This window comes from Gallinula chloropus (assembly GCF_964237585.1).
Source record: "Gallinula chloropus genome assembly, chromosome: 12".
Taxonomy (NCBI): Eukaryota; Metazoa; Chordata; class Aves; order Gruiformes; family Rallidae; genus Gallinula; species Gallinula chloropus.
The window spans coordinates 16,841,804-16,985,982 of NC_140097.1; the positions used below are offsets into that span (position 1 = coordinate 16,841,804).

Sequence of the window (144,179 nt, forward strand, 5' to 3'; positions counted from 1 at the left end):
TCCACTTTACAAAGCAAGGACAGTAAAACTATCAGGAAGACTAATTTTCTGTGAAAGAGCAGACACTTCACAAGGCAAAGAGCCAGAGGAAAAGGCTTTACATAGAGAATGAGCAGAAAGGCAAAGGTTTTGATTAATTAAGAACACAATCATAGAACACAAGACAATTATTTCAAGTTCTTAGAGGGAAGATCCAAAACCCAGCTGCTAAGTGGGGTGTCAGAATTTGTTTAACCTCAGTTAAACCAATACCAGGCAGCCAAAGTCAGAAGAACAATACATAAATGCAAAACATGATCAGTTGAACGAGTCATTAGGAGCCCATAAATGTAAGAGTGATGGCTCTCAGATGACCTTTCTCTTGGCAAAAGAAAAAGCCTTTTTTTTTTTAACTTCATGAGCAAGCTTAAACTTTGGATGAAGAGAAGCCAAGATTTTGTAGGCCCTGATCCTAACCTTGGTTCGTATATCTTTATTTCTTTTGGGTATCCCTCCCTGTGTCTTCCAATTTGTTGAACAGCAGTACTGAGCACCATCACAAGAAGTTCTGCCTGCCACCAGAGGTGTCTCAAAGCCCTCCCCAATATCACAAGGCCAATAAAGAACACGTTTATCTTTCAGCCTGAAAAATGCCATTTGCCAGCAGACTGTCTGCAGGTGAAATTGAGTAACTGTTACACCCCACAGAAAGGCAGTCATTAACACATGTAGTTTCACAAGCCACAAGGAACATCCCAGTTCTTGCTACACCAGCTGTAAAGCAATAGAATTGTAAGCCAAACTGTTTGTAAGCTTGCAACTAACACAGGCAGGATTTCCCATTTGTTGCTACATAACTGAAGTCTCTGTTCGGTTTAAGATCCAGGCTTGGTCCCCAAAAGAAAGAGGATGCTGGAACAGCAAATGGCACCCATCCTCAAGAGGAAACTAAAAGGAAATATTCTCATTACAAAACTGTGGAATATCAAAACACAACACACTGAGCTATGTCCACAAGGCTCCAGCATTCCACACCCAAGCCAGGCTAAGAGGTACCTTCTGTTACTTTACCTTTCAGGAAATTGATTACTTTTCCCCACTTCCCTGCATCAAACGGGTGCAGTTTCTCAAGTCCCATGAATGTGATGTTGTAGTCTGGAGAATATACGATAGGCCAGCATGCTGGTGGAGCATCCTCATACAGCTCAGTTCTGTGAGGCCTTGAAAAGTAAAACATAAACTAGTCACCACTTTCAGCAAGTATTTACAAAGACAAATATTTTTCCCTAATTTCCCAAATTAGCTTCACATTAACTAACTGTACATTAACTTCTGATGGTACTTCCCATGGCTACTGAAGAAACACTTGGTTGTTTAGTTGTTCTTCAATGGTTGGATCAGGGAGAGCAACATCTCTCAAATCCAACCAGGGCAGTTAAACTCCTGAACTAACCAGCACTGGGGAAAGGATGAATAGCCAAAGACTGAAAAACATACATTAATGAGTTATGCATATGAAGTTCACTGCAGACCTTCATGGAAACATTTGCTTCTCTGCCCACATCCCTCCAAGTTCATCAAGCAGCACCTCAACCTTAGAAGGCGCATCCAGTTTTACAGGCAACACAGCCTTCAACAACCACTTTAAACAGACTCATTTTAAAGTCTGTATTGAAATACAACTGAAAAAAACTAAGCACAGCACTCCTACACACAATGCTTCTGACCACACGAGCCTGACAGGACTTCAAGGATCCCTTCCTAGGAGCAGCAGAGTGTTTAGTGACCAGGGACTTGGCTTCGCAGCTGCCTAGCACACAACCACATGACAAACTCTCATCACATAACCCTTAACCTACACTTTCCTTTATCCCCCCTTTTTGACGACCCATTCACAGAGCAAAGGCACTCCCCCCCCCCCCAAACCCCACAGAGACATCTTCTGCTCCCCAAACATAGCTGAAGTTCACAAAAGGCTTCATGACTCCCAGAGACAGAGGAGTCCTTTGTCAGGTGAACAATGCAAACAGAGAACCCTTATTCCCAGCTCAAATATACTCCAAAACCACCCATTAGAGCCAGCCCAAGCCAACAAGCCACACAAACACAATGACAGCTTTTCACAGGCCCGCAGTCCCAACACCCACAGGCCACCCACAGCCCCCTCGTAGCCCTCCCCCACCTCCCCTCAACAGCAACAGGCGCCTTTTGTCACCCCAAACCTGTCACCCCGGCGCCCGGTCTCTCCCGGCCGCCGGCTGAGCCCCAGGGCCGAGGGAAGGGGACATGGCCCTGAGGCCGCTGCCTCCCCCGAAGCGGAACACCTCTGGGCCGAGGCCCGGCACAGGCTAACCCAGCGCCCGCCTGCGGTAGCTGTGACGCCGGCTTTTAGCGGCCGACAGCGCCCACCTGCCGGGAAAGGCACGGGCGGCCGAGCGCAGGGAGGCGAAGCAGCGCCGCCGCAGCAGCCCCCGCCTGACGCCCCTCACGTCGCCCCAGGTGCACCTTGCGGCCTTGCCCTCGGGCAGGGCTGGGCCGCGGACTCCGGAGCTGGGCAGGCCTGGGTCAGGCGCCGGCCGGTCCTTCCCACCGCCTGCCTGCCCGCCCGCCCCAGCCGCCAGCGGAGCCCCCGCCCGCCCCGGCACTACCCGACGCAATACTCACATCCCCCCCACCGCCCGCGGGCGCCCTGGCCAGGCCACGCAAAGTACGCGGCGGCCCGACACCCACCGCCCTGCGGCCCCGCCCCGCCGCGGCGAGACACGGGGTGGGCGGGGCGGAGACGCTGAGTGGGCGGGGCTGAGGCGCGGGGTGGGCGGGGCGGAGATGGGGTGGGCGGGGCGGAGATGGGGTGGGCGGGGCGGAGATGGGGTGGGCGGGGCGGAGACGCGGGGCCGTAGTGCCGGCCGCGCCGCGGGGATCCGGCGCAGGGTGCGCAGGGGCCGCTGGCAGGGAGTCGCCGGAGGGAGGGACAGCTCTCACGCGTGGAAGAATCGGGAGTAGTTCTGTCACGGCTCTGGGGAAGGTGTTTCTAACGTCATCTTCCAGGTGGGAGTCGGCGTGACGGGCGGGATGACATAAGGTCAGCAGCAGAAGGCGCTTGATAAAGGGACCCCTGAGGGGCCGCGGGAGAAGCGGCTGGTCCGATGCTGCGGCGTTAGGGAAAGGCAACCCCGACAGCCGGGTTTTCACATCAGTTGCTGCTGTGATCTTGTGTCGAGGGGCTGGAAGCGAGGCCACGCAGAGAGTCTTGTTTGATAGGAGAACACGATTCTTATTATAAAGTAACATGAATGAGACAGTGGTGGGTGAGGAGCCATTGGAGGCCGGCAGCAGAAAGAGGAAAACAGAGGAGAAATAGCAGCAGAATCCCCACTGATTTCTGTCAGGTCAAGGTTCACTCCAGGAACACTACCCCTGAGACAGGCACACAAAGAAAGTGAGCTAGTTTCAGGACAGAAGCCAAGTGCTACATGCACTTTATGAACCCTGCTTGCATATATGCAAAAAGCACTGCTTACACGTGGTTGTACAGCCAGGTCAGTAATACTGTCATGAAAAATGGTCCATCAACAGGAGCAAGGATGAATGTCCAGAAGCACTCTTTTCTCACAAGGCATAACGTCTCTTTATGAGAGTTGCAGATAAATGTCTTTTCTCTTAAAATATGCTGGCTTTGGCTTGGCATTCAGTTGTGATGGATGCCTGGACTTCACCTTGGTATTTATTTAGCAGCAGGAAACTGTTATCCCAAGAAAACATTCTATCCCTCTGACATTATCTTTTAATTAACATTTCATTTTGTTCCAGCCCTTTGTGCCCTTGCCTCAGTATTAGTTCAGTGTATCTACCTTCTATTCCTACTTACTACTTACACTTGGTGCTTAATCAGAGGTTGAGCGTCTGTTGGTTAACTAGATACAAATATTGCATGTTGTTATTTCATTTTCATTTAAATCAACACTTAAACTCAAAAATAAGCTTGCAGAGTAGTCTCCATATTTGCTGGATGTTGTGAATTGGTTTTCATATGCACTTACCCATTAATCATTCACATCTAAACTACAACTCCACGCTGCTCCAAACGGGAAGTTCACTTAGTGGTTCATTTTTTCACCACCAAGAGTCAAATGAAAACATCAGCTCCTCTGTTCCAGCTGGCTGCGATGTTTGCCGCTTTTCTTTTCCTCCCCTTGTGCCACAGTGAATTGGATTCTTTCCTGATTCCCACCAGGTCCCCCAGTAATCCCTTCTCCTTTCTGCGTCAATGGCAGAGACATGCTGTCTTGGAGGCAGCCTAAGGAAGTGCTCCACGCATTCAGACTGTTCACTCTTGCTGGGGGACAATTCTTTTTGTCTCCAACAAAAAAAGCAATGTGTGTCTATGTTCCTGTAGGACATGCTATCTAAGATCCTGTAGATTAGAAAATGAAGTCATAGTATGTATCTCCCATTTGGGCATTCTGTGATTGCTGTTCCATGGCCCCAAGGAGCTGTAGTTGTGGACACCGAACACTAGACATGTCGTCTGCGTGTGGACAGTCCTCACCCCCGCAGAGGCACGGCCCTACTGTGGAAACACTGACAGTTGGGTTCATCACAGCAGTGAGTTTCTAACAGTCTTTAAACAAAGCATACAGGGCCTAACACTGTTGTCAAGTCTTACCTGTTTGTGTAGGAAGGTGGTTATTTCCTCACAAATTAGGCCCAAGATATGCAAGAGAATGACCTGTGCTGGATCCTGGACATTCTCCAAGCACCAGTTTTCTTCCAGCAGACCAGATTAGGAAATCTTACTGGGTGGTAGAAGACACATACTGAGTAAATTAATGACATTTTCAGTTGACTTGTCACTCTGAAAAAAGCTTTTTGGAAGAAAAATTTTAGTTCATGTTATCTTTTTAAACATTGAACTATTTAAAACAAGATGAAATTTCAAAAAATAGTCAGTCTGTCCTGAGATCATATTTTAAACCCAAGTAAGTGAAATGGTTTGTGTTTTAGAAAAATAAAAATCAAGACTTGAATAAATAATAAACTTTTAAATTAATGTATAGTCACAACATTTCCTGGAATAGCTGAATTCATACTTTTGGCGGAGAGTATTTCCTTTAAAAGTTCTCCTTAGTTCTAATCTTCTCTTTACAAACCTGAAAAGTGGGGCAACAGGGCTAAGTCAGCAGCAAATACAAGAAGATAACCTAAGTCTCTTAGAACAAAGAGACTCGGAACAAGTAGAAAATAGTTACAGACAATACAGAGCTCAGACTTCTCTCGTGTTCTTGGAATCCCTCAAAATTAGGCCCCAAATACAGCATGAAAGTGAGAAAAGAGATGAATTACAACCCAGCTCGTGCAACGTATTGCTGTTATTTCTCAACTGATAGCTCTGTTTTCCCAAGACAAAGGAACTGTTTTCTACTTATAATATTTTGCTTCTGTTGAGACAAAGTGCAACTTGAATGGTTTTGACAATATTATGGATAACATTGGGGTCCTGTGGTAAAGGAGTTTATTAATTACTGCATACTTGAAAGCACAGGCATATCATTGTTACAATAAATAACCAGCAACCTATTAACTCCCAAGGTTTGGCCTGTTTAATGTGCTCTTTGTCATCCACATCATTCATCTCACATTGAAAACCATAAACCGCACCTCTGGGAGGACAGGCTTCCTTCCAAAGAGAAATACTTTTTTATAACAGGGCTCTGGTTTGAAATTGATTCCGAAAACAGCCCCATCCTTCCAAGGAACTCCCTTCAGACTGTTTATGCAATCGCTCTCTTTAAATTTCAGGCATCCACATCTGGGGCTCCACTTGAAGATGGAGCTCAGAGTCAAAACTGCTCCCAAAATCAACTTCTTTCAGCAGTCAGAAAACTGACTGTGACTACTGCCTGCCAGTAATCATGTCAGATTGGAGTACTTCGTTGCACATTCCTTCTTTAGTAGAACAAAGGAGTTTGGGAAACCACCTTGTTGTGGAAGGGACAGCAAAAGCCTTCATCAGCTTCTCAACCTCCCACAAACCAGAAAATGACTCCTTCATTTGGATGCTTATTATAGGGACTGAGAAGATGTAAGAATCTGTGCAGACACCAAGGCCAGTGATGGGGTTGAGGGGAGGTGTCCCAGGTGCCAGAGGGAATGCCCCTGCAGTCTGTGGAGAAACCCATGGTGTAGCGGGTGTCCCCCTGCAGCCTATGGAAAAGGCTGAGACCTCACCTGCAGCCTGTGGACAGGCTCCACGCTGGATGGAGCAGGTGGAGACATAGAGGAGATGCTGTGACCTGTGTTGGAGCAAGCCCCTGCAGCACTTGCAGCCTATGGAGAGAGACAGACATGGAGAGAGACAGACATAGAGGAGGGAGACACCCATGCTGGAGCAGGCTTGTGTCCCCATGGAGGACCAGGCTGGAGCAGTCTGGGCCTGAGAGACTGAGAGACATTCTGTGATTTATGACTGCACTCCCTAGAAGTGACCCACACTGGGGCAGCTGGGGAAGAGCTGAAGCCCCATGGGAAAGGACTCACATTGGAGACGTTTGTGGAGGACTGTCTCCCGTGGGTGGGACCCCACGGTGCAGCAGAGGAAGGGTGTGAGGAATGCCCCTACCAGCTAAGAAGGAGAACATCTCATGAGGAACTGACCAAAATCCCCATTCCCCCAGTGCCTGCCCCTCCCCGTGCCACAATGTAGGGGGAAGAAGGGTGTGAAATCATGACTCAGGTGAAGTCTGCTGAGAAGGGAGGGGTGGGGGGAGGTGCTTTGAGATCCGGTCGCACTTCTCATCACCCGACTCTGGTGTCACTGGGGGTGCAGGGCACTGTCATAAATTAGAGAGTTTTCTTTCCTTTATTCTGTGTTGAGTCTATTTTGCCCCGGTGCTGATTGCAGAATGATCTCTCCCTGTCCTTATCTCAACTCCTGAGCCTCTCAATATATATTTTCTCCCTTGTCCAACTGGAAAGGGGAGTGATACGGTGACTTTGATGGGCTTATGGCCTCCAGCCAGAGTCAAACCACCACAATGTTCCATGGTGGTGAAATTACTTAAGCATGATGAATGGTGAAATGTGATATGGGTTTTTTCCATGTCAAGGAACAGTGAAGTTTGAGACAAAAGTCAGTAGTAGCAAATTCATGATGCTATGAAAATTTGGACTATGGATCCACCCATCCATAATCCATACCAGTGATGTAACTTTAGGGTCACCTGCCTCACAGGTCAAGCAGTATGATGCCAAATCAAGAGTCGATGGAACTTACAGTATTATTTTAAGCTCCTAGAAATTTACTGCCAGTTACTGCCTGGAGTAATCCAGTAATTTTAAGAGTTGTAATAATCCTAATAGGTTTGAGCAGGCCTGATGCCTGGCTATCTTCCTCATCATCATCTATGTGGAAGCAGTTTGCTAACCTCCAAAGTCTTGCCCCACCTCTTGTCACAACAGCCTGTGGAGCAAAAAACAAAACTAAAACCCAGCAAACAAAACAAACCCAGCAGTGTGCAAATCAGCTCATTTTATTTTAGTTGTGAGATGCAAAACATCCCTCCTTAAAGGGCAAGACACTCTCTGGACCGAACTAGGCGCCACATCACAAATAGTTTGCTGTCAGAGTACCTTGAGTTGAGGCTTTTGAAACAGGCAATGTGAAGAAATGTGCTATGGATAATATCAGGGATGCACCACTTCTAAAGTGAATGGTGTTTTAAAGCACTTTTAGAGTTACAGAAAAAGGATTTTTTATTTACATTGGGTCTGACTTGTCCTGTAAAAAATACTAGTAATAGCTCATTACATTAATTTCTACAGAAAATTAGTGTTTTCCAATCAGAAAACAGCATTTTGAGAGCCTGTGCTACTTTAATCTCTTTGATCCTGAGGGCTTTGATCTGCCATGTAGTGACATGACTGAGATCAGGCCTTTACTTCCGTGCTTGGGTAGAAAATGTGAAAGTTTTGAATCCTGTAATCCAGCAGAGCAGAAAAAGGTCTGTGCTTTTTATAGCTCAGAAACTGATATGGTTTTCTTCCCCTGCTGTTGCTCAGAGCAGCTGGAAACACACGGCCTGAATATTCCTTAAAGATAACATTATGGTCCTCACGGTCTTCTCTTCGCTTTTATTACCCTAAGTTATTCTCCCTCACTGAAATACATCTAACCAAAATCCTTGGGTTTTAAAACAACAGAGCATGATGCCACTGCCCACCACTCTGTGACTTCAGCATTATGCGATTTTCAAAATGAGAAATGTAGGCTATCACAATGGAATTCAGATTATACAAATCCCAGCCAGGGTTCATCCCAAATAGACTGTAAACATTCTTCCCAAATTCACTAGAGACACTCAGCTTAATGCCTTGAGCCGACAACCAGTGAAGGAAGCCATCATTTACTCTCATACACTGTAAACATCTGCAAGATGATATGAAAATGGAGAAAATTGTATTTGGCACAATGAGGTGCTTTCTGAAGCAAGAGAAGTCTTCAAACAAGAGATTCGCTTGCAGGCCCCTTCAGAGGTGCTGCTAGCTACTTAACTGGCTGAGCACGAGCATGGGAGAAAAACTCAAATTATATTAATTAACAACACATTCTCTATTACCTCAGATTTGTCTCCAATTTCACCTGTATCCATCTTCCCAGAGCCTATTTAGAGGTGCAGGTTGTATGTAACATGTACTGTTTCTGGAACACTCAGTCCTAAGAACAACCAGATACACAAAACCCATTTCATCTAATAATCAGCATGTTAACTGAGTACATTTAGTTGATATTTTCTCTGTTCTGATTTTTAAGTGTTTTGATAATATGAGTTACATTTAGTGTGTTTATGACACGCAAGAAAGGGACAAGGTAAAACACAAGCTTCTGTCCCATGTTTTCCAAGTAGATTCAATTGAAACACATTCAGACACCTGGTACTGAGCTGGTGCTCAAAGTGTAATAAACATTGGCTAATGTTTATTCCTTATACTACCAGGAAGATGAAACCTCAGAACTGGAACATCTTTTTGTTTCCAATGGCCTCCTAAACCTCTCCCACAAAGTAAGGATTGCTACTATTTTCAATGTGACAATTGCACCAATTTCCTAGTAATTAGTATTGGTGCTGATTCAAATTTGGGGTGGAGGGGTGGGGAAGGAAATGCAGTTTTACAGAGTATTTCTAAAGATATCGCTAATTAGAAAGGAGAATTCACACTGGAACAAAGTCTAGGAAGGGACTAAAACATCCAGTCCACATGCCTCATGAGAAAAGAGTGATCAGAATCATTGATATACACAGGGCACATTTCTTGGTGTTCCAACAAAAGGGACTGTATGATAAGTAAGGGCATTCAAGCTGTGCTGGAAAACAGAGTTCAAGTTCAAGAATCTTCTCTAAAAAGATAAGCTAATACAGAAATCTGGTTTAAATATATAGGGCAATTAGATTTGACAATTACTTTGCATCAGGTTACAGCCAAGCACAAAGGCATAACCAGGAGCATAACGTGCTGCTGCCCAAACATGCATTTGCAATGTTGCGTTTGGGACACTCCTACTGTCCCAAGAGAAGTTCGGTGATGGAAGTGAGGTGTGGTGTGTGGGTATCACCATCCCAACACAAAACATCCTTGAAACATTTCCAAAGGCATTATGCCTTTCAAATATTTTCCTATTTCTGTACTAGCCTTAGATTCACAAATTGCAGTGTGCGAGTGCCCCAAGAGATTTCCTGAAGGCATTTCAATAGCAACACTCACCTGAGCAGTCAGGAAGAGCAAAGGAATGACAACAGTATGAACCATCACTGAAGATCTGGCTTTATTCCAGGCTTTGTAGGATTGGTAAACTCAGAAATATTCAGAAACTCTCCTTCAGAGTCAAAGGCCTTTGGATGAAATTCCTCACCGGCACCATGAGATGTTTACATGTTTAGACAGGGATGTCTTGCCATGGCTAGGTCAGACGTTTTATTTGTTCCCAAATATCACTGCACAACGGAGAGGTGAATTATCAGATGACTGGCACTCAAACTGTATTTGGCACCAGGAATTAATATCAATGTGTCTGAATCACTTGTTGTAGCAAACAGGCAGCTAGTACAGTCCAGCTGCTTATGTCTGGTGTTACTAAACAGATGCTTTAGTTGCAGAATGATGACGGTGTAATGATCACAAGAAGGCAGACATGGTAAAACAGAGGTGAATAAGGCAACACAGCTTTCGAGATCCTCCACCTACACTACTGCATTCAGCCAAACTGTGGTTACTGAAGGAAAGTACTAAACTGTTACATGGAGCATTTCAAAAGACAAGTGGCATTCGTGGGGGATGCTAGGGACATTCAGCATTCATTATTAAAGGGTGAAGAACACTCCATCAAGTCACGGTGATCACATTCCCTAAGGATGTGGTATTTTTAAGTCCATTTTTCAGTCACTTTAAGCAACATTTTTAAAAAATGGACTTAATTACTATTGATCCAGAATTGGATGTACTGCTCACAGAAATCAGACGAAGCAGACAGGACTCTGCAAGGGTCCTTGCTCTGCTTTGTACACAGGAAGTTCTTGAAGGAAGCCAGAGACCTATGAACCCTACTAGCAAGAAAATAAAGTGTTGAAGGAGAGCCTGCACTGGCTTTGTGGATGGCCACAGCAGTGGTCAGCCCGAACCTACCCGAAGTCTAGTGATAAATATTGCCACATCACACTCCCACATCTGGGATGTGATCTGTGTTCACTTTCCTTAGGGGGAAAAAAAAAACAACCCAACATTTCATAGTTGCATTGCAATAAAAAATCCTACTGATGAAGAATGCTAAGAGATATGTGTGCATATATATATATATATAAATACAGTAGAAGTAAAATGGGAACAAAGATAGACTCAGTGTACCACAATGCAATACCAGATTAAGAAATACTTATTTTTCATAAAGTATCAAAGCCAGGGACCCTTCATACTGTTCAGAGAGAAGGGCAGAATTTCAGAAGATGCCCCTTCTGGTTTCCTCAGCATCTTCCACATGAGTAACACAACCAGAACAAAACAAAACCACGTTTTTTAGCTATCTCAGCAAAACTCCTCTTAATGTGTATGGGGCAGCTTATTTCTTATTTTTATTCCCCAGGCAGCTATTTTGACAAAGACGTGCTGATCACACAACATGATAGCAATAAACCTCCCCAATTCTAAGGCTACTGGCTGCTCATCAGTTGAAGTATGTCAATGACCAGAGATTAGTGCCCTTCTCATTTAGCTGCTGTGATTACACCAATTCTTTTATTAGTGTTGCATTAATTGCAGCTTACTTCATCTTGATTTGGGGTGTGTGGTCATTTCAAGAAGCAGTAGGGGGGGTAGAGGCTTTTCTTACTTTCCTCAATGCCAGAAAAGCTGGAAAAAATTACCGAAACATCAGGTAAGGCAATTTAGCTCCCTGCCTGGTGCAGGCTGGCCTCTCTTCTTCCCACTCTGTCTCCAATCAGTAAATGTCACAAGAGGATTTGCTGCTCTTTCAGCTTTAACTATTACATTTTTCTTATGAAATAAGGGATTAACTTCAAGGTGACGAAGTTCTGCTGGGTCAGCCTGGTCTTTTTTAGAGCTTCAGTTAAAAGCATTTACCTCCGTAAAATCTTTAAATCCTTAGGTAATATGGCTACTATGAGGGAGACAAAAGTCTCCTATTCGGGATTTGGCAGAGCCCTCTGGAGCTTGTAACTTCACAGCTATGTAAAAATTGATAGGGTTGAGTATGGTGAACCAAAATATGCAATTAATACCTGGGCTCTCCTTCATTTGAGAGCACTATCAAGCGTGCCTCTGAAACAGAGGACTGCAGCTTTTCATCAAATGCTCCCTAATAACGTGCTGCTCGGGGGGTGCCTGAGGTTGGCACTCTGTGGTTGGCATTGCAGGATTGTTTGTATATAAAGTCAACAAATTAAGATCTAAATGCATTAATGCCATAAATCCTTGAATATGCCCTTAAACCAGGGCACTCTGAGTAGTTGTGAATTATCCACCTATGGCTCAGTTGTCCACCAGAGTATTTAGCATTATTAATTCCATTGCTCCTGTAATTATAGCTAGTGCATCTTTTCTGGCTTGAAGAAATGTGGAGCAGATCTGTTTGCTAGTGATGGCTCTTCGATGGGTGGATGTGACAGAAAAGAAAGTTAATTATACATCTCTGGGGCATGGTTTGAATCATGTGCAGTAGATAAGGCTTCAGGGCACATGCTTGAATAACAAGGAGAAAACCAGAAAGTTAAGTCTCATCCTTTCTTTGCCCTTGAGTAGAGCAGGAGCTCTTCTGAGAGGTCCCAGTCCATACACCAGCACTGTCTGAACAGGTAATTAAAGGTTACAAAATCTTGTATGTGAAAAGGCATATTTAGTTTGTCCAAGTGGTATTGTTCTGGTATTTCCTAACTTTCCAGAGTTCTTTTTAAAATAATTTTTAGCATATTTTTATCTGAACTTGTCTCTGTGTTTTGTAACAGGCTGTCGCCTGGCAAGCTGCTAGTTGTATATTTGAGTATTTGCATGACTAAACAGTGGCATTTGGTGAAAAAGAAAACAAACTGAATAGTGGGTTGTTTTCCCCACATGGGTTATTCTCCTTACAAACCCTAGTATTCCCTCTCTGCAGAGTGAACTAACCCAGATTGGACCCCTGCTTCCACATAAGCCCAGCTGAACCGTTGCAGTACGTTTCGTTCATGTAAAGTGCCAGACAGGTAAGCCTTTGGGGAGGGACCTTCTTTGTGCTTTCAAATGTGTTTAAACTGAAGGCCAGAGGCGTGAGATCAGTCGTCACAGATTACTTTTATTCTACTGTAAATGCTTCACTGATGTGGTGTGATGCCAGTGTCCTGCTGAGAAGGCACAAAACATAGCACGTTTTGGACTTGAGGTGAGCTGCCAGATAAGTCAAATTACAGATAATTAGAAACCAACTCCCTAGCAAATACAGAAGAGAGTTTGGCTGGGTTTGAAATAAGCTGCACACAATATTTGCAGACTGAGGCTGTGTTCTGGCTGTGCAATATGCTCTGGGTTCCACTGTGCTCCCTCCTTCCTCTTCCTCGAATACTTCTACAGAGCTGATTGACTAGAAGGGATGTAGTCAAGGATAGGTACTGTTTATCCTTTTCTAATTTCGGTAACATACACGCTAATTTGACCTCTCTAGAGAATGTTCCTTCTTCCTGGTGTCTGCCTTGGAACATTGAGCTGTTTACCCACTTCATTAATTATTAGCCAATTGCATTTGTCTGCCCATTCTATAAACCGGGATTCGAGGGATAGCTGGGGGAAAGGGAAGGAGGAAAAGGGGTGAAGTACAGTTCCATGTAAACACACCACTTTGGGCATCTCCTGTTTTTCAGTATTGGGTATCTAAGCTGTTGGTTCATTAATCAAAAAGCAAATTCATACCCTTTACAAGGAGCTCCATTGCAGCGGTTTGCAAAGGTATGCCTTCACTGCAGCTGCATCGCTAAGGCCAAGGTGTAAGACATGTCTGTAATACCATAGTGAAAATGTAATTAACATTACTCATTCCTTCACAGAATCACAGAATGATCAGGGTTGACAGGAACCTGGAAAAATCATCTAGTCCAACCCCTCTGCCATAGCAGAGTCACCTATATTAGGTCACAAAAGAACACATCCAGGCAGGGCTTGAATGTCTCCAAAGAAGGAGACTCCACAACCTCTCCGGGCAGTCTGTTCCAGTGCTTCCTCTCCCTCACAGTGAAAAAGCTTCTCCTTACATTCACATGGAACTTCCTCTGCTCCAGCTTGCACCCGTTGCCTCTTGTCCTATCCTTGGACATCACTGAGAAGAGCCTGGCTCCATCCTCCTGACACTCACCCTTTACATATTTATAGACATTAATGAGGTCACCCCTTACTCTCCTCTTCTCCATTACCTCTTCTCCATTATCTCCTCTCATTACCAGTGCAGGCTGGTGTGCCAGGGGGTTGCTCCATTATCAGGCAAAAAAGCAACACAGATAAAGAGTAAATTATGACCTTATCAGCATGCAAACACATATTGTGTGTAAGCACATAACTGGATATAATTGATAGGCAGGTATAAATTCAGCTCACCAGCCTGAACTAGAGGTCCTGGCCTGCAGAGCACATTAGCCCTGTTTGGGAACATTGTGCTGTCTCCGATTGTCTTGAATGTGGATAAAGACAGGCTTTACTTTTAATTTTTAACTGGAGTAGAGAAAACAGTAAAGCCATCTATTTTCTGCTTGTTGATTCATTACAGTCCCCTCTGAAAGGAGGGTAGGTTTAACTGGCTCAAAAGCTGTCTCAATTGGCCTTCTAAGGCATCAGGGTTTTTCTTTAACTTCTGCGTCTACCCACACCAACCCAGGGGAAAGGAATGTAGAGTCCATAGCAGGATACAGGACAGCATTTGCAAAATGCAAGCACTCATCTCATGAATCTGGATCAGTTTGTAGCACAAGATGCCATTTAAATATAATGATTCTTAGGGCATGCAGCATAGAAGGACAAGTACATGCCTAATCCTGCTGAGAGGCAGAGAACCTCTAATCAGAACGATGCATTTTTTTAAGAATTTGGGAAGTCAATAAAATATTTACAAGTTTTTGCATTGAAGGAGCATCTTGTGCTCTTCTGAGTAGTTTTTAATTAAATTGTGTATGTTACAAGACGATCTAGAATGCAGAGAAGAGCATAGTTAAGTGACTGAGATATTGCTCAATATTTGAATTCTGAAGCAAACGTTTCTTTTTCAGATTTAGTACTTGCACACACACCAAGTCCAGCAATATAACTCTGTTTAGTTCACTGCAAGATGAAAATCAGGCATAAGGTGGAAGAAAAAAATCTTTACAGAGCTTTCAGCTTTTTTTTTTTTTAGTGGAATAGGATTACAGCCCCTAAAGCTAAGCAGATGCAAGATCAGATCTGAAAGAAAGCTCCATGAAGGTCAAACGGAATGTGTTCTGAACTCATGAAAACAAAGTCTATCTTATTGCAAACCTATAGAATAGTGAAGGGATTTTTTTGGCTTCTTTTAAAATGTGGGATTTAAATTTAAAAATTAGGCCTATTCATTATTTATACAGAAAAATCTCATTCGTCTTCTGCTGTTCACCAAGTGCTTTTCAATTTGAAAGGGTCAGTTGATTGTAATTAAACCAAATGTTAGTGAATAATTCACTACCTTTTTCCTTCGTCCTGTCCTATTAATTAGTTAAGAACCAAAAGGCTCAAACTTTCAAATAATAACAAATCTTTATTCCAATAACCAGTAATAATCAAAGGCTCAAAGCTGTTACAGCAGTCAGTTATGAACAAAGAAGATTCTGTTTGTGAAATGAGAACTATTAAGTGAAGAATAAATCTTTCATCAACTTCAATATTTCCAAAAATATAGGTCTTCATACAAGCTACTATTGGGAATCCCTGTAATTTCATTTGATAAACAGAGCTAAAACTGGCATCCTTTTAATTAATTTACACTACTGCATAAAAAAGTGGGTAGAATAATACACAAAGAGACACTTCATGCTGCAGAGTTGTTTTAAAGCTTTTTTTCTTCTTCCTGTGAATTATGTCAGATACCTAGATATATAAAACCAGCATGGCCCTTCTGGCGTCCCTCATAATCTGAATCGCTTAAAGGATTTTAGAAATTTTCAGACCTCCATGATTGCAAGAGAAGACACTAGTGGGCTATATGGAGAGTGTTCTAACTTTATTCATGCCTTTCACACAACCTGTTGCAAACCTCTTACATGAGAAAATCAAGGAAAAAGTGTTGGTCCACTGTTGCTAAAAAGAGCGGGAAATCTAAAACCTGCATGAAAGCCTGTTGACAAACACCCTTCAGTGGCTTCGGTCCAGGGTTACCACCATCACTGCAAAGGACTGCTTGGCAATTCCACTGGAGAAAAAGTTAAAAATAGCAATTTTACACCAGAGTAGGGCTCGTTGAACAAAAATATTTAGTCTTGTAAGATCACTACTGTTTAAAGTGTAACTAACTGGCTCTAACTTCTGCATGTGTAATGCTAACAAACTTGTAAGCTGATCTTTCTTTCTCTTTATCCCCCTATTAATACACTTGTTATGCAGAGAACTGATCTTTGATAGTGACAACTTACTCAAAAGGAACCAAACCTAATAAAGAAAGCAAAAGGGAGAAAAGGAGAATATAAATGTGTCTTCAGGATCCCGAGAGGATACATTTATAAAGAACATTGGTGTCATTGAGATGCTAGCTAGTTAGGAGGAATAAAATGGAAGATTGATGGTGATGTGCTCAGGGTGATCATAAACGAATAAAAATAGACTCATAATATCTTGTAGAGAGCAGATCTTCTTTTGATAAATCGATAGAAGTACATTTAAGAGAGTATCATCAAATGAAAAGCAAAGGGAGGCAAACTATCTTCATGGATTCTTATACAACCCAGCATGTGTTACAACAAAGGGCTTCCCAGCTTCTTTCATCAGAAACAAAATAGCCTTGAAGGTGGGTGTAGGAATTATTAGAGACATGGGCCTCTCCTATCATCTCTCAGGTGAGATGGAATGACCCGAGCTTATTGTAAAGTTTAAAGTATACCAGGAAACAATCTTTTTCCACTGTATTAGGGGTCATTTCTATGCTTTTTCCATTATTACACCACCTTATTTAGATTTTGACCACTGCTGGGCATTGAGAAGAATTTTTCATTGTGCTGGGTGCTCTTTTTCTCTCAGTAGTTAGCGATGTTAGAACAGGACCCTGCACACAAGCGGTTCAGATTTTTCATTCTAACGTGCTCTGCCCTGCTTTTGTCGATGTCTGGATGTCATCAGCCATTACGCTGCCAATTTGTCTAGTTCTGGTTCCCTGAAGATCATCACAGCCTTTTCTTACAAAGATTTACACTAAATAATTTTGTCATCTGCAAATCTTGCTGACCTTGGGTTTTTGTTGTTGTTTTGTTTTACCGCGTATTTCTGCCTTTCTGGACAATTAATCAACATATTAAATACTAACTACAGTACGGATCCTTGGGACCTACTAATATTAACCTCCTGCTGAATTGAAAACTGTCAGCCTAATTAAATCTTCTACATAAGAACAACAGTGTCGGCAGTGAAAATCAGGATGACTTGTGATATATCCCGAAGCTGAAGGAAAAAATAACCAACCCCCCAAAGCTCTGCAAAGTACAGGCACCTGCAATTTCCATTTGCTTTTATGGGACTTGTGGAAAAAACAGGCTACTTAAAGAAAAACCAATTTAAAAAAGGGAGCAAATATCGCCTCTTTATACCTGTTTCACTTGCTGTTTACAGATTCATTGAACTATCAAACCTTTTTTTTTCCCTTATGGAATGGGTACAAGTGCCGTGTCTAGAGTATCCTTGGAATGTCAAAACTTGTTCAGGTATTTGATCCAGAGAGGACAAGGCATAAAATTTATAGCTAATCAAGTAAAACATGAACAAAATGAATGAAACTGATGACTACCATAGCTATAATCATGTTGGCAGGGCATGTTCCCTTGTCAAAGTCATTCAGTTTCTTCTAGACACCAGAAAACTTCTTGCATTTCTGACAGTTTGATACACTATCTGTAGCAGACATTTCTGTAACCAAAAAATGTATTTTGAATTAGCTACACCAAACCACATGGAAAGAAAGGCAGTTTCTTAGTGTTTGGCTGCTGTTATAAAGACTAATGTATTGAAATTTTGATGTGTTATAAACATCAGAACATCTAGAGCTATTTCTGAAAATATTACAGAGCAGCATGTAAAAATGTGTAATTTGAATAGCAGGTTTAAAATACCTTGATTAGTGCCTTCCAAGTACAAATCCTGTCTTGAACCTTGTACCAAAGAAGAGCTAGAAGAATATTACAAAAAAAATAGTAGTGAACATTCCCGTGTTCTTGCAAGGAACCTCCTTCATGAACATTTTGAGAGATAAATGTTATTAGCACAAATGTTCACAAAAAGTATACAGGTGTAATAATGCATTTAGACTTTCAATGTTTTAATAGCCCTTCTTACTGAGTTAACAGGCCTTTCTCTAGGAGGCCATAAAGTTCTTTCTGCCTCATGCTACTGAAGTTTTCAATACCTGTTCTAGTCAAAGCAGATTCCTTTACTTAGGTTAGAATAAGATTGCACAAAATGTCTGAAGGCAGACACAGGCTCCCACTGTGCAATGCTGAGGAAATCCTGCTAAAGTTTTAAAAAATAAATAAATAATGGAGCATTTGCCTTTTAAGTCCTGCTGGGTGCCATCTGCTTCATTAGGTACTCATTCCTGTTTTATTATCTGGATCAGCAACTTCAGAATATAAGACCCAATCTCAGAGATTTATTTGGGGCCTAAACCTAAGTGAAGGTCATTGCAACCAGACAAGACTGTGCTGTCAGTGGTTGTGCCAGAGTTGAGCAGCATTCAGTGTGCCCTAATTCCTCTTCATATATCCATCATAGCAATTCAGATGTTTGTTGTTGAGTGGAATGTTAGGCCAGATGGTACAGATTTACTCTGCTCAGGATCTGTACAGATTTTGGCATGTACTTTGGCTGTATGCAGGATTTTCCAGTGCCCAGCGTGAGCTGTGCTGTATGAAGCAAGCCCTAGTCAGCCTCCAACTTTCAGCCAAATCCCATTTCCAGACATGATATAGGCCACCTGGGAAACCCACACTTAGAGTAGACTTGAGAAGGTGCTTGGTATGTTCTAGCATATGCTAGCAATATGCTAGAATTCTAGAATTTCTAGCATAATCTCAGATTTCCCTCATGGGTTTCAGCTGCACAGAAACAAAAATCAAAACAAAAAAAGGGGAAAGATGTATGTATGTACTGCAGTATATATAGAGTCTTCCTGTGTAGGTACAGGTACAGGAGCCCTCCAGATCATTGCGAGTGCTGAGTAAGGTCAGAAGGCTACTGCAGGCAGAGAACAGGACAAAAGTCAATGGAATTTTATAAATTGTCCCATGCTGGTGTTTAAAGCACAGAAAGTAACAAACCCATTCAGAACCATGTTAACATGGAAAAAGTACTCAGAATTACTGTACTTGATTGCCCACTTCACATTTCTGAGGTGTACAAACCATAATTTGCAACCTTGAAAAGATCACAATTGGCTTTCCTTAGTATGCTTAACAAGGTCATTAAACGTATTCACATGCCTATTTATAACTTGTATTAATTATTTTTAGGATTTAAGACTACTGTGTTTTTCTAATTTTCCCTGATGTGTTTAAAGCAGAAACAAAGGTTGGGATGTTTGTTCGTTTGTTACTTGTCCCATCTTGTGAATTCTCATCACTCGTGCATTCATCCCGTTGTGCAGTGAATAGCTCATTAATATGATTTCTATCCGTGTATAAAGGCACATGGCAAAAGCACCATTATGTAACAGTTTGAAAAGATAGCTATAAATACCCTACTTTAATAACCATAAATTTACATTAGAAAGGTAGATAAACTCTGAAGTGAAAAACGTTTATTTTTATCTGATGTTACTGTTTCATAATCTCAGTGTTATCAGACTCATCCTGAATAATTTAGGAAGGTCTTGGAGTTTTATACCATCTGGGAAAGTCTTGCACAGCAAATGGATTTATACGATAGGAGCAGAGATTTACAAAGACAGACGTTTCTCTTTTGGGACTCAGTCTTACCTGGTACACATTAAAAAACTTCCTGTGACATCCCTGGTAGATGAGACTATGCAAAGAACGACAGGTTTGCCTCTTATTTCTCTGATTTTTCTGAACACAAGTGCCTCCTTTCCAAATAATCTGAAGGAAATCACCCTTGATGGAATTTTAAATTTTCGTTCCTTATTGCCATTAACCAGCTGCCTTGATTTTGGAAATGTACTGAATGTATGCCTGCCTTTGTCCAAACATGTTCTCATGGAAGGAAAATACTGGCAGGCATAACCAAAGTGTTCAGTTTTATAGTTGCTATCAATCCATCATTATCTCTGCAGAGAACAGTTGTAAGGCTGAGAGGATGTTCTCATAAAATCTTCAATAGGCATGTGAAGACACAGAATGTCTACTACAGTAAATTGAACATGATAACTCTACTAGTGGAGAAAGTGATAAAGAAATAATTGAAAAAGGAATGTTGTTTTATGTACTCTGTAAATCTACCTATTTTAAAGTAATGAAGGGTAATGCCACCTCTTCCCATTCAGTCTCTGTAGGTAGGCAGGAGCAGCTGACCAGAAACATAATGGAGAGGAAGGAACCTGTCCCAGGCACTTCTGGGGACAGGATCAATGCCTAATTAATGAGTTCTGCCAGTCAAACTTAACAGTTGTATACACCTGTATGTATGTGAGACCTGTCACTTGGCTTTAAAATGATGGATGGTTACAGCCCCATGTGCAAATACAATTATCTGTGAATTACAAATTCCCATTAGCCTTCTGCTAGCACTAAGGGACACCAGTTGTTATCTTGTTCCTCTGCTGGCTGTTTTGAAATATCTTTTCATATATCAGACCACTTAAAATACTTCTCAGACTGATGGCTCTTTGCTGGAGATACTTTGCTAGGCTCTGCAGCTACAAGGCTAGAGACCAACAGCAAACCAGACAGGAAAAAAGCACAGTGGTGAAAGCCATAGAGCTGGTCAGCCAGGAGATCCTCATGAAGCACTTTGAGATCACTGATGGGTAAGACAGACACAAAGGGGGCAGCTGAAGTGGTGTCAGATGCAGCCTGACAGGGAGGAAGGAAACTAACTGTCTCCCAGAGATTTTTGCAGGATACTGTTTTATTCTTCAGCTTAAACAAACAGCAGCAGACAAATAAAGGCCCATCACTCTTACTCTCATCTAAAGTCATGCTGTTCCCAGACCATTTTTATTAATCTGCCCTTTTCATGTCCTGCTCAGCCTGGTGTGGGCAACTCCCCATCTCTTCTCAACCAGAGCTTCATCCCAAGAGGAACAGCCTTTTCATTAAGTGTGTTACTATTATTTGTCAGTCACTCTTCAGCCTTTTAATCAAATATTATTTTTTTGAGAGGTTCATGAGTGTGATAGTGCAGAATAATGTTTATTGTTCTACTGTGTGAGTCCTGATTCTTCCACTTTAAGGAAACAGTTGGTACAATTAAATTGTACGCATTTAGCTGCTGATGCTACACTGTTAACACATGAGTACAGACGTATCTGCAAGGGTTATGGTTGGAACTGGATTGAGTCAGCACTACCCAGTACACTTTAAAATAATCTTCCACACCTCATTCCCTTATTTTGCTAGAATTTCACCTTCTGAAATGTAATTATTTGGAGTGGGGGGGATTTGCGTTGGATTTTTTTTTTGGTTGTTTCATTTTGGTGTTTGAGGTTTTTATTTGTGTGTGTGTTGTGGGATTTTTTTTTCTTTGTAGAGGAGTGTTTTTAAAGATTTTAAACTATTTAGTCATTATAAGATATTAAATACCTGAAAATAAAATCAGGTGTTCCTTGGCCAGACTTTTTTAGTAACTTTTATTTTTATAGTTTCCTCTAAAATTTGAGGTTTTCTTAATTCAAAATTTGTCAGAGCCTCAGGCCTCAATCCAGGAAAGCATGTATGCATAATCCTAATATTAGATACATGCTTAGTACTCATCTCAAGTTAGTTTAACCTTCCTAAACATGATGAGCCTCTAAACCTTTGTACTGCCAAAAGACATGAGACATATTGTACACCCTGGACATCTGAGGGCTTAGGGGAGCGTCGAGGCAATTCAAAGGGAAGAGAGGCACCATCATCATTGTGCCATTCAAATACATTCTTGTTTTGAACAAGAACTTAAAGTTATTTCACTCTAAACAGAAGACAACCTCATTATGTGCTGATACAGATTTTTTCTAGCTTTATTAAAAAAATATATCTTTCTACCATAAATTAAGCTAAATTGATTAAAATATTTAATCAAAGTATAAGTCTCCTTGCTTTCTTGGTTGTTTTTTCAGACCTGGAGACCAACCAAGTAAGACTGTAAAATCTTTCAGTAATTCTCTCCCTTCTATTCTTGTATTTCAGTAAACATTATCAGCACCTGGTGTTTTGTTATTTACCATGTGTATTTTGATTGCCTCTTAAATCTCTTTAAAACATAATTCTTCTACAAATGGCTCAGCTGCTTGGAGAATAACCATTTATTGCTTGCCTTTATCCCTCTCACAGTTAAGCAGCTCATTATGGTACTCCCTCTATGGTTCTATAATTGCATTCTGTGTGACTAAGACATTGCCGTTTTTGTTCTTTATCAGTTACTCAGGTGTACATTGATATGCATGCAAGATTATCTCCTGTTTCTAATAAGCCTGTCCTGTTCCAGTTCTCTACCATGCCAGCTAAGTCCTCCACTGACTGGAGGTATTTTTGACGTCCCTTGCGCTGTCATTTTGGCGTGAGAAGGGGTGTGCTGACTCCACACTGCTCTTATCACTCAGCATGGATAAAGAGCACTGCAGCAACTATACTACATCAACATGGGATTTCAGTAACTTCTCACAGAGCGTGAGCTACACTGTCTGCCTCTTAGCCTACCCTTCTCTACCCAAAATTGTCTACAATGCAAGACTCTCAAGCAAAAAAGCAAGCAGAAAATTAGTTTCATCGTTTTACTGTGCAATGGAAACTGCTGAGTTGCTCATCGATGGGGCCTGCCTTACTCTACTCACACAACTGCTTAGAATGCTTCTGAATACCTCTGAAAGTTATGTCAGACTTTTAATTGCTATACTTAACTGTCATGTTTCAGCAATAAGCTTTAAGGTCCTAAGTGTACTTTGTTGTTCCTTATGAGAACATCTCAAGTCTATGAGGAATTTGAGAACAATAATTTTCTAGAAACACACTAAATACTCATAGCTGCATGCTGATGATGAAATAAAGACAGACATACTGAGACTGAAAAACCGACTTTTAAAAGACAGGAAGTACTAGGATGCAGACTTTTTCACCTCAATTTGTAGCACAGGATGCTGTACTCATTATCTACCTCTTATCTACCCAGTTGTAATTATATTCACAGTAAACACAGTGTACTGATTTAGTCATGGGCTATTTTACCACATTGCTCCCTAATGTTCCAGTCTTTACTGATCTTATCTTCACAACATGCCTATGAAGGAAGGTTATAGAATAACTGACAGAAAGAGTAAAGAAAAAAAATCTGTATTTTGGGGAGCAGTTTAAGGTGTAATGGCTTGATTTGCCAGAATTTTTTATACCATATATCTTTCTGGGTCCAGCTCCCAGTGACTTAAATTGCAGCTGTAAAGTTCAGCTCTTCTGTAAATCAGACCAGACAATTTCAAGGTGTACACTCAGAAAATGAGTAATACACAAACAGATGCTGCAGTGAGAAGTGAACTGTCCAGCAACACATAGTCCTCTGGGATAGAAAATGGAATAGTCTTGCTGAGGTACTGATAAATAAAACACTAGCTGAATAAATATTGGAAACAAATCTTCCTAGGTAAATAAAAAGTCCTGTATAAGTTTATTTGCTTGGAATAGATGAGAACTATGCTACCTAAAGTAGAACTTGGTAAACTCTCAGGTAATGTCCATGGGCAGAACTGAACTACCTTAATCCCCAAATGACTGTTCCCTTCTTAAAACCTCTTCTCTTGCTGCATATATATATATGCCCATTATCTCTCAGTCATAGGTAAGGACAGGCAGGTCCTCCACACAATAACTTCATTCCCATTTGATTAATTCTAGGAGTGTGACCTTTCCCATGCATCATGAATGGTGAAGAGATCCTACCAATAAACACACGTTGACGATATATATGAATGTATACCGGCAATAAGGATTAGAATTGCAATACCACCCTGACTTTTGACTTACAAAATATAATTTTAAGTACTTTCAAGAGCACTTTCAGGTGCACTAAGGTTTCTAAAACAGCAAGTTGTTAAATTCACAGAAATTCCATCCCACAGAATCACATTTATCCTGACATATATCACCAGCTCATTTAAGTCTTCAGTGAAGCCATCTGTAACAAAATTAACTGAGTAGAACAATGCCACCCAGTACAAAGTCCAATCACTACCAGGAGGTAAAATACACATTTTGCAATATATTTACAAAATATAGGGTAAAAAAAAAAATTCCAGAAATTGAGACTTATGATTCCTGTATTCCATTCCAGGCTCTGAACAAACCTAAATGATTACAGATTTGCCATTGATGCTTAAAATTTCCCTTCTTTCTCTTCTTCTTCCTACTTTGTCCTACTTCTCATGTAGTTCCACTACATTTTTGAGGAATACACAGGAAAAAGCTGAGATTGCATTAGGCTGGCTGAGGATATCTAGCTACTCACTGTGCTCTTTGGAGGAGTTCCAGGCAGCTCAGACCAAGCCTGCTTGTGGTATTCACCTGGCCTGCAGAGTTCACGTACCGCCAAGTTCCTTGTCTCAACTTCACCTTTTTCTGCACTTTGGCCTGCCTAATTTTGAAATTTTTTTTCTCCCTAGGATACAAATAGTACAGGACAGTGAGTGTACTTGCTTGGAGCATACAGAAATTTGCTTTTACGTTCTACATAGCTATGAGCATCACTGTGAGTACTGTGAATACATGCTGAAAGGGCAGAGCATGCAATATAATACCCATAACCTCGAAGGCTATTTTTCTTAGTTGTCTAATCCCTAAGATGTAATCCACCGAGGATGTGTTTGTTTGGGGTTTTTTTCCCCACTCCACGGGTGCTATTTATAGAAAAGCACCACCACACCGCACCCTGCCTTCAGCAAGGCCTGCGGGAGATGCTGCCCGGAGCAAGCCCATGAAGACCCCACGAGACTCACCCCACTTCCCCACCTACTCAAACCGGTTTCTAACACGATGTACGCCCACCCCAGGAACGATTTTAGCCGCCGGGTGTTCAACTTGGCGGACGTCCTTCGCTTCGGCCGCTGGGATTACTCCCTGCTGTTCGCGCCGCTAGAAATTACCTCCGGAAAGGCGGCACCGGGGCGCCATCCGCGCCGCGAGTGGGGAGTGGATATGAGGAGCGCGGGGCAGGCCCGGCCCCTCTCCTGGCCCTCCCGCCCCCCGGGGCGCCCTGCCCCGCCGCTGACGTCCCTCCGCCCGCGGCGCACAACCGCCCTTTCTCACCCCTAACGGCGGCGACTGCCCGTTGCGGAGCATGGCTCCCCCCGCGCTTCAGGCGCTGCCTCTCCTCCTCCTCCTCTTCTCCCTTCACTTCAGCGTCTCTTCCAAGCTCAACATCCCCAAGGTGCTTCTACCCTTCACCCGCGGCACTCGCGTCAATTTCACGCTGGAGGCCAGCGAGGGTTGCTACCGATGGTGAGTGCAGGTGCCGCCGCCCTTTGTCCGCCGTTTCTCTCCTCCCGCCGCCCGGATGCACCTGCGGCGTTTCCTCAGCCCGCGGCGGGAAAACGCGACCCAGCGTGGCCCGGCCGCTGCCCCCTCCCCAGGGGCCGTTTCCCTGAGGAGCCGGCAGCGCCAGGCCTCCCCTCGCCGGCTTCACGTTACTTTGGGTGTTTAGTGGAGTGGCCCAGCAGTGCGGGGGCAAAATTTGAGATGATCCCACAGGGGAAAGGCTGTGCTTTACAAACCATTGTTGGCTTGGGGCTTTTGGTTGGGTGGGTTTTTTTGGTTTTTCTGTTAAACGCACTAGAGAGGGGCTCTGGCTGGAGGCTGGGCTGCAAAGGTCCTGAGGGGAAGTTTCCCGCCATGGCTGGGCGCCCTGCATGCGCCTCATGCCCCATGAGTGCCCGCCCTGCTGCCCTCTGTACCCCACACTTGCCCCCCACATACTGTATGCCTGTTCCCCCACGTTCCAGACATGCTTCAACATGCTCACCAGCCACCCCGCACACCCACAGTGCCACCCCACATATGCTTGTCCCACTGCCCCACATGTGTGGGGATGGCCCCAAAGGCTTATGCTGCTGGTGTAGAAATAGCCGTTCCCTTGCTGGGGTCGGTAAAGAAGGACTGATGGCTTTGAGTTTGGGACATGGGTATAGAGATGGAGGGGTTTGTGTGGCAGCACCTAGCTGAGAACCTCTTGGTGCTGCTCTGAAGTGTAGGCAGCACCTTGGGTGCATGGCTTGGGGAAGACAAAGTTATGTTTTAAATAATTGTGCCTTTCCCAGTTTCTTTTAGAGGCCTTGGTGCAGAGGCAAGGGATGAATTCTGTCTGGCAGCTCACATCAAGCCTGGCGCAAGGCAAGGCCTGCGGCTGGGCTCTCAGGGGGCAGGTCTGGGTGGTGTTGAGCACTGGGTGCTAAAGGTAAATACCATGGTGTGTGCAGATGCAGAAACTGTGTTGCAGTTTTTGTGTTAGACAAGTGTTACCAACTTCTCATCCTTTCTTTGGATCAGTAATAAGCAGGAGGTGCTTACCTGAAAAATAAAAAAAAAAGTATTAGGATGTATTTAGGATGATCCTTCCACGTGCCAGATGGATCCATGTAGCAGTTTCATTTACCTGGTGCACCAATGTTTCTCATCCCTGGGCTGGTTATTAAGCCTTTGATCTGTGACAAGTTCCATGTTTGAGGGTATTTGTGCACAAGAGCAGTCATCAGAGTTTCTCCAGAGCTGACTGAAAGCAAGTTACTAGGTGAGCTATATGTGGTTGTGCAATTTAATTTTTATGTGGACACTTATAGTGAATTTCTGGCAAATATGTGCTTTTCTTTTTCCTTACTCTAAAGGCAGCTGAGTATTTAAAAAGATTAGGTTTATGTGGTGAAGCATATTCTATGAAGGTAAAAAGCAAACTCACTGAAGTAGGAGTAAAATCTAGGAGGTGCAGAATACAGGTTTTTCCTATTTTGATGGCAAATTGCTAGGTGATGCTAGGCTGGCTACAGCCATTCCTGCATGTAGCAGGTGCTATCTAACTGTCAGAAATATGTACCCCTTTGTAAATATCGCTGAGATCTATATAGTAAAATCTAAAAGATTGTACTTTAGGGAAATACCAGATTTGGTTTACATAAATATCTCCAGTGACGGTTATTTGTAGGCACTTTGGACCATGTTATGTTGGTGCCGGTTGCCAGCAATGGGTTGTATCCCTCATGCAGACAGGTTTCAACATGCTTTTCCATCCTTTCCCTCTGTCTGCCCCTCAGAGATTAATTTTATTCGAGAATTAAGGGTTCATACAGAGCGTATCGTTGTTTTCTGTGCCAGGGTTGTAAATTTGTATGTACTCACTTCTGCTTTGCAGGAGCTGGCAGGATGTGGGTGGTAAAACTCCACATGTGCTTACAAAACCATCAGAAGGAAGCAGTAGCTCTGTGTGTGTGTGTGTGTGACTGAGCAGAAGCAGTAATGCTCATCACGGTGCTTGGAGCATGTTTGCTAGATTGCATCTGTGGCTCACTTTCCCTCTACATCCTTGCCCCTGCAGGTCTTGAACTGTAGGGGATGAGAAAGAGGGGTACTTAGGAGGGGCAGGCAACTCCACAGTGGCTTCCTAACAAGTTTTCTGTACTTCCCTGTCAAAACTGTCAGTAACAGATTTTACTGGAAGGAGGCCGTTAAACTAAAGAAGTTAAGAAGTACCAAATATAATGACTACAGAAGCAGTGGCTATTCCTCATCCAGGATTTATAAAATGATGGGTGGGTGTGCATGCACGAAAGCAGAGATTTGGAATGGAAATAATAAGATTTGGGCCCTTTCAGTCCCCTCTCCAGACACACATCTAATGTAGGTGATTGTGAGGTTAGAGGTAGCGTATGAATGCTGTTCTTTTCTTAGAGCAGCATTTGTCTTCTCAAGACAGCCTTTGAGTATTTGAAAGACTCCATTACTCATCTCACATTTGGAATTCATACCTGAGTGTCCAATATCTTGGAAAATCAGTCAATGGCATGTTGTGACCTTATTTCTTTCCAGTTTCCTTTTGAGGCTTCCCGTTTACCTCTGGAAGTAGGGGATTTCAAAATGATTGTAGCGGTGTCTGAGAATTCTGGTGAGTCAAAGGGAAAAGTTCAAATTTTATCATCATCCCAGCAGATTGGGAGCAAGGATAAAGTTACAAGCATGGCTTTCAAGTATTTTCTGATTTTCAGGATGCTCATGCCTTCTGGAGTTTGGGTTGCCTTTCTGTTAAAAGTATTTTTTTGTATAAGCTTTGTTTTCAAAGCATACGGTGTTCCCATCTGTAAATATTGTACATGGTACTATCTTCTGGGATAAAACACAGTCTGTGTGGATATATTTAGCATTTAAATTACAGCTGTATTTATCTTTTAATTACCTTAATCCAGAAATTACACCTGGAAGAATGAAAGCTTTCAGAAACAGAATTCTTACTTTGCAATCTGCTTTACCATAATAACAATTGGGTGGGGGAAGATGCACAAAATAATGATAAAAAATCGACAAAGGTATACAGCAAGGTATTTATAGCAGTAATTATCTGTAGCGTATAAATATGCTTACATGTCTGTAACATTGTTATTTCATATCTTGTAGAATTGAGCTGCATGGTGAGAGCTGGTAGAAAGGTTGAGAAATACAACCTACAGAATTTGAAGCATGGGCCCTTGAAGTTAGGGCTTTTGCTTAGGGGTTTAGTTAGGTTACAGCTATGGGAAACCATTCGGAGGTGATAACGGCCCTGGAAGGTGTTGTTCCTTGCAAATACAATGATGGGGAATTTATCACCACATTAAATAAAAGGGTTTGTGTGTGCTACTGAAGCCCTTGCTAATGAGGTTACATAAAGCTAATTGCCCTTGTGAGAGAAGCAGGTCTCAGAGTGCTGGAGTGAGAGTGCCTGAATGGTGTTTGAGCTGCCTAATGCACAGGTACTTCCAGAGAACCCAAAACCTTCATACAGTGCTGCTCTTGCAGTAGTTGGCCAGGGAAGCTCACTTGTCTCATTTCTGATACTGGGGTGTAAATTTGTCTTATCACTCTGCTGGATGTGTGTGGTGGTTTATGTGTTGGAAAAATCTCTGTTAGAAGGTTGCTGATGGAGGTCTGTTACTGTGCTGTAAAGCTGGCAGTCTCACCTCTGATAATCTGGGGGTTGTGTTGTTGTTTCCTGGATTACCTCTTTTACCACAGGTCTAAAAAACCCTGTCCTTGACTCACAATGAAAAATGTCTTGTGTGGGATACTGATAGTTTCATGATATGGAAGTTTACACCTTAAATAATAATCGTTATCCTCTGCTATCCTTAACCCTTTCTTTGGTTCTCACCTGCTCTGCATTTCCACTGATAAGGCCATTATAGCAGGTAGCAAAACGTTGCTGTCTCTGGGGGGAGCCTATGTTGCTGACTGCTGGTAGGCTGGATGCACTGCTGTGTGTGCTGTCGTAGCATGGTGCTGTCATAGCATGGCTTCAGGCTCTCAGAGGGACCAGAAAGAGCTCAGAGTTAGGCTCAGGTATCCTTGTTGGTAAAATGAGATGGGCTGTCCTGCTGTGGCCCAGGTCTGTGTTACCTGAGTACGTTTGGCTCAAAACCAGAGCAGTGGGTCTGCCACACAGGCATCCTGACAAACAAGAGGAGACAGAAGTTTGTTTTTTTTTTTTCCTCTCTTAGCTGATTTGTCAACCTTCAGTGTGATTTTACTGTTGAAACAACTTCCTGCATCTGAGCGCAACCTGCCTGGGAAGGAGGACAGAAAGAGTAGGGATGGTTGTTGATCTTGGGCAGCTTTGGTTTTTGAACAAAGATTTTTGTTCTCTTTCGTTGTGGTAATAGTAACTGAAGCTTTAAGAGTGTCTACACAAGAGAGGGTTTGAAGGAGTGGATAATTGGAAATAATGCAATATGACATTTGTACAAGTTTTGGAAGTCAGCTGCGTTTTTTTAGTTTTATTTTCTAATTAGAAATCAGGCTAGGCTAATTTCAGAACAACTCATGTAGACCAACCTTTATTTATTTTATTCTCTTAGTTGGAAGATGGCTGGTGGAAAGATGAACAAGTGCTTTTGGGCACCAGTTGATTTGACAAAATATTAAAGTTACAGGGGTACCCAGGCTGGGTTTTGAAAACAATCATTGCTGGCTTAACTCTGCTTCCTTTGAAGCTAATGGGCATGCCAGCTGATCACCATTATAAAATCCCAAAGCAAAAGCTTCATCCTTGGCTCATACTGCAGTGCACAATGTTTCCATTGGCTTTTAAAGGAGAACTTGGTGGAGGTTTTCTTGCTGATTTTTGTTTTCCCTGTACAATAAGCAACATCCTAGGAGAGGACTGAATGAACAATAGAGAGATAATCTGCCACCGTGTTGTTAAAAATCCTTGAGAGCTGAGGGAACTCTGCCAGGCTCCCTCTGTGTTTTCTTTGGAACGGGTTCAGTTCCCATATCCTTGGTTCTCTGGGAATCTATTTTTTATCACACAACTACAGTTGCCTGGATGCTGCTCTGACTCGTGTCTCTCGTCGTTTTTGTGTGTCAACAGAGCTAGTCCTAAGAGTGACTAGAAATGAGGTGCCTGATGTATTGGTCAATCCAGTCTTACCAAACTCTTGAATGCTTTTACCATCCAGTTTCCCTCTGACTATGTCTCTGGCCAGATGGGTGATAAAAATTCGAAAAGATTAGCTCATCTCTGATTAGATTAGATTTGGAAAGATTAGTGCCTCTCTGCAAAGGTGGACTTCTGCTAATTTAGTCACTTCAGTTTAGTCTGAAGAGCTGACAGAACAATACAAAATGCTGAATCAGTAAGAATCCACAGAGCATTGCTAGACTGAGAGAAAGAATAATATTTGCCTGCTCTTTAAACCAGCTGATAAATGAAGTAAGTATAATCCTTGAAATATTCACATGTGATACTGCAGAATAGTTGATTAAAAATGCAGGCATAGGTTTGCATAGATCTGTAGATATAATCTTGGCACACATTTTGGGGAGGCGGGGGGGACATGACACCTGTGGGGTGTGAAAATCACGAGTGAAATAGAAATCAGCAAGAGGACTGGTGGTCTGTGTTTCAAGTGTCATCAATTCCTCTGCCAGTAGGATTTTATTCTGCAGGAAATAATTATTTGAGACTTTTGTTAGCTGTTCCTCAGCTCCTTACTTTTCTTCCTAGTGCTTCTTCCCCTGCCTTGCTCTTTTCTTACAGACGCTGGTATGGTGTTGAGAGCTGGTGCCAGAAATGCTTCCCATTGCTTGCTGCTCAGAATCTAATTTTGACCTCTGACAAGCCCAGCTCTCAATATTGCACACTGACGTGCTGCTGAAGACCTGCTGTAATTGGAAGATGATATAAATTGCAGCCTTTGGTGTCATTTTAAAGCAAAAGTTTCTTTTTCTTATCCATCTAGGCCATGGCAGTGATCCCTGCGAGTGTTACAGCAGAGTAATGCCACTGTAAGAGCCGGTTTGCTTGGTTCCTTATCTTCTGTGGCTGACCCTGAATTGGATGTATCAGTAAACAGAGCGTGCATTTGGTGCTGCCAAATGATATCAAATGGCCATCAGATCTTTCCTGTACTACAGAACAAAAAAAAAATAGTCCTGCAGATTGTTTTAAATATAAATCATTAATAAACCAACCCTAAGAAAAGCCATGCTCTGCTTGCCCAGTTCAGGTAGTTGCCTAAAATACCAGACATCCTATTGGTAATAAGACAGAAAACTGTATTTGTATTTTTAAAAAGTAAGAAATTCAGCTGATACTCTACCTCCTATTTTAAACTGCTGTCAGAGGCCAAATAGTATCTAATCTCAGGTTTCCTACTCCAGTGACAACTAAGAGTTAACTGGTGTTCAGCTGTAAAAGCTTCAAAGTTTTCTTATAATTGTGGAGTGTTTGCAAGTTTGCAGCTAAAATTTAATGCAAACTTTTCTTTGTTCCCTGCTTTTCATAGTCTGAAAAATACCCTGTAATTAGATTTAGTTTTACAACGCTGCTATTAGTGCAAGCTGTAGTGGTTATGTATTACTATATATTGCCACATATTAAGAGAACAAATACAAAACACAGTGAAACCCCTGTTGTGTTGTAAACACAATCAATTGCAGACTGTAAGAACACAAAGCCCTCAAATTAATGAAAAAAAAATCTAATGACAGAGAATATTAAGCAGTGTAAGGAACTAAGTAATAAAAGTTCATATCAGTTCCATACATATAATGCTTATCTTCAAATTCTTGCATGTATATTAAGTCAGGTCCCAGCTTTCAAAGCCTACCAGCCAGGTACAGAAAAAGCCTTACTAGTTGTGAATACTAACCTTGTTTAAAGAAACTTACTAGATGTTGGAAAAGGGCTTCATAGTTACCTAAAAAGCTACAGTATAACTACTAATTGTTTGCTCTTAATAGCTGTATAAGCAAAGTTAAATGTACTACTAATGTAGAAGACAAATTGTTATTTAGAAACAGTGTAAATCCTAGTATAAAAACAAATGCTCATATTCGTGTACATTGCTCAGGTGTCTAGAATATAACAGTGTTCAGGTTTTAGCTGCTACTTGGTGTTTAAATTGGCCATGACATAATGCTGTGGGTTGTTTTTCTCCTTGATCAGATAACATAATTTGAATTTTCTGGGTTAGCAGTTGCTACTGTTGTTCCTTAATCCTTTAAAACTAGTTTTTGTGTAAGCAAGAGATTGTTGTGAGCACGCTATTGTTATAAATTAAAAATTCATTAAATGAATGAATTTTGTTTAAGACAAATTTTATACTGCCATGCAGTATCTAATGAATCTGTATGGTGCCACTAGCGTGTGCAGTTAATACTGTTCTGAGTATGGGTTTGTGCCCTTGGATTACAAACTTTTGGGGCTTCTTTATTTGGACAGTGTAGTATGATAAAATCCAGACCCATATGTAGGGAACCAGAGAGCTGACACAAACTATCTTTGTTTCAGGTGAAGCTTCTGGGAGAAATGCAGTTGTCACTGTCTTGCAGAGTTCTTCAAACCAAAGCAGTCTTGCAGTTTCATTTGTCTTCGGATTTGTGTATTTTGTTGCTTAACGTTGAAAATGATTTGCAGTTTTATTCCAGTGATTACAACCAGATTGGTTCGTGCTCAGCTGGACTGCAACCATTAACTGCAAGATAGCTGACAAATGTGGTCTCTGTTGAAATGGGTACAATTTAATTAACAAGAAATGCTGTTCATCACTGTTTGGTTTGGTTGGTTCTGCCAGTAGTAAAACCTACCTCTGATATGAAGGGTATGTATGGTATCACTACTTGGTATTTGTGCCCTCCAGCTCCTTGCTGAGTTAGGAGGGTTTCCCGTAAATCACAGGTAGGTGTGTTCGTACTAAATCCACCTGACTTTGCCATCTTGACCAGGTGAGGATCTAGTACTTGGTTGAGATTGCATTTACGTAATAATGCAATGGTTTCATCAGAGCAGCTGTCGTCATCTGGGGGAAGCAATTCCTGAACAGCTTTGTCATCACTGCTTTCTTTTATTGTTTTAATCCTTCAAAGAACCCTTGTGAAGGAGCTTTGAATCAGGATTTTTGAGCAAACAGACATGGCTGTTTCGGGCACTTAATTCATTAGCAGCTTAAGCAGGGTGCTGGGCTGTGATCTGAAGTCCAAAGTGGGCTGCCTTTCTGCTTGCTGTGCAGTTACTCCCCCAGGTGTAGCATGAGCGAGGAGTGCAGAGCAGCCGTGACCCAGTTCTCCAAAACAGTTTAGTCATCCCAGTTTGGAGAGTTGACATTTGTTAACTCTTTGCAAAAGGCATGGCCTGCTTGAATATTTTAATTGCTTTGAGCACCTACATTCAGACCTCAGAAGTATATTTCTACTATCTCAAATTTAATTTCAAGAAGCTTGTTTTTTTGGTATCTTTTAAACTTTTTTCTCAACGTGACATTTTTGGCACACAGGAAGTGAGAACTGCTCCACGTCCATGGTGAGCTTACCACAAGCTCGTTGCTGGAGCAGACTCAGAGCAGGAAGCAACACGCATCAGTTTCAGGTCAGAATTAAAATTCCATGTAGGCTTACATTTCACCAAAGAAGATCATACAGCTTTGTATGTTTTACACTGTTAAATACTACAGCTAAACAGACTAAATACTACTTATTTTTCCCCTTCATTTTCTTTCTTCTTTTTTTTTTTAAATTTCTGGATTAAAAAATGTTGTGTTTGCTGTAGCAAACATCCATATTTGTTATGTTCTATTATGAGGGGAAACTTCCCATTTTTTCATAGCTTTCCATTTTCAAAACAAGTTTGAAACAATTACAATTGGAGCTTTACCTAAAACTATTGTACCTTCTACTTCAGTATTCTGTATGTGGTTTTGCTTGTTCTGTGACTCTAAGGTAATAGGCTAAAGGCTTTGTAGCTGGGTATAACTGTGGACTAACTGAATTGCATTCAGCAGCACACATGTGCCATGGCAGAGGGAACACTGAGTTCATCTGCCTGGGCCTCTGCTCTGTGCTTTCTCCTTTCTCTCCGCCCACACACCTCTTTGCTGAAGCCCTCAAGAACCTGTCGCAATCCAGCTCTTACGAAAGCTGGGTCCTGACTACGTAGCGTATCTCATGTGAGCTGCGTTTGCAGCTTTTAAACCAGCCTTTGACTTCTGTCTAGCAGAAATTAAATCGTGCTAATGTAACCAAATAATCCTGTAGGTCCTCCACCAGGCCAGAGGTTGCAAGCATAGAGCCAGCTGATCAGGATGAGCGCCAGTGTTCGCAGAAAGCTGTTGTCCAAGCACGGTCCTCACAGCCCACACGTCTGACAAGTATCATCTTTGCTGAAGATATAAGTAAGTTTCAATTTCGGTAAGCCCACCACTACTTCATTATGGCCATCCTGGCATCCTCCAGAAACAAAGTAGAGATCTTTAAAATGCATAAAACAACAAATATCCTTACATATGCATAGTCCTTTTAGACTTTCCATGGACATGGTTTAAATTTCTGTTTGTTAAAGGCCCCAAAAATGTGTTAATGATATTAATGATATATCCAGGAAGTTGCATAATTCTTAAGAAAAGGGGATGGAATAGCTGAAAATAATTTTCAGTGCATACTTCTTAAATAATGCAAATTCAGATGTTTTACATTAGAAAGCTGGAAATTGCCTTTGGGTTTGTCACAGTGTGGTTATTTTTTATTATGATAGATAGGAAAAACCTGATGGTGAGTGAAATGTTTTGCAGTCACTAAGGAAGCATGTTGGGGTTTGTTAGTGGGTAAAAGTCACTAAATTCTCTAGGACGTGAGCCGTGCCTGACAGTTGCTCTATAGAAAGTCTTAATATGTACTCAGAGAACATGACTGTAACTCTTAATGTAGGTGGAAAACATAGTGTTTTTAAGATTTATTCTAGAGTTTGGTGAGGAAGGGAACGGCTTTTCTTACTGGCTTAGCCACAATCACCGTTTGACCAAGAGTTTCTTAGTCAAGGTCATGACCTAGTTTTAGTTCCCTCTGTGTCAGTGTCTTGTGTCTTTGGCTAAATTTGAGGTTCATTTTGTCTCGTTGGTGATCTTTCCAGTGGTGTTGATTTCATGTGCTCTTCCTTATGTCTCTTCAAGTGACTGGACAAGTGCTTCGCTGTGATGCTATAGTTGATATAATTCACAACATCCAAATTGTGTCCACAACAAGAGAACTCTATCTTGAAGATTCACCGCTGGAGCTAAAAATCCAGGCTTTGGATTCCGAAGGTAGGAGAAAGAATACACATTTTGAAACTCCTGATTGTCTGATAAATGGACTGATTTTATTTGCAACACAAGTGAATGTTATAAGCCAAGCTGAGTCATTTACAGTGAGTTTTCTGGGTATGTTCAGTAACCTATTGTGTTGTTTAAGTGTAAAATAATACCACCTGAGTAGGAAGATCAAGTACTGCTTGATTTCCAGCAGCTCTTGCTTGCTTTTTTGCCTGACTTTTTCCCAGGAAAATTAACTCTGGTGTTGAACACATTTTCAAAAATCAGAATTTAAAATAATTAAAATAAAATTGTCAGGTCTTAGCAATTTTTACTTCTGGGTCAGGTGTAGGAATGTAATGGAAAAAGCCCCAACGCTTATCCTGCTGAAATGTCCCAGCAGGATTTACCTAAGCTGAGCCAGGCTGTGCTGGAATGCAAAGTAGGCTGAGATTTTTTTTTTTTTTTTTTCCTTTTGACCTGAAATAGTCTAAAGAATTTTGCACAAGAATATTTTATGTGAGTCTAATCAAGCATCTGACAGGGTGGTCAGATACGATGTTGAAGACCAACCACCTATTGCTGGGATTAATATCCCTTAATTATAGAAACTCACTTTTGGGCGGTCAGTGCGTTTGGACCAAATGCCTGATTATTTAATAGGAGCTGAAAGCTGCTGCTTTTCACACTGTGCTTAGTGTCAGAACAAGAACCATGATGCTGGTAAGAATTTCATGCTTTCATTTTGACAATTGATTTTGATGCACATGTCAACACACAAGCCAAGTGATTTTTAGGGAAACTACTAGACTGAAAGGAAATGGTATGTAAAGTAGCTATAAAAGGCTGAATTGTTTGTTTTGTGTGCTTAAAGAGCCCATCCTATATTTGTTTATTTGTAAACCATGAATGCCAGGTTGTCTATGTCAGTATATTGTTAATGAAAAGTGATTTAATTTCCTTATGCTATGCATAATACTGGATTCTTGGCTTGGTGTTTCTTCAAACTTTCAAGTATACCGAATGGACAAATTTGCCCTGGAATCCACCCAAGTTAGAGTCTGAACAGCAGCAGTGGTTCAAACTCACAAAGAACATTTAATCTGTGTGACTGAAACAAGATTTCAGTTAGAAGCCATAGGACTAAACTTTCCAATGTAAGTTTAGGGGAACACAATACACTTAAACTTCTGAAAATCAGTTCCTTTTGGCCCAAATAACCTTGGGATCCATCCTTGGGAGGAGACCTTTGGACATATGGGACTCTCAGCCACTGTTCTTGGCACACTAAAAAAAAAAATAAAAATCCAAAGCAATAGCAAGTAGAAGGACATAATTGTTCAGCACAAGTGAGAGAATTGAATAAGGGAAATTGAATGCTTATCGTTAATATTCAGAAGGTGAAGAAACCAATATAAAATAATTATCCAGCTCAATGAGCACTGAGGAAGAATCTGCTTAGGTTTGCTGAAAACTTGAACGCAGACAGGGTGTCAGGCCTGTTACTGCAGCCTGTGTGAGAGGGAGAGAGAATAGATGCTTTGTAGCAGCTGTTGTGTGTAGACAGGGTTGCAGTAAGGTAGCTTTTTGCTCGGTATGGCAAGTTGTTAAGTATCCTGGGACAAATTGCCAACTGTGATTTGTTCTGGGCTGATGGTGGTATCACATCTTGCACTGCCAGGGTATTGCATCTGGTATGGATCAGACCATTCACTAATACAGATGATTCTAATCCTGTGAGTATTGATATATCTTCAGGAATAGTTTCTTTATTTATTCTCTTCCATATGTTCCAGTTATTTTTTTCAGAAGATGTATTTTTTACTCAGTTGCATTAATGCAGATCCCTTTTTGTACATGTTTTTAACAAGCAACTCCAAACTTAAACTCGATCCCAAAATACTACTTTACAAAGATTACTAATGCAAGAAAGGAAGATGATTACAGAGATGTTTGACCAAATTAAGTAGAGAATGCAGAGAGGGGAAAAGTCATGCTATTTCTTGTTTACTTTTATCTATTGAACTCTTCTCAAGTTAGTTTATTATGACTTAACTAGAAATGAGTGAAACTTAAAGGTGTGAGCTTGTATTTCTTCAGCTATGAGTGTGCAAGGAACACTGCACTGTCTTCCTGGCCCAGCAATGGAGCAAAGCACATCAAGACAGATCTCCTTGTTTACTGGGGTTTGCTGCAGCCCTGCTTGTGAGAGGTGCTTTTCTGCTGAAGCATCACAGAGGAGCAGCCCTGGGCTGGCTGTGGCTGTGGAGCAGGAGCACAAGTCCCTGAAGACTGTTGACATCTGAGGAGCCTGAGAGGTTAAGGTTGCAGCTGGCCCTGGCAGCTGGTTTGCTGCTTCCATGACAGCTGTGTGATCCTGCAGGGAAGGACATAGACAAAATACAGTTCATGAAAAGCACTGATTACCTGTCTGCCTCTCTGGGTGCTGTCTCTGACAAGCTTAACCTGGAAACAGCTGCTGCCCCCTGTGCTGTGGAAATAGCTGATCCTGTCTTGAATGAGAGAGACCCTGCATCATCTGGGGATTGATAGTTTGTCTTTGATTACCTGACTTTGCCTGCGTAGCGAGGGACCGCAGCAGGAGCCAGGACATCTAGGCCCAGTGACGGTTCAGGGGCTGTAAGGATGACTTTGTGCTTTTGCTACCAGTTTGCTGTAGTGCTGGCTGTGTCCAGACATAACTCCTCCATAGTAGCATGGTGCACACTGTTTTGAAATGGAGCAAAACAAGTGTGCAGTTCATCACTGCTGTGCACTCAGGTTACCCAAATGGTATCTCAGATCCATGTGTTTCAAAATGAAAGATGGTTTAGCAGTTTTTCTGACATCGTGCCAATATCCAAGAGATAAGATTTTTGTTGTCAAAGGGGAAAGGAGGTGGTGGGTGCCAAGGATCTCTTGGGTGCTGAAAGTGGAGGATAAGTGGGGATACCTGCAGTGATGCACTGGGCTTTGTGAAAAACATGAAGTGTCGTATGGTGTTGCATAATGTGAGCAGAAAAGCCAGTTAACAGAAATATCTTGATTTTGCCAAAGTGAGTAAAGCAAGGTAGTTTCTGATTTATTTTTCTCTTAACTAAATACTGGTGGTGGTACTTCTTGGCATAAGACAGAGAAATTTCCTAGATGCAAAAGTCATAGTGTGTGTTCCAGAAAGAGTTTATGCTTGTTGTTTGTTTTTGTTTTGATCTGATTGTTTGATTTATAGGCAACACTTTCAGCACACTGGCAGGATTAGTGTTTGACTGGACAATAGTAAAAGACACAGAGGCTGATGGCTTCTCAGATTCCCACAATGCCTTACGGTAAGTTCATTTAATTTGTTCTTAAAAGTCTCATGTCTGTTCAGTTGGATGGGTCTAAATATTTCCCCAATATTTAGGCAGTTTACCAAACCAATGCCTAAAATAATGCTTATGGGTCAGTTGTTTCAGGGTGGCTGTTTTAATGTGCCTACTTGATAGCCTGAGCAGTCTCATCTCTGTTTAATTTAACAATGGATATTCATGAGCAGCACAGCTAGCTCTGATGCAACAACTGGAAATAAACAGGTGCAATTGTTGATGTTCCTGACACATCTTGTGCAAAGGAAAGATTTATCAGTAAGACTGTTACCTGTTATTTTCAGCTTTTTATTTTCTAAGGAAATAGCCCTCTTCCAATTGAAAAAGGAGCTTTCTGAATTTGAAGAGTTTCAGGTTTCAGTCAACACTTTGTTCTAGTGTTGAAATAGCTTTCAGAGTAGCTAACCTTTAAATTGGAACGGACTGAGTAGCTGTTTGTAAGCTAGGTGCAGCTCATGAGGCCAGGTGAAATAATTCAATGAAACATATTCAGTGAAGGTAGTCAATATGTTGTTGTTCAGACAAAGCCATGAATGGAAAGCAATTGCTTGATACATAAGTCATAGTGCTTGGTTCATTATCTGTACTGAGTCCAAGAGTACATTACTGGAATGTAAAGTGCTGTATTCTGTGAAACCTTACTAGTGAGCTGCAAAGCACTCATAAGTGTTTTTCAGCATTCCTGTACAGTAAGGAAATGTTCCCTCTGTTTAGTCAAGGTGGAGTTCTTGCCCCAAAAGTCAGAAAGCACATCTGTGGCAGTGGCTGGAATAAAATACAGACCATCCAACATTTTTAAAATACATTTTTTCCTCCTCTTATGATCACTTGACCGTCTTTGGCCTCTGTTTTGGTGTTGGGTTTTTAGGGTTGGTTTGTGTGTGGCAGTTTTTGGGTTGTTTAATTATTAGATTAGGCATGTGCACTATGTAGTTCTACACCAATGACTTCATTGCTCTGTTCTTCAGGGGCTTCAAATGGAAATTTGAGTTTCCATCCTTATTAAACTAACCAGAATGGAAGGCTACATAGCCATACCTTGTATGGCATATTTTTCAAGTTGGACTTTCAGATATTTATCCTTGCACTAGGTCCAACTGGTGTCAGCACACCAGGACTGTGTTATCTCCAAGTATTACACTAGTATTCATCATGTTGTACACAATGGTGAAGCTTGGATTTGCTCAACATGAATTTTGGTAGAAAAAAATGCCTCCCTGATGCACATGGATTTGACCAGACTGCAAACATGATACGTGGGTTTTTTCCTCACAGTGCAGTTTACAGATGCTTCCTGGGTGCAGCTTTGGTTAAAATTTCCCTGTCATATAGTAAGCTTGTAAGGTGAAACAGATTCAAACTCATGCACTAGAGGCTTCGGTTACCTGGGAAATCAGGTTCCAGCAAAACGTTGTAGGGACATCAAGTAATGTAGGAAGCTGTATCTTCCTTGAAAAAACCCAGCTTTACTGTTAAGATTTTATGACTAGCTGTGAGGAAACCATCTCTCTTAGAGAGCAGACTGGATAACAGTTAATATCTATCTTCCAACCTATATTCCAAATGCACTGGAGATGGATGGGGAGAGGGTAGCAAACAAACCTCTTTGCTTGGTATACACAAACTCCAATTCTGCAGCCTTAGAGAAACAAACACACATCGTTACCTGCAGGAGGGAGGCCTGTTAAGCCCACAACTGGAAGGTGCAGGAATAAGTGTGTGGCCCCTACCCACAGTGAGAGCCAGACAGGATGTTAATTGTTCTTGGGGCTTGCGATCCATGGCCTAGTCCATACAGAGATTTTTGTTTCAGTCTAACTACTTGCTAGAGAACCTGTATTGATAATATGCTCTATTGTTAGCATGGCTGTGATAACATGAATCTGTTTTAATTACCTCCTCCCAAAATAAAAGCTAAACTCCCATAAATATATGAATATTCTAACTGTTCTCAATAGGGTTTTATTGATTTTACTGGAAAGTGCACGTAAAGCCAAACAGGTCACGTGCATATAGAGGCTGGCAATCTTTAAAACATGGTCCTCTTTCAATTCCTGTCCTGTTGTTTGCATGTTTATGGCAAATTCCTCTCTCTTGTCACATCTCATTGAAATTTCTAGCAGTTATTCCAAGTATTCTGCTTGTAGGTTTTTTTTCTTACATAGTCCTTTATTAAATGCATTCTTCTTCCTGTAGGTCAAAGTTATGTTCTGGCTTGTTAAGCTATTGCTTTTATAAACATAAGCTTTGGGTCTTCCACATCAGTTGTTCTACAATAATCTAGAGAGCTTTTTCAGTCTACACCTACTGTAAAAATTGGAGGGATCATAACAGACAACATGTGTGGTGTTCTGATATCTCTTGAAAGAGACAAAAACAAGCTGCAAACAAATTTTATCAGCCACCGAAATTAGCTGCAGATCTCTTGAAGAATGACTAAAATTTGGCTGTCTGGTCCCAGACAGACATCTTAAATTTACTTAAAATGGAAATATCTGGAAATAGATGCTGTTGGTGTGCCTCTGTGGGTTTACAAAGAATGGTTAACAATTTTCTGTTTGCTTTTTGATTCACCTTTCAGTATACTGAAGTTCTTAGAATCCACTTATATTCCACCTTCCTATATATCAGAGATGGAAAAAGTTGCCAAGCAAGGAGATACTATTTTGGTGTCTGGAATGAAAACAGGGACTTCTAAATTAAAAGCAAGAATACAGGAAAGTGTCTATAAGGTAAGAAACTTGCATTCTTCTATTATTGTTGTTGTTATGACAAAGCTGTGTAGTCCAGTGTTACAGGAGTACTGTAGGTTTGCCTGGCCATATTGCTCCTGTTGTGGCTATCAGTGCAGCATCTCTGTCTTACTGATAGACCTCATAGCCCATATCATGAAAGATGACAGTGCTGCTCTTGATCACCCTGAAAGGCTTCAAGTTAGATGCAGATACCTAACCCAGGATGGTACATATGCAACAGATAATTTACATACCTAATTCTGACAAAGGGCCCTGTGGCAAAGGAATACATTTCAAATACTTCTGAATAATTTTATTGTTCTTGATATTCATACAATATATATAACTAATCTGAATAGGGTGTTGGCTCTTTAACTCTCTTTAAAAATAACCAACCAGAACACGTGGTCTTTTTTTTTTTTCCCCATCACAAAAAGATGGGACAAAGATTTCTATATTTGATAAACCTTTATTTCCTGTTGTTCTTCGAATGAGTGTCATATGAATACTTCGTTAGTGTCTACCTCATTAGATCTGGTCTCCAAGGAAGGGCTATGGGATCAGAATATCAATGCTACAAGGGTGTTAAGCTGCAGTATTGGCCGCCTTCCCAGCTGTTATGGGATGCTTGCTCTTTGTTTGTAACTTGTAGGGACTGAAGTTTTTTCATTTAACTCTAGTAACAGAGTGGGGTTCTCTCTTAATAGAATTCGCACACAAGTGAGAGAGTTGTTATGGGTTATTGCTTACAGGAATACTTGGCATTGAGCTGGTATCAACATAATACTACACCATAAAAAAATCCTTGTGCAAAATGGGGGGGGGGGGGTCTGAAGTTCATCTAGTTTTGCAGATTTGTGCTACTACACGTCCTATTTAATGTGTTAGTCTAAAGCAATTCTGCTGTAAGCAATCTAACCCATACCTGTAAAAACGGGCTATGAAAATGTTATCTAAATGTCAGTAATACTGGTAACGTGGCACGAATAACAGTGCACGTTAAGAATTGTGGTTTTGTTCTACCTTCAATAATTATGCTGAATGTAGTTACTCTACATGATCAGTCTGACTTCTTTTTTTTTTTCCCCTTGAATGCTCATAGCTTAGCAAGTTTTCCATTTTAATATTTGTTTTTCTGAATTAGTTTAGAGCTGATACTGTAAGTGCAATTGAAATAATGTTGTTCTGTTTGCAATTTTTTATGGCTTTCTGCTTAATAGTTCCTTTAAGCCTTTCACTGCTTCCAGACTGCACATTTTCAGTGAACACCACTCAAACAACTGTAATAGATTTTATACAATTATCTGTTGCGTTTCTAATTTAATAGTCCAATGAGTTTGATACGGATTCCTCAGTGAAGTTATAAAGGGTATGTTGTATGGAGGTGCCATGTTTTACAGTAGGGGAAAAACATCTCTAGATGTCTGAATAGTCACTGTGCATCTGTCTTGTTTTCCTATATTCTTCAGATTACTGAACAAAAATTATGTCCATACAGATTTGAATTTTTTGTTCAGCCTTGCAGAGTATTCAGAGAGCAGATCTCTCTGCCATTCGTTGTCCTTTGCATTCCTGTGTTGTGACAAAAACTTAGATGGTAATAAAGAGCCAATTACACCAAGTAATAACTCATAATCTATAAGTGAAAATTATTGCTGCATGGTCTGTTTCAAACAAATGAACTGTTTTAAATGTGGTTGGTTTTGTTTTTGTTCTTGTTCTTTTATTTTTCCTCAATCAATAGCATGTGCATCCTGCAGAAGTCAGATTGCTTATTTTGGAAAACATCCTTTTAAATCCAGCATATGACATTTATCTTCTGGTAGGAACATCAATTAAGTACAGAGTTCAGAAGATAAGGCAAGGGAAGATTACAGGTTTGTCCTGTTCTTTTATAATTTATTTCGTTTTTATTTTATTTAGACTGATTTTTTAACTGCTACAGATTTTTTAATTGTCTTTAAACTACTGTGGTAGTAATAATAATATAATAGTATTGTAATATATATTATAAATATAATAATAATAATAGTACTGTTTTCCTAAACCACATAATGATGTGTCTGTTTAGGTTTTTCTTCTGTCAAAAATTCTGTCTATAAAGGATATCACCTTGCAGATTTGTCAAGGTCATGAGGGAAAGGGCAACTTAGAATAGGACCCAACACTATCAATTTAGGCATACACATTTATTTATCAGCTAAGAAACTGTGTCTGACTTTTTCTTAATTAAGTTAGATTTAGATTAGCAGTTTTTCTAACAGAAAATGTTTTCTTGACAAATGGTTTTGCTCCACTTCTGCAAGTGTGGGTTAGCTGGCTCTATGTCCGTTTAAAAGTATGGAAGTTTGTTATTGCTTCCAAGGAGCCTGTGCTGGTTATGTGGGGTTTTTGTTTAAAAAACTAGGTAAGAAGTGTTTTACTGGGCTAGTAAACTAGGTTCACTACATCAGCAGGTAGTGCTGAGCAGAGGGGCAGAAATTGTCAGTAGCCTGTAGAAAGTAGTTTGACCACTTTGGAAGCTGGGAGTGAGTTGGATGTCAGTTCTGAACAGTGGGATTTTAACAGTTGGAAACTGCAGCTTGAAAGAAAGTAAGTTAGGTGTGAAATTCTGTGTGTGTGTGGTGACATAATCACAGAATGCTGTTTCTGCTAGGCATTAAAAATATGGATTTAATGAGCGCACTAGGCATCAATAAAAATTAATCAGCAATAATTAGCAGCATCTGAACACTGACACATTGGCTTTTATTGTTTCATATGTTGTCTTGTGTTATGTGCAGAGTTAATGATGCCGTCTGATCAGTACGAGCTGCAGCTACAGAACCACCTGCTTGGTCCCGAGGGAGATCCATCCTGGCCGGTTGCCAAGTTGGACCAGGCAACATCCGTTGTAACTGCATTGCAGCAGGGACAAGCTAACCTCGTGCTTGGGCACAAGAGTATCCTTCCTAGGTGATGCTTTTCCATCCAGATTTTCATGGCAGGAGACAAACTTTTCACCCTTTGCCAGCACTAAAAGATAAAATTATTCACTTTTGTACCAGTAGCCTTGAAATCAGGAGCAGCCGGTAGAACCATAGAAAGCAGCACTGCTGTGAATTCAGTCTCAACAGAGCTGCTTGATGCCTTGAACTGTTCTAAGAAAATAGGTTGGCAAAAGTTCAATTAAATCATGTCTGTTCCCCTCAGTCAATGTGGAAATGTGGTGGGGCTTTATTCAATTTTTATATTTAAAGCATTATATTCTCTAGTGGGATCTCTCTAAAATGCTCACTGTCTTTCAGGCTAGCAGGGATAACACTTACTTTCCATGTACAATTAGCTTTAAATAGCCAAAGAGGCACAAGGAGCCCCAAATAAGCTGATATTTATTTGGCCTTAGTCAAAAAACTTTTCTGTTCCTTTACTAAGACTGCAGGTATTCGCATGCAAGGAGCTTCCAGACTACCAAACAGCACTATCTATGTTGTAAATCCTGGGTATTTAGGTTGGTACCGGCTGCAATTTTCCCGATTGCTTAATAACATTTCTTGCCTTGTTTTTGTGTTGGTGTTTTTCTGTGTGTACATATACACTTCCATTTTCTGTATTACTTCTCATAGAAAATGACTTTTATTCATAAAAGTAGCTCAATGTGAAATAGGTTTAGTAGTAAGTACTTATTTTCTTTCATCTCTGTTGAGCAGCTTAAAACAATGAATGTGCATCTTCAGAGCGCGGGCACCAGAAACAAAACGCTTATATCCATTATGTAATGAGGCCATTGATTTGTGCTATTCAATATTTCCTGTTTTGTAGGATTTACGATTCATCCAGGTGACAGATGGGTCCTAGAAACAGGCAGACTTTATGAAATTACAATTGAAGTGTATGATAAATCAAGCAATAAAGTGTATTTATCTGATGTAAGTGAAATGTTGATATACTTCAGTGTCTGTCTCCTAAATCCTGGCTTTCTTTGAAATTGGTTGAGCAGTTTCTTACTTACATTGAGTTAGGACATTTCAAAGCATGTTGTTTCTTGCCCTTTTTTTCCCTCTTTATTTTGTTGTTTTGTGGGGATTTTGTAGGTTTTATATTGCTTCTTTTAATAAAGCACTCAGGGTGATTCATTTGAAAATGCCCATCAGAGTCCAAGTGCTGTAGAAAAACCTGGAAGAAGTTGGACAGTGCCCTTCAATCACATAGCCCAGGCTTTCACTAGAAGTTGCAAACCAATGCAACTGTTGGAGAGCAGTAGTAGTACAGTTCTTCATCACATCAGTCCCCCCCTGCATAATATTGTCATGCCTAGAGGCAATCTTTCATCATAAAGAATGGGGTGTAAGATAGGCTTATAATAGTTGTGAGGAGCTACCTGTTTCCTTTCACTTGGTTGTGGGAAAAACTTAGATTAGATATTAACTAGCATTAAAACACTTAACTGTTTATTAGTTAAATAAGATGAATTCTAGGTAATGGGCACCAAATATACACTGCTCTTAAAGTAAAATTTAGGTAGTTCATTAGCAAGCAGGAAAAAAATACTATATTACTGCTTTTCAGAATATCAAATGTATGTGAAGGTTTGAATACTTGCACTTGCTTCCTGAGAGAGAGCTGAGTTTCAGGTGGATCTCAGAAATGGGCTGTTGGGACAGTATATTTGCATGTGTCTTCCTCTTTTGTATTTAAGATTGACAAAGTTAAGAAATGATTGTAAATTATACATTATTTATTGGTATAAATATTGATACTTTTTACCTTAAATTACGTGTTGCTGATGATTTTAAAAAATAAATATTTTCTGTGGTGTTAATACTGTGTATAAAAGATTCAGTATTGTTGAAAGACCAAAACTTTAGGTTTATTCAGTTTCAGATCAGTTTCTTTGAACTGTTACTGGGTTTTTTTTATTTGTTGCTAATGTTTATAGCTGTCTGTACAGTATTCATGTCAGTTACCTGTGGCATTGTCTATTTAATGTTCTGGGTTTAGAATATCAGAATTAATACGAAGCTGTCCAAAGAATATTTTGAGGTGCTGAAGTCATCTCTGAATGGATCATACCATTATGTGAAAGCAATAAAGAAGGGTCAGACCATTATTGATGCTGCACTGACATCAGTAGTAGACCAGGTACGTTCTGCTCCTCTTCTGCTTTATTGGTAGGGCTAAAAATAATTTACTTGTGCAGTAGTGACTTACTAGTGACATAGTAAAGGGAAACTTAAGAAGTACATGGGTCTAAGCTGTCTTTGTTTAAACAGCTTAAGAACCAAATTCTAAAACCCTTACATCATGAAAACTGTCAATTAAGTCAACAGAAGATTTGCTTAAATAAAGACTCTGGGATTTTGCTACCAAGTGTGTGGCAAATGTCTGTTAAACTAGTGGTGCACAGCACTGATTTTTATCTTTTTTTTCATGGCAGCTACTTATGTGGGCAGATATAATTTCCTTGTTCTGGTGCAAATGTTCTCTCATTCTCTGAGTGAATTTTGCAATTTATTGTGGTAGGATCATCAGTGTCATACCCTGGTCTTGTTCTGCATTCAGTTACATTTGGAAAGTTTTCTATCATTTGGTAAGTGATGTTAAATGCTGGAATGAAAATCTGCCAAATGTATCAGCCTGCAAATTTCTTCAAATTAATATTCATTAACTTTATGCTCATTGGGCAGGCTGCTGAATGTATGGCTAACCAGGGCACGTGGTGTGAAAGTGATTTGCTTTTGCTTGAAACCTGGAAAAATTCAACACTTCAACCCATTTGCTGTGAAATCTTTTTAGTGCTTCCTTCAGTGGGATATAGTGGGATCCTTGTATGGAATAAACCATGTTCATTCTCTCTGTCAGAGAGGTACTCCTGAGTGAAATGAGGTCTACTGAGAGCTCTTAAAATTTTCCTTCAGAACTGCAGTAAGAAACAGTGTGTTGTGCCAGAGTTGTGGCATTATAATTACAGCAAGGTTGTGAAGGGCCAGTATTTTGGGATGGGTTGAGAAATGGGTATTTTAGGCTGAATTTATTCTTCTCCTACTGTAGAGTGGAAAGGAAAAAGAGTAAATGCAAGTGTTAGTTCTCCAGACAAGGTCTTGAATGCCATGAGTAGTCAAAGAGTAGATATCTTATTGCTGTTTGCTTTTAAAATTAATGTGGGCACACATAGTGATACTACTTATTTAATACAATAGCACACTTTGCTGTGATGAGCTATTTGTTCAGAAGTAACACTGGTCAATAGTGACCCTAAATAGTTGCTTTCCTTTCTCTCCAAAATGTTTTCAACAACTTCTGTATAGAAGGACTAAACATTAGCTCTACGAAGCCCTGTGGTGCCATTTCTAATACTGTTCTGTTGCTTCTTGTAGGATGGAGGTGTTCACACCTTACCAGTACCAGTGAGAAACCAGCAAGATGTTGAAATATATGTTCCCATAGTTCTTTCACCCAGCATTTTGACGTTTCCTTGGCAACCAAAAGCAGGAGTCTACCAGTACACCATACAGGTATGCCAGAGAAGTACCGAAATACAGTAGTGCTTAAGGCAAGTGCAGAGAGGCCTGTCACCACTTAGAGTTGACTTGGACTATTTCAGGTGCCGTGATATCCCAGACTTCATGAGGAAGAATCTTGTTTTATGTTAGTTGTTAATGTGTAGTTAAAAAGGCATACAACCCGCCCCCCCCCAAGCATAAAACCCCCAGCAAATTGTACCTCTTGTCTTTCACTTCCTCTGTCCCTCATGCATGCACCACACACGTGCACTGAGCAGTTTGGAACTGAAGAAATCATCCTAGGTACAGAGCTTGATTGTAATAACTAGAGGCTGCTACTTACTATAAGGGGATGGAAGTATGAATTGGAGTGTGAAGTGGCTGCGCAGAGGGCATGACAAGATCAATGAGCAGCGCCCTGTCAACCTTTGACATCAGTATCCTTCACTCACCACACATCTTGTGCTTCTAATAAGTTACAGGGAGGGAAAGGCCACAGTTTCACTTACAGTATGCCCTTCTATAGGGACTTTTTTCTTGTGTTTCTTACATGTGTCTCTGCTCCCATGTTAATCCTTCCATACACTTCATGAAGCAAACAGCTGGCCTTTCACTGTCCAGGGTATAGTCTAACTGGAGAAAAGAACATTGTGCTTCCCCTGCCAGGACTCATCCCAGTGCAGAGAGACCCAGATCCTGTGCTCAAGGGGTTCATACACAGTTCCTACCTCTCCCTTTTAGCACAAAATAGTGCCAAGTTTTGGGTCTCTCTTCAAGAACACAATATACAGAAAAAGGCAGTGGGGCATGTGGTGTCTGAAGTAACCAAATCGATCTCACAGGCCTAAAATTGCATTCTTTAGTGTAAATTTGATGTTAACACTATTAAATTGAATGTTGTAATCTGCATTTTTAACTTCTGTGGGATTAGTTTGGTTTAGTTCATGCTATACCCAACCACACCAGCAGAGTGTGATGATAATTCTTAATACAAACATACATTTTCAGTACTTCATGACTCGTGCTGGAGCTCAGTAAAGGAAAGTAAATATGTTTTTTCTATTCTTGCCTCACTTTATTTTGAATATATCATCAGATTGTCTCACTGGAGAACACACCTTCCTGTTACTCCAGTAATCTCCATCAGTATTCTTACATTACTGTGATTTTTTTTCTCATTAAAAACACAAAAAATGTTTTTCTCCCACACTTACATCAGTTTGCATTACTGAAACACTTTCCCAGTCTGCCCATTCAACAATACTAGTGGTTGCTTACAGTAGCACACAGCTTGACTGTTGTTCCTGCCTGTAAATTAGTGTTTGCTTTGACTTGATAGTTTGAGTCAGGCTATTTAAATTGGTGAATCGACTTTTTCTGAAAATAAGCTGGGGATTTTTGGATCTAGCCAAATTCTGGTTATAGCAAAAGTAACCCCGTCCAGATGGTATCTGAATGACTTTTAGGTTTTACTTTGTCAGCTGTCTGGGTTTTTTGTTAGTAGATTTGTTCATATTTGTGCTAATAAGATGGCTTCTGTTGCAAGTGAAAAAGGGGGCAAAAAAGGATGCTTCTCCCCTATCCATCCTTTCCCCTCCCCTTCCTTCCTTGTGGAGTGCTGGCTTGGTGAAGTTAAGGTTATTTTTTTTGTGCTGAGGCCATCACTGTTACCGTCACTGGTAACAGTTTGTGGAGTTCAGCCAAGAGGCTGTGGATAATGATTAGACTCAAATACAAGCTGGTTTATACTTTCTCTCATCACTGCAAACTGATTGCTAGAGCAAAAATATAGTACTGCATGTGGTTTGCATGGCAAGGAGATACGACTCCATAGAATTATTAAGAATTCAGTATTTCTATTTCATGTTTCCTGCTCATTTCCCTGTTCTAATTGAATATATCATTAGAAAACATTTTGAACTTTAATATGCTTTAAACCTTTCTCACAACATCCCATGCATCTTCTTCTAACAGTCACACAGTTACTCATATACCCTTTTGTCTTAGCCCACTGCTCTTTCTGTAATCAGGTTGTGCACATGCTTATGGGAAGGAAAAAGGGAAATTGTCCTTTTGATTTTTTTTTTAATATTTTTTTCTGCTTAAAGTTATATGCATAGTTTAGATTTGTTTATTTTCCACTCTGGGTGGACAAGATTGATCATCTTGTCCATTTTTAGTTTAATTATGAAGCAAGTAGAGGAAATGGTGGGAAAGTTAAAGAAACAAAAGCAATTCATGTAAAGAAAAAAAATTGCTCTGATGTTCACCTTTGTTTTACTTTGATGGAACTTTGAAATGTGTTTTGGAGCGTGAAAGTCTTCCTCTTTTACTTTTTTTACCCTTGCTTTAAAAATGTATTATGCTTGATGTGCCTTTCTGCCCAGTATTTGTGTCACAGGCACTTCCTATAGCTCACAGTAATGCTGTGTAAAAGCTATACATTTTACAGCATTGTAATGTTTGTTTCTTCAATAACTACTATTACATGTCTAGGTGGACAATGCTCTACCTGTGCTGGCAAATGGTTTTTGGCCCTTCACTTTGTAAAGTGAAGGTATTGCCCTGTCCTGGCTGCCAAGTGTTCATACCATGGGTATAAAACCCATAATATCAGGTAGCTAGTTCTTACCCTTCAATAGGAGAATTCCACTCACTTAAGCTTTTCTAATCATGAAACAATCCTTCAAGAGCTGGAAAAGGTTGGGTTTTGTATGGGAATCTGCATGATAAACCTGAGCCTGTATGTTTGGCAGGTACCGACTCCTTCTTTGGAAAGGCACTGTGGGAACACAACCTGTATGTTTCCCAGACCCTCACAGTGCCTGTGGCAAGAGTAGACAGCTTCTGTATGTGCCTATTGCTCATTCCATGACTGGTAATTTGCTGGAGCAGCACCTTTGTTGAAGGGCTGCAGTAGATGTGCTGGTTTTCAGCAGAAAAATAGAAAAAATAATGCCAAGAAGGAAGTGATTCTTTTTTCCCCTCTTGCCTCATTCCCTCCCTGCCTCCCACCTTTTCCCCCCCTTTAGATTCCTTAACAATTCCCATTGAAAGAAGCAAGTAGGTACAGAGTGTCAGGTTAGCAGCTCTGAGACCCAAAATCAGCACTTTGGCTGTCAGCAACGGAGAAGCAGTGGGAGTTTTCAGAAGTACACTAATCCCACGTGCCAGGTCTCTGGTGTGCCCATGTGTGAAATGCTCTGCTGACTTGAAGCACTATCAATCCTTGGGAGTTGTAAGCATCAGACTTCTGTGGCTGGGAGAGAGATTTGGGTGGGCAGCACCGGTGAGTACAGAGGATATGTGCATGAAGAAAGCTGAAATTAAAATGAATGAAGGGTTGTAATCTTCTCATCTCTCACTTGACCTTGCTTATTTGAAAGTTTGGAGGTGTTATTTTATTTGTGTTTCCTCAGTAACAGCATTGTCGTTGCTCAGCGTGTCCCTGGTTTTCATGCAGGATATTCAAAGGCTTGACAGCTAAGAAACATGTAACCATATACTTTATAAAATACTTGAAAGGTTTTCTCTCTTTATTCTAGGCTCATGGTGGAAGTGGAAATTTCAGCTGGTCCTATTCTAACCAGGCAGTTGCTACAGTGACAGTGAAAGGACTAATGTCAACTGGAAGTGATACTGGCGTCAGTATTATTCAGGCAATTGATGTTCAGAATCCGTTGCATTATGGAGAAATGAAGGTAAAACACTATTTTCCCTCGTCCCGCTTGAATATAGCTTCAGGTAACAGCGAAGAAGCTGAGAATGCCATAGGCATTCCCCTTTCCAAAATACTGCCAGGAGATTTCCCTGCCTGCCCTGTGGAGAGTTTGTGCTTTTGGGAATTCAAGCTCTTCCCACTGCATTGAGTCCCTTTTTGTCCCTTCCAAATTTCCTTGGCAAGTCGTTTTCCTTGGAAAATTTTGAGTGCCAGAAGGAAATGGTAACTTATTATGGGCCTAGCCATCTCAACAGACAAGCAAAATTAGAACTGCTTCTGCAGGGTAATAGGCAGGTGTTTTCCCTTGATATAAAATGATGGCAAGGAAAGTCAAGCTGGAGAAGTGGCATCTTCCATCTGGCTAAAAGTTTACAAAGGTCATGCCTTTGTTTCTGAGGGAACAGAGAGGGGGATGCAGGAAGCATGTCTTGCGAGCCCTGGGGCAGTGCACCTTCCTTCCCAGGTACATAGCTGTAATTTAGCAACCAGTGAGAACAAGCTGATTGTATCAAATACATGTACATTAGCTATACAGTGTACCTCCTAATTTTTAACCATTCCCATGTGCAGCACTATTGCAGTTGTACTGCGCTTCTGTTGCACCAAGGTCCCTTTGGACAAAAGTGTTATAAATGGGTTTGGTCAAGACTGTGAAGTCTGTCTCCTAATGGAGACAGTGCTATCTAAGCAGATACCAGTCTTCTCTGTCCTTTGGTTTTTGTTTTAGTTTTTGTTTTGGTTTTTGGTTTATTTTTGTATGCTTGTTTTGGGAAAGAACTTTCTAACCAAGCTTTACTTGGAACAGCTGCATCTACTGAGGCTGGGTTTTTGAGGGGAAAATCAGCTTGGGTTTTGTGCTCGGGTTATTTATGTCAATTCTCCAGAAAGAATTTGAGAGAGATGCTAAACTTCATGCTTAAAATAACAACTTAAATGATTAAAATAGTTTACACAGATTCTACTGAAATTTTCATTCAGCTTACAGAGTTGCTCTGACATGATTCTCTGGGCAAGCCCGGGTGCTACTTTTTAGCAACACGACAGTTACCAGCAGGAGATACAGGAATGGAGATTTTCAGTTAAGACTTCTTATCCTCAAACATAAGTTAAAGCCTGAAGACAGCAAAAGTGCTTCTCTCCATGTTAGCTTTCAGAGCAGCATATTGCACAATCTGAAAAGATTATTTTTGAATGCATTTGTGTTACGAATTGCATTCTTGTCAGAGTAACTATAGAGAGTTCTATTTAGTGACCTCAAGTGAGCAAGTTTTAGGAATAGTTAGCTATGTTCCACAAGGATTATAGTTTTAAAACTCTACCATATGGTTCAATATTCCACCCTGAAGCCATTTGCAGATGGCTAGTGAGTTAAGATATTGAGAATGGAAAACTTTAATCATGGTCATTGTTACAAAATATGCAGTCAGTCCACGGTGGATTCTTCAACATTAATAGAAAGCGTAGCAAATCGGAGTAACATATAATACAGTTACAGCTTCTCCATCAACACACCAGCTATAATAACATGGAATGATGTATTTCTGCTGGTCTTATTTTTGAAAGTAATCCTTTTGATTTCATAAGTACCTCTCACATAAAAAATTTATGTTGAAGCAGAAGTTTGTTAGATTAGTAGATATTTGTTTGTTTATTCTAGATTTCTGACATTACAGTGTGGAGATGTTGAGCCCTGGACACCTTTAAAAATGTTTTGCCAACATCAATGCAAGAAATTGTGTGTGTGGGAAAGCCACAGGGGAAATATTTGGGTCATTGATTCCCTTAACTTCTACATACCTGCTGGTGTGAGCAGTAGAGCCTGGGGAGCCTTGCTAACAGCATCAGATCTGTGTCTTTTGTTCCTGGTACTGTTTTGTGGAGTTGTGTTCACACATCTGTCCTGTGTTTCTTTCCTCCTCTAGGTATATGTAACTGAACCTAGTGGGATGGAGTTTGCACCATGTCAGGTTGAAGCTCGTGTTGGCCAAATATTGGAGCTGCCTCTGAGGATCAATGGCCTGACAAATGTCGAAACAGGCGAGACAGTCCCACTGAGCGACTGCTCCCACTTTGATCTAGTTGTGGAAGTAGAAAACCGTGGTGTGTTCAAGCCACTTGAAGGTGATTTTACTACCTCCCTGTTTTGAAAGTTAAATTAAGGTGGCACTAAGACACACACCTCCTTTAAATCACTGTTTCAATTGCTGTGTACTGTATTCCCAAAGAGATGCTTAACTTCAGAGGTGGGCATCACGGTACTTTTATTTTGAGGATATGTTTACTTTTTTATGCAGATCTTCCCTTGGATATTTTTGAAGTTCTGAGGGACTCTGAAAGTATTTTGGCAATCATGTGACTGGATCATGTGAAGTTTCCATGTCTTTCTACTGATTTAGTTTTTTTAACATACTTCTGTAACTAAGCTGATGGCTTTTCTCATAGGAGGGGTCTATGTATATTGTTTTGAGGTAGTATTGGAAGACTTACAAGAATACTAAGATTAATAATCCTTTTGCCCATATTGTCCAGCAGTACTTTAATTTCTCTAGAGACACTGTTCATTGTTTGGTCACAAGCACCTTAGAAACTCAGCTCTTCAAATTTTGCCAGAGCTCTGTCATTAAGTTCACTGGTTTAAGAAATGGCTTTTGTCAGGTTTATTAAAAGAGTATGGAGTATGTGTTTTATTTGCAAAGACTGCCATTGATGTCGCTGGGCTAATGGACACTGAGCAACGTGCTTTCTCCTGTGTCAGTGCATTATTCAACTGTACCATTATTTTTTTCCAAGTGTCTCTTGTATAGAAGAATTTTCCTGTGCTGTTGAGCCAGTAAAACCAGTCTGCATTGTACCATCTGTTTGCAGAAGAAGCAGCTATTTTAAGTGTCGCTATGGAGTTCACTGTTGTACTGTTAGTTTCAAAAAAAGAAAAAATAGACCCCTCCCAAACCTCAAAATGTCCTCTAAGCAAGCAGAGAAACTTCAGAAAAACATACCTTGCCTTCAGGTGGAGAAATGCAGGTGGCCTGCAGTTCCTTGTTCTGGATAGGAAAGCTTCTCTTAGCAGTGTGCTTATTTGTGCTTAATTACAAGCCAGTTTAATTTTAGAACAGCAAGATGAAAATATTTTAGTAAGAGATAGAAATTCCATTTGTACCACAGTACGGACTCATGTCCTGTTTGAGACATGGATACTTCACTAAGCATTGGGTTTCAGATGAAAGGCAGTAGTGAACATTTCTACCCATTTGGTTGGAGAACATATCTCCACCTACTTTTGTCAAGAAAAGCCATGTTGAGCTTGCATTAAAATGCCTGAGTATTTCTGTCCAAATACATATTTCTATCTTTAATTTTTTCTAACAGGAAGGCTTAAGCCAACTGCTGATTTCTGTAGTGGAGTCAGAGTGAAAGCTGAAACCCAAGGATACACAACGCTTGTTGTTAGTTACACCCATGGCCATGTCCACCTCCGTGCTACCATCACCATTGCTGCTTATCTGCCACTAAAAGTAAGTCTGATTTTGCTCTTCCTGAAGAGATCCATTGCTTCAAATGACAAACAGCAAGTTGATATTATGGGTATGTTTAATAAAAAAAAAAATAGACATGTTGCTGATTCACAGGGAAAAAATATTATGGGCTATTTTAGGGAATTGTGTCTTAACCCTTTGTCTGTGGAGCATATATACAGCAGAGTTTGGCTATATGGTCATTGCAAGCCAACTGAAGAGTAGTGAGTAGTGTGATAGCAAACTAAACAGATTACTGCACCTTCCCAAGTGAATTTGATATCAGTGCCCATTTTCTTAGACCTTTGGCAAGAGAGTCGCAATTGCTGTCATCTGAGGATGGGCAGAATAGGAGCCAGGTCTCATCAGAGTGAAGATGGATGTCTTGTTTTGCACAGAACACCTGAATTAGTAAATAACTTTGCATCAAACTCTAGATGGCTTGGAAATTACATGAGACTCAAATAATTTGTTTCTTGACTGTCCTTTTTAATGGTTTACCAGTTAAATTCATAAGGCAGTAAGGGGGCAGTCACAATTCCGTGTCCATAGTGGCAAAAGAAAGTAGACTTAGCATATGATTTCTGCTTTCATAGTATATGAACTGGTTTTTGCAGAAAGGCAAAGCTGGCTTGCCTATACAGCAAAGAAAAGATATGCTTTTCCCCTACAAATGGGAGAAAGATTTCTCCGCTGGGCAGGAAGAACAAACCTGAGTACAAGGTCAATATATGGAAAGACAAAACAGTGTGCTTACGTTACCTTATCTTCACAGATCTAACACTGAATCCACAAAGCTGAAGTCTAACACATTTGACTGTAGTTTTTTCCTTCCAAAATCTGGATCAAAATTTGTGCAAATCATACAAATTTGTGACTGATATTATGATTTTACTTTTTAAATATGTTTTTCTGTCCAAGATCTTAAATAGCTATGTACAACTATTTGAAGATACTGAAACATTCTGAGCAGGGTGTTTAAACTTTCTATTATTGGCAGAGAGGCATATTCCCTAACCACAAATTTTTTTTTTATACATATGGTATCATTCTTGATTATTAGCAAAGGCCCTTGAGGTATTCTAACACTGCTTTCAATTTATGAATTAAAGTGATTCCAGGGTACTTAGCAGTGTACATGGTGACAAGGAGAATACATAAAGCACACTTAAAGCAAAAATAAGTTCTTTACTGTGACATCTAAGCAGAGATTTTTTTTTAAGTGAAGAGCGTTGATTTCCATGTTCTTTTCTATCCTTTCTGACAAATGAAATGTTTATGATGCCCAGAAATGAAAGGCAACAGTTAGGTATCTATTTTAAAAAATATAAACTGGGAGACAGATAAACAGGAGTTAAAGGGCATGCAGACATTTGAGATTAAATCTCATGAGTTTTCCAATGGGTTTTTGCCTTTATATTACAAATACAACTAGGGAGTAAATAGGAAGAAAGAAGAATGTTTATGCCAACCCTTCCCATGCACCTGTGGAAAGAATGGAACCATTCTTTATGTTAGCTGCTCTTTCTTTCTTACTAAACAGCTGAGTAATGTGATGTTGTGCAACACAAGCGACAAATGGTTATGGTGTATTAAAATGTCAGGTTAATTTCTGTGATAATAAATAGCACAGGCTGTCCCAGTGATGCAAATCAATGCAGAATTTATTGTACAGTGTTGAAGTAAAACTTGTGTAGGAGAATAATTACATGCACAGAAGTGTGCTGGAGAAAAAACCATTAAGTGAAAGGATTTTTGGAGAGTAAAATTTGACATTATTTCATTAATTTAAAGTACTGTCTATTTTTAAAAATGTAGTAGAATGCTCTCTCTGATGTGCTCAGCAGAGTATATTCAGGGTCCTTCTCTTGCTGGAACTCTTCACGGAAGAGATGTGATTGGAATGTAGTTAAAACTTTTCTTGGATCTGTGGGATCCATTGAATATAATCCAACTGGACAGAATTTTTGTAGGTGATGCTAATTATTTTGGTACAGCTCTCTTCTAAAATAACCATGCTTACAAACCACTGTGTGGGAAAAATCAGAGCCCAATCAAAGTAACAAACATAGCTTTTTCCATTAGGAAGGAAGTTACTTTTGCAAAGTACAACCAAACTATGAGTACATAGAATCATTAATTTGTAACTGTTGTTCATTACAGACTATTGATCCTCCATCTGTTGCTTTAGTGACTTTGGGTTCCTCTAAAGATATGTTGTTTGAAGGAGGACCTAGGCCATGGGTACAAGAACCTTCCAAGTTCTTCAGGAATGTCACCGTGGAGGATGCGGACAGTGTTGATCTGTCTTTATTTGGACCTCCTACCTCTCGAAATAACATCCAGCATTGGGTGAGAGTGTCTTGCAGAAGCCTGGGAGAGCAAGTAAGTGCCAGAAGGTATTTATATTGCCCTTCGTCAAGCACTGAGCTAAGGCAGTTGAGAACAAGCTTCAGACAGATTTATGTTACCATCTAGCTTTTATATAACAAGTAGTTTTTATAATAAGCCAGTGAAGAACTTGGGTAAGTACATAGTTTAGGCGTTATGATGCTGGTACAGGTTTTAGAGTGAGCATTTCATAATGTTATGTTATAAAGTGGTTTATGATGGGTTTATTGCAGTATAAAGCCAAGGCACAGAAACCTTATGTTGTAGAATGTGTTAAACAGATCCTAATAAGTGCAGCTTCAGTTCACATAAATAGGATCACAGCATAAGGGTACTGCAGTAAACACTCTTCTGTCTGCCCTGCTCCTCTTAACTAAGTTACCTTACAGTGTGATTCTGTTTAGTCAAACAAATGACAACCATATGAATTTACTGCTCTTGTATTTGTGGCTGTAGTCATTTTCCACCTGGTCTTGTTTTCTCCAACACACATAAGTGATTTATCCTGCTTTACTCACCCTGGCCACTTAATAAAACATTTAGCTTTGATTTAATGTTTTTCTCCTGTAATTCTGCAAGGCCTAACCATTTTGGTGTGGCTGCCAAATTGTGTAACTGATTTCCTCAGCAGGCACTGTACAAAGTGTAGTTATTTCTGTAAGTGCAAATTCAGAAAGGAACATGTTTTTTTTCTTGTCTATGACTGTGTGCAGCGTCTGTCTGTCATGTGCAGAGGTGGATAAGGCAATGCGTGGGTAGATAAGACAGGTAACCAGAGCTCACTCAGTCTGCTGGGGTAGCCTTCTCTGTGTTTAGATCCACTTGGTTTTGTTGAGGGCTAAAACAAGATTGCAAAATAGAACATGAGATGTTTTTAAACATGCTAATGTGGCTACAAATATTGTTCTGTTCTCACTCTGCCAAAAAAACACCCGTCTGTTAGGTTTTTCAAAGGATTTATTGCCTGACTCAAGTTTGATAGTAATAAACATGAATACCTAGGAAAAATTCCCAGGAGGAGTACTGTGATAATGGTATAGAAGTATTCCTGAAATATGCGTCTCCTTTTACATATTCCTGTGTTTTAATGGTGCTATAAATACACTCTGACGTCAGAATGAACAAGCAAAAATACAAATCTTGAGTAACTGAAATGTGTGAAATAGGATATGCTCGAGCTCAGTAGTGCTGTTCTCTCTTCTCACTTGCCTGTTCTCATAATTGTACAGGTTATTTCCTTGACAGTTGGAAACCACCCCACAATCACCAACCCTTTTCCAGCAGTTGAGCCTGCTGTTGTGAAGTTCATCTGTGCTGTCCCTTCCCGACTCACTTTGACTCCTGTTTATGGAAGTCCTAAGCTTGATCTCTCCTGCCCTTTGCTGCAACAAAACAAGCAAGTGGTAAGCCTGGGGAGCAGCAGGGAAAGAATGTGCTCTTATCAGTTCAAAATAGTGTTTGGACCTCCCCATACAAAATACAGCATCTGACTTGTTGCAAGAGCAGCTCTAACTGTGATGTTGTGGCCCACACTGTCGTTGTCTGCTGCTGCAGAGAGCAGTCTGAATGTGAGTTTCCTACAGTGATTGCTCAAACAGGTTTGTAAAGGGACTTAATAGAAAATGTAAGTATATGTAAAAGCCTTTGGATTTTGGCTTCTCACCAAAGTATCACTCTGAAGACACCTTTCTGATTTGCCATGAGATATACTTTTTATATTTAAAAAAAAAAGGAGGGAGGGAGAGAGAATTGTTTCCAGCAGCTGTTTCTAAAAGCACTTTTTCCCCCTGTTCAACTTGGTTCTAATCTGTTTCATTGAGTATAGAGACACACATTTTAGTGCACACCCATTATTATGTATGTGTAGATCTGAGTGTGTCTTTTGAGTAAAGGCACAAATACTGAAGAGCCCTAGGTAAACTTATGCAGGAAGTACTGTTCAACTTTGCAAATCTGAGTTACAATAATGGACAATACATGTGTAAATTATCAAGCATAAAGAGCTTCTAGATCCTGATGGGTGTCATCATGTGCTTTCTGCTGCGTAAATTCGTGTTTTCTTTTGCTAATGTTATTAGGCAAGTAAAAAAATCACCCCAGTTTTATGGAAGTGCAATGTGTATTGAGTTGATGAATCACTGTAACGTCTATAACAGCAAGATGAGGAGATCTTTGTGTACTATAAGTCACTACAGAGTTGCATCTGTTTTTCTAGCTCTCTGTCAGGCTCAATCAGTACGCTGCTATCACTAATGCAGTTCACAAGATGAACATCAGAGCTTTGAGCTATGTCTTCCAACAAACAGCAGTATTCCTAGTCATTTGCTTGAATTCCAAAGCTGATATAGTTGAGCTGTGTAGTTTGAATTTTTTTTTCTGAAAGTAATTCACTGGTTAAAAACAACCCCACTCTCTTGCCTTAAAAAAATAGCTTGCAGCTGAAGTACAGCTTAATGACTTTGCATTGATGGCTCATTTTAATGAGCATTACTCAGGTAATGAGTATTATAACAAATCTCATGCAAATTGGTGTACTTTGTTGTTGTTGTTGTTCTTTTAATGATTGACAGAATCCTCTTGCATCTGTTCAAAGTATCATTCTTTTTCAGGTTCCTGTTTCAAATTATCGCAACCCAGTATTGGACTTGGCTGTGTATGACCAACAGGGCAATAAATTTGATAACTTCAGTTCTCTTAGTATTATCTGGGAGTCAACAAAAATGTCCTTAGCTAATATTGGGCCTGATATGCCGATGGAGCTGACTCTAAAAGAAGATGGAAGTGGTCAAAAGAAAATGCACGGTATGAATTAATTTAAATAAGCATTTCACTATTTGAAGAAGGTCAGGATTAAATCTGTTTGGTAATGTCTGAGATCGATTAAAGAAATTACTGTAATCTGCATTCATATTTCAGCTTATCCTCAACATGCATTTAAAGTGTGTGCTATTTAAAATAAAAAGCGAAGAAAAACTCCCACCAAACCCAGTGCCTAGAACCTGTCTTGAGACAGAAGAATCCTTGTCTTTCTAGAACAATGGAAAAGATTATCAGTGTACACTTCATCTTTCTTCCCCATAATGAGATTTACCTGATCTTTTTGTTTGTTTCTAGGCCTACAAACTGTTCTAGTTCATCATGAGTCTGGAACAGCAGCCATCTCTGCCACTGCAACAGGGTACCGGCAACCCCATCTCAAGGCAGCTAAAGTCAAAACACGGGTACTCAGAACTCCTGTTTGGGGTGTTTTTTGTTGCCATTTCCCTGTGATGCTTCATGTATCATGTTCCCATGTTTTTATTTCCTCAGTGCACAGCAGTGTACAAGTACAGCAATTCCTTAGCTGATTCTGAAGACAGATTCATACAGGAATGTTTTTGTAATGTTCATGGCTTCACCGCTTTCCTCTGCGCTATGTGCTGCTATCTGTATCAAATATATCCAATTTCTTTTTAATTTTTAACCATCTGGGTAAAGGGAATTACAAGGAATTGTTTGTCTGTTTTGTTTCTATTCAGGATTGGGGTTTTTCATATTAATTGGTGAATCTCTGCTGCTTGTCTTTTAGTAAAGCAGCTATGAGCTTAGTGCAGCTGTCACTAGAGAAAGCAAATATATTATTTCCACTGCAAAATTGGGTAGCAAGGTTCTGCATGAGCAGAGCAAAAGCTGGCTGATTTCCTCATATAGATCACATGTACAGTCTGGGCTCTAACTAATACTTGTTTTCCCTTTTTCTTCTCACATTGCTCTTAGAGAAGGGAGAAGCTACTCATCTGTACAGTGCCAGCCATGAGCCTCATCCCTTAATTTTACAAGCCATTAGCTACTCCATGCTTTAGTTTGTGGATACCCAACCTAGGGAAGAACAGCAGCAAAAAGTAGTGATGATGAACAAAGAAGGCAGATGTAAACAGATGGCAGTTTTCTGTTAGTGTCACTTTTTAAACTGATTATAAAGGCAGATTTCAGGTTACGGAACTGCACAAGAGCTAACTCTTAAAATAACCTGCTTCACAGAATTGAAATTCTGTTTAATTTTGATAAATTAAATTTAAGTGAGCTTTGACTAAATTAATTGTGCGCCAAGAAAATAAGAGTTCAGACAAAAAGTAAAATATGGAGCTAGAGGTAACAATAGTTATAATTCAAAGCAGGTAACACATGGGCACTGAAACATATCTGAAATGTCTGGTGGTCCAAATTTCTGTCGGTATGCCCAAGGTTTGGCATCCAGATGATTAATTTCTTTGGAAGACGATCTGTATTGCCAGTTGATTCTTTTTACAGTGAGGTTTCAAGTCTGTTCTTCTTAGGAAGCAAGGTATTAGGTGGATTTCCACTGAAGAATTTGACTATAATTTAATCAAAATTAGCAGATTAGAGTCACAGTTACGTACTGGCCAGAACCAGGACAGCCACCTCGGATATTTGGTCTGTATCTTTTTTTGACTTAAGAAAATTGAGTTGTAATAAGAACACTTGGTGTTCTGCAATAATTCACTGTGCTCTGCTTTATTAAACCAATATTCAATTTTCTTTCTTACGGTCAGAGATAATTAGAAGAGTGAATTCTCTGAACTTTGCCTCAAGTTCAGAGAAATTTGTTTTTTACTGTGGGATATGTACATGTAAAATGGCACTAGAGTTCACTTGAGTTCTGGTCTCTGTGTTTCAAGTTTGGAAGGAACCTTTTTGGTAGTTGAAGAGTAGTTTAGCTACCCCTCCTGCTACAGTTACATAGGCTCATGTGTTGTTTCTTTAGATTAGGTAATTTGTCTGTGTTCATACACATCAGAAATGGACTGCTGTACTCTGCTCTCAAACCTGCCTGTGTTTAGGCTTCTTACAGACAAAAGTGCAAATAAAAATGAAAGTGTTAAGGTGTCTTGATCATTATTCCATGTTTGAGTGGAGCATCCTATTATGTCATTAAGGAAAGATGACATCCTTCCTACATTAAGAAAAGAATTGTACTAATTGGGTGAAATATTAGCTTACTCTAAAAACATTTTCCCTTTCAAGGCTGATGATGTTATAATTGAGTGATTAAAGTTGCATCTGATCCAGTGCATGTGTACTTAGTTGAAGGAAGAATTTCTCATGCTGCTAGGAAGTATACTGAAAAACTGAGCTTGTAGTAAAGTTAGGTCTCAGTGCTTCATCACTTTGTATGAACTTCTAACGTGTCTTTGAGTTAATATCCTATCTCTGTGTGTCAGCCTTGGCTAACTGATCCTGCTACATCTGTAACATGTAGGGATGTTTTTTGTCTTGGTCAGAGATGCGGAATACAACAGAATGTCCTGTGAATGACCTTAGCTGTGGAAGAGAGGTGGTAGCTCAGTCAATTACTAGATCTTGTGGACGTTCTATTTACCTAAAGTTCTCCAGCATTGGCTCTTTGTTCCCCTGCTTTAAGCATCCTTCCCTGCATATACAAGATAATTGCACTGTTCTCTGACTCGTTAGTGTTGACTCTAACAGTTAGGCTTGCTTCTTTCAGTATGAACCTCTTCTACCAGTGTCTGCCACTATTGAACTGATACTAGTGGAGGATGTAAAAGTGGACCCTACTGATGTCTCCATTTACAATCACCCTGACATACAGGTAAGAAATTATTCTGCAACTTTCTAAATGGAGAGAAGAAAATATATAAACATTATCTCATATGTATAAGGATACTGGGTTTAGCAACATACCAGAAAGTCGTAGTCTAATTTTGGATGTTTCTCTGGTTTTTCAGGCAGAACTCTTCATCAAAGAAGGTTCTGGGTATTTCTTCATTAATACCAGTGTTGCAAATGTCGTAAGAGTGGCTCATGAGGAAACACAAGGCATCGCTTTGGTGAGTGAAGGACTTGATTATTTTATGTCTTTACGGAGATCTGTGGATTGTTCTGGAGTTTCATTGCTGTGGGTTGTTCTCCAGTACCTGTGGATGGAGAGGCAATAGCTGATTCTTGCAGTCAAGCTTCAGGCAGGGGATCTTTGCACTAGCAGTTTCAGGTAGAGCTTTACATGCAGGGAATATTTTCACTGGAGTTGCAGTAGGTGTGTACACTATGTACAAAATAAAAGCCAGGACCAAGTTGTTCTTTATCTGTTACAATACTGCAATAAATTGTTCCTAATTTCAGGAAGACGAAATGAAAAACTATGTGGCAGAATTATTCAGAAGTGTTATACAAAGATTAATTGGTTTCCATAATAATGTAGTATCTGTTGTAGGCCAGTACTTCTGAAACATTCAAATACTTCTTCCAGCACTACTTCAGGATATTTTGCAATCACAGCATTTCATCCTCAGTTTGTAACTAGATATCTGTTAAAGAGTTAATTTCTCATCTCCCTATAAAGCTTTGAATGCACTGTTCACTAGAAGATGCAACTAAATTCCAGTTACCCTTGGGTTCATCCAGGCCCAAGATGAGATGCATTCTACAATGAGCAACAGTAAAACTGTATTTTTGCATTGTAGCTTTTATTAGACAAGAATGGAAGTGACACAAGTTGTTTTGAAGAGTGGTCTTTACAAGTTTATAATTAATAGGTTTAATTGTATTAAATAATGTTGTTGAAGTTAGGAAATAATGGTGATAAAGGTGGATTTTGCTCACTGTTGAGAGTATGGAAACTATTGGTGAAACATTTTGGTTCTCTCTAGCTTTGAAAGTGTAAAGTGGGACTATTTTTCCAGCAGTCAGCTAGGCTCAGAGGTCGGGGAAAAAAATGAGAGGTGAGCTTTTTTGTCCGTTGTGCACTGTGTCAACTCTTACATAGTTTTTCAGTCAGATCTCCCTGATGGGTTTAGCAGTGCTTTACCTGATGTACCCAAGATAATGTCAGAATAGAGCAGTGAACTTCAGTAGTGGAACAGTGCCAGCAAGATAGGCTTTGTGAAGTTCAAACAGAAATTTATTTTAACTACCTGACAGATTAAAGGAGAGAGAACTCCACTTGATAACACATTTTAAATCCACTAAAAAACCCAACCAAACAAAACCACGTACCCCCATGTTTTAATACTTCATTAGTCCTGCATGCTATGCTTGAGTTAAATCCCAGTATTGCCAATGGACTTTTTCTTTCTGTGCAAGCCAGCAGAATGCTCTGTGTAGAAAATCGGTGAATTACAGTCTGTGCCAGGATAGTGCCATGACAGGTAGCAGTGGAACCCAGTTGATACAGGATGGCCTGACAGTAAACTATTCTGAGAAACTAAATTCACATTATCTAGAGCAGTGATTTTTTTGTAAGGCTGCCAAGGATAAATTCCATTCCTCTTACCCTCTTTAACGCAGCTGCTTTTCTGGATGTGGGTGGTAGTGTGGGCGTAGAATGAATAGAGGTACAGTGAAATACACTGTATACTGGGGAGCCACTGGACACCTAACAGGAGATGAGAACAGGTAGCTGGGACAGGCGTGCTTTTCATAAGTTGTAGTAGCCCTGCTTCACCTTTTGGCCCTCTGGGCTGAGAGACCAGAGAAGAGAGTCTATGAGCCCAAACTGTCCTCCATTACATCTTCTTCCCCATGGTTGTGCTGGCTGCTGCCTCCTGGCCACCCCACCTCTGCTTTCCATGGCTGCATGTTAATATATTCCCCCAGCACCTGTATTAACCACCCACTTTGGGAAGTGCTGCTGTTCTGAATGCTGGCATTTATTAAAACTTTATATTCCTTTCTATTTTGAGGCAAAAGTAAGAGTGATGCCCTCAAAGAACAAAATGTCAGCTCTTCCCACTGCTCTTTCTGCTGACTCCTGTCGTGCTGCCAAGAAATGCTGTGAATTATTTTAAATTCCTTTGAACTGGGGGCCCTGGCTGTCCATCACCCCTTGTTTCAGAGTTCATAAGTCAGATGAGAGCACAGACTAGACACCAAACATCTGAGCTGTCTCTGGCCAAAGTGAAGGTGAAGAAGATAGTTGGGATCGCTCCTGGGGTGTGAGGCAAGGTCAGGCAAATTGCAAGAGGACTGTAGAGATAATGTGCGCAAGGTGTAGATGCACGGCCTTCAGCAAGTAACTTTGGGATCAGTGCCTAGTTCTGAGGGCTCATAGTTGTGAGCAGAGGTTTGGTTTTTCATTGTTTCCAGTTGTATTCTGAGATGTGTAATGTGTATGTTCTTTGTATAAAAAAAAGATAGTTTATCCAAGAGACACCTGATTTTTTGGCTTTCCTCTTGGAGAGATCTACCACTGGATTTGGGCTATTCATTCAGATTAAAAGCAGTAACTGTAAAGTATGAATCTTGTAGCAAGCAACACCAATGCTTTATAAGCATCATCTCTCTCTTTGGTTTATTTTATTCTAATAATTTGTTTTTCACTCCATAAGAGTAGTTTCATTGTTCTGAATGATTTGTTGTGGGGTTTTTTGTCCTTCTGATGTCAGAAGGAGAATAACAGGATGGCAGCCTGCTTCTGGATTAAGATATGTTTATTCAATCACTGTCCAGGGGCTGTTTGCACTAGCTCAATAGTATGATACTTTTTACACACATTTTTCAGCTTTACTTTTGCTTTGGTTAGAGAAATGTCTGTGTCTAAGGCTCGGAAGCTTCACCATCTGACTGTCTGCCCTGAAAGTGATATGAATTTTATCCTGTGAAAGGACAGACAAAGGCAAACAAGTGCTGTAATAGAATTCTCTTTTGGCATTGCAGGTGCAGCCTTTGATTCCAGGATCAGTGACCGTGATGATTCATGACTTGTGTTTGGCTTTCCCTGCCCCAGCTAAAGCTGAAATTTATGTATCTGATATACAGGAACTGTATGTCCGAGTTGTTGACAAGGTTAGTGGCTCTGAGACCAGCGTCCTCAGCTGAGCCGGATTGCCCTGATTCCCTGAGGGTGGACACGGGGGTGAGGCATGTACAGGATGATACGATGTAGTGGTTTGGGCCCTCCGCTGCAGCTGTGTGACCTTAGAGAAACCATTTGATCTTCTTGTGTTTCAGTTTCTCCCTCCCAAATTCATTCTTTCAGTTTATAAGCCTTTTAGAGTATCAGATGTCTCTTACTTCATGTTCTGTGTGGCAGCAATCTCAGCTTTTGCATCTACACAGCAATGTTAATTCATAATTTATACGAACACACTGATTTACAATTCCTGTTGTTTAAAGTGTGTGAGAGCAATTCTTTTAGGAGTAGGTTTTGCCCCAAGGTCATTTTCCATATGTCATGTTTGCAAAACAAACACAAAAGGTCCAACTCATTTTACTTGCCAGCTTGGGTGCATCTCGTGCAAACTAAGTGTTGGTATTTCTGGATGTTTTAATTATGCCCTTGCCAGCTGAAAGACCTGAATTCATTTATTTAATTTGACACTAACCATTGCTGGCAGGGATTATTCTTTAAAATTAGTGCTAATCTAACCTTAGGGCTTTATCTCTAATACCCTACTAAAAGCGTAATATAAAATGAAAACGTTTAGGTAATAAATAACAATAGTCTAAATGAAAAATGACTGGATGTGCCTGTGTTTCAGGTGGAAATTGGAAAAACAGTTAAAGCTTATGTCAGAGTCCTGGATAACTCTAAGAAACCTTTTCTGGCGAAATACTTCACTGTCATGGATCTAAAACTGAGAGCAGCATCGCAGATTGTTTCACTTGTGTAAGTTAATGGATTTTTTTTTAAAAAAAATTAATCTGCAAATATGTTTATAAGCAGAATAAGCAAAAAAAGGAGCAAAGGTATTGGCTTGGTGGCATGGTAGTATACAATGAGGTTTTATTTTTTTGGTAACATTTTAAATTACCTGTTAAATGGTAAAAAGTGGTCATTTGTCAGGAAAATAGCTTAAGTTAATAGTCTAAATCTTGTTGACTGATGAATGAGACTGTATTTATATGCTACAATATTTCACAAAACCTTATGCATCTTGGAAGCAGTGACTTGGCAAATACTGTCAGGGAAAGAGCTCTGGTTGTGAAGACATACCTGATGTTATCGAACTCATTCTGTCTATTACTTAACCTTTTAGAAATGGGTAGGCTAACTCATCCTACTACCTCAGAGCTCCTTCTCTCCAGGCTTTAAACACAATTATTAATATAAGAGAGAGTTTTTTGGACTGTTGATTTTTAGTGCTGGGGGGTAGTCACTAAAAATGAGTCTGCTTTATATGGGGAAGTGTGTATGTGTCTATTTGCATAGACAGTAGAGCAGTGCTTAGATGTAGCCATCCCACTCCACTAAATGCTGTCAAGACGTGTAATCAAGGCTTGTGCCACTATTGTTTGTACTGGTGGGACTGCTGGTGGGCTCCCTGGCAGAGTTTCAGTCTGTGCCAGCTAAGGCTCTTGTTTCACTTCCATTTTGGGTATTGCACCTTGAGATAAAATATGGGCTACAAAGAGCCATGCCATGATGTTACCTGTAGAAATGTGATATTACCTTAATTTTGCTTAAGACACAGTCACTTAGTCATCATGCTGTGCACTAAATATGTCCTTTGAATTTGTTATTTATGGAACTTATTCAACTGACTTCCCTGCTTTAATGCTTCTTTGCTGCAGCCAACTTAGCGAAGCCCCTGATGACCACACTGCTGCTTTCCTAGTGCACGGGGTGGCCATTGGCCAGACTAGTCTAATGGCAACTGTTGCTGACAGAAGAGAACAAAGAATCAACTCTGCTCCACAACAGATTGAGGTACATACTTTCCAGTAGAACACACGGATAAACAAAATCAGTGTGGTGATAGCACAGGAACAGTATGTTATCATTAATTTATGGTATAGTAATTAATTTGCCAGGATAGCATGAACATGAGTTTTCCTGTTTCTATTTTTAGGTCTTTCCTCCATTTAGACTATTGCCAAGGCAAGTGACCCTAATTATTGGGGCTATGATTCAGGTACGTCATCTTTTTCCATATTTTCTTTATTTGTAGTTTCTATTGAAAATAAATGATGTAACTTATTGTAGAGGAGAAGATAATCAGCTTGGCAGTTTAACTGCAGTCACTCTAGTTACTCCTGCTAGCAAGAACAGTGTCGTTCTTGAGCCACCTTCCATTTTACTGTGTTGGTGGATTAGAGGTTTTGGATTTATTTGTGTCAAGGGAGTGTCAGGTTTCCAGTGTTAAATACCAGCACAGCATTAATAAATCTGGCACCTGCATGAAATTAAGCACAGTGGGCTAATTCTACAAACTGAATCAGAATAGAGCTTATACCAAAGTGAAGAGAAAGTGAGATGGTCTAAGAAAAAACTTCCTGGGCTAGATGTGGCATCAGTCTGACACATTCCTCAAAGCACATAGTCCACTTTTGTGCTTAGTTCATGTATTTCCCAGTCCAACATCACACAAGGATCAGTGTGCAGGAGAAATAAGCTCTGAGGTACCCTGGGAAGGTTCAAGCAGCCTTTTCTTACTGAAGATGACATAGTGCTGAGCAGGGAAGGAGTATACCCTGTGACATCAACCAGAACAGATAACTGATGGGTTAATTTTAGTTATTCTGTGTGCTGTTTAATTATAGATCACATCAGAAGGAGGCCCTCAACCTCAATCCAACATCATTTTCTCCATCAGCAATGAGCAGATTGCATCAGTAAACAGCACTGGGCTGGTCAGAGGAATGGCAGTTGGGAATGGAACGGTAACAGGAGTGGTGCAAGCTGTTGATGCGGAGACAGGGAAGCTTGTTGTGGTGTCTCAGGTAACGTTTCATGTTGCTGTCTGGGGCTCAAAGAAGCTCCCTTTAATTTATGGCTTTTGCTCAAAAGGGACTAATAGTCTTTTTGCATTCGTAATGTTATCTTGTGCACTTGATTTCTGGTTTCCTTGCGGAGATAAATCAGTGCTTCTTGTTCTCTGGCCTGTGAACCTATGCATTTGCTGACATAAGTGATATTTTCAACAGATAGCTAAATCTTACTGTACAAAGTTCTACTGATAACCCAGTGAGATTTTATGAACAGTCTATTATCTTTAGAATTGATCAGTAAATCTATAAAAGCCCATCTAAAGAAGCCTTTCTAAACCAGCAGGTTTTCTATGTCTGCATCACCTTACAGTTGAGCAGTCTCACATCAGTAGAAGCCTAAGAAATGCTGCCTCTTGAAGTGTAGGCAGGCTGTATAGAAAGCTGTTGTTCTGTCTTGTGATCTGAATCAATCTATGATGTTCAAGCAATGAATTTCTGATATTGCATCAGAATCTCTGTCTGTATAAGTTTCCTACCAGCTGAGTGAAGGGAGCTGTTGAGCTGGCCTATAAGGGAGCACAAGTCTCTGGGGCTTGCATGAGTCTCAGAACAATACAACTTGGGCTAAATCTTATGGCTCTTCGATTGAGGTGAAGACAGGACAACTGCTGTGCACTGCAAAGGTCTGCTATTGAAAGATGTCACCACAGGCCAGGAGGAGAAAAAGTAATTTAAAAAAAAAAAAGTATACATATCTGTGCTTTGTAGTGTTGGGGCAGCAGCCTGCCCTGATGCTGTGGCAGGAAGTACAATGAACTTGAAAGTGAAACCTACTGCCCATGCAGTCCAGGTCTGACCTTTCCTCCTCCGTGTACAGTAGGAATAAAATCTATCAGGAATGTCTGGGTTTGTGAAAAGGAGACATCAGAGTATCACAGAGAGCATCATTTTATTCTTGATTGTCCCCTTTTGCTGCTTACCATTCTCATTTCCTCTAACTCTCTCAATGTCTGTCTTTTACCTTGTGGGATTATTCATCCCTCTTCTCCTACTATCTAGTCCCTTGCTGTCTGTCACCTCTCAGTGCCATCGTTCATGTCAAGAGTAATTTTGAGCAGAGCTTTTATTTTTCATTCAGGTGGCATTGTTAAATGCCTATTGAATTACAAAGTTAATGCTTCTGTAGTTTTTTACAGTCCTACTGAATTGTGTCCATCTGTATTTTCTGTGATAAGTCACATCATGGTAGTGATTAAATAATCACAAAACAGTGAATAGACCCTGAAAGCAAAATTTAGTCCAGATTTATAAGTGCTTACAATGTCTTCCCTTCCTCCTTTCTAGGACAAAGTGGAAGTTGAAGTAGTACAGCTGACAGCTGTTAGAATTCGTGCGCCAATTACACGAATGAAAACTGGTACACAGGTTAGTTGATTTGTCATTAGCTTTTATTGCCTTAAAATTGTCACCTGGAAGCTGTGACAATTCTTATAAAACCCCTCTGGTCCTGGGAGGGGTGGCTTGCTCTGGTTTGCCACTGCAGCTGCAGGAGCGGTTGTGCTCTCAGTGGAGGTGCTCAGTGGAGCTGAACGGATTAGAAGACATCCCAGGACAAGTATACCTTGTACACCAGACTGATTTTCAGAAATTCTGTCCCTGCCAAAGAAGCACCACTTAGCATGGTGAAGGGTTGAAAATTCCTGGTTTTGTGTCTGTATGTTATGTTGTCTTCATTTGGAGAATTGGAAGGGAAGGGTGATGTACAGGACACAGTTAATCAGGGAGATCATCCAAACAAATGAAAAACATAGAAAACATCAAGACCAGAGTCTTCTGTAACACACAGCAGCCAAACTGTGTTCTTCGTAAGAAATATCATCTCTTGGTCATGGAATTTTAAGTTTAATTGTGTTTGCTCTGTGCAGGTTTGTCTAGCATCCTAGAATTACCTCAGAGTTGGTTTCTCTATTTCAGATGCCAGTTTATGTAATGGGCATCACCAGCAGTCAGACTCCTTTTTCATTTGGCAATGCAGTACCTGGGTTAACGTTCCATTGGTCTGTCACAAAGAGGGATACTCTGGATATCAAGACAAGACACAGTGAGGTAAATGGGGTGTGTGTGTGTGGGTGTGTGTGTGTGTGTGTACTTATGTGTAAGTGTATCTTGGGGAAAAAGGAAACTGCCACAAGGCAATTGAGAAAATGTTGTTCCTTCCTCTTAAAATCCAAAAGCAATTGTCAGTGTTCAGTGTTGTCTTTCCGCTGAATCGGTCGGCTCTTTTCCATGACTAAAATTTTAATCGCTTTCTTCTGGCCAAGGCTTCTTTTCAGCTTCCTGCAAAATACAACTTTGCAATGGATGTTTATGGCAGAGTGAAGGGAAGAACAGGCCTGAAGGTTGTTGTGAAGGCCCTTGATCCTGAAGCCAACCAGTTTTACAATATGGCAAGAGAACTGTCTGATGAAATCCAAATTCAGGTATGACTATGTTCCTCAGGTTTAATGTTTTAATATGTATTTCAGAGCTGAATTAAAGTCTGTATTTGAAGTCAGGAATTCAAACTGCAAAGTACTAGTTCCAGCTTTGATTCATCTTTGAGCTCTTACTCCTGTTTGTATAATATTCCGCTATTTGGAAACATCCCAGTTCCCTGGGTGTGGGTAAGGTTTACACTGAACAGTCACGCACCAGTGTGATGCCTGAATGAAATTCAGGAGTTAGTTTTTGTTGTAGACCACCTGGAACTGAGGGGTCTTGTGCTTAAGCAATGTTAGAACTGTAAAAGCATTTTGGTGCTGTAGCTCCCCTCTGTGCAATAATTTTTCTGTTGTAGTGCTTACCTTACATGTCTATGCAAGCACGTTCATTTGGGGCAGGAATTAGCTTCCGGTTGTTCACAACGGCCATGCTTTGGGGAGCAGTTCCAAAGTATGTGAGATGGAATTTTTTAGATGGACAGAGCTGGAAAATGTGCTTGAGGAGTGCATATCTTGTGTGAATTCAGTTCATAGGCTCAGACTCAGGGGATTCCAACAGCCATTTCCCTGGGCCTGTCCCTCCCTGTCCTTTACAACAGTCCCTCCAACAGGAGGAACTGGAAAGGTCTCCCTGCAGCATTCCCTTCTTCAGGTTGAACCACCCCAACATTCTCAGCCTCTCCTCTTTGGAGAGGTGCTCCAGCCCTCTGAGCATCTTTGTGGCTCATCATTTTTCCTATATATACTATATAAGGTAAAATGAAATTAAAAAGAATTTAGTTTTATTTGGGATGCTTTTTGTTTTGAAGGTGGAACACAGCAGTAGGTGCTGCACACAGCAGTAGGATAAAATGCCTTTTATTTTCCAGGTGTTTGAAAAACTGCGTTTAGTCACTCCAGAAGTAGAAGTGGAACAGATCTTAATGTCACCAAACTCTGTTATTAAACTTCAGACAAACAGGTTAGTGATCAGTTTTCATACCCTGATTTGTGTCAGTAGTTTATGAAAAACATAAAGGAATTCTGTTTGAGGCAAGCTGTTTCAGCCTTTTAAAAAGGATGTCACGGTCTGTCCAGCTAATAGACAACTTTGCTGCTGATTAATAGTATCTTACCTGTACTTTTGGCTCTGTTGAATCTTATATTAGTTAGATTATAGCTAGAAAATGAATTAAATACTTGGAACTTCTAGATCCTTATTTTAAAAGATGCTGAGCCAGTTAAAGCAGAAGCCTGCTTCCACTGAAGATTGTTATGGATGAACAAGGCTTTATGGAATACATTCCTCTGTATTTCTTACACAGAGGCTATGACTAGATTTTGAGATTTAAATGTCCTTCCAAATGAGAAGTCCTTTCTACATAACCTGTTTTCAAAGACTGACTTTTCAGACTCATTTCGGCCCGACAGCAGGATCTCCTAGCATAAGAATGGGCAGATACAGGCAGCAGCACCTACACTGGGAGTGGGTCTTTAGGTGCAGTTACTGGTATGGAACCATTAGCTTCACTGGAGCTCTAGTGACCGTGGTCATTCACTGCTTGCCTTTGAAGGCATATAGGAGCCCTGTCGTTTGTAATCACTTACCAGTATTCTTTTACTGTCTCTTCTGAGCGGTTTTTCCTATTAATTAGTCCTTAAGTTGCTAGATATCAGTTTCTATGTTTCTTGTTGTGTTACCTTCACTATCTAATGTTGGAGCCAGAGTCTGAAGTCTGCCACCAAAAGGGATTGCACTACTGCCAAGAAAAGGACAACTGAAACCCAGCTTTAATGCTCTTTTCGTAGGGTAGAGTATTTCTATGTGAATGGAGGAGCTTGGGAGGAAAAAATCATTTACAGATCTCCTAGATGATGTGATAAGTGGTACTTAAAGGTAGCTAATGTCTCAGAATGCCCACTAATTAGTTTATGTATTTACTCACTTTAATACACAAATAGCATGGTGAGAGCTATTCCAAAAATTAACCTTGTCTACAAAGCCATTTCCTGGAAAATGATGAGATCCTCTTCATCACATCCCTGACTTGAATACCAGCATTGGCCCTGGCAGACCAATTCCTCTAAGTATTGTTTACAGAAAACAGTGGCAGAAGCTGCATGTTGCAGCTTTAACTGTTCTTAGCTGGAATCAAGTTTACATCAGGGAATGATGACACTACAGAGCAGCAGGTGCAAACTAGATTTTGACACATGCCTAAACCCCAGATAAGAGTTCTTCCGAGTGAGCTTGAATGAGAGCTTTAACTTTTCTTCCTTAGATTAGTTAATGCAGACACAGGGAAAAACATACCAAAGAGCAGTTTTCTAGATTTGCATAACATAGTGTTGTAAATACAGTTTTACTCATTTATATCTTTGGTTTTGTTTTGTTTGTTTCTTAAGGGATCGAGTGGCTTCACTGAGTTACCATGTCCTAGATGGACCAGATAAAGTTCCTGTTGTAAAAATCGATGAGAAAGGTTTCCTTAACTCTGGATCTTTGACAGGATCATCAACAATTGAACTGATTTCACAAGAATCATTTGGAATCAACCAGACCATTGTAGCTGCTGTTAAGGTAGCATCTTCTGTCTCTCTTTGCAGTTTTCTATTAGAGGTGTATCGTTACTACCACAATGGGGATGGTTCACTGCATGTTTTGAACTTCTTATGAAAAATGTGAAGTATAAGAATTAAGGCAGGTCTGAGCTTTGTTGAAAAAGGTTAGTGTACTAAGCTAGATGAGTAAACACAAAATCCCAGCAAATTAACTTTGATACACTTGACAGAAAGGCTTTTGTGTGCTCATGTCTTACACCTTTTAAAAAGAAGTTTGTCCAAAGAAGTTTCTTAGAAGGCTGATACTTACAGAAGCTCAAAGAAGTTAATGTCATAAATATATGTTTTGTAGTTTGTAAAAAAGGCAAATATTATCTGGAGTAATGACTGTAAATGCAGCATCTGTTGTGAGGTACCTAAGTGATAACCTAGATTTTCAGGAGATTAGAGATGTAAAGGTATTGTGCCCAAAGTTTTCATTTTCTCTGCTGTTTCCCAGTAGTTCAGCTTCTACATGTAATGAGAATCTGTGTGAGAGAGGCCCTCTTACCAGACACAGTAATTGAGCTGCTGTTGCCTGTATTTGTTGAGCTGGCAAGGAGCACGTCCAAGGCTGCCCTGTGTGGCCTAGGATGCTTTGGGGGAGGACAAATCTGTAGTGAAACTCAGCAGTTTGTTTCCAGGAGAAATGAAGCATCTTTTGCAAAACTTTGTTGATTGAACACTGTTGTGTGAAGTCTAATGTATCTTACTGGGTGGGCACTTAAGGACATAAGGGTGTGCATGTCCTTCATTTCTGTTCAAAAGTTCCTTGTGCCAAGAACTTTCGGCATTGGTCCTCTGTCCCAGCTGAAGGAAAAAGACATAACATTGTGTGCTGTCTTTAAATAATATATGTTTAATGATTATGATCACTGTGAAGTGGTTTGATGACTTTTACTTTAGTTTTGCTTTCTACTGTAATGTTCAGCTTTGTCTGTAGGACAGCACGTAGGGCTGTCGTCCTGGGTGGAGAATGAAAACATAAACAGTGGCTTTGTGTCACTAGTGCCAATTTCACTGCTAGGTGGTGGCAGTGAATTTCTACAGCTCTGTTCTGGGTGACCTTGTTTCTTCCCTTCACTGCTGGGTGCAGTGAGTGAAAGACATCTAATGAGTCTGGGGTTGGCTCAAATGACATTTAGTCAGCAGCTAGTGGTTCTGAACTTAAATTCTCTTTGTGCATTCTTTCCGTACACAGTTAGGATACCACAGAACTGTGGAGTCAGTGCATTATAATATTAAGCTTGTGAGCTCTTTGTAGTAGGAACCATCTCAGTTCAGGATCTTGTACAACTGATTTGTTTCCCTGTACTTATTAGGACCATACTGCTTTTATGAAAACGATATTTTTAGCCTCCCAGCCACTCTGTGAGGTAATACCGTGCTGCTCCCACCTTTATTGTGTGGACGAAGGACTGAGAGTGTGAGTGGCTTTGCAGAAGGTCATGGGGAAAAAGTTGTGACAGAGCAGATGTGTTGTGTCATTCTAAGACAGAGATCTGTCCTTAACGCTGTCCTTCCTTTCATAAGTTCTTGTTTTGTTTGTTTACAACCGTGCACAATTAAGACCCAAAGTGCTGCAGCAGCAGCATGACTTAACACCGGCACCTTCCACTTTGCTCCAAAGAAGACTTACATAAGCAAAGAAGGACAGAGAGAGGAGTGGCCATATACTTGGCGTGGAAGCAAGCTAAGCACTTGCCTGTACCAGCTGTACTCAGCTGAATAGTTTTTTTTAAAAAAAAAAAATGCTTTGAGAAACTGAGATGCTTTAACAGTAAATAGCTGTTTTCATCAATATTAAATTTAGCAGTTGTCCCTTGTGGGACAGTTTCTGAGATTTTAAAGTAAAGCAAGCTTGAAAATCTGTCAGGGAAATGGCGTTTTTCTCAGCTTAACCTCAGCTATTTGGGCAGATGACTCTATACACTGTATTTTAACTGATTATATCAGCCTGTGGAGTAGACAGTTGTATATACTGATATTCTAGCCACTTTTTTTTTTTTCCCAGACTCACCAAAGATTGGATTTGCTTGCGGCCAAACTTGTCCTTTCCTTTTTAAGTTCTGACATGTACATTTTCAGATTGCAGAGTTCTATGATTTAGCTGAGCCTCTTAGGTCAGGAAAAAAAAAAACAAACATTTTCCTACAAGATAAGCTTGAGGGCTTCTTTTGAAATAGTTTTCTCTATGTATTTAAGGGGGTTTGCTTTTTCTATCCTTCCATTATTCTGTAAAAGAAAGTACAGATATAGTTCTTTTTGTTGGGTAATTTTGCTATTTAACCCAGATAAGTTAATCAGAATAGTAATAGGTTATACAAAAGCCAAACCCAAATGGTTGTAAAGTCTTGTCTTCAGACAAACTTCCTTCATTGGAGTCTTACTGCAAAAATCAGGGCAGGTTGTGTGCACATACAGACTTCTCTAAAGTGGGAGCAGAAGTCCCTAACTCCTCTTGTGACTGAGGAGGGACATTGAGGCAACAACATGTGGCCTGCTGACCAGTTAGGATTTCAGGCATGGGTCCTGACTACTTTTTTCTGTTGCACTTGATTTCTGCCAGTGCATCCTTCAGAGCTGCCAGCAGTGCTGAGCTGAGCGTGCCTTGTGGTGAGTCAGAAAAGTCACCCCGGAGCACAGCTGGAGAGGTGGTGGGAGCTCGCTGGTCAGGCTGCTGCAGGCCTGTTGGACGGGCAGCAGAGTCCAAGATGATGTTTGACAAGTACCACTAGGGAACAGCTTTGCAGCGATCGCCTGTGTTGCCTCTCCTGGGCAAAGCTTCGCTCAAACAGAGCAAAGCTGTTAGGAACTGTTTGTATGGTCCTGGCATTCACAGCTGGGGCAAGGAAACTGGGAAACAGTGACTGTCTCATCCCCTTACTCTCACATACATCACGACGTTCTAGCAATTGGGGAATGAATTATGCTTTTATTTCAAAAATTACTGGGAGGAAGTCTAGGGGTGACTTGTTCTCTTCTATATCCAGGGAGTCTTAAACAGTTGGAGTCTTAAACGGTTTTCATTTATGGGATAATAATGTAGTTTCTGAAGTCTGTGATGTGAATTTCTGCGTCATTATTGCTTGCTTCAATTCCCAGTGCTATTTGCTAAGAAGTATCTGCTGGGGAAGTGTAAGGAAGACAGAGCCCGACTCATCCAAGTTGTGCTCAGTGACAGGACAAGAGGAACGCACACGAACTGAAATATGTGAAATTTCATCTTAACATAGGACAGAACAGTTTTTACTGTGGTGGCTGTTGAACACTGGCACAGACTGCTCAGAGAGATTGTGGAGCCTCCATGCTAGGAGATGCTCAAGGCCTAACAGCACATCATCCTGGGCAACTGGCTTGAGCAGGGGGATCTGGACTAGGCAAACTCCAGAGGTTCCTTTCAGCCTCAGCTGTCCTGTGATTCTGTGAAATACGTGTACCAATAACAAGTGTAATGTCTCAGCGCTGTCCTATGGCTAAATACAGCTAGTAGTTCATAAAGGAAGCTTTGTGTACCTGCATAATAAGAACCCTTCTAGACTACTATTTCTATTGAGGCACTGAAAATTAACTTGATTTTTGCTTTTCACTGCTAATGTTTTTACAGGTCTACCCCATCTCATACCTAAGAATCTCCATGAGTCCTATTCTGCACACACAAAACAAAGAGGCGTTACTGGCTCTTCCCCTGGGTGTGACGCTGACATTTACGGTCCATTTTCATGATAACTCCGGAGAGACTTTTCACTCGCATAATTCTGTGCTCAACTTTGCAACAAACAGGTAGGTGTCTGCCATGGGTGTTAATTAGAGAAAAAAAAGGCCAAACACAGAGCCCAGTCACAGTGAGGCACAGAGATTGTTCTGAGGGTATCAAGTGCAGATATAGCTTGCACTGGGATTAGCAAAGAAAGGGTTTTGTCTCTGAGGTCTTCAGAGGCACTGTAGCAGAAAGAAGAGTTCCAATCGATATTCTTTAACAAATGGAAAGTTGCCCAGATAAGCATGATCCCTACTGGGTCCTGCTGGGGTGCATTTCTGCGTTAAGAGGATCTGAATCATCAGATTGCATACATCAGTGGCCTATATAAACAATCGATCTTATTAGTGCTTGCCTCATCTTGCCTCTTTTCTCCTAGTGCTTTGTTGCACTGACTTGTTTCAGTCTTACATAAGATAGTGAATGTTCTGGGTCAGGGGCTGTCTCTTCAGATACAATTGTACAGCCCTTGCACAGCAGAGCCAGGCCTCCAAAGGCCTTTTGGTCTGTGCCTCAAAGAATAGTCGCTACTATAAACCAGTCTTCACTGGTCACTAGCAAACAGTCACTAATTCCGCTGTGTAACACAGCTTGTTTTCTGCAGAGCACCTTGCAGTTACAACACAGTGATCAGGATTAAATGGATGAAGAAAAAAAAGCGGGGGGGGGAGGGGGGCTGAATGCAAGATTTTCCCTCTTTTGTGCCTAAGCAATCAGCAGAAATTTCTATAACATGCAGAGGTCCCTGAGATAACACTGCCCTAACTTCCAAACCAGATGTGACAGAGCTGCTTCAGCACAGGGCTAATTATAAGCCACAGAGAGAGAAGCGCTGGCATGAACCTCAGGTGCAGCACAGTGGTGACCAAGCTCTGATACTGTCAGGACCTAACTGTCTCTGCATGGTGCTGCTAGGGTGTCAGTCTCTGTGCTGGGTGCACTTAGCGCTCCCTGTGTCAGTGCATTTGGGAATGCTGTGGTTGGGGGAGAGGAGAACCTGGAATCAAACAAACTTTAGCTTTGTGAAGTTATGGCTGGAAAGCTGCATATCGGGGATGAAATTTCTTTGCTGCTTAACTCCCTAGGAAAAGATACAGATTGCCTCATTCTAACGTTCTACTGTTCTTAAAATCAGCGACTACTTCTCATACATAATTATGACCTCGGTATTTCCTCAGCATAATGATGTGAGCACTGAAATTTGCTCCAGTAGCACTTAAATCACTTTGATATCTCCCTTATTTTGTCAGACTTCATTAGAAGATAACCATTGCTGAAAACAAGAAGTCAGCTGTGTAACAAGAGTTCAATACCTCCTAAGTATTGTAGAGATAATGACATTAGCAAACTTGCCTTGATAGAAAAGCTTTCTTTTTTTTTTTATCTGCAGGGATGACTTTGTGCAAATTGGGAAAGGAGCCACAAACAACACGTTTGTAATCCGGACTGTAAATGTAGGTTTGACCTTGCTTAAAGTCTGGGATGCGGAACACAGCGGGATTGCAGACTACGTCCCTCTCCCTGTGCAACATGCCATCTTCCCTGAACTTGTAGATGTGGTGGTAGGTGATGTCCTCTGTCTGAGTACTTCACTGATAAACCAGGAAGGTAAGCAGCACTTCAGTCGCTGTGTTTGTGCAGCTATATAATTTGACATCAGTGTGACTCTTTCTCATTCTCAGGAAAACTAAATGCATAATTTATGATGTTTGTTCAGAATCAAATGTCACTGTTCTTGTTAATGATAAAAATAGGTTTGATCAACTCCTCTAATTTTAATTGTACCATGCAATATGTCACTTGTATTGAAATCATGAGTATCAGACTGCAGGCATTTCCATTCTGTTAGCTTGAGAGCCTTGTTTTTTATGGGAATCATCTGTAGTCAAGCCTGTCAAACTTCCCTCACTGTATTTGATTCTTATTATTAACGGGCTTTTGTCAGAGTAACTGCAGTCAGTTTGGGGTTGGCCTTCCACCACGTGAGACCCTAGAATCGAGTTTCTGTGAACGGGGAGGTGTGTCTGCACAGTAAAACCATGCTGTCTTTGCAGAGGATGCCTAGATACAGACACTGATGTGATAACGAAACGCTTCTGTTAGCATCAGTGTGGTGAGCAGTGTCCAAATGGTGTGTCTTCTCAGGCCTGCCAGGCATGTGGAGCTCCTCCCTAAGTAGTGTTCTTCAAGTTGATTCCAAGACCGGGGTAGCAGTGGCGAGGGATTCTGGTGTTGTCACTATCTATTACGAGATTCCTGGATTACTTAAAACATACAGAGAGGTGAGGCACTGTTACATCCTACCAGAACTGCTGGGGTTTGTTTGCTGCAGGAATGAATTCTGTTATTTTGGGTTTTTTTTTGTTATAAATATTTAGAAACATTATTTTTAAAGGAAAAAGTATTAGAAATGCAACTGCTTGGAAGTATTTGATATGTGTCTAATCATTGATGTTTAGGGGGATAATTTAGCATAATAGTTTCTATTTTTAGTTCTTAGATTGTGCATTTTGATTCCTTTGCTAGGATAATTTTTTTTCAGATGCTAAACAGTCTTTGGGTATGGCTGCTTTAAGGAATGAAGTCTCACTGGAGGATGAGATGGCAACAAGAACTTCCTGAAGCGGTGCACTGTATTATTAAACATCACTGATCGCAACTACTCAAATTATTTTGTTTATCTACAGGGCAATCCTACTGTTGACACAGTTCGCTGTATCGGCCAACATAAGCACTGTGCATTCTTTTTAAATTAAATTTAAACATCGAGCTTTATGCCTATGAACTTATGGGGGTTGAGGAGGAAGATAAAAGGGGTTTTACTGGCTAAAATTGCCTTGAAAGGCAGCTTCCAAAATTAGACAAATACAGGATTTCTTAGAGAGAAACTTGGCCTCTGGGAGCCTTCTGTTACATGCACAAGGATGTCTGCCTTTCACAGTCAGTCTGGTCTGGTTTTGTCTGAATTTTTGTTTGTTAAAACAGTTTTTGGTATCTATGTGCTTCATCCTTCTTTCAGATACAGGTTAATGTACCTCAGAGGACTACAGCAATGCACGTAAGCGGAGTGAAAACAAGCTTACAAGGAGTTGCAGCCTCAAAAGTAATAGTTTTAATTGGGGAAAGGAATACAAATTTGAAAGGTATGATGAAAAAATATCTTTATGCAAATTGTTTATTGCTTCTTTGTATATTCATGATAGGTGGTTTTGGTTTGGGATTTGTGTTTGTTTTGTTTGTTAAGGTTCCATGAAGCTGGGATACCAAGATGTCTATGAACTTCTAGGGCCCTTCTGGAATCCCAGGAGCTCTAGAAGACTTGTAGGGCACTGTTAAGATTTCACAATTAATAAAATTGGTAGATAACAGAAGTGTCATTTTTGGTAGTATCAAAAAAACAGTTAATAGGCAATCAGCTGATTGTTTGCTTATATGTTTAATACTAACTGCCTCCTTGAAGTTGCTGTGTTTTCTTACTGAGCGTGTCTGAAGTAGTTACCATTCCAAAATCTTTTACAGGAATTTTCACCAATTGGAATCAATACAAAGATCAAGCTTTGTTTAGTGTCCTCTGTTTAATAAGCTTTATTTTGTTTTATTATAGCTCCTTTTAATTTTTAACTTAGCACTTGTTCAGATAGTGTTTTATTGTGCCATATGTAAATCAGCCTACAGAAAAAACATCCTGCCAGATACTAAAATAAAAATCGAGACTCCCAGGATCATCCAAGTTATTCATCAGACACATTTGAGCTGAAAATTCTATTTCATTCTTTCCTCTAAATAAATTATTCCTGTCAAAAAAAAACCCTCAAAAAACAACAAAAAACCCAGAACACATGAAACTTTCATTTGCTGTCTCTTTGGGATTAGATCTGAGAAGACAGCTGTCTGTGATTTCCAGCTATTTTAAGATCATCCAAACCTAGTGAAACTATTTCAGAAGGTGGCAGAACAACCTGATATTTCAAGCCATGTTTTGTCATTCAATTAATTAAAATTAATTAGTTATAATTCTTTTCTAATGAATTAATTAGAGAACTTTTTTCCTTCCCTCAGGGGAGTGCTTGCCTGCTCAGATTGAAGCCATCGCTGATTTACAACCACAGTCCATTATCAGCTGCCACCTAGATTTTAACAATGAAGCATTTGACTTCCCAACACGTGATATTTTTATAGCAGAACCTGGCTTTGATGCAGTATCAGGTAAGATGAGACAGGAAGCCACGCTGGGGGATGCTTTGTGTTCTCCTGTGCTTTAACCCAAACGCCCTTTGGGCCAGCAGGTTTCCTTCTGAATCACAGAATCATTTGCTGTGTAGGATCTTAACCATCAGTGAGCTGTTAACGTGTACTCTCCCTGTTTAACTCTAGGGTTCTCTGCCTTTGACAAAGGCATTTGCTTTCAGAGGAAGCCAGAAATCAGTAGCAGCCTGTTTGATGTGTTTTTCAGAGTTGTGGCATAGTAGTAACTCAGAAGCATTATTTTACTCAGCAAAGAGAGAGATGACTTCCTGTCTTCTGATTACAGAGTTAGGTCCTAATTTTGTACATTACTATGTGCTTATTTGTGGGTGTGCAGACAGTGTGATTTATAGTGCCTGGAAACAGAAGTGATGGTGTTGCAGAAGGTAGACATCCTACACTGAGGTCACATTTTCTAGAGCTAGTAGCTGCCATCTTTGATTCCAGTGGAAATGTACAAAAACTAGATTGCCCCATATATAACAACTTAGAACAGAATATCAGGCCCTGTGTGTGTTAAACTAGGGAAGCAAAACTCTTCAGCTGGTCAAAGTGAGCACTCAGGTGACAATACGCCGAGCTTGGGTATCTCTGCAGCTGCGTAAACATCTTGTGGCTCAATTCCATCTTTCCTTCCCAAACATCAGTGCCTTTACCCTATGCTTGAATGCAGCAAAATTTAAGACTGGGGATAAGAGAAACAACCATGAGTTTTAATGCCTGTGTACTGAGGATCTTTAGATTTCACCAAATTATTCTCCAGAGTGAAATACCTTTGAAAAGCCCTGCCACTGGTATTGCAGTATAACTGACCTCAGTGATCAAAATTAGGGAAACAGCACAAATTTGGTGACTATTTGGTGAAAGTAATACATTTTGAATTAGTTGTATTCTGCAATTTAAACGTTTCTGAAATTTCTCATGCTTTCAAACTTCCCTGCACAACTGGAGTGCTGTAATTTCTTAGGAAAGGGAGAGTTCTTGCTTATCCCCAAAACAATGTGAACTGACGTTTTCAGGGAGGGGAGATTGCCACGTACTGTTGAAATGCAAATAAAACTGTGGAAATCTACAACATGTGTTCATGTTTTATAGCTATAACAGTATTTTTAGAAGAACCAAAACACTATGGACTGTATGGAAATAACGTTAAATAGCTGTTAGGTTGGTCCCTGTACCCATTGTGTGAAGCACTGTTATATGTTGCATAATAGTGGATGCCTCTTACCTCACAAGGGAAAGAAAATAAGGATAAAACACGTATCTCTAGCAAGTTCTGCTTTGTACTTCTGCTTTGAATATTCCATATGGGGGAAAATTTATTAGTATCTTTATTGCTGCTAGTAGACATATAGGTCCTACAAGAGGCTAGAAACATGGTGAAAATGTAACCTTTAAAGAAGCTTTTATAAATAATGAATCATGTCTCTATACTGTTGAGGATGGTGATGGTAACTGGTTAAAATTGTAACACTAGGTGAAGAGAATAAATATGAAATAGGATGGTAAGTTTTGTTGTCAGTAGAGCCTTTCTATCAATATTAGCATAAATTCCAAGTGAAATTGTGTATCACTGGCATATTAAAATGTGACTTGAAACTGCCATTTTAATGTTTTTATCATGATGTTTAGTTTGGGCCAAGAAGTACCTTCTGTTCCTTTAGTACTGGGAATGTGATGCTTGGACCAGCAGAGGCACTGTCCCATTCACCAGTGCACTCCTGGTCCTGTTCTCGGTTGAATTTTATCACCTTTTTTAGCTCTTCTCTAATGATATCACAGAAATCTCACTCTGCATGGGGAAAAAACGTACATAAAGTTAAGCAATTAACAGTTGAACTGCTTTTGTATCTGTAGGACATTACACCTGTTCCATCACAATGCAGAGGCTCACTGACAAGCAGTTGAAGCAGATCAGCATGACTAAAACTGCACTCAGAGTTACAGCTTCAATCCAAGGCAGCCACTTCTTTGGGGAGCAGATCAGCGCTGAGGTGCCATTCAATCCTGGGTTTTATGCTGACCAAACGGAAATGCTTTTAAGTAACCATTACACAAGCTCTGATGTGAAAATATTTGGTGCCACTGAAATTCTTGATACCCTGGAGGTGAGTGTGGAAAGTAACACAGAGCAGTTGAAAGCATTTTGAACTGTTACATGCAACTTTCTAACTGAAGGCACTCTGTGCCACCTTTATGTCAAGAATAGGAAATATTCACCTCAGTTTTCACTTCTGTTTTGGGGTATTAGAAATGTGTCAAATTCACCTGTGTGCTAGCTGGGATGTGTTTAACCAGCACACAGAGGGGGAAGCAGAAAATCTGCCTGATGTCTAGTGGCAGTGGTAGGTTCTTGCCCCTTGTTTGATCACCTGTGGTTCACACAGCCCTGTAAGGGCTGCTTTGATTTAGGGTTTTCTTGCCTGTACAGGGTCAGTCCGGATGCTCACCAACAGCGGTTACTAGGGCAACCTTAGCAGGAATCAGGGGTGAAGTGCTGCTGGAGGGATGTTATGGCCATGGCCAGCCCCTGCTGAGGCGAGAGCTGCTCTGTGTGTTTGTGGAATAAGATGCTTCTGACATGTGGCCTGGAAAGTGCTGATGTGCTGTGCTTTCTCTAGCAGTCTCTTTCAGGTTGGTTTTATTTTTCCTCGGCAGGTGAAATGTGGGTCACCAACAGTGAAGGCATTTGAGAAAGAGAAATCATATGGGCTGCCTAGTTATGTAGTCTACAACGTTAGTCTGTCTGATCCAAGAGTTTCAAGTCAGGAAACCATATCCACCGCTCTGACCATATCAAGTCCAATGACTGACCAGTCTATCACTATCCCAGTGACAGTGATTTACTTGACTGACAGAATCAACATGCCAGTGAGACGTAAGTTTATCTCTAAACGTCATATACCAGAATAAACCTCTAATTTCCATTAATTTTCACAGGGTTATAAAATGTGGTGTGTTAATGTTAGCTGCCAGCTCAGATTCTATCACTGACTTGAATTCGATTGCTCATTATGACCAAAGCTGAACATATTTTCCTCTTGGGTCAGCTCAAAATACTCTGTTGAAGTTGGCATAAATATCCCAGTGCTGAAGTATCTGAAAGCAACTGGTTTTGCTCTGCTTTTATTTACTCTCAGGCATCCCTCATTAATTTGAAAACAGATTAGCATTTTGGGGCTGAGAAAGTAAAGAACATGCTTAAGATATTGTATATCAATGTCTTGGGCTGTTACTGGCAAAGTTTGACAGCTGCATTGGAAGTAGTGACTAGAACTGAAATTGTGTTATCAGAGTTGATTATACTTAATTGCTATAAATAAAAAGCTGCTTTGTGCTATTTCAATTAGAATTAAGAACTGTTAACTCTTAAAGCAGATTGGAGAAGATGCTCTTTTAACTCAATATTGTCTCCTCTTAATTGATTCTACAGATGGAGCCGGTCTATTCCAGAACTTCCTTGACTCTTTCCAAGTAACGCTCTTCACGCTTTTTGCACTATTGGCAGGGGCAGCTGTTACGATTATAGGTAAGAGAATGAAAGATTGCAGGTGGGTTTTTTCCAAAACTTCTTAGAGTGTATTAGCTGTAAGATATAAAGGAATAATTTCCATGTGAAATGATTTTCTTGTTTCGTGGTGTTTTCTCTGATGTTTTGCAGTCTATCATGCAACTTTCTCATCGAAAGAACAGCACAGTCACCCAGCATTTATCCCAAGGACTCCTCCTCACCCCAGCCATAACAGTAAGCAGCTGCTACACAGTTACATGGGAATTGATTAGCCCAGTTATTGCGTGGGAGTTGAATGAGGGGAGGTATGACTATGAGGGAGCCTGTGCACTGGATTATTGCAACAAGCACTGTGCCAGTTCCTAGGAAATCTGTTCCCCCTGCCCTGCTCCCCAGCCTCACTTTCTACCCATTGTTAATTCCTTTGAAACTCTTGGCCAGCTTCAGCCAAGTTGAAAATAGGGAAAGGGTTAAAAGTGCCAGATGACTGCCAGTCACCAGATGGGGAGGGGGAGAGAGATCCACCATTTCTCTCCTACTGTGGGAATGGAAGTAAAGCAGAGCTCAGCTGCTGATGCACCATCAGATGAGGTGCAGCATGTCCTGCATCTCTTGTGCTGCTCATGTGCTGCAAGGTCCTGTCAGCTGGGGTTGCTGTAAGGACAGGGAAGGGCAAGCGTTAGGGAGCAAAGGCTTAGTTCTGTTGCTCAAGGAACAGTTTGTTCCTTCACTGTTTTTGATCTTGCAGTTATGTTGTGGTTTTTGACAGCCTATTTATTCCGTATTTTACCTGTTTGCATTGTTGCAGAATCAAACTCTCAGAAATATGCAAAAAAATGCTCATTTGCTTGGAAGGTCTGTAATCAACAGTGGCTGATAAAATAAAGTTCATCTTAACCATAGTTGTGTTAAGGTATGGTGACCTGCAGGCCTCTTTGAACACACATAGCTGATGCCTCAGAAAAAATAAGGCGAATTCAAACTGAAGTTATTTGCTGAGGTGAAGTCTGTTGTGTCCCATTCAGAAGACATAATCGATTCTTTAATTAAAAGTCCTTAATAGGAAGACCTACAAAATTTTGATTCTTAGAAGATGTCTTTACAATAGGAGCTATTTCACTTTGAATGGATCATTAGCCTTGCTTGCCAGGTGTTCCAGCAGATGATCAGCAGCAGTTGTTTGTTTCTTCCACCTCTCCAGAGCATGATTGAGGGTGTTTTCTCCTTTTCCCCTGTGTTTCAGGTTTCTCTGTATCACCTCCGCTTTCCTTCAGTCCGCAGTCCTCAAGCAGGAAATCAAGCCCATCCTCCAGACTCTGGAGCACTGATTATGGTCCACGTTAGAGACAGCAGTACTCATCTTCATGCACTAGAGCTGGAAAATACTTTTAAAGAAACCAAACCAGTGCCTTTAACAATAGCAAATTTAAGAACTTCCACAGCTTTGATGTAATTCAAGTCATCTCTTGAATGTAACTACATTCATAATTTATTTTTTTTTTTATTTAGAGATCTTTTAATTTTATTTTTTTTTATGTCAGTGCTTCAGTTCTCTCAAATTTATTTTATCTGCTGTTTTATGCTCTGTTGACAAGGATAGCTGGACAAAAAGCAGTGTTTATGCCAAGCTAACTTTCTTGCACTCTTCAAGCTACTAGAAGTTATGTCTAAGCGATAGCGATAAAATGTATTTACTTTTCATAAAAATTAACTTTATTACTTAACCTTTTAAAAAAGGGAAATAGATAAAACAGGTCAAATATGAGCCAAAAATATGAAGGATTGTATATTTCAAAGAACTACTTTTTTTTATTTTGAGTTCCGAAGACTCAGGAATGTACTGCACTGATAAGTGTTCTTATGTTTAGCCTTACAATGTGATGCATCACTGTAATTTGCTGTTTTAACATTAGGAATGCTGGAACAACTGTGAATAATTTGGAAGGTTTTTACAACAACAACAAAGAAAAGTGTAACTATTTTAGTTCCTTGGGGTACAACTGCAGTATTCCTTTCTTGTTACTGTAAGCACTTTTCTTGGACAGGGAATGTGAAAGCATGTGCCTTCTAAGAGGACCTTTCTTCTGCTGGTAAATATTTTTAGTTGAAGGCAATTTCTTACCTGTGTCCTGGTATAAATATAATAATTTAGGTAGGTCATTTTGCTATAGAAGTACCTCAGGAGAAACTGAGCCTTCTTTGATTACCAAAAGTCACCTGGTGCATTGGGAAGTGAGAGGCTTATTTCACACTTAAAGCTGGTTCAGTCTGCCTGTCTGCAATACAGCCACAGCCAGAATCCATGTGGAACTGTACAGGAAGATGTTACCACTATAACCAGACTGTGGAATATCTGCACCATATCTGACCAATAAAGTGCTCATTTGTAAGTCTGTAAAATACAGTGTAGCATTTAATTGCATCGGTGTTAATGGGGGTGGAGGGGTTTTGTTGTCTTTTTGGTTTTCTTCTTGACAGGCAAAGAAACACAATATAAAATACACAACTCTGGGCACATCAGGAAGTACTCTTCAGACCAGGCAGTCCATCACTCTGCTCAGATGTGTTTTGCTTTCTAAACAAGCTGGCAGTGAGGTATGCTGACTGGACCATTTTTTCAAAATTAATTTTGAATAGATGAGAAGAATCACTTGGTTCCAATCTTCAGTCTTAAAGTACTTCCCTGAACATGGGGGGGAGGGAGGGGAAATCTCAGTTGAAATCTTATATTTTAAGGATTATGAAGACAGTAATTTATAATTCATAAGCGTATTTTGCAGCTACCAGCTAAGGGCTTTGTTTAGACACAACTAATTTCACAGTTTTAATTGTGAATATTATGGCTGTCTGAACTCTCCTAAGGACCATAAGGAAAGTGATGGCGATCGCTCTGTTTCCGAGAACAAGGTATGTCATGCAGAATATACCATGTGCAGAACTGTGCAGCTCTGACAGCATGGGCAGGGACAAGGGTGGGATGGGCAGACAGGGCATTGCATGTCAGAAGGGTGTGTGGCACAGCAGTTTGCAGGTAGGGCATGCAGGGAGGGTGTGGGCCACCTCACCTAATGACCATCACCATCCCAGAAGAACTAGGACTAGCTATGGTCTCCACTCAGCAGAAAGCCATCACCAGGAGGAACACAGCGACCCAAACTGAGCGCCCACAGAGACACACAGCAGTCCAGGTCTCTGGCCGCAGACACTGCCTGAGCCTGTCATTTCTACATCTGGAACTTGAGGCTCAGGAACATGAGAGTGTGGATGATGACACACCTGGGAGATTACCTATGGTGATTTGGTCATCCCCTATGCCTCAAGACTGCCCCTGCAAAAATCAGAAGGGTGATTGTCATAGGTGACTCCCTTCTGAGGGGAATGTAGGGGACAGTATGTCCCCCGGACCCTACCCACAGGGAAGTCTGCTGCCAGGCTGGAAGTGATGAAGTGTCGGAGAGAAACTTGAGGGTTGTGAAAAGGGACTTCAGGGCATTGGGACGATTAGTTAGAGGTGTGGGAGCACAGGTGGTATTTTTCTCCACCCCTTTAGAAACAGGGAGAAACCCTGACAGGAGCAGAAAATCACACTTGATCAACTAGTGGCTAAGAAGCTGCTGCCAGCAGTGGAATTTTGGGTTTTTGATCATGGGATGGTTTATCTGGCACCAGGATTGCTGGCAGCCGGTGGGGCCCAACTACCCAAAAGGAGGAAAAGGATCCTAGCCCAGGAGTTGGCGGGACTTGTTGAGAGGGCTTAAACTAGAAGTGCATCCACATGGCTGGTGATAAAACACAGGATGACATGCTACAATCAGAGGTGCTGTGTGTTACTGAGTTCCTTGATTCCACTCCAAGAGGTGTGGGGTATGTTGAAGCACATCTGAAGTGCTTCTACACCAATGCACATAGTATGAGGAACAAGCAAGAAGAGCTAGAGGTCCTGGCTCGGTCCCAGAGGTATGACATCATTGGCTTAAGGAAAAGGTGGTCATGTCTGGTGACTGGTGTGTGGTGATGGATGGTTACAGGCTCTTCAGAAGAGACAGGCAGGGCAGAAGTTAGGGGGTGGTGCTGTATGTAACGGAGGGAACGGACTGCACAGATCTGTCAGTTGGCAACAACAGCTTTGACAGTCTCTGGGTAAGGATTAAGGGATAGAGAAATAAAAGGGATGTTCTAGTGGGAGTCTACTATAGACCACCCATTCGGAACGATGATGTAGACAAGTTATTCTTCAAGGAACTAAGAGACGCCTCTAGATCGTCTGCTCTTGCCCTTATGGGGGACTTCAACTTGCCAGACAGTAACTGGGAATACCACACAGCTAATACAAACAGGCTCAGGGGATTCCTAAAGCAACTGGGTGATAACTTCCTTGTTCAGGTATTCAGGGAGCCAATGAGGAAAGGTACCCTTCTAGATCTCCTGCTTGTGAACAGAGAAGATCTCGTGAGGCAAGTGGAAGTAGGTGGCCATCTTGGCCACGATGGCCACAAAGTAGTGGAATTTTTTAAGTCTTTGGTGAGAGGAAGAAACCTGCCTCCAAAATGTCAACACTATATCTGAGGAGAGCAGAATCTGGACTGCCCAGGGAACTAGTTGGTAAGGTCCCCTTGGAAACTGCTTTTGACAGCATTGGTCCATCAATACTGGCCACTTTAAGTACCACCTTCAAAAAGCACAGGAACAGGCAATTCCGAAGTGTCAGTAGTCAAGCAGGCAGGGCAGAGGCTGGCTTGGCTGAACAGGGACTTTCTCTAGAGCTTAGATGGAAAGAGAAACGTGTTTGGCCGATGGAAGCAGAGGGATGGCATGCAGAGGAAGGCTGTGGCATGCAGTCCGGCTTCACAGTATTACAACAAAACAGCACTGTTACGTGTTACTGTATTGCGTATTGTGTAACTTGCTAGGTTTGGAGAAGTTGTGCCTTATGTGCAAGTACCACTTAAAATTGGCAATTTGGATGTAAATAATCACCATTTGTTATCTGTATTATTTAATAAATTTTTTTAAGGTTCCTTTAAATACACGGTTGATGAACTTTCTTGTGTTTTGGCTAATTAGAATTTATCATCAGACTATATCTGTTGTCCTTCACCTCCCTCAGCCCAAGTATTTGCAGTCATGGTTTTCACACTCACAATTTTCTCTTCTGTTGACAACCTAATGGTTTCAAGTACTTTGACTGTTTTTCCCCCCAGTATTTGTTGTGAGAGGCTTTCCTCAGTTTTCTGTTCCTGTTGAAGTCAGCGGCAGCTGAAGCAGCAGTTCTTTATTCTCCAGGTTTGTTCAAATTTCCCACTTCGTTCATTTGGGGTTTTAAGGAAAGATATTATTTTTTTTCTGTGCTTCCTTTCAGAGAGAAATGAAAGGGCTATGAATATCTCGGTGCTTCAGAAATGCTTACAGGAAAGGTTTTACTCTGCTATTCCTTCTCATTCCTATTCAGCCTACCAGTCTGGCACTGAACATCCTGAAAAATCAACTGCTCCAAGTGGTGGGAGGGCTTTGGCAAATGCCTGCTGTTTATTTCGCCTCTTCAGGCAAGTAGTTGCAGTCTTCCTGGCATGTGTCTCCATGAACTGTGATCTGCTGTGAGCTAGAGTGGGGCTGAGGGAAAAAAGATGTATGAATCCCACCCTGAGTGGAATAAACTCAGCACCCAACCTGCTGCAAGCTGGCAGGAGCTTCACTGGTCTCTCAGGTGGCTGCCGTGTGGGTGGGATTTGGGGAGGCACATCTTTCTGAGCATGGTGCTGCCAAAGTAAATATCAATTTATTTAATTGACAAAAATGAAGTTTGGGATTTTTGCAGTTAATGCACTTTTTTTTCCCCTCTATTCACTTACTGCTTGTTCCAGAGTGTTTGCTCCCTAAGTGGGAGAAAGGCTGCTGGGAATGCTGCTAAGTTAGATGTCATGGGTGAGTTGACTTTGCCTTCTTACCTGGTAACTTAAAAAGCAACTCAGGGCCACACTCAGACCCAAACCTTGGTCCCTTTGCATTCAGCAGGAGCTTTGTCTTTGCTGTTTAGCTGCAGCAGGATTCAGCACTTGCCAACAATGGCATGTCATCAAAGCCCAGGGGTTCTTGCTCAAAAAGGTTTCCCTGGTGAATGGGGTGACTTGGGCTTTGAAAGCTGTGCAAAAAGCAAACCCACACTGTGAGCGGTGACATCGCTGAGGGAACACTTCATCTGTCTGTGGGTTTCCTGTCTCCTGACACCCATCTGGGAGGGCTCCGTGGCAGGAACTGTAGCCCTGGAAGCTTGGTCCCGCGGGATCTGCCCAGGAATCGGCCTTCCCTCTCCCCAGCACATGTGCTAACAGTGAACCCCCCTTTGTAAGGCTTTCAGTCGGAGCATGGGAGCGAACACTGAGGAGAAGGTGGGCACTGGGTACTGCCGCTTCCCCGGCCGCCCGCGCCCAGACCGCCAGCCCGACTGGCTCGGCCCCGCGTCCCTGGATGGCCCTCAGGAGCGCGCTGCACGTGCTCTATAAGCACAGAGGCGCCTGAGACGGCGCCAAGAACCCTGCGGCGGGCGGGCCGGCGGACCGCGGCCTGACCCTCCAACTGCTCCTCGGGCCTGGCCCTGAGGCAGGCGCTTTCCCTCCACAGGCCGCAGCACGGAGCGGGGCCTGCGCTGAGGAGAGGCGGTGGCTCTGCCGGGGGTGCGGGGCTGGGGCGTCCCCTCTTTGTGATCTTCATTGACAAAAGCTTCGGAGAAGGGGAAAAAGAAGGTACTCAATTTGGGAAGGGGTGGGGGGTGTGTGGAGGGGATGGCTAATCCACTCAAACTTTGAGTGTTGCAAACTTGAATGAGAAAAGTCACCCAAAAAGAACAGTTGTGTTCAGCAATTAGAGTTAGGAAAGAGAAGGAAGACTTATTTTTTGAAGGAATTACTGTGAAATCCCCATCAAGTTGTGGCAGCTGCACGGAGGGGATTGATCCCTGAAGGAGAAGATGGCGCCTGACGCTGCTGGGGTTGGCAGGAAGGAGGGAGGTGGGGTGTCGGTGTTACTACACTGAATGGTACTCAAAAACAACTTTGTCATAATAAAATGTAACGGGAAGAATAGAGAGTAGTCATTGAAATTAGAGTACTATGCCTTTCTTTGCTAATTAATGTTAGCCTGGGGTCCCCAGTGCTTCTCTGAGGCAGAACTCTTGAAAGAAAATCTGTCTCGATCTCACGCTTTTTGGTGATGTGGCCCAGACTGCTCTCCTGGCTACTGCCACCGGGCCCGCCATTAGCAGGAGGAGGCTTTCTGGTGGCAGCCGACATCAGTTCCCTGTGAAGATGGGATCAGTTATAACCTCCCTGGTTCACTCCCATGGTTCCTGTGAGCTGATGGGGTCAAGAGGGAAAGTGGCGTGTTCCCTGAGCGCCAACAGGATTTTTGTTGGAAGGGTCCCTGGGTGTTCATGCTGTACTTGCATAGTGGCTGGGTGCTGCAGCAAGGGGTGGATGGTACCTGACAGCAAAGCGCTGAAGAGCCTGTTTTCTCTTCTGAGCTGTCTTCCTGTACCCAGAAAATGCCTGCCCAGCAACAGTTGTTTAACAGCCGTGTTGTGAGGAATTATTAACTAGATTAGGCAGACTACATTAATATTAGTCCTTAAACCAATCTAGTCCCTAATATAACACGCCCAACAGCATAATCATTATGTCCCCATCTCCCCCCTTAAAAAGCAGATCAGATAATGAATAAAACATTGAACCAACCTCTTCAGTTAAGAGTTCTTCCTGATTAGGAGCCAGGATTACTGTGTGGTGCTTAAGGAGATGGTTTTCCGAGCAGCATGTTTGCTGACTTATTATGTGAAGAATTTAAGTTTTACAGGTGTTAATCTAGCATCTTCCATAATCACTGCAGCTACTCCAAGATAATGGCATGATTCTCTTCCCTATTTGGTTGCTGATACATGCATTCATAAAGTACCTACGTGTCAGTCATTCATAAACATCCTCTTAGTGCAAGACTCCCCAGCAAGCATGGGGCCTTCTCTCTCCATATTTCCCAGTTAGAGATACAGCTGGAAGAGGGCAAGGTCCAGTCAAGGCATGCTGTTGTAGCTGTCATCTCAGGCAGGGAACAGCCAGGTGGTATCCACTGAAATTGCCTTTAGTGCAGTGAGCAGAATCAAGTGTACAGATAAATTTTGGAGGTTTCCTTAGCCAGTTTTTAAACATATGTGCACATTTATCAGAAAACTCTGGCTCATCACTGTGCTTATAACAAGCTGAGCACAACAGAGGTTTGTGAATGAGTGCCAGAGGAAGGGGCTTCAGGGAAAAAGCAGTTTTAGAAAAGTAAATCCTGAAGGTAAAGTCTTGTTTTGTGTTGTTCTGAGGAAGCAGTAACAGGACAGGAACTCGTGGTGCCTTCTACTAGACCAGTGCAACAACCAGCTACTTGTAGCTACCCACAGGTGCTTACAACTGCTAGAAGCTTAATAGTTAGCTGTAACAGTAACCATGCAGTCACACAAATACACAGCACAGGGAGAATTGTGCCTTTGAGTGAGTTGCTGCTAACGTACGTGTGCATAAACCGCTGCTGCCTGGGTCCAGGCTGCTGGCTTCGGTCTATGTGGCACTGGTGCACAGCCCGCAGCTTCACTGCCAGAGGGCACCATGCAGATTGCTCCTGCAGAAACGGGAAGGGGTGGGGGTGTAGCATGTCTGCTCCTTTTTTTCTTAAACCTCTTGGCCTTTCCTTGCAGGACTCCAGTGATCATCTGCCAGTAGTATAAGCCTTCTGTGTATAGCCACCTATTCAGGAGAGACTTTGAAACTTTGTTGTGCAGCAGCATCTTTCTGCCTGTTTGCCTGACGCGCTGCTTGCACCTACGTTACACTGTGTCTCATCATTTCCCTGTAATTGCAATGAAACACCCTGACGTAAAGACTCTGCTTGGAGAAGCCCTGGAGATAGTGTTTGGTTGACAACCAAGGTATGTGCTCTGAAATTAATTCCTCTTCTTTTAAATGCTTTTCCTGGTATGGCAAATAGAAGCTTTGTTCATGTATTTGGTTTTACGTAGTGATGTTAATACTGGTGATAGGATTCAAACCATTCCCTTTCAGCTTGCTCTTTGTTGTTTTAGTCACAAGTTTAAGGCCACAGCTGGCCTTAAAATCCAGTCCAAGTGTCTCTACAACACAGGCCCTCTACTTTGCTCTCACAGGAAATGCATCAACTTTGAAGCTGGAAAAAAAAGACATTTAAATAGTTACATAGTAATGGGTATCTGACTTATGGTCTTCAGGTGATACTGTATCTTTGCTGCGTTACTTGTTTTAGTAGCAAAATTCAAAAACTTGTGCTTTTAGTTTTAATTAATCTGGGTTCACTTTTCAACCGTATGACAACTTCTTTGTGGGAATTAGACATGAGATTGGGTGACACAGTTTCTCAGGTTCATTTCTCTAAGCTTGCAAAATTTAAACAAGAATGGCAAAGTAATTTTCCCCCTTGATTCATATTTATGGTCCTTCTGTTTGAGCTGTGACTTTACCAGCAGTAAGCCTCGTAGTGTTTTCCACGTTTTCCCTCAAACCACTTGTCCTTTCTATCCTCAGCACTATTTTTATCACAGGTACTGTGTTTACCACTGCAGGTGGCCTGTTCCGGAGCTTTGTGTATTAATAAGCTATTTCCTGCAATTTATAATGTCTTCACAATTCAGCACAGCATCTTGCCTCTCTGTTTTGGGTGCTAACTGTCTCTATTTCAATGCTTTGAGGTCTGTTTTGCCGTAATTACTAAAGGGGTTGCGAGATGCAGTTGCTGTTTTCCATTTAGCAGATGTTGTGTACGTGTGTTTATAATTCATCCAATCATTCATTTTTCTGAGGTCTCTCTTAGTTGCCATGTTTATGTTTTAAAGTGCTGTTTTCGTGCTCCTTAGTCCAGAGGACTATCATATGCGTCTTATTTCTGCACTTAGCACAAATAAGCGTATTTTCAAGCTGTGGTGCTTATGGATACAGCAGTGTCACTGGCATAACCTTTTATTCTTTATTTTGTTTCCATTTTTCATGGCATGGTGGTTTCTTTCTGAGGAATTATGAGGCAACGTGAAGCTGTAGCCCCAGAGATTAACCTTTTGTATTAGAACTCTGTTACTCCTAGGTCTTTCTCTCACTGCTGACTGACATCTTCTGGTTCTGACCATGAAAAATACTACTAACCATCTTGAAGTGGGTACCACAGTTGTGTGTTACCTGTGCGTATCTCTGCATCCAGAACTCTTTCCTGGCAAGGTTCGGTACCGAATGACAGGCAGGCTGGTTGTCACTTCCTGACAATCCTCCTAGTAAGTGGCTGCTTCGCATACACCAGATACCTTGATTTCATCCCAAAGAAAGGCCCAGGATTTGGTGTGGCATTTCTTCCACACCATCCCTCACACAGGAAAAGGGAGAGTCAGTATAAAGTTGGCTTTCATTTGCACGAGGGAGCGCACCTGAACGTCATAGTTCAGCCTGTGTGTGGCTCCTGCTGCTCTGTCAGCGGGTTGAGTCCCTTTCAGAATCCAAGCCGGAGTGTCCCAGGGTGGAGTCACATTACGGGCAGCACTGTGGCGTTTAGCATTGCCAATACTGTGCAGTGCTTTGGATTTGCTAGGGAAAGTGGCAGAGGGAATAAAGGAAATACCAAATGGGCTGGAAGCAGCAGAAACAGAATACAGACAACAAATCTGTAAGCGGTTTGAATTCTAAGTTGCTTCTACGTCCCTTGAGGCTGAGTTTTGACCTAAGCAGGGGAGGAAGGGGGAGCCAAGAAACACAAAAACACATTAAGAGGAAACGTAATGAACAATCAAATGAAGGTTCTGTTCTCTATGTACAGAAGAGTAGATCAGAGGCAATAAGTATGATGGATTTAAAGGAGAAAAGGCTTTAAAGCAAGGATGATGGGTATGGCAGGAAGAATAATAGTTCTCCGAATGTTGCTTTTGGCAGACATTCTCTGTGAGAAAAGACAGCGTGTGGCTTAGACCTAGAGTTCAGTGATGAGGTCTGAACTGCAGCAGTTTCAAAAGGCATATACATGGAAAACGTGTGAGCCAGGGAGTGGTTCATCTGCTTGCTAAAGCCCCTGATCAATGTCTGCGTGCAATGTAGGGTCAGCTGGCAATGCCTAGGAAACACGTGGCAAAAACTCCTACTAGGATCTTTCCCTGTTGCTCGGGAAAGATCAGGATTGCTCCATCTGCGTTTCTGAGAATAAGGATGATGCTGACTTGTGCCTTTTCCTCCCTCAGGAGAGATGTGCCTCCCCTAAGGAGCAATGGCTGTTCACTGTGAGAGATGTGTACAGACTCAGAAGCTCCTTGGTGAGGGAATACTAACCCAAGTGCCAAACACCCTTCTCTAGCATTAGGGTGCCCATGTGTAGGCATCTTCAGGGTCGTGTTATCACGACAGTTCTTATAGGTAAGGACAGGGGTACAGAAGAAAGACCTTCCAGAGAGTGGTGTTTTGTTGTTTGGGGCTTTTCTTTACCTTTTAGCAGCAAATAATAAGTGAGGATGTGATCTGTTAAGGGGGAGGGAAGGAGGCAAAAGGAAGGTCAAATAGAATAGAATTTTTGAGCAAGGGAAAACACCATTTAATAAAAGGATGCTCCAATGATGATCTCAACACTGGAGTTAAATGGGCACTAGCCAAACAATACTGGGCTTCATCTGGGATAGTAATCAGAGGAAATCATCAGGATGCAACAGTTTCCTCACATGAAAGCAAGTCAGCTGGGCTTTCAGGACCAGTATGTAAAGGAGTACAGTATGTAAAGGAGTACAGAAAGTATTTAGATGCTTTTGTGTGTGGAATGTTCTGCTTTCATCACAGAGAAGAAAAAAAAAAGGGGGGGTTGCGGGGGGAGAAGGCCAGAGGGGCTATCTCAGCTATCAGGCACCAAAAAGCTTCACAGGGTTCTCTGACCCAGGAAATACTTCGTTCCCAGCTGTGCAAGCTAGTTCCCACTTAGGGATGTCCTTCCACTTTTCGTATGTGAAAGCACCACACAGCCTTTCTGGAGAGGCAGACGAGAAATCCCTGCAACACAGGACTTGAGTCTTTGGTGTACCAGCAGTGTATCTGGTAGTTAAGTTTAGGCCAACACATGTTAGTAGCTTACTGTGACCACCTTTAAAAAATAACAAGCAGAATTGTCTAGATAAAATTGATGGCTGGAATACAATGTGGTGATAAACAACCTCTGAAGTTCTGGAACTCTTTTCAAATAATTGTTTTGTATCAAATGTATTCAACTTTGGAAGAGACAAGAGGTGGGAGATGCTTTTGTCTTTTGTGTGGCATATGCTTTACTTAGAAAATAGAATTCTGAGAACCTTTTAAGTAGTAAGAAACTGTCCTTAGTAACAAAATAGTGAAAATAGTCATATTTTACCCAAAAGGAATGGAAAAAACTCATTTTCTAAAGTAATAACTTGTAATTTGACAGCATGAGTCACTTCTGTTGTTACGAGTGAGTCATAAATAGAAGAGGCACTAAAAGAGTTATTTTTCAAAATGTATTAAGGTAACAAAGAAAGCACCTCTCACAAAACGTTGTTAATAAGGCAGCAAACCATTGGGCAGTCTGAGGCAACACTTATTTGAAACATGTAACAAATTTACTCATTAAAAGTATGAACTTCATTTACTATTGTAAAACTTGGTGGCAGAGGCTGTTTTCAGTTAAGGGTTTTTTTTTCTGTAAAAGCCCAGAAGCCTGTGCCTTTAATTACTTATAATTAGAAATGTGCTAAGAAACCTTCCGATTCAGCCTCTACCGGCAGAGATCCACACTTGAACTCTCCTGCCACGCAGAGCTTGATTCAAGGCACCCTGAGCACAAACACAGCTATTAGTGATAATTCGGTCTCATCACTTCGCGATTGTTCCTACACCTGTTTGATCTTTACCCTGATGTGGAGGTAAAATTAGTGTAGGGGAGCTTCAGAATAGAAGTAGTGCTATTTCTCACCGGGTTCTCTAAAAAAAGGGAAGCATTTTCAGCCACACTGTCCCTGTGTTCATCTGCTTCCACTTACTTTTAGTTGGGAGCCTGGTCCCAACCGGTTTAGATAATAGACTGGCTATCTAAAGGATAACTGTGTTGACATAATTGTTGCAAAACTTGATCCCTATGTGAAGAAAATGTTATCGTTCTATTTTTAGTGTTGTGTAAGCTCATCCTTTGTTAGTTCCTACATAACCTGCAAAGATACAGGCCTTTACAAATGCCCAATTTGTATGAAAACTTTTACTGGGAGTTTGCAGCCCTCCATGAGGATCAAATCTGCAGGAAAGCAGCCACCATTAGAGTTTCTCTTTGTCCCAAACAGAGAAGATAGCATTTGAGTTCAATGTAGTTTGTGAACAGGAAAAGGCAGTGGGATAAAATAGCAGTGGAATAAAATAGCAATATCCCCTGTGTCGTGGTTCTGCCCCCAGGCAGGAGCTGAACATCACACAGCCACTCGCTCTGGGAGGGGGAGAAAGGGGAAGGGGAAAAGGAAAAGAACCAAAGGCAAACCTCATGGGTTGGGGTAAGGATAGTTACTATCCTCAGCAGCAGAGAGAGAAAGAGAAATAACAGTAATAGCAAAAATATGTGAAACTGGTGAGACACAATGCAGTTTCTCACCAAAATGCACAACTCGGGCCATACAGCTTGGAGCCATCTTGAAGCTGGATCGTCCCCAAAAACTGTGTCCTGGAGCCATGCATTCCTCCCCCACAAGCCCTCCTTTATGCTGAGCATAGCATAATTGGAATGGAATACCCTCTTTGGCCACTTTGGGTCACCTGTCCTGTCTGTGTCCCCTCCCAGCTTCTTGGGCGTCCCCTCTCTTTAGCAGGGCAATATGAACAACTGAAAAGTCCTTGACTACTTGGCAACAGCTAAGCCATCCGTGTGTTGTCAGCACTGCTCTCATCCCAACTCCCAAATACCATTGCACCAACTGCTAGAAAGAGAATTAACCCTATCCTGGCCAAAACCTGCAGTAGGCAGGATGCCGTACGTAAATAGAATCATTGTGGAAACTGGAGATGGAATGAGACAAACCTTCACGAATGGTACAAGTTAAACCAGTAAAGAATGAACTTACCAATCTCCATCTTACAGTTGCTCTGCATCACTGAATGGATTTAATTGTTACTTGGAGTATTTACTTAGTGGTAACAATAAAAGCTGCAACAATGGCAGGCACAAAAGCAATAGCAAGTGGCAAAGAAGGAACTTGAACAAAAAGGAGTGAAGTAAATTGAAACCGGTTTGAGCTAGAGGACAAGAAGTACAATTCTTTGTGGAAGCAAACATGATGTTACGCAGAAAAAAATGAATTGGTGTTGTTACTGGGCAATGAATAGCACAAGATGGCACTTCTCCTGCGTTTCTGAACTTGTGAGCTTCTAGGCCACAGACTTCTCTATGTCCTCTTGGACATAAACATTTATTAAATGACAATTCCTGGGTTTTCTCTGACTAAAACAGTAAACCAGTATGCTCCCCTCATGCTGCACTGGGAGAACTTTGTGAGCTTCTCATTCCTAAGCATCTGGTATGGTAGAAGCAGCATAGCTGTAACTGATGAACTTGTTAAGGAACTGAGAGGTTGGAGTACTGTGTCAACCTTCATTATAGATTTGCCACCACTCAATTGTCTGCCATTCTTTATCTAGCCTACTCCTTGCCTGATGTGATTCCCATTTCTGTGTCTGTCAAGGTCTGTGTGTTCTCCCATGAGACTGGCACCCATAGAATTTCATTGGTTGCTTCTAATATTTTCTATATCCTTCAAAATATATGCACAGGCTCATCTAAAATCTACTTGATTGTAAACATGTTTGTATTCTCTTCTGAAGAATGTTTTGAAATAATTAAGTTGGATTCTGTTTTGGTTCTTCAGTCAGTGGCTCCCTATTGCACATAGGCAGAAAAACTGTCAAAGACATCAGGGAAATGGTGCTGTTCTGTGAGTCTTCTCTCCTTGTTAGACACTCTGCAGTGACAGCAGGTTGACCTTAATGTGTAAAATACTTATCTACCAGCAACGTGACTAAAGATGCATTCCAGAGAGCTTTAGATCTAGCTCTTTTGGCTGAATCAGGGGAATTATTGCAGGCAAGATGTGATTTTTCTGTTTTTTGCATTCTGGAGGACACCAGAAAACTTGGAAAGTGCTATCACCCCCCATAAACAAAAGAGCTGGGGTGTGAATCAGAGCGCAGTGAGGCAAAAGGCAACAGTTTAAGCTGTGACAGTCTAAGTAAGTTCCCAAACAAAGGCTGCAGTCTATGTATAGTACTAGAAGTCAAAATGTCATGTGAGGGACTGAACATGCGTTGTTGCCTTCATAGAATTTTCTCTTCATAACTCAGCCTTTCACCATGACTCACTGTTCAGCTTTAGGTTTGAAGCTCGTGGCCAGGCCCTGGTGGTAATTCTGGATTTTGTTCCTTTACCAGATTAATGTTTTGGTTTATACTATTTATAACTGGCCAATAGAAATAAGAAGCCTTCAATTCTAGCTCAGTAAGTATCTCTTGGAGAGAAAAAGAAATTGCTGTCCTGAGCATCTGACCCCAGCTGGTTCATTCTTGCTGCCAACTGTTTCTTGCATGAGAGGAAAATGAATAAGATTACCAAACAAAGAAATATTTTCAACAAGTACCCAAACATCCAAGGCTAAACATCCTCCTTGGAATGCCAGGATTCGATTCCAAATAAGCAGCTGTATTGAAGGATTATTTTGATAGCATTGTAGAAACATCAGTCTGCTGGAGATGATTAGAGGTCAAAAACAGTGTTTTGTGGAGCTTTTGTTGGTTTTGCTTTTTTGGTTTTTTTTTTTTTTTTGGTGGCTTACTCCTTAGTTCTGGGCTTGCTGCCTTCATAGAGAATCCACTATGACATGCTGTGATGCATGGTCTGTATGTTACACAGGTTATTACCCTTGCAATAGTTTCCATGTTCCTCCCTTACTATAAACATGGGAATGTGATTTTTTCTTTGCTTCTCTGATACAAGATCCACCTCCTCCTTGAGCAGGAAGAGATCAATGATCGGAGATACTGAAAAGTAGTAGTTACTACCACTCAATTTAAGTAATTTGAACCCTGGGCTATCTTGGGGCAGGGGCAATGTAGTTGAGGTGTAAAACAGAGGTTTCATTTTCTTCCAGCTTTACTGAGTATGCTTTACAAAGCAGCCAGGTATAGCTCACTCTTGTTTGGTTGGGGTTTTTAAAATTTAGGACTGCAGTAATGTAGTAGAAAATGCCTGCACAAATAACAATGTAAAGGCAGCATCATGTGTGGTTCTGAGTTTTAAGGTCGCAGAACACTGTCACGCACCCTCCCGATTAATCCAAATAGTCTTTGTGGTCTCCACTGTGCAAAAATGAATCCCTTGGATATAAAACTTCTTTTCCCATTCTTCAGTTGAAATTGTGGCAGTTACTGGTCAGAGGGGAAGGTAGGCACGAGAAGTCTAGGAGTTTTTGTGCTGGGCTCCTATGTTCCCTCTACCACAGACCTCAGAGATCTATATGTGAATGTAGATTTATTTTTTTTCCCTTCGAGAATGTATTGCAATTCTGTGAACACAGAGCTTTCTGTTTTGGTTTGGTTTTGGCTTAGTAATGGTTCCCCTACTGAGGAGTCCCATCACATAAGCAGCTGGTTTGCGTGTGACTTCAGCAAATGTTGCAACGTTTGGCTTTGCCAACCACGAGCTGAACTGGTGGGTTTTGGTTTTGGTGTTTGTTTGGTTGTTTTTTTTAAATGTTGTCAATTGAAAAGTGTTAAGATTTATTTCAATTTTCGAACAGAAATTTTGTAAAATATGAGCCTTCATTTATTGATTTGCTTATTAGCTGGTCTATTCCTGGGTAACTTAATGTGCAAGAATCCTCTCTGTAGCAAATCAGTAATATACCTAGAGGGGTCAGTCTGGTATCTGTTTGTGGGAGCACTGATAGAGGGACTAGCTTAGCCTGTGGGAAAATGCTCTTCACTTTTGCACTTGCAGATCTCTGTATTGACATCAAGAACTTCCTCTGCCTTTTCACCTTAGTTAGGGGAATGAGGATAAATAAACGTGCTACATGGCTCTCAAAGCTCAAAGTCCATTAAAAAGCCACTGTTCTAGTGTGGCAAGTACTACACTGGCTCTTGAGCAGAGCAGGGACAGTTTACTGGTATTTTTTTTTCTCTAGGTTTTGTTAAACCTACGAGGCAAGTACTTTAATTAGATTTTGGTGTAGCATCAGCCCTTCCCGATTCTCAACATGCCTCATTCAACCTGACAAAGCATTTTGTACTGAATTGTTTAAATGTCATCCACTTACTGACAGTGCACAAAGAACTTTTGATTGCTTGCCATTCATTCTACACATCCAGCATATTCTGCAATAGAAATTATTTCAGATTAGCCAGATTAGTGTGCTGCACAGTGTTGGTGTTGCCCAGATCAAGTTCCATGACTTCTCAACAAAAGAAGTTGTTGTTCTGCGTGGTGGGTTCTGAATACTTTTCGTAGGAGTAATGCTTCACAATTCAACTTAGATCACAAAAATAGGGAAACTTGCTTGTCTGATCCTGAGGCCTTTTTATAATGAGTAGTTGGAACTACAAATATTTGACAGAAGCAGAAAACAAACCCAGCTTCCCCAACTGTTGCCCAGTTGGGTTCCTTACAGAGTGTGTATTTGTTATTTAGGGGCAAAGACCTAGAGCATGTTATAGCATCAGAAAAGGGTAGTTCAACCTTTCTATTTTGCTTAAACCTAACATGCCAAATGTACCAAAATCTGTAGAAATGAGACTTCTGTTCCTTCTGATGGCTTCTGTTCTGTGTATCTAGTCAGTTCCCTGTGTATTTAAAACATAGAAATAAACATAACAAAAAAGCGAAACCACAGCCAAAACCCAAACAACAAAAACATAATGAAAAAGAGCTGAAAGATTAGTGAGGTCTCCACTTAAAAGGATTGCATTTGCTGTTTCAGAAATTAGCACTACTAATAATCTTAAATCCTCGTATGTCATCAACACGATAGCAAATGTGTTAAGCTTATGTAAGAAAATACGTATCACAGACTTGACCTGGAATCTAAAAGTCAAACCGTGCTCTTTTCAGCTGGTGGTTTCTTTTTCCCAGCTTTAATGAGTAACCATATTTTTAATGTTCTTATTTCATAGTCCATCTATTTTTAAAGGAACTGTGGTTACATGATGCTTAAAAATCATGTTAAAGTATTGTGTAATTCAAACACAGTTAACAGTTCTGTTGACGATGCAGAAGTGGAGTTGAATACCACTCACTTTACTGCATCTATGAAAGCTCCAGAAGTTAGTGGTGGTGATAATAGTAATATTAAGCATTAAATTACAAAAGCCATTACAATAGCCTCTATATTAAAATGAACAGAAATGCCAGTTTAGTATGGAGATGATTTTATTTTTTTAAAATATTCACTAAATATATGTTATCTTCTTGGATTTGTGGGTTTCATTTTGGTAAATTCAGATTTTCATACTGTAGTTTTAGGAAAGTGATCTTCCTCTTAAGATTGTGGCTTGTAATACTGTCTGGAATTCTTCTCAGCACCTTATTTTTTTGGTAGGACATATGTTTGCGAAGAATACTCCATTGAAAAGTACACAGAGCTTTCAGCCCTCCTTAACACAATGTATTTTGCACCTAGGGAGAAGTTTTAATAAACAGACAGGCGTGTCATTTCTTATGCCTGCTGAGGTAATTAAGCACCACTAAATCCTGTTAAGAGTAAGAGCCATTTTCGATGGGGAGGGGAAACAGAAGGCGTGGAGATTTACCACCCAAGGCGGGTTTGTTGTTTCATGGTTGCATGGTTGAGGTGCACAATGAAAACATAAGAAGGTACTTTTATAGCTGGGTCATTGTGATTAAAGCAGGGGAGGAAACAACAGTGAAAAATAGCTACAAAAGCACCTAGGTACTCCTTCAGAGCAGTGGTCCTGCCTCTCAGTAACACAGCACATGTTCTGCCCTGTCTCCCATGGTATTCCTTGTCAGTCAGTCTGGTTGGAAATATAATGCTAGACAAATAAAATTCTTCTTCTGGACCTTACTTGGAATTAAGTGTTTCACAGCAGTTTGCCTTTCCTCTTGCCATTCCACGGTTAGCCTCTCAGCAAGCACTGTTCTCTCTTATGATGGGCAGGGAGCTTTGCTGCTGGAATTTTATATTCTTTATATTATTACTTTATGCTATTTTTATTTATCAAATTATATTACATGTTAATGCTAATAGAGATTTGATCCTTTCAATTTCAGTCCTTCAATTTTAGTGTGAAAGTTGTGCATCATACACCAGAAGGCTTCTTTTTTTTTTTCCTTTTTTTTTCTTTCTGCTCCACCACCCCTTTGAGGTTATATATTGCTAAATGTTTCCTGGAACAATTATTAGTAATATACATACTTAAAGTCAATGCTGAGGCTCATGGCTTATATGCAGTTATAGCTCACATGAGCCACAATTAGATGAGATGAGGTTATATCACCTAATTTGAAGTATATTTTCCTTTATTTCTTAAATTTGTTTTACAGCACTGTTAAAGTAACAACCCTAGAGAATAATGTGAATTTCATGTTTTCTGTCATCAAACCTTATTTCATGCATCAGGCAAGAGAAGACCCTACCATAACACTGCCATTAACTTATTGTACTTTGTCATAAAATTATCCAAGCCTGACATAATTTTGAGGTGATTATTATACTGCAGTGAAGTCTATGATAATGTTTCTGTCCTGGGTTCAAGGGAAGGACCATGTGCCAAGAAAGAATTTGTTCTCCCCCAATAAGGTCCGACGAGATTAAACAGAATGTTTTCTGTTACTGAAAGAGGTTTGCATCTTAATTGTGAAATCAGAATTGTATGTATTCTCTTTTACATTGTCTTATCTATTACATTGCTCTTACCCAAAAGATTATTTCAAGCTAAGTACTACGTACACCTGCCAGCTACATAGAGTAAGATCCCGTGTGTGTTCAGTTCCACACCACGTAATGGTAATAGTGTAATGTCTGTACCAGTCAGAATTCATCCCCTGGCAGGGAGCTGGGAGATCCTACACCAGCCTGAGGTCTGTGCCTCCCTGGTGCTGGTACAGCTGTCAGCACTGTTCCAGACCACATCTGCGCTGGATGACGATCACCATGCATCGTAGGGCAAGTATTGTGTAGCTGTGCCTTTTTTTTTTTTTTCATTATCTGAAATAAATATACCTGTAATGCAAGGACTTATCAGCTAATAGGGTTGACGTGACAGACATATTACAAGTAGGGTGAAAATACATCAGGTATTTTCCAACTAGTATTTCCCAAGAGTCATTAGAAGAATCCCAGTTCCAGCAGCATTTCACAGAAGTAATTGTGTGTAGAAAGCACCGGACAGAGAAGTCTTCCTTCCAGATGGGGGGGTGGGTGGGCATGGAGGGGCAGAAGAGTGTTTTTGGGTATGTAGAAAGTAGACTAAGCCATACTTTTGAATGTAATGTTGGAATATCAGGTATTCCTATAACGTTCTGAAGCTGTGAATGTTAGACACATAAATTAGAGACAAATTATGCTATTTCAGAAAACCTTTCAAGTGAACTATTTTCCTTCAAACCTAAACTATGCAGGTGGTTTTTGTATCTGTTACACCTATATTTGGCCTCCTACCTGAAGTCAACATCCTTGGATATGCAAATACACATTTTTTTTGCATTACTCTGTCTGTCAGCAGCACTCTTGCCTCTGACTTAGCAGGTGAGCTATCTAATGATATATGAGAACCTGACTCCCAGCCCTGTAAATTCAGGGTTTCTTGGCAAATAATATTTAATTTGAGTAATAGTACTCTTATAGATCAAGAGTGATGGCTTCACATTCTTCAGATTTATACAAATATCTCTGTAGCCTTGTTCAACAGCTACATCTTGTCATTTAGACACCTATAAACGAGCTTAACATTTTCCCAAAGGAAGTTTGCTGTGTGATTCGGCTGTTGTCTTTCTGCTGAATCACCCAGCAAGTGCAAGTGTAGTTATTTTGATACAGTTGGACTGTGTGCTGTGATGTACACATATTTTCATGAAATCTGTCAAATGTCATTTTAAAGTCACTTTATGTGCTCTGCAGCAAAGCAGGCAGAACTATAGAGCGGTGTGCCTTTTGAGAGTGCTATTGTAAACGTGTCAGAATTCATTCTGGCTTTTGCATGTGGGCTTATCTCTGAACAGCATCCTGCTGTTATGATTAGCGATTGCTATCGTGAATAAAATCTCTTTGGTTTCAGCAATAAAATAAACCAGTTTATATATAGAACTCACTGTTGAATAGGAACTTAAATATTTATTTCCCACTCTTCTTGCCAAATAATCTTCAAGGTGAAGCCTTTCTTTTAATGAAACAATCCCAGCAGTAAAAGCCAGGTCTTCAGGCAATCATGGTTTCAGAAATGAAAGTCAGTAGCAGAAAGCAAGCTATTAATGGTGCTAATCTAAATAAAACGTCATTGACATCATGTGAGCTTGAAATTATGTAATCGTGTCTTACCATGATGAGCTTTGTGGTGATCCTGGTGGCAATCAGCATCAACCACTGTCTCAGGCTACCCCATCAGACCTCATGTGTTAAGCATGTACCCCATTTTCACAGGTTTTCACAGGAGCTTCAGTCATGCTATTTTTAAAACCTGTAGTCTTGACTCTGAGGTTTTGGTGTTGTGAGACCACTCACAAAACCCAGTTTCTTTGTAGGATTTGCTAAACCATTATATAAAATGTGAATGTCTGGTTGTGCAGTTCACATTTTTACAAATGAGACTCAGGGAGAGAAAGCAAAGCTTTTCGCCCCTCAGGCTTACCATATGAAGACTGCTAGGCTTCTGGAGGATTGGAATAGTTCCAGTTAAAGACTAACAAGCCAAAATTTAGAAAGAGCTGGAATTAATCTTTGATGAGAGGGGGAAGAAACATTCTTTTAAAGAGAGTTCTTAAAGAATTGTTTAAGTAAAAGTAATATCTAATAAAGCAAAATCCTTTGAAAATTAAAAAAAACCCCACAGCTTCTCAGAAGTAGCTTCATAAGCACAGTAGAGGAGGTGTTGAGCCATGCATCCAGATGAAATACAGAGAAGTAGAAGACAGCTTTTAGTTCAGAAGTAGTTTTACATAACACAGTGAGACTAGCAAAGGAAATCATGTTAACAGTCTAAATTTTTATGGGAGCTTGGATGTGTGGGATAAAACTCTGGGAGGAAATGGCAAGGAGGGGGAGGAAGGCTTCCTCTATGTAGTTTAACTTACAAATTAGAAGTCATCTTAAGTTCTAGGTCACCTTCCTTTCAGGTTAATATGTTATATCTGGGTGTGAGCTATGAATATTTGTTTTGCTGCTGCAATTTGACCGTAAAGTTGACCAAAATCTCATGCATTACACTGCTCAGTTGTGCTTCAGGAGTTCTCTTAAGTTACCATTATAAATTTCACTTATTCCATCTGCATGAATAGATAGGGCTGTGCTGTCTGCTATTAATTTTTTAAGTTGTTTCATTCCAGATAAATAAAATATTTAAAGTGAGTATTTTTTCTAGCACCTGCATCTGCTCAGAAGCTCAGCGCAGTCTGTGCAGCTGAGTTCAATAAAAAGATCTGCAAACTGGAAATATTTTCAGACCCAGTGACCTTTAGGAATTTTGTTTTTCTCTGAGAACTGGTGATTTCTAAGTCACTCTTCTTGGAATACTTTAACTCCATGTATACATTGTCAAGGGGTGCTCGTACCTCTTACAAGTAACTTAACTAGTCACCCATTTCTATGGATTTCCTTGTGCCCTTGAAGAGCCTGTTGCTCAGGTTTCCAATCCATCGAACCTTTCCATTGCCCTGAAGTCTGTACTTTCTTTCAGATAAGCTCTTAGCACGTATTGCTTGGTCTCTGCTTGCTGTTCAAAAAATGTAGCAGCAATTTCATAGTGTGTTGGGGTGGTGGTTTCTTTTGCAATTTAGAATTCAGATGTTACCATTCAGAACTAACAAAGCACATCCCAAAAGCTGTCCTCTCTTTGTATGGGACGGAGCTACGGGAAGTGCCAGATCCAGAGTGGCTGATAAACTTGTGGCTGCAGCAGGAATATGCCCCCAGCACGGAGAAGGGATCTTGTAGTTCTGTGACTTTAGAACTGCACAGATTCAAATTCAAATTAATGTGAATAATAGTTATAGGTTTGGGTTTGGTTTTGTTGGTTTTTTTTTTTTTTTTATCAGCATGTCTTGATTAGTATGACTATGCAAATCTGTGGATACATTTGGTGACTAAGTGTCATGCTGTGGATTTATGTGAGCAGAAAGATAAGTTTGTGCCTGGCATAGGGGTGCCTTGACTGATTGACTGCAGGTGCTGAATTTGCATGTGCCTTGGATTGGGGTCATTTGTAAAACTGCAGGAGAATTTATTGAAAGTTCATAAATAGTTTCTCATTTTCCACTTAATGGAAAGGGATTTGAGCATGAAACTATGAGAATTGATTTAACAAGTGTCTAAAGCAAGAGAAGACTCATGTCTTAGGCGTTGAAGCATGTCTGTTACAATGTGGCTCTTGCCATTCCTTTGCTTGGCTTACTAGGCTTGTAAAACTGTGTGTGTTGTAGTAGTCCCTTTGATTAAGTTTGCGGAAAGATGTTCCCAAGAAGGAGAACTAGATTTAACTCATGATCCATCATGGAATGGGTTCTTTCTCCCTCGTTTATCACTATGTTATGCTTTACAGACCATCATTTCACTACTGGTTTATACTATTATTCCCCCTGCCCCTCAGGTAAGCTTTAACAGTTTTATGTTCTTTAAATTACTTTGTATGAAACATAAAACCTATCAAACTTGCCCACTAAGGACTATTTGTTTGGGTTTTGGTCTGGAGAAGAAAGTAGAAGACAAGAAGGAAGGAGTGGTTGTTTCTGGAACTCACAGCACTATCATAGTGCTTGATATAGAACTGTAAAGTATTTTGAACTCTGAGAATCCATGTGTGATGTAAATCAGAATTGGTGCCCTCACCTCATCATTGGGAAGGCTGGAGTACAGAGAAAGGATTTCCCCAGGGACTGGTGGCAGAGCTGAATGTAAAACGTGTGTCTGAACTGGGTTCATTGCTCAGTCTGACACTGTCACACTGAAAAGAAAGCGTGTCAAGGGAAAACACTGGCGTAGAGGTAGTAGTCCTACAGTGCTGTAGTCTGTACATCAGTCTTTACATACAGCTCTTCTCAACCCCCAGAGATACATTGTTAGCTATCCATGGAAAATCATTTGCCAATAACAACAACAACCTACAAAGACTAAAGCTATTGAGGAAACTTGTTGCAAGTCAGTGGTCAATAAACCAGCATCCATTTTAAACCTTAAAATATTAAGACTACTTCTACTTTCCAGTACATCTGACCATTTGAGTACACTTCTGAGAATCAGTTGAAATTCCCCTTTCCTAATGAGTAGTGAAGGGCTCAGGAAGAGAAGAAACATGCTGGGTTTTGACAACCTGCACTGACAAGCGTGTGAACGTACTGCTGCTAGGTACATGCTAGCAGTCTTGCAGATGAGAAATCATTTAGTGCACCTCAGCCAGGCACACGTAGTAGGGCTGTGCTGTAAGTCCAGGGCTGGTGTTTCTGAAGCTGACATTTTTGGAGCTGAATGTTTTATACAAGTTGGTGTTTGATATAAAAAAGATGTGTATCACATTTTAGAAGGGCTTTACTGTTAATACAACACAATTCTTTACCCATGTAAATGGGAATCCGATTCCACTGTGTGCATAGCATCAGCAGCATTATGTACTTCAAATAAAATACATTTCTTTATCTAATGTATGACAGTCTTGACCAAAGTTAAATATTGAGCTATTTAAGTACCAAAATTTGTTATCTCAGATAAACTCCCACTATATCTGTTTACTTTCTGTTTTCTTCTTCCCCGTTTACTTAGATTTTTCCAGTGGGGGAAAAAGAAAAGAAACCAAAAATCTTGTGCCTGACTCATCAAAGAACTTAAATATGTATCTAAAATTATGCCTAGTTAATTAGTTCCATTTAAAGTTGTCTTACTCAAATACATAAACTTTTTAGCATACTGCTGTTATATACTTGGGGTTTGAGAAGAGAATGAGATCCATATGGAAATTATTTAACTGCATAAAATTTCAGTCTGTAATTCAAAAGCCTCCTGCTATGTTCAAAGCCCAAACAACAAAGCTTTTTCTCCCAAATAATTAGTTGGTATGTATGTATTCCTGAAGGATTTTGAGATGTTTAATCCAGCAGAAAATTGCTATCTGATGGACAACAGGGAAAAAGCTTGACTATTTTACTATTATTATTTTTTTAAATATAGACAATTATGACTAGACAACAATAAAGCAATACAGCTAAGTAATGAGAGGAACAGAGCTACTCAAAGCTTAGTGTGTAGGTAGTACTAATGTCATTATCAAAAACATAGTATTTCTCCTGTTAGATTTAGGCAGTGAAATAGCTTGCTTAAATGACAGTCTTTTCATCAGTTTATTCATGATGTAAGTAGTCAGAGAAGTGGTACTGCTTGGTTATGAGGTGGTGGGCAAATTCCTAAAGTTGGCAGTGCCCTGCAGAGTGGGTCTGTAGCAGTTGACTTGAACGGCGTACGCAGGAGTTCACTGCCAGTGCTGTTTCTCTGGAAGATGCCACCTAGACAGTAAATGTTCCAGTGCAGACTATTTGCAAGAGCATTCCCTCCCGATCTAATGTTATTGTCCAGCCCATAATGCATTCTGGTTCCATGTGTTGCGTGTACACATGCATCAGGAGAGTGAGGAAACCTTCCAGATGGAGATTACTTCAGGCCACTCCATGGCCCAGAAAATCACAACAAGCACCACAGTTACATAACAGCTTTTGACCTAACGTTATTTCGTTGTTGCAGTGATCTAGAAAGGATGAGGGGTGTGGATTTGTGTGTTTTGTCTGGGGATTTTTTTATCCCATTTGGATGAAAGGACAACACTAGACCAGTAAAAAAACCCAGAGAAAAATCTATGAATGGTACCAACATAAAGATTTCCACAGCATTGCCTGTAGATCAAAATGTCTACCCAAGGGGGAGGAAAAGCATTAAAATGAGTCCAAAGTGTCTGGTGGGCTAGGTTTGATCTAATGGGGATGTAATTGAAGTGTTTCTCGTATTTTGTTTATTTAAAAAGGAGATATAGGTAAAGTTTTTACAGCTGTGTAAAATGCAGTACTTAGGATGACTATGTACAGTCTGCTTCACATGTTAAGTGCTGTGTTGTAGTTTTGCATGGCTCGAGCAGTCTGGGCTTGAGAGACTTGAGACATTCTGTGATTTATGACTGCACTCCATAGCAGTGACCCACACTGGGGCAGCTGGGGAAGAGCTGAAGCCCCATGGGAAGGGACTCACATTGGAGAAGTTTGTGGAGTACTGTCTCCTGTGGGTGGGACCCCACAGTGCAGCAGGGGAAGGGTGTGAGGAATGCTTCCCTTCCCCCTTTCCCAGCTAAGAAGGAGAACATCTTGTGAGGAACTGACCAAAATCCCCATTCCCCCATTCCCTGCCCCTCCCCGTGCCACAATGTCTGGCCTCCAACCAGGGTCAAACCACCACATGCTGGAAAAGCACAGCTTTCCCATCAGAATGAAAGTGACAGTGGGGAGGAGGAGGAAGAGTTACAGAAGTTTGGCTCTGAATTTACTGCTGAGAAAGGCAGTGTTTACTGTTGGATCACAGTCCCATGTTATATGGCCTGCACTGAAATTCTGGTGGAGGTTATTCTGAATGGAAATGCTGAATTCTTCCCAGAATAGGGCAAACACATGAAGCAGATGTAGCATTACTCAAGATGGGTTATTGACATTCCACCTGAACTATCTGCCAAAAGATATGTAAGAGTTGCTTGACTGGACATCCCTCCTTCCAAGAGCAGTCTCCCCTCCACGTAATACTTCTGTGGGTGTGATGTTGTGGAAAGGTGAATCTGTATCAGGCTACAGGAATTTATCAGCTTGGATGCCAGCGTTATGTTGCAGTGACAGGTACATATGTGTCTGTGGGAGACTTGGATCTGGGCCAGTAGGACATAAAACTATATCCAGTGACCTCTTGTAATTCTCACAGACAATTCCCCATAGAAATCTGGATGTCTGATTGTGCATCAGGTGTGCTGCATTAGACTTCTTACTTCCTCCGCACACATAACTGTCATATGAAGTCTTCTGCAGGCGGCAGAGGACATTGTGGAAACACGTGAGCAAACCTGAGCTCTAAAGCATGACTTTCCCCTGGGAACAGTTCTAGCTTGGACTGCTATACTGTTGAAATGTTATCTCTGATTCCAACAGTGGGGAGCTGCTGAAAAACACCCCGTCAGAAATTACTTGCTTCCCACATAGATGTTGTAAATACACATGCACAGATAAAATGAACTTAAATGAAGGGTAAAAGTCTGGCTCACTGTAAGTCAGTGATAAAACTTTCAGGTTGGACTCTCACAATATAAGCTTTGGAGCACTGAATAGAAGTGATAATAGAAGACATTAATAAAAAAAGAAGAAAAGCTTCTGCAGCAGTTGATGAAAAGTACTGCAAGCTAATTGCTGTGAGTTCCCGTTTCCAGAAGTGTTTTTAGAAGAAAATCTTGGACTGTAAGAATATAGGCCACGTCCTATATTCCAGAAGGCACAGCAGTAGTATATCCTGGATTTGGGAAACTGAGCAACCAAAAATCGAATTTGTGTATGTGCAGATGTAGGTATTGTAATACAGTGTTAGGTGGTAATGTAGGGGTATCTGATGGGTCTACCCTGTTCCCCACATGGTGATAGGGCAGCTGGAAAGGGGGGGAAATCTGGTGTTAATCAGCATTATTCACAGGCATCATTTGAATAATGGCTAGAGAGAACTTTTCTTCAGGTGGTACAACCTTCTGGCGGTCTACAAGAAGATATTCCCTCCCAGCCTCTTCATCAGGTTGGTGAAATAGAAAACAAATTAATAGTTTGTAAATAATTTTACCTGCAGAGTTCTTGAATTGCAATTTAACTTTGTGATTCTTTGCAGGGAAATTTAAATGTGCTCTGGGGTAACTTGTTTTAGTGCTTGTAAGTTATTTGTAATGAGGACATTTCCCTGCACACCACCCTAAGATGCAATGACAATCACCAGCATAAGGACACGTTTGTTATTGCTGTGGTATGGCCTATGTCAGTAAAATCTGGTGGCTGTGTTAATCAGCCTTGCATAGTATGCAGAAAGTATCCCCTGCCTTCTCCTGATTAGTTTTCAGATCAGCTGTATAAACATGCAAGGAACAAATCATCCTAATTACAAGGTATTTAGAAAGCTAGTAAGATGGATTGGTGTTTGTTGTTCTTTGGACTTGAGAATTATTCTGGTAATCAGTATATTGTGTCTTTTTTAAGGTTCGAGAAAGTTCTGACTCTGCAGATGCATCTGGAGTGCAAATACCTACCCACATAGTGCCAGCACCCTTAGCAAGACCTCATGTGCCCTAGGAAATGCTTTGAAACCCGGTGAAGAGCACTGTGAAAGAACCGGGTGGTGTTCATTGCATGAGGGCTATATTAATATGATATCTTACTACATTTGAGGAGGGATTTGTCCCCACTTCAGAATGTTAAAGCCAAAGTGTGTGTCAGAAGTCTCTGATTTCCACTGTGCTGCTACATCAAGTTCATATTTTGAACAGCCCTCCCTCTACTTACTTTGGAGTATTATACTGTAACCTTAATTGTTTTTCCTTCTTGATTTACATTTATCTTCTTTTTCATGAACAATAAATTTCTGTCAGAAGATTCACAATCATTTTAGATAATCTCTGTTAGACTGTAAGTAGAAACTAGAACTATAAGGACCATGAATGATCATTTAGTCCTCCTTCCCATGCAAATGAGGATAAGGTAAACCTAGACTGTTCTTGATAGACATTTTATTTAAACTCTCTCTTAAAACCTCCAGAGAATGAGTATCTGCTGTCTCCTTTGGTTACCCATTTGCCTAAAGGCAGCCTGTTTGAGTACCCTAATTCCTAGCCTTTCATTGGGAGGGTGACTCCCAGCTGTTGCTGCACTTGCTCACAGGCAGCCAGGGCGCTGTGTAATGCGTGCAGTGAGGCAGAATTCACCTGGGCAGCAGCACATATGATGTCACAGATTTCTTTCAGTCTCGAAGTATCCCTAGCTCTGCTTATGTCATGGTTAGACAGGGGGTGGGGTGGTCTGGGTTTGGAGAGGGCTTTCTGCCCTGTATTCAACTTTCATTTTCTCTTCTGCAGCTTAAATCTGACTTCTTGTAATCTCCTAGCTGTCATGTAGAAGAATCAATATTGTCTTTGCTACGATGCTTGGAAGACTGAGTTTCTTGTTCTCTCTTCTAGCATAAACCAACCTATTTCCTTTGGTTAAGATTCTAAGCAGTGCATGTTTTCTACCACATTTATTACTCCCTCTCTAATTTTTACTTACTTTCAAAGCATGCAGCCAAAAACTAGCTATAGCACTCCAAATGATGTCTTACCTCCACAAAGTAAACATGAAATAATTACTTCCTATTTCTTTTAACACAGACTACCATCAGATGCTTTGCTCTGAGCTGCCAGAAACCCCAGCTATATTTTTCCCCGCAGTGTTCTGTGAACACTTACTCATGATTCGGTATTTCCTATTTGCAATATTTTTTGTTCTTCTGGGGAGAGTTTTAACAACATTAAAACATCTATAATAGATGAAATAAAATGTAGTTACCTCATTAATATCTCAGTGAAGGGCCAAAAAGGGAAGCGATGGAGGGTAGCTGACTAGAAATCAAGGGGTTTCTCAGGCAGGAAGAGCAGATTTATTTCAGGCATTGGTGAAGGAATTCCTCAGCAATGTGGAGCTGCCAAGCGCTGAGCTCTGTTCCTGTGCTCACTCCTACCCCTGTGCCCACACAGCTCCAGTGGAGGCTTCAAAGGGCTGGGTTTTCTTTCGATGCCGCACTCTCATTCTTTGCTTTAAATCTGTTAATTAAATGGCAGTACATTTATTAACCTGGATCTAGTACCTGCTTTGATTAGAAAACCGAACCGTGGTGTTGTCTCAGTGAATTTCTTCTTCCCCACAGACTGCAGCTCAAAGAGCCACAATGATAAACCTGCCGCACGTTCTAATTCTCACAGAATGTGTCCCCTGCTGTCTCAGTGAAAAGAGTGAAGAAAATAAATGTATTTAGCTGAGAGCCAGTCTTACTCACAGTTTATTCTTATCTGTCCCTGTAGTTTCCTTTTGTTCTAACCATTTGAAAGAGCCGCAGGTTGGAAACAAAGTTAATAAGGAGTGCTGGAGAGGGTTACTTTATAACACTCACTGTTGTTTCAGCTGCCGATTTCTCCAGAGTGACCTGGAAGCACACAGTAATTTGTTTCCTTTATAGCACTGTATCTCTGGAGTTACTGCTCTGAGATGCAGCCCTGAACCCAGACATTCTTCTCTGCTTTGTATTTGGAAACACAGTCAAAATAAAATTAAGCAAAACCCACCCAACCAATGAAGTAAGACATTAATAGGAAACAGGAAGAGCTAAAGGCCTCTTCAGAAATGCTGCAGGAAGATGGGAGACAAAGGGGGAAGAACATCTGCAAACCTGGCCCGAATCTGTGAGCCATCAGTTTTCCAGGTCTGTTTCGTAGCACTAATAGTGTGTTTAGAATCACAGAATGCTTTGGGTTGGAAGGGACCTCAAAGATCATCTAGTTCCAACACCCCCGCCATGGGCAGGGACAGTCCCAGGTTGCCCAAAGCCCCATCTAAACCAACCTAAAATGCCTCTGGGGATGGGCCTTCCACAACCACCCTCAGAGTAAAGAATTTCTTCCTAATGTCTGACTTCACCCTGCCCTCTTTCAGCTTGAAGCCATTGCCCCTTGTCCTGTCACTACATTCCCTGGTGAACAGCCCCTCTCCCACTTTCCTGTAGCATCTGAGTGTAGATATACATACATATATACATTGATACGTGTAAACTTACATGTTTGTCACATCTTTTGTGGTCTAGGACTAGAAGGTACACTGGGATCACTGCACCAACACTATTTCATGCAATCCCTTTCCAGAAGGGAACATAACATCAGTGTAAGGACTGGAAGAAAGGAATCACCAGTTGTTGTAACAGATATGTATTATTTCAGTAACTTAATTGACTGTAAAATACTATTACTTAGGATTTGAGTATTTCTTTTATTAAGGCAATCAAAAGTCATAGATATCAGTAATAATTCTCAGTGTACATAGATCCATTGTTAGAGAAACTTAATGAAAGAAAAATATTTAAGTCGTTAAATCATAGCAAGTCTAGAAGCAAATCTGTATATGCTAAGGGATCTTTTGGGGAGAGCAAAACTCTGGAAGATAATATGGGGCTATAGATATGGTCTATTTATTTTGGTAAAAAAAATAACAATAGCTAAGTGTCAGTGCTTGGGTGCTGAAAGTCATCAGCAGTCGATTACATGGGTTCTGTTTCCAGAGGCTTAACCAACAACATGTTTTGTAATACCTGGTCTCTAAGGTATTTGAGCAGAAAAATGAAATTGGGGGTGGGGTGTGGATCTAGAAGGAAACATGTTTACGTGCTCAATATGGAGATGAAAGTCAAATCCTGGTTCTGCTCCTTTTTTCCAAGGACAGTTGCAGAATGGCTGAAGTTTTTGCCAGTATTTCGAATACGAATCAAAGTTTCCCCCTTTCCTCTCCCTTCTTCCCTTTTTTCTCTTTTTTTTTTTTTTTTTTGGTAAAAGAATTCTTCTTAACAGTAAGAAAACCAAGGAGACCTAAGTCTTGATTTGCTTCTTTTAATATCCTTTTATGAATGTTGTCTTCTCAGAAGTTCTATTGTGTTGGATGACTTTTTCCACCTTTTCCTTTCATGGTTCCTCGCTATGGTTCTCAGTTGCCACTGAAGCATTTTGTTTATGGTTCTAGCTTCCATCTTTCCTTCACGTTATAATTTTAATGTAGGTAATAACAGCACACACATTTCTTTAACAACATCTTGCTTCTCATGTAAAAACCCCAGTGGCTGTGTGAAAACCCTGGGTGCCGCCTCCTTTCAGGTACAATAAGCATAAACACTGATCATACACTGAAACATTTCAGATCAGTTATTAAACTTCCATGGCTCTTACCTTTCTGGTTTTAGAGCACAGTGTTTTGTGAGCTCTGGGACCAAGGGCCTGGAAGTTGATTTTACAGTTGAGATTTAGATATGACAGAGCCACATTTCCTTGCTCACTGTGTCCTCTAGAAGTAGAATGGAACAGTTTTTCTGAGCTGGAAGTGGGTTTCCTGTTCTGATATTGATTATATATAATCATATACATTTAATATACATATGATATTTTAGTGATGCATAATTCTATATATTTCAGCACACAACATATTGGCCTGAATGAGCTGTAGTCCTGTCAAAAGGTGCTGGAGTTCTACTTCAGTTCTCAGTACAGTGAAATGTTTTCATTGATTCAAGTTCAGCTACTTTAAATGAAAGTATAATCTTGTCCATGGTCACTTGCAGATGTTTACCCAGACATTTCCTTGACATATTTTTGTGGGGTCTTATATTTCCTATGTTTTGGTTTGGGTGTAAAAGTTGTGTTCTTTGGTTTTGATTAATTTGTGCACGTTTGTCAGAACTGTGGAAGTTTCTCAGTAATCTCACTTTCCTAATGATAAACATTGGAAGGAGATCAAAACAGCCCTGTATCTCTCAAAATGTATGGCTTGCCTTGATAGCAGCGTATCAGAGAATGTCAAGAATATAAAAAATTACAACACTCTTCTCTTGCATGTCAAACAGCTTACTGTGAAATAAATAGCCAAAAGGAATTTAAATAAAATTCTTCAATGCAGCAGTTAAGACAGAAAGTACTGAGAGGAAGGGAAATCCATTCTGACTGGTAGAATCCTCCTTAATGAAAATTGCTGATTCACATTCAGGGAGCAGACAGCTGGGAAGGTTTAAGACATTAAATCTCACCAGCTGTTAATCACTCCTCGGCTGGCACTCACTGCCTGTGGAGTGCATAGAGCTGGCAAAATGTAGTCTGTGCCTCGGCTTCGGGGACTCACAGCCTGACTTTTCCAAGCAAATGCACCATTGTCAGTGATCTGAATGAATATTCAGAAGATAGATGAGCATACCTTCCAATCTGTTGGGAGAGATCAGCACTAGCAAAAGAGCAAGGCAGATAAGCAGGGCTCGGTAGCATCTTAATGTGCTGCAGCAACAGCAGTTAAAACTCATTTCTGGAATGGCTTTTTTTTTGGCTTTTTTATTTTAAATGACAGTGACTACAACAAAACTGGGGAGCCTGAGGCTGCAATCCCAAGGCTGGTGGTGTTCTCCTGCCATCCCCCCCAGTGCTGGGGCTGCCACCCAAGCACACATAATTTTTCACTTCTGCCCTCACTATAAATAGGTAGAAAATCAATGCTGGATGCCAGAAGGGAACCTCAGTGTTCTTTCACAATTTAATTTATTTTGGGCCTAAAATTGAGCACAACCCACCCATGGACAGGACACTTTTACTTCCTACTTTTTTATTTGATTCTGTAATTCTTAGTTTTCTTTAGAAGCAGAAGTAAAGAGATAGGGCAGCCACCTGAAAAGACAGGCATTTTGGGTATTGGATCTCAAACTAGAACCACTCATAGAGTGAAGAAAAGGTAAGAAGATGGTCAAGTAGTATTTGAAAAGCAAGGGTCAAAATCCACAGCTCTTGGTAACCTGTAGTTGGTTCCAGCTGCCATTGAAGCTGAGCCTCTTGCTAGCTGGTCACTTCCTCCCTTCACAGCAGCCTGACTTCTCTTACACTGAACCTAATTGTCATGCTAATTTCTACTAGTTGTGTGGCATCCTTCTTAAATTCTGTGAGACCAAACAGCCCCTACAGGGTAGGAGAATAGAATATATACTTTACAAAAGCACCAAACAGGATCTTGAGCTAAAGGTCGGGCGTTTTTCCTGTGACTTACCTGTATCAGAAATACCCAGGCCCGGAGAGCAGCATCAGTGAGTGCAGGGTCATGGCAGTGGCATGAAGGTGGCAAGCAGGATTCTTTTTAACTTCTGTAAGCAGAAATAGAATAACCAAGAAAGGTGTGTTAAATTTTTCTGCTTTCAAATGGGAGTTTTAGTAGAAGTTTTAATAAAACAAGTTTACCATGAGACATTCAAGTTCTTTAGGCATTGAGTCTTCGAGAACAAATTGAAGAAAAGATTCCTGTTACAAAGAAGAGTGTACAGCTGAGGCTATATTGCAGGGAAATAGAGCATGTAGCCTTTCTGACCTCCTCTGCAGTCCTGCTAACATCAGAAAGTCCAAGGATACTGGAAAATGATGGTATAAGCTATAAATATTCTACCTGCTTCCCTAAGCGTTCTGAAAGTATAGTTCCTGTCTTGGGCTGCTCATTTGCTAGTTGCTTCAGAAAATAGGAGTCAGCACCAAACACCAGACACCTGCCAAAAATGCTGCTTAAATGGGGTAGGGACAAACTGTAACATTGAGAACAAAATCGGGACTTAAATTTTAGTAACTATTGTCTCTGGTTTTGTGTGTCTACGACACCTGATTCGCAATTTGGGAATTTTGCTGTGATGACAGAAATCTGCCTGTAATGAGGAAGGGTTCAGAGTTTTTCATATGTTGCTCTCTGAGGAGAGAGCTGGCCGGTGGCCGTGCGGCTTTCTGACTGCAGAGCCAAGACTGACAGCTGAAATCATGCCAGTTTCTTCTCTTTGGTCTGTGGGGTTTCTTCCCTGCAAGTGCTGTGCTAAGCTCATTTTAAGCTATCTTTTGCAGTGTATTAATAATACACTGGAGTTATGGAGATTATTCTAAACACCTGCTGTTTGGCACCAGGTTTCAGTATAGTCACGTTTTTATGTAGAAAAGCGTTTTACAACCTGGGAAGCTGGCCCCAAATCTTTAGTCACAGTCAGTGTGGAACCTGCTCTTCACTGTTCTCTGAGACTTGCTCTGTGTTGCATGCTTGCTAGGGCGAGTGCTCCTTCAAAGGAATCCCTCCGCTCACGCCTAACAAAAACTACCTACGGAGTAGAGAACAGCCAGCTACACTGCAGGCTAGCTCAGGAGATTGTAGATATGACAGAGAGAGGAGATTAGGTTGGGCTGAGTCTGAGGTTCTTCTTTGTGCTGAATGGGAACAAACATATCTTTGTGTAGGGTGCCCTTCTTGCCATGAGAAAATGAAATTGTATTTAAAATGTGCTGGTTTTATCCTCCTTGGCTTGCTTCAAAGAGAGGTACGAATGACCTCACTGGTACCTTCTTACTATGAAAGGCCAAGTCGAAAATGCTCAGTTTCAGAGGTTTTGCCTCTGGGTTTGTTGTTTCTATGCTTCTTCTCTGAAAATAACACTGGGTTGCTTTCAAAAAGCTGCATCTGCTGATAGTAGTTGAGATTTGAGGTAAATATTGAAGTTCTACAGAGTAAAACATACATTATATATCTGTAATATATGTGTGCCCTATGTGGAACTTGTGGCAAGGTGGACAGAGGGTGTGTTTTGGGGGTGACATAGCAGGAACAGTTTTTCAGAGCTTTATTGAGAATTGCTTCTCCCAGCACTGCCTTGAGAGTTTTTGAGAAGTGTTCATACTTATGATGCAGCACTCTAGCAAAGGACTGTAGGAGGTGTGCATCGTGGTTTCTCCCCAGCTGGTACCTGAGTCTCAGGCAGCTGCTCGCTCACCCCTTTCCCCCCAACAAGGAGATGGAAAGGAGAATCGAAAAAAGCCATGTTGGGTTGAGATAAAGACAGTTTAAAAAGATAAAAAAAGAAGAGATTAATAGTAATGACAATAATATTAATGATGATGATAATTGTAATAAACCAAGGGATACATAAATGCAATCGGTCACCAACTGCAGAAGGAAAAAACCAAATAAACAACCCAATGCTCAGGCTGTTTCTGAGCAGTGATCCTGCCTCTCTGCTGGTTTCCCCAGTTCTATAGGAACATGACACAATATGGTATGGAACATCCCTTTGGCCAGCCTGGCTCAGCCATCCTGGCTGTGCTCTCCCAGCTTGTTGTGCCTGAGAAGCTGGAAAGTCCTTGACAACAACCACCCAGCAACAACTAAAGCATCAGTGTGTTATCAACATGATTCTCATCCTAAATCCAAAGCACAGCACTACACTCGCTACTAGAAATAAAATCAACTTTATCCAACTTTATCCTGGCCGAAATCAGGACAGTATGAAATAAGGATTTCAAACAATGTTGCTTCATCTGTCAGATCTGGTTCTTGTAGAGGTCACAGTACCTGTAACCAGCCTGCATCACACTGATGCAACTGCTGGCTTTGATGGAGTGGTGTCAGGGGGAGATGTGGTTTTTTAACCAATACTGTACATAACAAGTGGAGCTACAAATAGATCCAGGCATTGTGATATGCAGCATTGCACTGTCAAATTCCTTTTTGGCTCCATGGACTAAAATGTTAGCAGCTCTGTTTCTGGTAGGGATGCAGCTGTGCCTCACAGTATAGTGAGTGGGACATATCTCAGCTGAACAACAGGAGATGGCAATGATGTCAAATCCTGCTTATCACTAGGATTTAGTGTCAAAATTTTCTGTGTCCATCCAGTTTTCACATGCCTTCCCTCTCAAAAGGAAAGAGGTCTGATTGTAACACAAGAGGCAGCAGACCTCAGGAAATACTTAGGATAGTTGAAGCTTAAAGGGGCTGCAGCAGGCCATCTCGTCCAAGACAGAGACAACACAACCTTTTTAGATAACCTCATCCAAGTTTTGACTGTCCACAGGGTGAGAAAACTTGTCCAGTTTGAGCCTCTATTGCTTTAGCTTCTGTCCATTGCCTCTTCTATTCCCATTGTGCACTGCTGTGAAGAGTCTGGATCCATCTTGTCAGTAGCCTCCCCACAGGTATTAGAAAGCTGCTCCTGAGTACCCCAAATCCTGTCTCCTTCAGGCTGACAAATCCAGTTCCCCCAGCCTCTCATTACAGGAGGAAGTGCTTCAGCTCCTGACCAGCTTGGTTGGCTCTCTGCTTAACTCCCATTTTGAGTGTCTTTCCTGTACTGCAGATCCCCAGACTGGAGCCATTATTCAGAAATGGTGAGTAGGCGTGAATAATCCCTCCCCTTAATCTACTGGCTCTGCTCCTGCCAGGATGCTGTCCTCCTCTGCTGCCAGGGCATGTTGCTGGCCCCATTCAAGTGAACAGCCAGGGCCTTTTCTGCAGAACTCCTCCCCTGCCTGTGTTCCTTCCTTCCCTCATGCAGACTTACACATTTCTAATGAAGGAATTCTGTAAAGTTCCTAAAGCTCCCTCTTTCAGCTGGTCTAGATGATAATCCTGCCTTTGAGCACATTGGCAGTTTTCCCCTACTTGGTGTCATCTGCAAACCCGATGAGAGTGTACCCCATCCCTTCTCTCGTGACTGGATACGAGAGATGAGAGGACAGATGCTAGCACAGACCCCTGAGGAACTCTGCCTGTAATAGGCCTCCAGGCACAATGTGACCTGTTAACCACCATCTGACCCAGGTCACCCAAACAGCTTTTCATTCATCTAGTTGTCCGCCCATCCAGTCCGTATTGTCTCAACTAGGAAACAAGACCACTGTGGGTGAGAATGCTGAAAGCCTTGCTAAAGTCAAGGTAAATGACACCTACTGCTCTTCTTGTGTCCATTAAATACTTAGTAAGTAAACAAAATATTCATTATTTTACAGAATTAGAATTATACTTTTTAATTACAAGTATTTTAATGAATCACAGCTCCTGACAAGCAGGTTTTGGCTATGCTTATCTGTGGGCACTACCCAAGGAAAGGGAAAAAATGTTCCATTATAAAAAAAAAAGCAGTAATTTTATAGATGAACGTTTAGAATATTACAAACCATAGCATGAGTAATGCTGGCACAAAGCCAGGATTTGACTTGATACAGTCTAAGAGACAGGAAGGTTTATTTTGAGAAAGACTTAGGATTTTGCTCCGTTATCTATTTGCAGAAATGTTGTTCTTCCATGAAGAAATTTAGGCTCAATGAGCTGAAGAAGAGGATGATGTTGGATCGCTGGTGTAGGGGCCAGGCCAGTGACTTAGATTCTGGTCCCAGTTTCAAGGACAGATTAAACAGCTGTTGAATGTAATGCAGTACTCACTTTGCAATACTCACTTGTGCAGTAGATGTTGGAGTTGTACGGTACTGGCAAATAAGGATATATCTGGGTCTGCAGTGGAGACAGAAGTTTGACAGCATGGTACTGTCAACAGGTGAAAGAATAGTTCCCTGGGTGAGACAGAGTTTGAGGATCATATTCTTGGAATTACACATTTCTGAAGCAGTCACCCCCTTAGACTTTTTCCAGGGATGGGAAAAAGTAGAACCTCGTCAAGAAATTATGATGAGGAACTGTGTAATTGCATGTTGCCCTTTGGAGCCTACAGAAGGTTAAGCTGTATAAAGAGAATATAGGTAGAAGCTCTGCTGTCCTGTGTTTTGACTCATTAGGGAAGAAATAAGATGGCAGGATGGAAATGAGAGACCAAAAAGCCTAGCCTGACACTCATGTTGCATTTCCAACATTTTCCAGTGGTGACCTTTGAGCCTGGACATCTGTTCTCTTTTCCCACATGGAGTTTCGATCAGACACAGCTCTGCAGGCGTAGTCTAACACGACACATTACAGATGGAAAACAAGCTACCTTGTCAGGTGGCCTTATGGCTGCTTGTTAGTGGTCAATTCAAAGGAATGCCTTTCCATCCCTTCCTAGCTTTCATACAGACCCCACAGCACTGTGTAAAGCCTGCTGACTGTTCTGTTCTCTGGTAACTACTTCACAGTCCTTAAATATGCAACTATGAAACAGAGAATCTTTGTGAGTGTCGACCAGCAATTCATCAATTTACACACAACAACAAGCCACAGTTATTGCAATTCCATAGCAAAATAGCTTCAAATTTTTTTTTTATTTTAATAAGAGTATGGGAATTCATTGGAGTGCTTATACATAAATTCTTTTATTATCAATGATTATACAGGAAATGGAGGATGTTTTAACTATTTTAAAATTCAGGATGTTGTTAAATAGAGGAAAAGGAAAGTTCCCTCCCCTCTTTAGAGTGGTTATTTTATGAGGTGGGAGCACAACAATGTAAATACAGATTTTACACAGAATTCCCAGTCAGATGCTCTACCTTAAACTGAATTGCATTTAATAACTTCAGGAATATAAAGAAATTTAAAATTTAAAGCAGAAATTAATTAAACAGGCTTTTGCCAACAAAGGCCATAAAAAGTGCAAGGGTTAAGGGCATGAGAAACAGAGGTTTTCACATCCTGATTAAACCAAATCTTCTCCCAGTCTGTTTCCTGTTCTCTGTGGGACATCATCACTTTTGCTATGATCTACCCAGGTTACTTTCTTTGTTCTTTATTACTCCTTGTGATAAAAATATTATGCCATTCTTGTATATCCAAAGCTTTCTATAATGCTCTGTGAATGTTTGGCACACAAGGGATGGAGAATTAAGGTGTCACTCCTGAAAGTTGCAGATAGTGACACTTGGCATTGTCACCAAAGGAAATTGGCTGATACGTGGTGATTACATTTCGTATGGAGCTTGCATGCTAATATCATGACCCATGATGAAAATCTTCATAAAGAGAGGTGTGATGAATCATTTTACTACTGTAAATCTCAAAATATGAAGACTTGCTCTGCCCTTCCTGATCCCAGTTTGAGTGGGATGGTTTTTTGCTCTGCATCCAGTTTGATGGCAAACTGTAGCCAGTGTATAATAATAGCAGGATTTACACTGCACTCTCCTCATCCCATTACAACACATTGAGAATAAGATCTACTTCTACTTCTTCCACTACTGCTAATTTTCAAGTGCTAATTTATTTGTTCACTGTATTCTTTTACACAGGAACTAAAATCAAAATGTCTGAATCTAACTCTAGTGGACTTAGACCACAAGTGGTCAGGAATCACAGGTTAGACTATTATTAACACTATTGTTAATGTCATGCTAAGCAAAGACTGCAAACTTGGTTTGGTTTTAAATCACCATGTTCTTAAGGAGGTTCTACTTGACTGCAAAGCAGGGAGATTAGCCTGTGTGGTAAGAGAGGTATTTATTTGAATATGTGAATTTCTTTATTGGCATTCTTATCAAGACTGCATAACATAAGTTTCATGCTTTTCTCCTATAATTCAGCAAGCAGTGGAAACTAAGGGTATTTTTATGAATTAATAGTTAGGTTTTGTAGAGCACTTTCTCTCAAATCATTTACAATTTCCTAGAAGAAATTGAGTCAGAGAAATGAAGCATGTCAGAATTCTCAATCACTGAATGACAAATTCAAAGCATCTATTAGCATGTAACAGCTGAAAGTGGGACTGCAGATGATTATGGATACATTGATAAGTTGTTAAAGTGATCTTTTAACTATTACACTTGACTATTCAAGTGTATTTTATTAATCTTGTATAAACCAGGAATGAAATGGACCCTTCTTTACTACGTTTTCAAGGTATTCCAGTTATTTAAAGTATCCTTGGAATTCTGAAGTGCCTATTGGTAATCCTTTCATGTGCCTGAGAGAAAATCTGAGCACTGATAAATGTTCATGTGCTAGAGCCCCACATTATTTGAGAGACAGCTTTTTACTTTTGTCCTTTTGAAAGCCTTTCCAAATTAGTTTCTGCTGCAGTGATAAATGAACACATTCTCATGTTTTCTGTGTTACAAAAATCAGTTGTCAGTTTTTCATGATCTTACATACGAAGTGTGTAGAGAAAGGTACAGCACACCGTGTGGTAGGTGTGCCCACAAGGTGACAGTGAGAAATATAGAAAGAGGATCACTTTTCTTATTGAAGCAAACGATTCTCAGTGTCTGCAGCTACTTGACCCAAAAGAAAGGATTTGAAATTACTTTCTTACCCACCCTCCCAGCCAAGGTTTGCACGCTCTTTAACTGTGGGGTTTTTTTGTTTTGCAATAATGCTCTCTGCCAGATTTCTTTCTAGAGGGCATCACTCTGTCTCTTTAGTTTTATTTGAGTTTGCCATGACAGAAAATCTTCCCTTGGTAGTTTGCACAGCATGTTGCGCAGTGGCATCTGGTCTGCAGGGAGGATTCCTAGGCACATGGTAATGTGAATAAGGAAAAATAACTGGGAGTGAAGCTGTCTGAACTGAATAAAGATAGCTGCCGCTGCCCAGTTGCTGGTATCTTTGCCAGTGGCCTGGGGTAAGACCTAAGGAGTCATGCTCAACAAGCGGGTGGTACAAGGCAGCAGGCATTAGCCCACAAAGGCACACACAGCTAGGAAGATGTCTATGAAATGCTGCTCATAATTGCAAACAGATCTTTGATATGTTACTGCAAGGCTTCCAGAATAAGAATATGATACGCTGCAATGACAGGTGTAGCAGATGCTTGTGGCAAGTATGAAACGGAGCAGCACTGAACATGTGTAAGAAAGCTCCACTGGCACAGACCATTTCCTACCACTGGCCCAGATCATTTCCCACCATGGCTCTGTATCACTTCACCTGCCTTAGACTTCTCTGCTCTTTCACACAGCATGCTTCTGCATCTAAGTCAGAACAAGTCAGGAGACAGAAGTACCTATGCTCCAGAATGGAAAAGACAGATTTGTTCTACAAGCTTTGGCACCTGGAAAAAACTGCCGTTTTCTTTGATAACAAATAATACGTAAAGCAACAGAAAATCTGCCAACTGTGGCAGAGACTGTAAGTTATTACTAACATGGGCAGTTTATCAGTGACAAGTTCCAAAGAGAACTAAACACAACTGCTGTGGCCCACCACATATGAACTCAGAACTTGATAGACATCTAGAACTCCCCTAATTCATAAAGATTGAAAGGGGTGTATTAAAACCAGCAACAACGATAAATTATTGATTCCTAGCTTTATTCTAGTGCAGGGCACAAGGCAGAATGAAGCATAATGGACCAGGTGAGAACAGCTCAGGGGTATCGCTGCTGTATTTTGTATAAATATCCCACAGTGCTTGGCAATACATCATTTTATGCCATTAGAACTCTCCTTTCTTTGCATGTGAGGTTTGTGGGAAGGAAGCTGATGAAATCGGCAGAGCAAAAGGCATTTTTCCTTAAGAATTCCATTCCCAAGAAGCATACTTGACTCAGGGAACGGGAATGGCTAGGTGCAGGGAAACAGCTCTGTGGATAGTGTGCTGTTTAGATTAAGAGCTTTGTTTCACAAAACACTTGCTCCTGGAAGTGAAGTCAAGCTCTTATAAGAGTGCTAGGAAACTTGCACCAGGATGAGGGTAGCACCTCCAAAACTTTGCCCCATAACATCAATAATAAAAAAGTACATCTATAAACACGTTGAATATGTATTGTGCTTCACAGAGAAGATGCACTGAATGCTCTTTGTTGTTCTCAGGTGCAAATTCTCTTTTAGTTGTAGTTGTTCCATAACAGTTCTGACTGGAACAGAGAGTACTGGGAAATGTGGGTCATGACCATAAGGGGTAACACCAAAGAGAGGGCCTGAGCTTGAAGGGAGTGGGAGTGTGACAGTAGTAAAAGTGTGCCAGTGAAAGAATTTCAGGACGCGTTGGGAACATCGATCCCTACTTCTGTTTGTCCTTGCTGAGCCTCCCTACCCATGATAGCAGCCTAATTTACCTTTACCCAGGGCCCTTTATCTGACCAGCCTGCAGCCTGGCATTGCTGTTTTAGTGAACACATCTTTGCACATGTGTTGCTATGGAATGTGGTTATACTGATACGTGTATCGTCTCGGTAAGGGGGTGCCTGCAATTGCTTGTTGCGGAAGGAGCCTCTGATACAGAGGAAGGAAAATCACATGTATACTAGGATGAAAAGCTGCAACAGCATTTTTTTTGTGCTTTGGTCAGTAAGGTTATTAAAAGTCCAAGAAATATCTTAAACCACAAGTCCAGCATTGGGAAGGGTACCCCTGTGAATTTCTTGACTCTGCAGTAGAAGACCTGTCCAATGATTGGTATTGAAAACCTAGCATTGATATTAGAATGTGGTTGCTGCATTAGACCCACTTAGACCAAGTCACTAGTCAGTTCTTTAAGCTAGAAAGAAGTTGAAATTAATACTTGGTTTGGTGTTATCCAGAAGTGTAATGCGCTTCATTCTTGCCCAGTGCCTGACCAGGCGGTTAGTAATTACACAAATAGTGTCATTGCCTTTATTACATAATGTTTTATCTAACTAATATTATTAAATTTTATCTATCTGGTATAATTTGTGTTTTCAGGACTTTTTATGGTCATATCTATAGTTTTGTCTTTCCTTGGATCTTTCCTGACTCCTTACACATAACATCTTTCTTGGTAGGCAAAATACCATTTTTATCTCTAAGCTTAAATTGTTTCGCTGTTTTCCAGCAACAATGGCAAGCTGTAATTGATGTGAGTCTGTCTGGTTCTGAACCTCCCGCTGATCTCTGCTAGCAAGAGTGAGGCTGTTCGAGTTGTAAAATACCGCAGTGCATTACAGGGTGCTCCCAGTAGTCCACTTAGGGCATAAAAGCAAGCAGTGGTTTTCATATAAGCTATTGCAGCTTTCTTGGAATCTTTATTTTTTTTAATAAAGGGGCTGTTATGATAGCTTGTTCTCAAACCATTATTAAACTGTTAAACTAGCTAGGAAAATGCAATTTCCCTTTCACTTGAGTTTTCATGGATTTTCTTGTCCTGACGATTTGTGAGAAGTTTGAATTTAATGATGATACTTATCATGAACTTGTCACCTTTTGTCCAAGAGTTTTTCCTTTGTAGCTATCCCAGCTTTTTGAAAGCATTTGCTGAAATGTGAGATTGAAATTCAGGTTACTTCAGTGCCCTTTGTAGCCCCTGTAAGTATTTATTATGTTTCTTTAATTATCTTTTTCAGGACTTAGATTGGGAAAATAGGTATTTCAAAAAGTATGTCTTGTTTATACCATACTGTTTGTAGAGATGGAAAAGTTTCTTTCTTCATAGCAATTTCATTTGAGTTAACATTAAAAATGCTAATTTTTGGTGGAAAAAGCCACACCTAGACATTGCAGTTCTCAAATACTACCAGCATGTTTCCTGGGAATTACACATCATACCTCTCATTTGCCTGTTCTGCCAAAGGGGCTGGCTACTCTCTGGGTACGAGGATACATTGTCACACTGCAATCCCAATGCCCTTTAAGTTGATTGTAATCAACAGTCCTCATATCCATTAATAATTCTTCTTATCCCAATCTGTTCCTCTACGTAAGTGAAGCTATGCAGTAAGAACGCTATCCTGTCTCCAGTTCTGTGGTAGCCAGCACACTCTGTCTCGATTGTTATTTACATACACTAGAAAAGTGTGTTACAGCTGAGCAAATACTTTCCAAGTTCAACGATCAGACTAGTTACATTTTCTTCTTCTTTCTAGACTGAGGTTTGAGTGTGTTCAACATTGTTCTGACTGTATTTATTCCAAGCAGAACTTGTTTCTTTCAGTAAATCTCATGTTTTCCAACTGAAAGAGTGCACAGACATTTTGGTCTCAACAGTGAAACTCTCTTGCTTTCTCAACTTTGATTTCTGTGAAGAGTTGCGCTAGTAAATAAGACTCAAGATTCAGACATTCAGATTCAAGTAGTCCTCTTCAGAGATCTCAGAAGATGGTCTCAAGGGCCATCAATGACTCCTTTAAGTCTACTACACTTAGATAATGCTAAAGGAACAAAGATTAAGGAATCGGGGTTATGCCTCTCAGCATCCAATGAGCTAGATCAGGATTTCACTGAATACAATTATCTAAGTCAGTATTCAGAAGAGCAGGGATCTTCTCAAATATCACCCAGAAAGGAAGCAAAAATGAAAATCAGGAAAGAGTAAATATCAAAATGGGGATCACTAAAAACAATAGAGAAAGGGATGAATCCAAGATCGTAGAAAAATGTCTGATTATGAATCAAACAGTTTCAGAATTACATATCTAATTGTTGAATAATGAGGGAGGGGTTTGATGTTATGCACAATTACTTATTGTATGCATGACAAGGTACACTGACCTATGCAATATAGGTAGATATTGGCTGCTGCCTTTCTGCAAGTCTTGGTCCTGTGAATATTCAAGTTTCCTCTCCCATACCTGGGAAATGGTAGTTTATGCATCTGGCAACAAAAAGCATTTCTATGGTGGGAGTGTCTGAGTGCCTCCCCTCAATATTCTGCTAGTTTGGATCCATGGAAAGGAGCAGAAGTACTTCTAATTATAAAGCTTTTATGGACAAACACAACTTTTCATACTGTTGTATAAAAGAAATAGATATTTCAAAGCAGTGTGCCTGCCTGTCGTCTTTTCTGTGCTTTAGAATGGACCTAAAGGACCAAAACATAAATCCTGTGGCATGTACCAATGTTGAGCTGAGAACCTGTTACGATATTTTATTATGATTTATTTTGTGATTTCAAATGCCTGCTGTTGTTTGGGTGTTCTACATGATAAAGTAGCAAATCTAATTTTTATTGAAAATAAATGATAGCAGGGGAGTGAAAAGATCACTCGCGGGAAGTTTCGGATTTGTTTGTGCCAAAACTAAATATGTTAATGAAATCTGTTGGATTGTGAGGAACTAATTAGAGCTTTAAATCCAAAATCTCAGAAACTTCTGGTACTAGGGAAGAGTACTACTACCTGTAGCACTAATATTAACCTGAAAAGAGCAATGTTACGCAGAGTATATCTACATTCACAGCTAAAGCAGGGTCAGACTTTAAAATAGTATTACTGTGTTTATTGCTTTTTCACCCTTTGTGTTCCCTGCCCTTCAGTTCTGGTATCTCTCACTGCCTACCTTCTCTGTGAGCTATAGCTGCACACCGTGGTAAATGCTGCTTGAGGCATCTCAGAATATTGGTTCTCATAGGTTTTGAAAACAGTGAAAAGGGCCAATCACTAGCACTGCATTTAGGCATAAATGTGCTGTATGCAGCTCCATGTGCACGATCCTGATTCAAATCAGAGTGTAAATTAAAATGTACTGGTTTTTCTTTAAAAAGAATGACCCCAATTCCATGGCATTCCTTGGGAATGCTCTCTTTCCCACCCACTCCATTCACCCTGAAAAATATCAGCTGAAAAAGTCTGAGCTTTTTCCTGCTATGAAGAAGGAAAATGTTGAGGATCAGGGGATGGGGGATGCTTGCCACCAGCTCTCTGTGAAATTCAGGTAGCAGTCACTTAAACGAAAAGAGGGAATGGGGGAAAGCCAAGGCCAGCAGTCACTGAACAGGGTAGCATAGACCTGGTATGTTTTCTGAATTTCTAATCATCTAATTGTCCAAATACATTTTATGAAAAAAATTTATGTAGACCCACCCCCACCTCCCCCAGAGACAGCTGTCCAGGAACCTTGTTCTTGTGCATCAGGGAGCACGACATAGGTTGGTATTGAAGCAGCCATAGAGACGTCATGAAGACTTGACCCTACCTGATCACTCTGTTTAGTTATAGCTTCCATGTCTCCAAGTGCCCCACTCCAGAAAGGAAATAACAATGTTGTTCATTTACTCATCATTCAGGAAGCCATGGGGACTTGAACCCAAGCATCCTTAGCCTCCAAACATCCTTCCTTTCCAGATACTGTAGGTCAAATGTGGTGCCAAAGACAGCGAAGAAAGCAAGATTCCATCTTCTTCTTTAAAAACAGGAAAAGTGGGCTTCCCTACATCACACTGCGTGTTTCTTGTCTTGCTGGAGAGTGAATTAGCTTTTCTGTCTCGCTTTTACTTTGCCTCTTCATCTTACTACTGGAAATCTTGGAAAGGCTGGCCTAAATCAATAAAGAACCGATAAACACTTGGGTTTACCTTTAACAGATATGAGTAGTTCCCCTGATAGAGCCTGTCAGTGGGAAATGTATGCTTTGACAGTCTGGATATGAATTATCTTCATGTGAAACCTGGCATGAATTTCCCAAACACTTGTAGCCTATGATAACACATTTTTTGTTTTACTTCCTACCATTGTTACATAGAAAACATCACCTGATGAGAGGCTGCGAAACACGGCGCTCAACGTTCTCAGATATATTTTTTGGTTGTGCACAACTTACAAGGGGGTTTTGTGAGTTGCCACATGTTGGAAATGCTCATTTTGCTGAGGTTGATATTCATCAAATAAATTGCAGTGATGCCACAAACTACTCCTCATTCACTTCAGCACATAAGTGGTCAGAAATCCCCCAGTCTTCTTTCCATTCCTTGCTTTGATAGCTGAAGAATTTAAAACAAGAGAATAATAAAAGGTGAAAATTAATTCTCTTTTATTAAAGAGAACATTATTATATTTTAAAAAAATCCACCCTCGCCCCCAAGTGTCTGAAGTCTCAGCGTTTTCATTGCCGCAGGGAAGATATGATGATCCAGAAGCTTTAAACTTCTGAGGATGGAGCTGCAGGGTGTTCCTAAGGAACGCTTCCCGCTTGCTTGCTGGGAGCTGCTTCTGAACCACAGGAAACATTTGCCAGAAAAATTGCAAACAAAACAAATATAGAAATACAGATAAAGGGCTTTGTAATGAGGAAAAAATGAGTAATGTCTCCTCTGTCCTGAGTTCTGGGGTGTCACAGAACATCTTTCCCACATTTTCAGGGCTCAAAACTTCTTTTATTCAGCTTTTTTTGCAGCCAAGTGTACAAGTTGGGGTGACACAAGGGAATAAAGTGTACAAGAACCTGGAAGCCAGGCATTCTCTACACTAACAGCTGTGACACTTTGACTGAACTGGACTGCAGAACCAGTGTATGTCACTATCTTAGCCAAGGAAGTTGGTTTTGGCAGCAGCCTTTTAACTACGTGGAGCCTGATGGTGATATTCTGCTCCCAAATAGGAAAAACCGTACAGAATCAGTAGGTCAAGGTGCCAGATTTCTGTTAGAAGGAAGGTTACAGAAATACTCCTGCTACAGCATTTCCACTGGACACCTCTGTAATAAGGAAACAAAGCTAGCTTTACAGTTAATAGATAAAAAGAGCTGAGAAAACAATAGCAACTCTAACATCTGACTGTGATAAATGAAAAGACATATAAAGTCCAATCACTGAGTCCTACCTCCAGCAAAATTCTTTTTGAAGCCATGGGCACTGGTGTTTGGTGAAAATGGATAATTGTAATGCCAGGTCCAATAGTGCTTGTTGTATTATCTACTACATTAAATCCCTGACAAATATTTAATGGGATTAAATCTGTCTTCTGCTCTAGATTTATATAGCACTGTGAGGGCATAAACTTTATTAAAGTTCCATGTAATAGATATTTGAATCCTGACTAGAAAATCTCATTTTAAAACATTGCATCAGTTTTACATTCTCCATTTTATTCCTATTCGATCATCACTTCCCAAAATCTGTCCCCATTAATTTAATATTTTTATTCACTTCCCTTAGTTTCAGCAACTTCTATGGAACTTATTTCAGCAACTCTGCACTCACTGAAATCACATGTTTTATACAGCCTTTTACAGAAATTACTCTATGTCTAGCAAGGAGCTGTACATCCTTGATAACGGCTAAAATCAACGAGACACAACAAATTCCATGCAAAAGAGGGACTGTTTCTTATGGTCTTGTATTCATACAACAACTCTCTCTGTGTATGGGTTTATGTATGGGTAAGTATACTTACAGGTCTTCCTCTCAAAATCAGAAAGAGGAAGGAAAACTTATCTCCACCTATTTTCTGTGTTAGTCAGCAAACTATGGCATTTATGAAAAGACACTTAGTTCCCTTCTCTTTATTTTGTTGTTCAGAATTAATACATGCATCTTTTATCATTCCAGTCTCACTGCAACCAGGCCAGGCATCTTCTCTCCCTCAGGCCCCTCTAACCCAATGTGCCCTGCAGGGTATGGTATGACCGCATGGCTTTTTGCAAACAGATGTTAACTTCTCTGCCCGTGCTTCAAGCCAAAAGGAAACAAATGAGCTTGTATTCAGGAGCTGCATGTAAATATTCAACAGATGCTTTAGAACTCGGGGGCCAAGTTCACAGGCATGCATGGTAAAATCAATATATAATTAATTGATTTGCTGACTCAAAACCCAAGTGCTGATTTGAATAGCCCACAGTTATGCAGATTTTTTTGCTACCAGCTGTGGCTGTAAATGAAATTAGTTCAGCACATGCTAATATATATGTTATTTATAATCAGGTCAGGTGCTGTATGGTACACTCATCTTCTGTAAATCATTAGTAACCTTTGCACTGTTTTCACTTCTGAACTAAAAGAGAGGGGGAGTTTTTCTTTCCCACAGCCCTCTCTCAGCTCCTTGTAAGTATCCTCCTACTGTCATGCTTACCAGTAGAGTAGTTCTTGCTGGTACTCGTTTAGTGGATGGAACGTATACTAATCCTGTAGATAGTATAAGCATAGCAGAAACTTCAGTGCTTACACTGAAATATGGCCAAATAGGAAACCACTATGTAACTACTACATACTCACTGTAACTGTGTATCAATAGGCGACTAGGACACTGGCATCTTTTTCTATGGTTCACAGCATCTTTTTTTTAAATTTAGAAGCAAAGTGTGGGCTTCCTCCACACCGGGCTTCACAACCTCTGCAATAATGCTGTCAAACCATCCTCTGAACTGTTTTATGAACCATGAGAACTTTTTCATCTGCTGGCATTTCCTTAACTAAGACAGTACTACTAGTACTACTACATGCCCGAAACAGAGGTGGCACGTTAGCTGAGGGCCTTTGTGATGTATATATTATGGCATCTGTCTTGTGGATAGAAGTTTGCATTATCCATTGATGAATGAGCTTGTGTACATTTAATTTAAATGGATGATCAGAATTTTTTGAAAATTTGAAGTTAAATAACACTTAAAGAAACATACTGGGTGAGTAATGTTTGTCTCTATCGATTCATGAAATTAGCATTTCCCGTCATCGTGGAGCCCTTGAAAACATCAGCTGAAGAACCCACAGACTGTTTCAGACTTACTGCTTTGTTGAAACTCTAGGAAAGGCAGTCCAGGTGAAAATATTTTTTACCTAACTGTATCAAACAGCACAATGCAACCAATTCTTTTACTGTGGTTGTGCTGACATAGATCCAATTACTCACCCATACCATAAGTATCAAATGTAATGAATTTCAGAATCTTCCATTGTTCCCTACTAACACACACAAGCCATATGCATTCACACCCCGAGACATTCCCTGCTTACAGCAGGCAGAGGAATTGCCCTGCAGAAAGTCAGTTTCATGCCTTTAAGAAGCTATACAAGCTCTTACAGGAATGAGCTTAAAATAAGAATGAGGAGCTAATTTAAAATACACTTCCGATTGCTGCGGCGTAGCAATTCATCCACACATCCCACACTGAGGGCAGGGGGTAAGGTCAGCTCTCAACTTTGGACAGCAGAACTGAGGAATCAGGCTTCGGCCTGTTAGGGAAAGGCAGTTCATAAAGGCAGCTGCTGCCTGCAGAGCAACAATCGCAGCCTGCAGTCAGGGGAAAAGACTCGTGTATTATTGTAATACTGCTCTAAGTGTATGTATGTCTTGGAGCAACTACTGCATGGCGAGATCACTGACTCTTTTTGGGATCAACAGTTTCAGGGGCTGAAGGTACAAGACTAACATTGTATTAAAACCCAGCTCTTTTCATTACAGTAAAGATCAGTGTCGCTTTGTGAGGCCTTGAAGATCTTAAGATCCTGAAGATAAACAGAGACAGCAGAAGGGAAAGTAACTTCGATCCTTAGACTTTAATCAGTCTTAAATGTGCTCTGGAGGTACCTAAACAGATGTGGTTGTTAAGCACTCTGTATCAACAGTTCTGCTCTGTAGTTAAAATACTCCCAGGGAACTACTTCAGAGTTAATTGATGCAGTGTCCCTCCTAATAGTAGAGGAGAGCTGGAAAACAATAGCAAATATGAATTCTTTACCCAGGTACTGGAAGGAGACAGCTCCTTAGCTCCCTGCTCTCCAGCAGTGGGTTTAGGCTACTTGGCGTCTCCATGCCAGGTCGGCTCAAGTTCTCTGTAGCCTTGTGCTCTTGGTATGCTCACCAGAGACCTTCCCAAGACCTTCAGGGGTTACTGCTAAAGCAACACAGCCGTAATTATCTGTCTATAAGAAGCTCCAGAGCACGGTGCATAGACACAAGTATCCCAGTTGTGTATTGTGTCCAGGTGGGAACTGAAATTAGATGGTGCAGCCAGTGAACTCTCCTTCCAGGATAGGATCGTGCCTCAGCCATCTGGTAGGATTTCAGATCTGAAGCTCACGCTTCTTATCTGTGGAGAACTTTCAAGTTTCTAGAGAAAAACTCAGTGGACTGTGCTGAAATTGTCTTGTCTTGTCCTAATACTTGTATTTTAGGGGGATTTCACCGCCTCCTGCTTCTCCTCACTACTGGTGCTGTTGCTTATTTGCATTAGTACAGTGCAAATGATTTGTTTCCCCTTTCTTAGCTGTAACACAATATTGCCAATATCTTATTGCTTTACCTTATGACTAAACTAGAAACCCAAAACATTGGAGAAATAGGAGAACCATGTGAATTAATTGTTTCCCCCAAGTGGGTTTTTTCATTCTCCATTTAAATTTTCAATCTAAACTCGAGTTCATTTTGTAAAATGTTTGCTAGATGCTGCTGACTAGTTTTACTTTGTTGGTACCCTGCATGGAAAACATGTTTGTTACTTGGACTGCAGGCAGATGTTTTTGCAGCCATGCCATTAAAAGCTGTCAGGTCCCTGTTCCATGATACTGGTTTCCTCTCCTAGCACAACAGACTATTCTACTCAGCCCCATATCATAGAAATACAGACAGCGATGGGAGTCTTTGTGGCTGTTCCCTCATCCTACCAAGGTAATGAGGGTGACAGTGCTTTCACACCTTTTTAGGCTTCTCTTTCAAATCCTCACCACCTCTCTTTTCAATCCTTTTGGTCAGTGGCCAAGCCAAAAATGCTCCGTGTGCCACTGCTGGCTCCTGAACTAGGGTTTCAGAGCTATGGTGACACAGCCAGTTTTAACATGCCCAAGCATCCCTCCATGCCACCTTACCCCCACGAGTGGTTACACATGGCAAAGCTGTGTGGCTTCAGAAATTATGGCAGTAGGATCTGAGTTGGTGGAGCTGTAGCCAGGCGCCAAGACTGTTAAATCTTCATAGGTACAGCAGTTAGAGTTGATGGATTACAGCGCCACGTGTCACCTCTCCACTCCCTCCCTGACTAAGACTGCATTTTTAGCACTACGATGGTGGCCTTTGAGCAGATGGCTCCCCAGCCTGGCTGCCCTCTAACTGTTTGCTGCGTTTGAGTCAGTCAGTGGTGCCAAGTGATGGCGTGTGGAGCCGGGAGGGCTGCGGGTTGTTTGCTCTGTTGGGTATTCTACAAGAAGACCCTCCTCAAAACCAGCGCTGCTGAATGGTTGACTCATGTTCTTTTTGCTTGTCAGTACCTGTTGACACTTACGTATGCGAATGATTCAACTAAATGTGCTCTCCTCCCTCTCACTTATCACGGCACTGAAATTGGACATTCTGCATATGAAAATTACAGGTTACTGTGAGCTGCGTTCAAAAGGGTGATTCACAGAACAGCATAACAGGCAATTGTTGCTGGCATCTAGTGATGACTTCATCCCTTGCTGTTGTTTCAGCAACAGAAAGCAGCTTTATCTAGGATGAGCTTCTGACCCTTCACAGAGATATTTTTTTATCCTTTGCTTCATATTTGCCCATGATCAATTCTTTTTTGGTTGCTTTGAATCCTTAAAGCGTGAGAATAAGAAATCAGTTGCACCTGCAGTTTTGCACTGAATGCTGAAGGTGACTTTTCTGTTACTTCCTTTGATGTCCTTGGGCCAGACATGGCTGTACGGAGCCTCATTTGCTGACAGCTTCATATCACCCTGTGGAAAAGTCAGGAGATAATATCACCTAGGAATGGGGTGAGCCACACAGCTGAAAGGTGGTGTGTATAAGCTGCACGTTGTCTTAAGTCAGCAACCAGAGGGAGGCAAACAGCACCGATATGCCTGTGGAGTGGGATGATTCTCTCTCTTGTGGCTCAAGAGCAGAAGTAGTTGCACATGTTGAGTCAGCACTGGAAAGGCAGGTGGTTTAAGCCACTTGGCTTTCACCCATCTTCACAGCAGGGATGGAAACATGGCAGATACACAGAGCTAGGTGTGCCCATCGGCTGCCACTTTTCCTGGAAAAATCCACTTGATGAGACCTGCTTAATGGTGATGCTTCAGACTGAAGTGTTTCCTGCTAGACTAGGATTTATTCAATTCAAAATCAGGTTTTCTTCTTAGTGGGGCATTCATTAGTCACCTGAAGTGTTTATTTGTATGGGTGTTTAGGTATCAGCTGAGTTTCTCCAAGGCATTTAAACAGCTCCTCAGCACCATAACCCAACAGCACCGTTTCTTAGTCAGCAACTCTGCTTCAGGAACTGACATCTAGAGACAAGGACAGAAAACAAATCCACCTTATTATTCAGTTCTCTCTTCTCAGAAGGATTTTGTAACAGATATAACGCTGCCTCACAGCATATGTGCTCTCACATCTGAACACTTCTTTGCACGGTCAGAAAAGAACATGGAACCAGTGTTTTGGATCCACACAGGTGACACTAGCCAAAATATATGTGCGGTAGAGATCTGTATTTCCAGATACACACAGAATTCTGACAAAAGCCGAAGTACCGCATTAAACTCTTCCCATGAAAAGAAATCCTCAATTTCCCTTGGGAAGATGAATCTCAAACAGTTCACCCAAAGGATCTTTCACCTTTCCAAACATGTCAGAGCAATGATAGTTCAAGGATGGAATCTATTAATGCCTTGACTGCAAACCAGAAAGGTTTAGTGTGTCTGTACCAGGCCATGGATGCCAAACCGGGTGGTACGTGGCACTGTGCACTTTCCCTCCAGTGAGGAAAAAATAGTTCTCCCTACAAGACGACACTGAGCAGTGCATTAGCCAAACCCCTGCCTGGGCACAGCTTATGAACCTGCCCAGGAAGCCAAATGAGTTGAATCTTTTATTGTCTTTCTTTTTTTTTGAGGCAAATTTGGGGCCTCTTACACTCTATTATTACACTCTGGCATTTCCCCTGCTATGACGATCAGGGACCAAGTTATATTTTCAATCCCAGTCGTCCTGTCATTGTGGGGGGTTTTCCAGCCTGGAATGCTCCATGTGCTGCAGCACAGACTCGGTGGCACACATCTCCCCATCTCCTGAGCAGCGCACGGTTAAACCCCTTGGCATTCTGCTGGAAAAGTGCCCCTTACGGCTTCCAGACCAGCCCGTGCAGATGGAGTTCGGGCCTGCCAGCAGGTGGCACTTGCGGGGGCTGTGTGTGGGGAGCGTGTGCGAGCTCTAAGGCGCAGCATCAAAATCAATTTCCAGGCAGAACATTGTTTACAAACAAGGACTTTGCATAACAAGGGGCTGCTTCCTCTGCCAGCTGCAGGCTGTAAGAATGGGCATGCAGCGTTTCATCAGGCAGCAGATTTGCTTTCTTTCTTTAGGAGGGATGATAGGTATCTGCAGACCTTGTCAAGAATTCTTCAGAATTTTGCACTGAAACACTGTAAGATGAAGAGTAGAGTGTCTGAATTACAGCTTTTCTGACCTTGAGTTCACAATATGATGCTGTAACTGCCCTGAAGTGGGATGTGGCTGATGAATAATGTTGTCAGCACCTTTCTGATGAAAAATAAAAAGGGGGAGAAAAAAAAAAGGGGGGGGGGGAGGGGAGGTAGGAGGCAGAGGGTGGGGGGAGAGGCAGAAGGGAGAGGGGGTGAAAAAAGAGAAAAGTCCCATGTCAGATTACAGCTGTGGTTGCCACAAGCAGAACAAGGGCTTTGGCTTACTTCAGTTTTGAATTGAGTATTATAGAGAGAAATCCTTTTGTTGGTCAGGCAGTGAAAATGAATAACAAAGCAAAGGCCTACATGGTTTTGTAAGCTGTGTTTTGCTTTGGGTGGGACCTGCTTCAAGGAGAATGTTCACATTAGGTAAATGTGCCATGCTTATATAGATGGCAGATGTGGTAGCAGAGATTTGGGAGTTTAAAGGGGAGCAAACCTAATGAACAATTACAGAAGCCAAAAAAGAATGGGTTGAAAACTACTTGCAGTTGTAGCTACACCTTTTGAAAGCCCTTTTTGTCCCAAGGACTAAATTTATTTCATTCTAAGTGAGAAATTCCTGGAGATCTATTTTAAAGTCAGTTTATAGCTAGCATCAAACAAACAAACGACACCACAACAACAATGACTTTTTGACAAATGGTTTTTGAAAAACCTTTGCTGGAAAGTGAATTTTTTGCAATGCAGAAGAGAAAGGCAGAGTCTTCCAGCCACACATTAAAGTAATGGAAGAACAGTGTTCCTCAACAGGTCTGAGTAATATGAATACAACTATGAGACACATTCTTTACATTGCTTTTTGGAAAGTATCTTTTCCAGATGAAAAGCAGACCCAAACATTAATAATGCATCTTTTTTTCCTGTAGTAATTCAGTAACTAAATGCAGTAAGAGACTTTTAAATGACTGGATCACTGACGGGCAAGACAAAGCTCTCAGTTAACAGCACTGTCATAGTATTCCTCAAAGACAGGTTTCAAGATCACTCACCCCAAAGTATTTGATTAGTGCCACTTCCGTGATTCAGTAAAGAGCTACTCACATGAATTAATTCAAGATACAGAGGATAGTTCTTGATTACATGGGGCTATGAAATATAAAGCTCAGTACAATAAAAAGCTTCGTACAGAGATCAGGATTAGCTTTTCCATGTGGGAAATGGATCAGATTTATCACATAATTTAAACTGCGGCGTCTCTACTAAGGCAGCAGCAGTATTTCCAAATGTAGTAATTCACTTAGTTGTCAATACAGAGAAAATAAAGTCTCCTGAACAGGTTGAGGGTCAAAACACTTACAGAGAAAATTGAATTCATCCCTATGCCCATTCCAGATGAGTGGGGGGAGAGGTTTAAAAAGCTAACACACTTTTTCAGCCCAAGTTCTTCCCTTGTGATTGAACCCTGAAGCGCACATGAACACTGATGCCCCCACAGATGAAGGGAAGGATCTACTACATGTCAGATCCTATGGGTTTTGCTGGATGTTGGACCTAGCTACAGACATAGATTAAATACCATTTTCTTCTTTCCTGTTGTTTCAGCCCTTATAAACCTTTGTGACTACGTTAGCTATCTTGGATTTTGTAAATAGGTATTTTCTCTTGTTCATAGCTTTTGCCTGATTTGAATGAAGGACAATTTCCAGAAGACTCTCTTGCATTTCTACATGTTCTTCTCACTGTGTGTGGCATGTCCATAAATCTCTCCAAGGCTGCCAAAGGGTAAAAAGAGGGCATGTGCACTGTCCACACAAACCTGCTCACAGGACCTGCTAGCTGACTAGCAATTTGTCTGTGTTACTCTTTAGGAAATCTTGTGGAGCACATTACATCAGAGAGTTTTGGAGTTCAGATCCACATCAGTTCATCACAAGCTCCCAATTAGTCCATTCCATACTTCTAAAAGTCCAAGATTTCAATTCCTATGGAGGGACTGAGCATAAACTAGATTTGTGGTTCCTACTAAGGACTTATCTTGGTACAACATTTCTCCTTGTATTCTAAGCACCCAACCAAGGAGAACCCTCTAAACAAGAATCTCAAAGATGATTCTGGTCATTATTCTCCAGTTTATGCACAAAACAGACTAAGGAAAAATTAATTAGTTCTTTTTGCATTGCGTTCCCAGAATTTAAATCTCCATCTCTTCTCTGTAGAAACAGCCCATTCCTTTTTCACTTGTCCTTTTGAGTGGAAATCCAACTCATCTGCAGAGTGAGTCAAGTTTCTTTTGCCTTCAGATACTCATTGTCAGGGTCAGTTCTGGAATTTCCTTTGTGTTAGAAAACCAGTTCCCTCTGCCAGTCTGTAATCCCCCACAGAAGTGTTCACTGAACATTTTGCTGCCACAATATTTTGTCACTCCATCTGACAGATTTTCAGTCTGTGACAGAGCCTCCTCTTGAGAGATGGTTCAGTAATAAGGAAAAAAAAAAAAAAAGAAAAGAAAAAATCCCTTCCAAAAACATCCCCCTTTTAAAAAAATTCCAACTGGAAAGAACCTAGCTGGAAAAGCTTCCAGAAGCTACCACGTTTTTCTCAGCTCTTTAAAAGAGAGAGTCGGATCAAAGCCATTTAGGAGCACTGATCCAAGTGAAAGGTTTACTCTGATCGTTCATACTCACCCACACATGAACAGCCCTGTTTGTGTGACCAATGAAGAGACAGGGGATGCACCACATTCACCTGAAGCTTTTTAACAGTAACAGGAAGCACACAAAATAAAGCCACACACCTTTGGATAACATATCCCAGAGAGTCAGTGCCCCAAGCATTCCCAATGTTCCACTGCCCTTGCTCATGCAAGACTAGGTTGCGACTGCAACAGTAGAAAAAAGGAAACAATAATAAAAAAAACCTTCTTTTTGCCACTATTGGAAATTATGAAACAGCAAATGTATTTTTTCATGTTAGCTTTGACAGAAATAACTCCCTTATCTTTAAACCTTCATAGAGTTCAATAGAGCTTAACTACATTGCCCTAGGGCTTCTCAATGCAGGCGCAGTACAAATGCTCATAAAATGGAGAGAGGCTGACGAGTTACAAATACTAGTTTGAAGATCAAGTGATAAAGTACTTTTCAAGGCTCCTAGGCTGAAATTGTAAATAACAGACTGTTACTAATGATACGGTCCAGGATCAGCACATTTCATCCCCTCCTATATACTTCTCAACAGTATGAAAGAGAAGGGATAAGCAA

General features: G+C 40.9%; 2 protein-coding genes across 2 annotated transcripts in view; one reads left to right on the forward strand and one right to left on the reverse strand.

The window, feature by feature from the left end:
• HDAC11 (histone deacetylase 11) overlaps positions 1-1,148 on the reverse strand; it is a gene marked incomplete at its 3' end in the record, with an annotated part of 23,796 nt that extends 22,648 nt beyond the window's left edge. The window contains exon 1 of the mRNA XM_084269826.1: positions 1,051-1,148. Within this exon, the coding sequence (XP_084125952.1) occupies positions 1,051-1,117 (67 nt within the window). The 5' untranslated portion in view covers positions 1,118-1,148. The remainder of the gene's footprint in view (positions 1-1,050) is intronic.
• A 24,040-nt stretch (positions 1,149-25,188) lies between these two features.
• NUP210 (nucleoporin 210) lies at positions 25,189-88,493 on the forward strand (the record flags this gene model as incomplete). The annotated part of the gene is made up of 40 exons (XM_084269666.1): positions 25,189-25,349; positions 34,620-34,756; positions 35,531-35,662; positions 38,880-38,976; positions 41,597-41,747; positions 43,495-43,627; positions 44,534-44,692; positions 45,172-45,240; positions 45,552-45,658; positions 46,731-46,871; positions 48,107-48,244; positions 51,778-51,933; positions 53,876-54,074; positions 55,320-55,465; positions 57,629-57,850; positions 59,086-59,259; positions 60,466-60,658; positions 60,971-61,077; positions 63,363-63,467; positions 63,604-63,705; positions 66,530-66,658; positions 67,354-67,481; positions 68,387-68,522; positions 68,665-68,727; positions 69,356-69,535; positions 70,868-70,948; positions 71,498-71,629; positions 71,845-72,003; positions 72,873-72,964; positions 74,389-74,563; positions 78,191-78,366; positions 79,734-79,951; positions 80,489-80,625; positions 81,363-81,486; positions 82,403-82,549; positions 84,446-84,696; positions 85,247-85,466; positions 86,022-86,117; positions 86,250-86,333; positions 87,343-88,493. The coding sequence occupies 40 exons, from the start codon at positions 25,189-25,191 to the stop codon at positions 87,441-87,443; spliced, it is 5,658 nt and encodes a 1,885-aa protein (XP_084125792.1). The 3' UTR covers positions 87,444-88,493.
• Between the last annotated feature and the right edge of the window lie 55,686 nt (positions 88,494-144,179).